This window comes from Acomys minous (assembly GCF_964271855.1).
Source record: "Acomys minous genome assembly, chromosome: 13".
Taxonomy (NCBI): domain Eukaryota; kingdom Metazoa; phylum Chordata; class Mammalia; order Rodentia; family Muridae; genus Acomys; species Acomys minous.
In genome coordinates this window covers 4748269-4870164 of record NC_140495.1, presented here as the reverse complement: position 1 = coordinate 4870164, position 121896 = coordinate 4748269, and the positions used below count along the sequence as shown (strand labels likewise).

General features: G+C 52.5%; 2 protein-coding genes across 5 annotated transcripts in view; both read right to left on the bottom strand.

Annotated features, from left to right (window-relative positions):
• Positions 1 to 404: 404 nt before the first annotated feature.
• SCN5A (sodium voltage-gated channel alpha subunit 5) lies at positions 405 to 90054 on the bottom strand. 4 transcript variants are annotated; one of them, XM_084754898.1, is made up of 28 exons: positions 89865 to 90054; positions 72964 to 73289; positions 70850 to 70968; positions 62315 to 62404; positions 60991 to 61119; positions 54294 to 54385; positions 50460 to 50690; positions 48843 to 48906; positions 47686 to 47827; positions 47095 to 47292; positions 46520 to 46699; positions 45668 to 46039; positions 41755 to 41887; positions 40725 to 40963; positions 33059 to 33232; positions 31432 to 31788; positions 28074 to 28514; positions 26705 to 26863; positions 23961 to 24081; positions 23158 to 23312; positions 17300 to 17473; positions 16028 to 16150; positions 13450 to 13731; positions 9867 to 9920; positions 8944 to 9085; positions 8272 to 8372; positions 6659 to 6929; positions 405 to 3793 (listed from the first exon to the last, which is right to left on the bottom strand). In XM_084754898.1, the coding sequence occupies exons 2-28, from the start codon at positions 73234 to 73236 to the stop codon at positions 2553 to 2555; spliced, it is 6057 nt and encodes a 2018-aa protein (XP_084611024.1). In that variant the 5' UTR covers positions 73237 to 73289; positions 89865 to 90054; the 3' UTR covers positions 405 to 2552. The 4 variants fall into 4 exon arrangements, with proteins under 4 accessions (XP_084611024.1, XP_084611023.1, XP_084611026.1 ...); XM_084754897.1 differs by lacking the exon at positions 54294 to 54385 and adding an exon at positions 54055 to 54146; XM_084754900.1 differs by lacking the exon at positions 26705 to 26863.
• A 24701-nt stretch (positions 90055 to 114755) lies between these two features.
• SCN10A (sodium voltage-gated channel alpha subunit 10) overlaps positions 114756 to 121896 on the bottom strand; it is an 82845-nt gene continuing 75704 nt past the window's right edge. The window contains exons 24-25 of the mRNA XM_084754935.1: positions 119982 to 120252; positions 114756 to 116325 (exon numbers count right to left, since the gene is read on the bottom strand). Coding sequence (XP_084611061.1) covers positions 115118 to 116325; positions 119982 to 120252 — 1479 coding nt within the window. The 3' untranslated portion in view covers positions 114756 to 115117. The remainder of the gene's footprint in view (positions 116326 to 119981; positions 120253 to 121896) is intronic.

The window sequence follows — 121896 nt, the reverse complement described above, 5'->3', positions numbered from 1 at the left end:
TCTCTCCCCATTGCCCTACAGCAGGAGGTCCTCAAGGAACGGCCCAGGCATCTCTTCTCCTGGGGGACATACTGCCCTGACTGCATCCCCACTTGTGCTAGCTGGGGACACTTGTGCTGGCTGTTTTCCAGTGACAACCTGAAGCCATTCCTGAGGCCTGTGCACTCTCTCACCTCCTCCTCCACCTCCACCACCTCCTTCTCCATTACCACCACCATCACTTCCACCACCTCCACCACTTCTACCACCTCCTCCATCCCCCCCTCCACCCTCTCCCCCCCCCCACCGTTCTCCAGCCCCTCTCAGGCCAAGGCCTCCCCACAGCTTCAGCCAGCCTCTGATGGCCCCACCCCTTCCCTGGCGCTCACATTACACCTTAGCCTAAGAACAGAATCCAGACCAGGTCATGTAAGCCATTTATTAGTTTGTTTGAAAAATAATGTATTCCATTTATACATGAAGCTTGATGAGAAGTTGCCCATTTATTTCAGACAACACCTGACACGTGTGCATGGCCCTCCGTCCTCCTGCCTACTCTCTTCCCCCTTCTTTCCCATTGCTGTGCAGTTAATCTAGAAAAAGAGACCATGGTGAGCCAAGGATTTGGGGCTAGCTTGCTCCTGCCCTTAGCCATCCTGTCTGCAGCCAGCCCCAGGCACCTGTCTTAAGGCTCCGAGGCTATTGGTATACTTGAAACCACAGTCTCCTTCCGGCCAGCTGGGATGGCAAGCCCTAGGCCACATTCCTACCTATGCAGCCTGAAACGAGTGCCAGGGAGGGACACACATCTCTCCAAGCCTTGAGAGCAAAGCACAGATCTACAAAAATAAGATTTCCACTCAGAGAAGCGTCACCTGGACAGTCAAAACCAAGCCCCCCACACTGGGCTCAATGGGGACATTGGATGAATCTCCAGGAGTGGGTGGGGGTGGGGGCTGGTTGCCACCAAGGGAACTGAGGTGACAAGAAAAAAACATAATACTTGACTCGTCCGCAGTGCCCAACTTCGGCACCGCTAGGAGCGCCCAGCCCTCCGACAGCTCGGCGAGGTAGGTAGGAGCAGCCAGCCTGCAGCGGGCAGGTGAGACTGAGGTGGCCTGTGTGGTGGGTGCCCCCAGCCGAGGGTGGCCCTGCTGGAGAGCTAGACTCGGGCATCTGAACCCCTTTGCAGCTCAGGCTCCACCAGCCAGTCACCTCAGAGGTGACAGTTCTCTACATTAAAATATTTGCATATGCTAAATAGGACTTTCAGCAGCTGAAGAGGTTGTGGGGGCTAATTGGACTGGTAAAATCATTTTTCCCTGAAAAAGCCTTCTCAGAAGACCCCTGGGATAGTCAGAGCCCTGCCCTCGGGAGTCCAGTGTCTGGACAACCCCAGACCCTGAGCTGGGTCCGGGTGCCACACTGCCTCCTTTCCCAATGGGATGCATGGCTTGTCCCCTCCCAGGGCACAGAACCAGGCCAGGCCTGACCATCCAGGGCCCTTCTCCTAGGCAGAGCCAGGCTGCCCTCCTACTTCTACAGTGTCTGAAGAGGAGCTGGAGACCCAGTGGGAATGCCCTTTTCACATGGTCAGAGATGGAGAGGCCCCAGAGGAGCCTGGGAATTGGAGACCGTGTCGTCAGAAGGGCAGTGCAGCTGCTATGGCTGAGCGCAGTTCGGTGGCCCACACTAAGCAGCTTTCTCTTCCCTGGGCCTGTGGACAGGGCTTGCCATGGCCCAGGAGAGGCTGCGTGCCTCATATCCTTGGACTCCAACACTAATACTCTTACGGAGAGGGCAAAAGGCAGGGCCCATCTCTGAGATCTAAGCTGACCTCTGGAAGCTTTTAGTTTTTGTAGCACTGACCTCAAAGACGCCTGGATAAAAAGAGGAAAATGGAATCCTGGGAACAATGGGGGTGCAGAGTGAGCTCCACTGGAAGAACCCCACCCTTGGGGGCCAGGAAGGAAAAACCTGTTTCTTTTGGAGCAGTTGACCACACTTGCCTGAGGGGATCCTGGGCCCTTGTGGCTTTTCCAGCCCAAGTGTGTGAAAAGTGCGCACGTGTGTGTGTGTGTGTGTGTGTGTCGCTTAGGCCTTCCCGGCTCCTCAGCAGAGTTCTGGCAGCTCCACTGACACGCTTGTTCAGAGTGAAGGAGAGGCAGTGTGAACTGCTGCAGATGTTCATGGAAAAGATGTTCTTTGCTCAAGTAAAAAAATATCAAATATAATAAATCTATGAAAGCCTGTTCACAACATGTACAGTGTGTTTTCCACCCCACTTTATAGAGGTTGGGACAGAGTTGCTGTTCAGAGCCATGGTGTGCCCCCTGGCCAGACCAGGCTACTTGGGGTGCGCCAGGCCTCCAGGGGCAAGCCTCTACCAATAAGGGGTTCCTCCAGCTGCTCTGGCTCCAGCACAGAGACCACAGAACTCTGCCTTGCGGCTCCTCCACATGGAGGCTCATCTGTCACCTCCAGAGCCAGGAAGGTGTCAGCTGACACTGGCTTTAACTGCGTAAGGTGTGTCAGGATACAGGAGGGTGTGTCCCGGCCAGCGGTGGCCAGGCTCATACTATAGACTCTCGGTCCCTATCTGGAGATGGAGGGAGATCTGCGAGATCCTCACTGCGGCTATAGTCAGACGCACGCACCGGGAGGTTATCGCTGGTGGCTCTCGTGACGCTGTCGTAGGAGGGGGGGAAGGACGTGGAGGAGATGGAGGAGCTGGAGGGTGGACCACTGCGCTGGGAGAAGTTCTCGTTCATCATGTAGGCAATGAGGCCCTCCCGCTCGGGGGCGTCCTCGTCAGAGAGGCCACTGCTGCCCGCTTGCTGGCGGAAGAGGAAGGAAGCATGCTTCACCGAGCGTTGCAGCAGGTGCCTCCGGAAGGCCCGCTGGATGACGGTGGCTGACACCTCCTCGTGTTTTCGCCGGAGGGTGGTGGTGATGGGCTCGTAGGAGATCTTGGAAGGATTGGCCGCCATGAACTTCTCCTCCATCTGGATCTTCAGGGCGTCCATCTCCCCAGACTCCCCGAGCACCCTCTTGGTGAAGGCAAACAGGATATCCATACAGTGGATGCGGTCCCCGCTCACCATGGGCAGGTCCATGTTGATGAGGCTTATCTGGTTGGGCTTGGCGATGCGCAGTGGCTCGGACAGAGCATCCGCAAAGTCGGACAGGGCCAAATACTCAATGAACTGGGTGGCCTCTGGGTCGAACTTCTCCCAGATCTCATAGAACATGTCAAAGTCGTCCTCGCTCAGGGGCTCTGTGCTCTCTTCCGTGGCCACACTGAAGTTCTCCAGGATGATGGCGATGTACATGTTGACCACGATGAGGAAGGAGATGATGATGTAGGTGGTGAAAAAGAGGATGCCCACCGCGGGGCTCCCACAGTTCCCCCGGGAGCCATTGCTGTTGGGCAGGTTGGGGTCGCAGTACGGGGGGCCCGTGTTGAGGATGGGGCTGAGGAGGCCGTCCCAGCCGGCTGATGTGGTGATCTGGAAAAGGCACAGCATGCTGTTGGCAAAGGTCTGGAAGTTGAACATGTCATCGATGCCAGCTTCCCACTTGACATAAGCGAAGTTGGCCATGCCGAAAATGGAGTAGATGAACATGACTAGGAAGAGCAGGAGGCCGATGTTGAAGAGGGCAGGCAGGGACATCATGAGGGCGAAGAGCAGGGTGCGGATCCCCTTGGCTCCACGGATCAGCCTGAGGATGCGGCCGATTCTGGCCAGACGGATGACCCGGAAGAGCGTTGGGGAGAAGAAGTACTTCTGGATGATGTCGGAGAGGACAGTGCCTGTGGGAAACAAGTAAGACTATGGCCACCACAGCGACTCTGCCCTCCTTCAGGCCAGGTTCACCGAGGGCAAGTGTGTCTGTGAAGGAGAAGGCCCTCACAGGAAGACCAGGTCAATGGGACATTCTAGGACGTGGCCTCCTCTTGCCTCTATGACCCAGGAGATGAAGGCCTGTAATTTGCTAACTGTCTCTTCAGCTCCATTATTCTGACTTTAAGGACACACATGTACATGCAGGTATTCCAGGACATAGTCTGTCATGGGTTCTGAGGCTTGAGGGCCCTCACTTATCACTCTAGCAAGCCTACCAAGACCCAGAGCTCGAGGCTTCCAGCTCCTTACTACTCAGGATATGGTCTGAGGACCAGCAACTAAGGGACCTCCTTGAGGCCTAGTGGAAATATAAATCTCCTCTTAATAAATGCAGACATGGCAGGTGCATATTAAGGACAAGACATGTTGGTGTAGGACCACTGTTATTCACACAGATCCAGCCTCAGTGGCCCTGTGACAGTCCTATTACCCTTACCATTGTGTCTCTAAGGGCACAGGTATATTACAGGAGAAAGATGAAGTACATTTGCTTCTTGGAGATGCAAGGGACCCAGCTCTCCTTCAGTAATGCTGATGGCTGGCATGTGCCAGGAGCATTGGGTTATGCACTTTCAGCCTTTGTTTCACTGGCCTTCCCAGAACTCTGAGGAAGCAAGCCACCAGCATCATCTCCTTTCCAGAAGATGGAACCAAGACAAGTTAACTGACCCAAGTGACAAGCTGGGAGGGAAGCCAGACACTCTGGGTCAGTCTATCACCAGGACTAGCTGGAGGTTCAGAAATACATGCTGTACCTCCCCAAGCCTCCAGGATGTTGGTGGTCCACTCCAGCTGACATCTGCATCCCCCACACTACTCTCCAGCCCCATAAGGCCAACTGCCATCCTTGCCTCCACGTGGGGCCTTGAGGTGTTTCTGAGCCTATTTCATGTTCTCCATGCCTGCCCACCAATGCAGTGGCCACAAGTGCCTTAACTGCTGGATTCACTACAGGTAGATGACGTTCATGGAAGAAAAGCAAGGTCAGAGTGACCCCAAAGGCAGATGTCTACTTATGGGAATGGCTGTGTGTCAAGTATTTGGGGCTGTAAGCACAGCAACAAAGAAAAAATATATAGGGTCAATATTAGACTTCATTAAAGTTAAGACAAAATACTTGTGCCTCAGTAGACATCACAAACACAGGAAAACAGAGAAATTGATTTTGTGTATTTGATATGGGATTAGAATACTGAATAGACAAAGTGCTCTTACTACTCAACAATGAAAAAAGATGAAATACTCTAATTTTTAAAATGAACAAAAAGTTTTGAATAGTTAATTCTCCATGCAAGATAAAGAAATTGCTAGCAGGCATAGGAAAAGACATTCAGTTCCATCAGCCACCGGGGCACTCTGTCACCAAGATGGCTGTAAACCATCCTAGAAAGCCAGTCGCATGTGCTGGTGAGGAGGTAGATTAGTGGGAGCTCTGACCAGCAATGGTGAGCATGTAAACGGTGCAGCCACGTTGGAAGATGGTTTGGCAACTTCTTGAGTATTTAGATGAATGGTTGCCAGGAGCTGAGGGACACTAGACGTGGAGAGGGGCTACCAAGTGGGCAGACTCTCTCTTGGGGGCTTTCTAACATTACATAGTGGTGATGGCTGCTCAGTTCCACGACAATCCAGTCATGTTCTGTGAAACAATCATAAAGACAATGGCAGACCATGGTGTGACATGGTCCTACAGGATCAAAGTGACCTTGTAGCTGTCTTTGTGTTAGGTAGATTATGAGATGTTCACAAAATGAGGAAGTCGCCTAATGACACATTTTCAGAGCATACCCCTGCTATTAAGCAATGCCTGATGTCCACGGCTAAGTGAATTTTAAGTTCACTTGTAAATTCTATGGTATATAAATCACATCTCAATAAAGCTGCCATGTAAGAGTTTGGGCTTAGCAAGATGTGGCCTTTAATCCCAGAACTCAGGGAGGCAGAGGCAGGTGGATCTCTGTGAGTTCAAGGCCAGCCCAGTCTACAGAGTGAGTCCAGGACAACCAAGGCTACCCAGAGAAACCCTGTATCCCAGAACAAAACAAAACAAAAAGAGTTTGGGTCCTAGACAGATGGAGTGGCTCACACCTTTAATCCCAGCATTAGGGAGGTAGAAGCAGGTGACTCTCTGACTTTGAGGCCAGCCTGGTCTACACAGTGAGTTCCAGGATGGCCAGGACTACATAGAGAAACTCCAGAAAAAAAAAAGGCTTGTATTCTGGGGCTGAAGAGACATGATGAGGACACCTTGTCTGTGTTATGCTCTTGTCCTGTGCTGTCCGTCCTCTGGTGAACTGCAGGAGGCAGGTGATTCCACAAGAACCTGGCACACAGGCTGGATGATTTATGTGAGAAAATCTACCTCTCATTCTTAGGGACTCAAGTTGCCTCTTCCTTCAGCCTAGGTGCAAGCTTCTGTTTAGAGCATAGCAGAGTCTCTGTGGTGGCCATTCCTTTTCCTAGCCTCAACCTTGAAGTTTTCTGAATAGCCACAGAGCTGTGTCCCAGGGGGAGTAGGGTCAAAATGGGGCATTGGGGTCTCTTCAGGTTGACCACTTTGGCCTGAATGGGCCCTCCCAGACAAGTTCTTTTTAGAGTGGGGTGTGTGTGCGTGTGTGTGTGCGTGTGCATGTGCGTGTGTAAGGGGGAGGTGAGGAATACAGAGAGAGAGAGAGGGTGAGGGAGCCTAGGCACTAAGTAGAGAACAGAGGGCTTTAGCAGAAACCGTGGCCTGTGCAGGAATTCTTTGTCTAGCTGACTTGCATACTCACCGACGATGGAGAGGATGACAACCACGAAGTCAAAAATGTTCCAGCTGTTGGTGAAGTAATAGTGGCGCAGGGCAGCCATCTTGACGATACACTCGCCCGTGAAGATGGCCACAAAGAGCAGGTTGATCTTGGACAAGATGTTGACCTTCTCAGGGCTCTGGTCATCTGTCTCCACCATCATGGTCACCATGTTTAAACAGATGAGGAACATGATGGTGACATCGAAGGCCTGCTTGGTCACAATGTCGAATATGAAGCCCTGGTACTTGTTCTAGAAGAAGAGGTAAGGGGCTCAGTACAGCAGGAACCCTAGACGACCCTGGGAGCCAGTCATCCCAGATAACTTGTATCCTACTCACCTTCTGGGAGACTACAGTCCCCCAACCCCTACTAGAAATACATATGTAGGGGAGGAAACCATGGAGGTAGACCAGTTGGCCCTCCTGCCTGGATACTCCACTCCCTCTAAGCATTAAGGCCCAGTCCCAAGGCTCCCTTCTCCACCAGGCTATCCCAAAGGACCTGCAGGTAGACTTCTATTCTGGGTTTCAGCACACTCTTTGGTCTCAAAATCTGGAGACTCAAGGTCAGATTTAAACCAGTCCTTGCAATTGTATATGCCTTCAGATAAATATATTTTCCCCATGCTTTTTATGGAATAGATGTTATTTATTCTGCTGAATAAAATTATTTTATATCTGTGTATTTTAAAAATAATTTTATTTTTAAATTGTGTATATGTGTGTGTCTGAATGTAGGTATGTGTACATGTGAGTGTGGAGTACAGAAAATGTTATTGGACCTCCATAGCTGGAGTCACAAGCAGTTGTGAACTGGCTCATGTGGGTGCTGGAAACTGCGTTCAGGGCCTCTGCAAGAACAGCACAGGATCTTAACCACTGAGCCATCTACTCCAGCTACTCTCTGTGTCTCCTCTCTCTCTCTCTCTCTCTCTCTCTCTCTCTCTCTCTCTCTCTCTCTCTCTCAGAGAAGAGAGTGAGTAGGAAGGACACATAAAAGCTTTGAAACACTGGGCCTGTCTAGTTGGCTGGTAGCTTAGGGTCATCCCACCTAATTACTCTGAACATTCCCTCATTCCATTTTTCGTGTGTTTGTTTTGTAGGACAGGGCCTCAATATGTTGCCCTGCTTGGTATTGAACTCAGAGCGATCCTCCTGCCTCTGCTTCTCAAGTGCTGAAATTATAGGTAGGTACCACCATGACTCAAGTCCTCATCCCAGAACGCCAGCTCTGGCTCTACTCAAGAGGGAAACCCATACCCCATACAGTTCCTGGATTATCCCAGAGCTCAGAGGATGAGAATGCGTAGGGGCAGCTATGTGAAAGCTCACTATACTCTCTGGGAAGAGCCTGGACCCTTGAAAGGAAGGAGGGGCCACAGGAAGCAGCTGAGTTCCTCCGAGTATGCAGTGTGCCTCCAATGTCACTGCCTCCTGTCTTCCCCCTATCTGCGTGAGGCTTAGACCTCTATGTGGAAGAGAAATCTGAGAGTACTTCTCAGCTGGGCTAAAGCCCGAAGATCCCTTGATGGTAGGCTTTGAGGGGGGCTCCCAAGAAGAACCCTCCCGAGTCTGCCAGGGAGCATAGCTCACCAGGGGCCGTGGGATGGGCTTCTGGGGTTTCTTGGAGCCCAGCTTCTTCATGGCATTGTAGTACTTCTTCTGTTCCTCTGTCATGAAGATGTCCTGGCCCCCTAAGTATAGAAAGACAGTACCCGCATAATTCTGGGGTTCTTAGTATCTTCTTTCCCATGTGAAAGTGCCAGGCTCAACCACTTGTTAACTTCCTGTCCCAAGTTTTATATGGAGAGATTTCCCCCCAAACCTGCCTTCCCAGGGTCCCTCGCTATCCCGGTTCCCTGGGAAATCCCTCTGGCTTCTGTGGCCTGCACATCCAGTGTTCACTTGACCCTCCTCCTTGGCTCAGCTTGGCCAGGCCTCAGCATCTGTCTGAGCATCTCACTTAGTCTGGCCACAGCCTAGTCATGACGTCTCTGGGGTGTCTATCCCCTTGGGCCTCTGTGCGGCCCCACCCATGACTCTTGATCACAGATTGGGCTAATAGTCAAATTCTCACCCCTGAATCTCTTAGCTAGATGGGGGCAGGCAGAGACCCATCAACATGGCCGTGTGCACCCCCCTCCCCTCCCCACCATATTTCATCAGAAGAAAGAGAGGCTTATCCCCAAGAGAGCAGATGCAGTGGTGGCCTCTGGCACCCTGCCCTCCTCTGCCGCCCAAACCCAGGTGGAGCCAATAGTCTACGTATCTTTTTCTTCTGCTGGTTGAAGTTATCAATGATGACACCAATAAACAGGTTCAGGGTGAAAAAGGAGCCGAAGATGATGAAGACAACGAAGTAGATGTACATGTAGAGGTTGTATTCCCACTGCGGCTGCTCCTCATACTGTGGGGAAGAGATGAGACAGGTGGGATGAGCTGCAGTGGAGGCATGGTGTGTGTGTGTGTATGTGTGTGTGGGTGTATGTGGGTGTGAGTGTGGGTGTATGTGGTGTGGGTGTGTGTGAGGGAGAGAGAGAGAGAGACTGTGGGGGAGAGATGAGACAGGTGGGATGAGCTGCTGCAGTGGGGGCATGGTGTGTGTGTGTATGTGTGTGTGTGTGTGTGTGTGAGAGAGAGAGAGAGAGAGAGAGAGGGAGGGAGGGAGGGAGGGAGAGAGAGAGAGAGGGAGAGAGAGACAGAGAGAGAGAGACAGAGAGGGGGGGGGCCGTCACCAGCCCAGGTATATGTGACTGGATGGCTGTGATCAAAGTGGTGGGTAGAGGTGAGTGGAGATGACGGTGGCAGGCAAGGACAGCTGGCATGCCAGGTTAAGGGGTGACCCCATATCAGTGTGTGTCCAGGCCCTGGGCCAATGGGAGACAGGGTGACATTGGGCTCTTATGTCTTCCTTCAGTCATCTGTATGACAGGATGGGGCACAAGGACCAAGGAGAAACGCATTGATGTCTCGGCTACTTCCACCTGTTCTCCTGAGTGAGGATGAAGAACCCACAGTGGGCTGGAGAATTTGGGGACTCCAAGAGAGATCACCTGGGTTGTTTCAGGGCCAGGCCTGAGCATTCCTAAGGAGCTGACCCAGGCTCCTCTTGCAGGCTGGGCCTTCAGGCCATGAGGCCCGGAACCTCAGATGCTGGTTTTGTTGGGAGAAGCTAGTGGCAAACCTACCCCTCTGGAGTCCACGGCCGCATACATGATGTCCATCCAGCCTTTGAATGTCGCCTGTGAGGAAGAGAGCATGAAAGGCATCAGGCTTGGCACTCTGCTTCAGCTACAAAGAACACTCATCTCAGTCCAGCTGCTAAACAGCCTCCTGCAAGAAGCAAGCAGGCCCCAGCCCAACTGTTCAGTAGTGTCCAAAAGGATGAGTGGCCCAGGAAAAGGCTTTGAGTAGGGGTCAAGGATGGAGGAGAAACCCCAAGAAGGCCATGCTAGGCTTCTCAATTCAGGCCTCAGGTCTGGTAAGGCAAGAGAAGGCCCACTCCTCAAAAACATGTATTTCAGATTCCAACACAGCACAGGGTCCAGACAGTGGTCTGTCTTACAGGCTGACCCTCAGGGCTGATCCAGTGAGCTGTGTCCTGCTGCTCAGAGGACCAGCATCCTGCCTGTAGCAAAGGGCTCCCTTCTGCCACTGTTCCGGTGAATGGCTAACTCCCTAATGTAGTTGATAAATTCTCTGATGTAAATATCCCCACCTCAACCAATTCTCACCAGCGTAATGTGGACCGATGGGAAGAGGTGAAAACTTCAGAGCTACAGAATACACACAGCACATGTGTGACAGGCGACAGCCACCTGGGCAGCCCAGATGATAAAAATCGAATGCCAGACTCATCTGTGTTTTAGCATTGCTCACTTATGTAGTTGTAAAATTTAATCTTCTTATAATGGTTGTGTCCAACAGCCAGCTTGTAATATTTCTGCAAGTGTGACCTGTGGGTTGGTGCCAGCCAGCCTCTGTGCACCTCACTGAGGCAGCAGAGAGGGAGGTTACCTGAAGGAGGGGGGGCCCTGGTTTGGATCTGTGTCGTCTGCACAGTGGGGCTGCTGTCAGAGCTCAAGAGACACTCTTGATGGTGACACCAACAACTCCCCAGGAGAATCTCATGGCATCGTCAGCAAAACCTAACCTTCCACCAAGCCTCCTTTGGAGCCACAGCTTGGCTTTCCACATTTTTTTTTCTTTAAAGTTTATTTTTATGTACGTGCTTGTGTGTATATCGGTGTTGGTTTCTGTGCCTGTACATGGGTGTACCCCCAGTGGCCAGTATTGGGTCCCCTGGAATTGAGCTACAGGCAGCTCTGAGCCATCTGACATAGAGACTGGGAACTGAACTCAGGTCTTCTGCAAGAGCAGGAAGCCTTCTTAACTGCTGAGCCACCTCTCCAGTCTCACACATTTCTACATCTAAGAGTCCCCCCATCCCTCCAGACAGGATTTTACTACATAGCCCTGGCTGTCCTGGAACTAGCTCTGTAGACCGGGCTGGCTTCGATCTCAGAGATCCTGCCTGCCTGTGCCTTCCAAGAGCGGGGGTTAAAGGAATGCACTGCCACCACCTGGCTCCTGGCTAAGAATTATCTTTAAAAAATAATTTATTAAAGTGTGTGTGTGTGTGTGTGTGTGTGTGTGTGTGTGTGTGTGTGTGTGTGTGTACACACCATGGTGCATATACAGAAGTCAGAGGACAACTTTCAGGAACTGGTCTATCCTCCCATGCGGGTCCTGGGGATTGAACTCATGTCGTCAGGCTTGGCAGCAAGTGCCCTTACTCCCTGAACCATCTAGCTGGCCCCATTTAAGAGTTGTTGTTTTTTTTTAAGATTTATTTATTTATTATGTATACAGCGCTCTGCCTGCATGTGTACCTACAGGTCAAAAGAGGGCATCAGATCACATTATAGATGGTTGTGAGCCACCATGTGTTTGCTCGGAACTGAACTCAGAATCTCTGGAAGAGCAGTCAGTGCTCTTAACCTCTGAGCCATCTCTCCAGCCCATTTAAGAGTTCTTATGAAGCAGGCAGCTAGGTGTAGAATGCTCATTAAGGCTCATGTGTTACAAGGTTTGGCCCTTTAAGAGACAGTCTGGCGAAGGGTCTTTGGGTCATGAAGAGTTTGCTTTTACTGGGGACAGTGGGGCTACATCTACCCTCCCTCCCTCCCTTTCTTCCTTCCCTCCCTCCCTCCCTTTCTTCCTTCCCTCCCTCCCTCCCTCCCTCCCTTCCTTCCGTTTTCTTGGCCATGAGGTACAACTTGCCACACTGGCCATGATCTGTCTCACCATGCACCCAAAGCAAGGGGCCAACTGATCACAGAGTGGAGCATCCAAAGAGTGAGCACAAGTCAACATTCTTATCATCGAGACCTCGTTTCAAGCATGTGTTAACAGCAACGGAAAGCTGACCAACACAGCTGCGCAAGCCGTGTGAGCATCCTGTGCTGTGAGACTCTCAGCTGTAAACAGAGGTAGGGAACTGCTCTGGAGACTGCTGGGGGCCGCCTGCGGTTATGAGGTGCTCATCACTGAATTCTTTCCAGCCACAGTGGTCTGGACTGGAAAAGTGGGAGGTCCTGAGTCTAAAAGGAGGAGTTTCCTTCCAAGGCTCTGACACTGAGGACAGCCGCAGGGACGGACAGCTGCCCTGGGTTGGGTTCTGGTTGCATGGCTGCAGGGGAATCTTTATGTAGTCTTGGCTAGGACTTAGGAAGAGGAGCCATGGCAGTGGGTGCTAAAGGAGTTTCTGTGTGTGTGTGTGTGTGTGTGTGTGTGTGTGTGTGTGTGTCTGTCTGTCTGTGCACGTGTGCATGCCTATCATTTACGTGGAGGTCAGAGGATAAACTTGCAAGAGCCTGGGTCTCTTCTTCCACCATGTGGGTACTGGGGAGTGAACTCAGGTCATTAGGCTTAGTGACAAGCGCCTTTACTCACTAAGGTGACTCACCAGCCCTCCACCTTATTTTGAGATGAGGCCTTTCACTGAACCTTGAGCTTGCCAACATGGCTAGACTGGCTGGCCAGCAAGCCTCAGGGATCCTCCTGGCTTCACCTCCCCAGCGCTGTGTTTACAGGCATGTGCCGCTACACCTGCCTTACGATGTGGGTGCCTGGGATCTGAACTCAGGCTCTCATGCTTGTGCGGAAGCACTTTATTGGCTGAGCCATCTTCCCCTGCCCCATGGGTTGGTTTTATGGTGGGTGTTGTAACCATTACACCATCCTGCTCATAATGTAAATGGACAATCGAGAGGAACTGCACATCAAAGATGGAAGCAGACACACTCCTTTTGAGGGTGGGGTGGGGATCTCGAACCCAAGACCTTGCATATGTCAGGCAAGTGCCCTACCACTGAGTTTCATCCCCATCCCAAATGTATTATTATTTTAAACAGCATATGGCATTTTATGATCAAGGGTGGTCAGTCACAATTTTACTAACAATTAGTCCCTGGCGAGTCAGCAATCTTTTCTAGCTAGCCTGTGCCACCTACAGAGCTCTTGATTGACAGCTGGGGGATTGGTCCTATCTCTTGCTGGCCCATGCAGCCCACCTTGGACAATGTAGAATCAGTCTAGAACTGAGGCTCTGGTGATTTCCCGAGGAGCTTTGTCCCTGGAATCCTAGCCTCTTGGGGCTCAGTGACCCTATAGCAGGGATCCCACTGTGCCGCTCCTGCACACCCCGGGGTGAGGGACGTATGTCTGAAGAACCAGTGGAGTAAGGGGATCCCTGCCTCCCATACTTACCACCTGTAGAAGGGCCAGGTACCCAGCCCCCACGTTGTCAAAGTTGACTTTCACCTTGGTCCAGTACAATTCTCCGGTCACATTGAAGGATTCACATTCGCTCTTGTTGTTCACGATGGTGTAGTTCAGAGGCAGGTCCCCCTCGGTCTGGTTGATGCACCTACCGAACTTCCCGGCGAAGAGGTTCACACCCATGATGCTGAAGATGAGCCAGAAGATGAGGCACACGAGGAGGACGTTCATGATGGAGGGGATGGCGCCCACCAGCGCGTTGACCACCACCTCACGGACAGAGAGGAGACCTGGTTCTTGGGGTTGTCCTTTCAAGACTTTGCCCCCCCCACAACACTTGCGGGCCACATGTGGCTGTGGGGGTGGGAGTTAGGGTTCCAGTCATGGGGACGAGGCGGCCTCTACAGCTCTGGTGTCGAGTGAGGGAAGGCAGAGGGAATCAAGAGCCCTTTCATCCACACCCTAACAGCTGAGGGCATCAGAGCACACCAGCCTTTTGCCTTCCAAGCCCTCTTCTGCTTTCAGCCATGATCTACAGAACTCAGTTTTCATAACTCGGGGTCTCTGGTAGTTGCAGCGGCTGGGAGTCCACTGGGGAGGACAGGCTTATCCATAGCGGAAGGCTCTGGGCCATGTCGGTCCCCCAGGTCCATACATTCTCTGTGCCAAACTTTTGGTTTATTTTAGGGTTGCTGCTGCCGGGAGAGGATGGTTTCCCCGAACCTCCCCGGGGGACCCACGTGCTATGTCTGCAGGCTGTTGTCTGACCACTCACAGTCGTCCTGAGCTGCCATAAGGTGGCTTGCTGACCGATAGATCAGGGGACCTGTGTGTGGTCCAAAGACGGTCCACGCCTAGCTGCCCAGGAGCCAGGAATCTGTCTACCACAGGGATGGGGGTGAGGCTGGGTGGGTTCTGTTGCAGCACAGAGGGTCTGCTGTCGAGATAGGGCACGGCATTCTCAAGCAGACAGCACAGCCCTGGAGCAGGTGGGAAACTATACTCCCTAGAGCACCAAGCTTTCTGCAGAGAGTTTGCCCTTGGCTGGCACTGTAGCCAGCAGCCACATCAGAGGCATTCCTGGCACCTAGCATCACTCTGTGTCCCTCTGGAATCAAGTGTCCTTGGCTCCCAAAGACACATTTAACTCTGGTCCGATTACTCCCTGCGGGTGGGTTACCGCCAGGGCTAAGCAGTGTAATTGGTGGTGCAGGCAAGGTTCACAGGCACCAAGTAATGATGAACTCTGTGCTGGTCCTTGCTGAGGCAGGGGGATGGATACACATTGCTCTCTGAAGTCCTAAAGAATTGTGTATGTCAACACACACGTGCACACACACATGCGCGCACATGCACACACACGCGCACACACACGCACCCTTTCTTTCTTGCTGACTATCATAACTAATTCCTTTTCGGTGCTGGAGGCAGGGTGTCACACCCAGGGCTTTACACACCGAGGCAAACGCTCGGCTAGAGACGCACATTCCCCAGCCCTCGTGGCTGTTTTTCTTGAGGGCTTTAAAATTTGTCTCATAAAAATGGATGGAACTGGAAAATATGAAGCGAGGTAACCCAGGCTCACACAGACAAATACTGTTTGTTCCCTCTCGTCTGCGCATCCAGCTTCTAATTTTTATATATGTATATGTACGTGGGAGTGAGTGTGGGAGGAGACTGGAAAGGGGCCCGTGAGAGGGGGTTGGGGAGAGGCTTTAAGAGAGGTGTGGGAAGGGGGAACAGACAAACATGATATGGAAATGGGAAGGGGACAGAAGGGGACAAGGAGGGCTGGGGGCAGGGAGCTGGGGGGTGGGGGAACCAGCAGGAACTAAGTATATGTAAAAATGTCATGAAGAAATCTGTTACTTTGCATGATAACTAAAATTATTATTTTAAAAAAGAAACAGGGCTACGGAGATGGGCCAGCTGGTAAGAGCCTGAGAACAGAAGTTTGGTCCCCTGAACCCAGAGTGGAAGGACAAACCGGTTCCGGGAAGTTGTCCTCTGATCTCCAAATGGCGCACGGGCCCCCATGCTCACAAGTGCAACACACACACACACACACACACACACACATACACACACACGTACATTTTTTAAAAAGATATTAAAATTGCCTTCTATTCTCACATTCTTTGGTAAAATGTGGTCCCTCCAAATGTTTATGGGACCAAAAGGCATTTGCTAAGCCATGAACTTACAAACCGTCGTCTGAAGGTGAGAACACAGCCTCCCTTTACAGTGCCTTGCTTGGCTCTTGCTACACTGTCCTTCACTGTCACATAAGGACATGGGAAAGGCAGCCTGTGACTGCCAGAAGTGAGGGACTTCAGGCCAGCCTGCAGAGTGGCACACAGGGAGGTGGGCCCCCGTGGCAGAGCAGGAGAGGGCCGCGGTGCCGATGGGCCTGGGTGTCAGTGAGACCGTGACTCCCTCCTGATGGGGAGCGCTGGAACCCTTCCTGGAGAGTCTATGCCACACCCCTCAGGGTCATGGAGGAGAGCATCCAGCTTCCAGCCAGCTGGGCATATGTCCCCACCGTCCTCCACCTGCTAGGACTTACCCTCATGCCCTCAAATCGCGACAAGGCCCTCAGGGGCCGCAGCGCACGCAGTGTCCTCAGTGACTTGATGGGACCCATCTCAGCAAAACCTAAGGTGTTAGCCACGAGGCTGACCAGTGAGACCTGTGGAGAGGGGGACAGGAAGGCAGGGACAGCTCCAGAGGCAGGCTAGGCTTTCAGTCCGGCTCAGACTGGCAGGCCAGTTTTTCTTTATGAGCTTGTGAATGCTAGTGTTGAAGGCCTGTGGCAAGCTAATGCTGTCATGACTGTAGGCCCTTCAGAGGGACGGCTGTATGTATCTACAACCACTAACCCCTTGGACCAGGACATGCTGTCCCTGCTCTGCCTCATGTGGCAGAACAGAGACAAAACCTGGGTTCAAGTCCGACCTTGGAGTCGGTCTCCTCTTCTCCCAGAGAAGTCTGTTCTGGGAGAAGGGAAGGGCAGCCCTGGGTTACATACAAGCTCCAGACACGGGGGCACTTCAGCACTTCCCTTAAGCCGGACTTCCTAACGTTCTGACATCTTCTAAGGACCTAGGCTGGGGTAGGTGACACTGGAGGTGCCTCTGTTCTCTGCTCCCTCCAGCCTTTCCCCACACTTCCCCTCTGTGGGCCCCATCGTGCCAAAGGTCTTACTTGGAGCCCTGCCCTATGCTGGTGCCACAGAGGCGCAAGTGGGAAGGGCTGTGCAGAGCAGGCAGCTGAAAATCCCAGAGATTTCTTCTAAGCTGGGAAGCCCTGGGTGGCAGGGGTGGCCAAAGGGCACTGAGGGGGACCCAGCTTAGCGTCCATGCTGGCTCCACTCACCCTTGGAGGATCCTTGGAGAGGCTGAGTGGCATGGCGGAGGGGGAGCGGGGACCACCTTCCCGAGGGCGGGGCAGGATTCCCGCCTCACTCTGCATCTACCCACTCTCCTTCCATAGCCCGTGAGGGCTTGGACAGAGGCTCCCTGGCAGTCCTTATGCTAGTGGGCCTGAGACACTGTGGCCCACCTTTGCGGAGGACTCCAACACAGCAGTGTCTGCTCACATTCTCCTTCTGGTCATCCTGAGAGCATGCCCAGCTGTTGCTCCTGGCCCAGGACCCTGCCTGAACAGATCTCTGCTCCCTTCCTGTTTCCCTCAGACCCTGCTCTGAGGCAAGCCTCTGTTCTCAGTTGTCCTCTTCCTGGCTTCCTTCTGCGTGGTGAGCGTGCCTGGCCCAGTCGCTCCATCCCCGGCACTGCTATAAGCCCCTTACCGATTAGGTCCCCGCCACGCGCCCACTCACATCCACAATTAGGAAGTCGAGCCAGCACCAGGCGTTGGTGAAGTACTTCTTGAAGCCGTAGGCCACCCACTTGAGCAGCATCTCCAACACGAAGACATAGGTGAACATCTTGTCAGCGTACTCCAGCAGTACCTTGATGGTTTTCCGCTCTTCCAGGTAGATGTCCTCGAAGGCCTGTGGGCAAGGCAGACGAGAGGGCTCAGAGGCCAGGCCAACACCCAGCACTTCACCTCGCAAGGGGCACAGTTTCCAGCAACAGCTGTTGCTCCGCAGCGGGGGAAACTGAGGCCAGGCACTGGTGAAGGGAGGCCTCCTTTCATCAACCATGGGCGGGCCAGGAGATTGCCCTCACTGTAGGTGGCTAGCTGGGCAGTATGTGCTCTGTCCACACTAAAGAGCAAGTGTCATTTCCAGCATGCGTTTTAAGATCGCTTTCCCGGATGGGCTTGGTGATGCCCGGCCTGGAATCCCAACTGAGGCAGAGGCATGAAGACCACAAGGCCCGTCTTAGCTGAAGAGAGACAGAGCGGGAGGCGGAGAGAAGGAGAGGGGAACCGGGGAAGGCAGGAAGAGGCAGGGGTGGGGTGGGGGGGGAGAGCTATCAAGGCTAGCTTGAGGAACTTCGTGAGATCCTGCCTCAAAATAAAAAGTAATAAACAAATGCTGGGCTGTGCCTCTGGTTTCAGTCTTTCCTTAGCGTGTGTGAAGGTCTAGGCTTGATTCCCATCACAGACAAAATAACTAAGTAACTTGAATTAAGTAAATAAGATATGGAAAACAGTTAAATTAAGCTTTCTAAAACTTGCCTATTTAAAGGCAGAGAGGGGTGGGCCCACAGCTGTCGGTGGTCAGCGCGCAGACCTGCTCTGGTTTCCCCCCAGCCTGTGTTCACTCTACTATCTTGTTTTTTTTTTTGGTTTTTTTTTTTTTTTTTTTTTTTTGGTTTTTCGAGACAGGGTCTCTCTGTGTTAGCCTTGGCTGTCCTGGACTCACTTTGTAGACCAGGCTGGCCTCGAACTCACAGCGATCCGCCCGCCTCTGCCTCCCGAGTGCTGGGATTAAAGGCGTGCGCCACCACGCCCGGCCACTCTACTATCTTGTATATTTACCATTTTCTGTGGGAGTTTGTATTGGACTCCCACTCTAACAATGACTGAGGGGCCGTTATGATGACTACACCTAAGTAAACAAAAACAAACCAACCTAGCAACACTGGGCTCACAGCAGAGTTTTCTTTATTGTTCTCTTCTTTTAAAAAAAAAATTCGTTTTTTGAGACAAGTTTCTCTAGTTTCTCTGCATAACCCTGGCTGTCGTGCACTCTCTTTGTAGACCAGGCTAGCCTGGAACTCACAGAGATCCGCCTGCCTCTGCCTCCCGAGTGCTGGGATTAAAGAGTATGCCAATGTGCCCAATCAAAGCAGACTTTTCAATAAATCAATCCAAGCTCTGACACCCAGAATAAATAGGGTCTCCTCAGAATCTAGAAGCCAAACGTGTAACCTCAGCCCAGAGCCCTTGCCTGGCATGGCTGAGGCCCTGGGACCACGTGTCCCAGCACACTAAAGGTGACAACGATTTCCCCTTCTTTTCCTCATCCCGCCTGCCTCCGCCAGAGCATCTCTCCTGAGCCAACGAGACACTGCTGGGGCTTCCGGCTGCCCTTCCTCCTCTGGTCTTCTGATTGTTCCTTCTCCTCTCCAGCTAGCCTGTGCCTTGAGTCTCCCTGTCTAGGCAACATGTCACCAGGGATCCCGGGGAGCTGCGTCCTTCTGTCACCCCTGGGCCCGTGTCTGACTTCAGGGCCTCTGCTCTGATCCAGGGAGGAGTGCTGCTGCAGTGCCTGGGGACACACAGCTGAGGCCTCCGTGTGGCTAATTGGGCCTGCGTGAGCGGCACAGTGGTACATACAGTCCAGGCTCTCAGATGGACCTGAGAGGCTTCAAAATGAAAGTGGAGATCTATTAATCTACTGATATCTATGTTCTTATTTTTTTTTCTGAAATTAAAAAAAAAAAGTCCTTCTTAGGATTCATACAGGCCTAGAGACATAGCTCAGTGAAAAGCGTGCATAAAGCTCTGGGCTTGAACTCCAGAGCTCCACACAAATTCACAAATAAAACAACAACAACAAAAAAAACCCAAACAACAGAAATTATCAAAATTGGCATTTCCAACTTCATGAACACACAAGAATGAGGCACTAACATTCGGATGACATTTGTGTGAATATGCGCATAGGCATGTGTGCACACACATGTGCAATGTGATCTCATAGGCTACATTAAACATCTGCTCTGAAATTATAAAAAATTCTATCTTCTAATCATGTGCTTATTTTGTATGTGCACGTAAGTGCGGTGCCCACTGAGGCCAGAAGATGGCGTCAGATCCCCTGGAGCTGGAGTTATGGCTGGTTGTGAGCTGCCAGACATGATGAGCACTGGACTTAGGTCCTCTGCAAGAGCAGTAAAAAGCTGGGTGTAAGCCAGGCACGGTGGTGCACGCCTGTAACCCCAGCTCGTTTCTTCTCTTAATTAAAAAGTTTGTGTGATTCGAGTGCACAGTGTGTGTGTGTGTGTGTGTGTGTGAGACGTGTGTAGAGGTCAGTGTGTGTGTCAGAAGACACGCCTGTTCAGTGGCTCTCTCCTTCTCCATCTTTAAATGGGCTCCAGGAATTGGATTCAGTCCTCAGGATTGCATGGCGAGTGCCTCATCATCAGCTGAGCTTTCTCCTCGGCCCATGTGATGTTTTTAGTGGGTTATGCTTTTCCCTATGTGACCATATTACCCACAAATAATAATAAGTGTTATTTCATTTTTTTTCTTGTCACGTTGGGAAGTGAACTCAGGGCCTCGCTTGGTCCTGTTTTACTGAGCTCTAGCCTCATCCCCGCTTTATTATGATTGTTTTTTATGTTATGTATAGTTTTTTTAATGTTTTATGTATGTATTTTATTTTACGAGTGTTTGCTTGCGTGTGTATCTATGTTCGACACGCATGCCTTGTACCCCAGAGAGGACACAGTGTCTCCTGGAACTGGAGTTAGAAATGGCTGTGAGCCACCATATGGGAGCTGAGAATCAAACCCAGGCCCTCAGCAAGCACAACAAATGCTCTTCGCCATTAAGCCATCTCCCCAGCCCGTTTATGATCGTCTTTTAGAATCTTTTGTGCTCGTGCAATGTATATGTGTAGTATGTGGGTGTGTGTACGTTCCTGTGTGTGAATGTGGCACATGCATGTGCAGGTTCCACAGATAACCCTGGGCGTCAGGCACCTTCCATACGGTTTGAGACAGGGCTTCTAATTTGCTGCTAACTGGCCTATGAGCCTCAGGGGTTTTCCTGTCTCCACCTCCCCCATCTTGCTGAAGAAGTGCTGGGATTACAGAGGTATGCTAACACGCTCAGCTTCACGTGGGTGGCAGGGATTCAAACTCAGGTCCTGGCTCTTGCGTGGCAAGCACTCTAACCCCTGAGCCATTTCCCAGCCTTATTTTAAAGCCTCCCCCATTCCCAACCACCCCCCTCTTCTCACTGTACAGCTCTGGCTGGCCTGAAACTCACTCTGTAGACCAGCCTGTTACAGGACTCAGAGATCCACCTGCCTCTGCCTCCTGAATGCTGGGATTCAAGTGTGCACCACCATGCCTGGCCTCAATTTTTGCTTTCATATTCAACCAATATTCTTTTAAATAATTAATTATACTAGTAAGTACTTAAAGATTATTATTAAATGATTAATATCGAGAAAGTAGTTAAATGGTTAAATGTTTCTTATATTCTTTTGTTTGTTTGGTTGGTTTTTTTTTTTTTTTTTTCAAGACAGGGTTTTTCTTTGTAGCCTTGGCTGTCCTAGATTCACTTTGTAGACCAGGCTGGCCTTGAACTCACAACGATCTGCCTGCCACTGCCTCCCCAGTGCTGGGATTAAAGGTGTGCACCACCACCGCCTAGCAAAATTTGAAACTTTTTGAGAACTGATATGACACCAAAATTCCAGGTATCGAGCATTTATGACATTTGCGTTTAGGCTGCTCCACTGATAATTTTATGTGAACAGTCTCAAATGCCCAAATTTCTAAAATCTGAAACACTTCTGGACACAAGCATTTTCTTTTTTCTTTTTTTTTTCTTTTTTTTCTTTTTTTCAATGCAAACAGCAAGGGATGCTTCATTGATCCATTGTGATGGGGTCTACTAAGCTCTATTGAGCTGGAGATCCTGAATAAGCAAAACACACAAGCATTTTCAATGAAAGATTTTCAACCAGCTTAAATTTTGTTTCATGTTTAGTCACTTTGTTGCATGTGGATGATTTTTTTCCAAGATCAGAAAGTCCTTTTCCTTTTAAAAAGTGAATCTTATCCAGTTACATTTATTATTAAGATATGCTTGATTTTGTTTTGCTGTATACTTTTCTGGTTTTTTTTTTTTTTAACACTTCATTGTTGCTTCTCTTTTTTTCTTTTTTGTAATATCTGTTTTCTTAATTCCTTTACCACCCTCAGCACTTTGGAAGAGATATAGTTTGCTTTCCGTTAAGCAAGTTTTTAACTTTAAATAACCCATGCAGACTTCTTTTTCTCAATATATCACTGACATGGTTTTTTAGCAACAGTGCTTGGCTGTCTACCCTGATTAGATTTACCAGATGCTTGCCAAAAACTCCTCCTCACTTCTGCCAGCCTGAGATTTTCCTGCACAGCCCAGACTAAATGGCTCTGGCTGCCCTTGTTTGTGGCTGTTTAAAAAACAAAACTTGTTAACATATTGTCAAATCATACTTCTCTGAAACCTACAGAGACTTGGCTCAGGGCTGCTGATGGTAAAACAGCAGGCAGGCTGCAAGTTGTGGCTCCAGGCCCAACCTAAAGCAGGGAGGGGCGTGTGAGTGCTCCTAATCATATTGCCAGCAACGCAAGTGCTTGCGCCCCACGTCCTCTGGACTACGCCCATCCCTGCTCACTGGCACCTTCCTTCCTGAACCATCTCCAGGGCTACCCCATCTTTGTAGAAGGCCTATAGGCTCAGACCTGGTGCTTGCAAGCCAGATGGGGAGTTTTTGGAGGGCCTCACCGCTCTTCCTTGGCAGTCTCCCACTGTGAGCCTCCTTGCTTATTCCCGGGAGTCCTCCCTAACTGCCCTAGCTCATCCCTCAGAGTCCTCCATTCTTATTCTGTTCTACCTTGCGCTGATCTTTGACATCTCAAACCTGATGAGTCCGGTTTTCTCCGACTATAGTGAAAGACCCCGAGGCCAGAAGCACAGAGAGCTTAGAAAAGACCATCAGATACAGGAAAGGTCAAGGCCACAGGCTTGGGAATCTGACTGCCTGTGTTTACATACCAGCTTTGAATTAGGGGTAAGTGACGAGTGTTGCCATAGAAGCAACATTCCATTGTCACACAGAATGTGACAATATGTGAAGCCATGGGGGGGGGGGGGGTGTGGAGCCAGTATTGCCCCGTCAGTCATGGCTGTAGTCTAATGGCCTCACAGCATGTCACATGCAGAGGCCTGGTGGACGAGTTCCAATGTGGGAGGCTGGCGGTCCAGAGAAAATAATTTCCTTTTCATGGAACAAGTCAGTGGGCTGGACACAGGCACCTGGCAGCCCTTCTGCTCCATAGGTGATGTGGGTGTGAGGCCTCTGAGCCCGCTCTGATCCAGGGCCCTGGGGAGCGCCACTCTAACAGAGGACAGCCCCACATTCTGACCAGGTGCTCTAGCTGCCCTCTTTTCCACCTCCAGCCCTGCCCCCCCAACCTAGCCCTGCATCCCCAGGAGGTACCCCGGCCCAGCCCTGCATCCCCAGGAGGTACCCCGGCCCAGCCCTGCATCCCCAGGAGGTACCAGTGCTCCGCTGCTGAGCAGGATCATAAAGATGATGAATGTCTCGAACCAGCTGTGTTCCACGATGCGGTAGCAGGTCTTGCGCAATCGCCACCAGACCTTCCCCGGGGCTTGCGTCGTGTCTACTGTGCAGCAGGGACAGCGTCGGACACAGCCTGTGGGGGAGGGGGAACAGGGCTCATGAACACCTAGAAAAAGAACTGGCAGAAGCCTGGTTCTTTGACGGAACGGCCGAGAGGAAGGTTGTGATGATGGGGTACGTGGTGTGGGATCACAGTGCAGGAGGACTGTCGGTGCTCTCCGCACTCAGCAAATGTCCTGTGAGGAAGCTGGCTGGACTGAGCTGGGGGACAGGGCTGGGAATGGCATGGGTGCCAGCCTGTTCCCCTCAGGAAATGAGCTCTGGAAATGCTTATCTCCCAGGATCCACTCTGTCTTTGCAATGAGTCTTGGCAATGCTGGAGCCCTAAGTGGCCGTCAACACTGCAGCTGCCCCCCACCCCCGACTCCCCACTCCCAATGCACCTGTCTGCAAAGCTGCAGATGCCGGTCACCAACATGGCCATACACCACAGCCACATGGGTAGACCGGAAATGACTGTGCAGGGAGTGGTGAACCTGGGTTAAGTCGGCTCACAGATGCCCGCCACACCATAAACATGGCAGCATCCCTTACTGATGTCTGCTATGACCCACATCACAGGAGAATGGTAAAGCTCAGGGTGCAGCATGACACGGCCCAGGTGCTGAGGAACTCCTGGTTCTCCTGTCCCCTCTGGGTGTGGTCCAGGGCTGTCCAGTACCTTCAGGGAAGCACTCCTCGGGGTCCTTGACGTCCTCCCCAAGATCCGGGATTTGCTCCAGGAGGTCGGCGGTGTTGGTCATGTCAGCAGTACTACCCTCTGAGTAACTCTCCTCGGGGGTCTGTGGGGGATGGGGAGGGATGCTCGTGGGCTGAGGCCAGCCTCCAGCTAGAGCCTAGCATCTAGGGGAACCTAGGACGAGTTCGGACGGCCCCCTCTTTGCACACCCCGAGAATCTGAGATGGAAGTGGCTCAGAGCCACGTAGGGAGGGCAGAGCGGAGGCTGGCCTTCAGGACTCCCACTGGGTTTAGGGATGGTGGGAGATGAAGGGCTTTGGGAGAACTCAAGGGTAAGAAACGCTTGGACAAAACAGACAAGGGAGGCAGAACAACAGGACACACGTCCAGAAGAGAATCAAACCCAAGACACAGGCACACAGCAGCACGTCAGACATGCAGAGAACATGCTAGCAACAGCCCATGCATCCCACCCAGCTCACACAGGTGTTGCGGTGAGGCCAAAGTGCTGGAACCATGCCTCCTTGGCCCCTAAGACCTTGATAACTTGCTTGGCTCCCAGGGAGGCTCCGGGTCAGTAGTTCTCAACCTGTGGGTCACGACCCCTTTGGCAACCCTCTCCCTCCAAGCATACATTATGATTCACAATGAGGTCGCAGAGTTAAGAAGGTTGAGAACCACCGCTGTAGGACATCTGGCGGCCTGTGAGTGACTGTGCTTTGTGGCTATGGGCACTTGTGGGTAATGCCAGAGGTCTGTGGGTGGGTAGGTAGATCACCTTGCCCTATCACTGTGAACCTGCGGCTTAGCGGGCCCCTCTACAAGAACAGTGAACTGCCAGCTGGGGTAGTCACCACAGGCCTTAAGGTAGGACAGCACAGGGGACCCGTTCAATGCTCTGCTGCGTCCCAAGGGGTACACGCTGATGTCCACTCCAGTGAACCTGCCCTTGGCCCTGGCCTAGCTCCTTTCTTCTCCTCATCTGCTTCTTGTCTGTCCTTTCTGGCCTCTCCAGCGAGCACTGACACCACGAATCATTTACATCGAGGTCCCCATCCCTCTTAGAAAAAAGTCAGGAGGGCGTCTGTGAAGAAAGGAAACCTCCATCTACTTCCGTCCACTCTCAGCGCTATCTCAGCTGGCTGCCCGAGGCCAGTCTAGGCTCAGGCCTGGCTATGTGGCTCCTGCTGCCTTCTTTGCACGTCCTCGATGAATCACCATGCCCGTATCTGTACCTCGTGTTTTTTTCACTTCTGAGGTTTGTGGTGGAGAAGGGCTTAGGTCTCAGGGGAGGGGGAGGAGGGAGGCAGCCTGCTTGGAGTGGCTGTGCCCTGTGGTTTCCCACGCTCCCGAGGATGGCGATACCAGCTAGGACTTTGCTAAGGCACAAAGCTGTGACCCTGCTGCAGGAAGGAGAAAGCTCCCCCTTTCCCTCCCTCCCTCCCTCCTTCCCTTCTTTTTTTCTTTCTGAGACTCGATTCCTTGTGCAGCTGCTGTTAACCTTGAACTCCTGATCCCCCGCCTCTGCTTCCCAAGCACTGAGGTTACAGCTGGGGGCCTCACTCCCAGTTTATGCAGTGCTGGGGTCAAGCCCAGGGATCTGCGCACTAGGCAAGCACTCTAGCAACCCAGCTACATGCCGAGTCAGTCTAGAAGTCGTTTCCCTGGGAACACCCCAGCCTTTGTCTTGTCCCCTCTTCCGGGGAACCACAAACATCTGAAGGGAAGAAGCCACAAAGCTCTGTGTGAGGCTCACACTCTCTGCTGAGGCATCCTGAATCCTCCTACTCCACGTGATGTAGAGTGGTAGGCCATCGAGGGACACGGCTGTGACCTGCACAGCCAGGACACAGCCCCACCAGGAACCCATGCTCTAAGCCTGGCTGTGACAGTGGAGCATCCTAGGGCCAAAGTCCCAAGCGCTGGACTGGGAGTGAGGTCACCAGCCCTCTCTGAGCACATGACTTCCCTTCCACATGCTGCAGCAAGTGATGCTGAGCACAACTGGCCATGACATGGGTTCCTTGGCTCTCCTGCCTCAGAAGAGCTGAGGAGCCAGGCAGGTCACACACACCATCGGGCAAGTGGTACTGCGGCAAACCAGAGAGCTCCAGCCGGGGCTGGACAGTGGCTACCTCCAGTCTACAGCATGGCCATGCCACTCTCGAGTTTTAAAGAGAAACAGGAAATATAGGTTTTGTTTGTTTGTTTGTTTGTTTGTTTTTTAAACAGAAACGCTCCCAATAGGTGGCAGTAATTCACTCTGGTAGTTAATTTTTGTGGTCACAGGCTGGGATGCTCCCTACCCCCACCCCCTTCAACTTTTGCAAGGAAGAGACACCAGGGGACTGATATGGTGAGGACTATTCTGAGAGATGGCTCAAATCCTCATGGATATGGTGGGGGGGGAGGGGGAAGAAATCACAGGACAAAAACACGTGCCAAACGGTCCAAGAACACAAGAACAGAGTGTGAGGAGAGGGCCAACACATGGAAGCGTAGGCTTAGTCAGGCCTCAGAGTCCTGAGCTGGTTGATTTCCACGATTTTCTTGTGGCTTTGGGGTGCGTACCATCTTTGCCTGTCTGGCACGGGTTCCCCACCCTCCTCTCTGCACTGGGTCTCCATGCTCCCTGCACACTGGCTGTGGTTTCCCTTAGGAAACGTAGCCTGTGCTGTGGTCTCTCACAGCCTGGCTCTGGCCCCAGCGACAGACCCCACTGTTACCTCACTGCACCCCGGGGCCCGGGGCTCCGCTTTCCGCTCTGGCTGCCAGTCTGCCTGAGATGTACTGGCCTCAGCTTCGAAGGATGTGGTCTCTGACACCTGGCTCCTGGCCCTGGGCTCCTGGGAGGGCTCTAGGCCACCAGACACAACCTGGGATTCCTGCTGAAAAGAGCCCGTGAGCAGAGCCTAAACACCCGGGCACAGGGTCTCCAGGGCCCTGGCTTTGTGGGCTGCAGCCCCCGCCCACTACTTCCTGGCCTCGTCATGAACGGCCATGGATGAAAGACCCTTTCTCTGCTGACTTGGGTCAGTGCGAGGTCCCTGTAAGTTCAGGCAAAGGATCCAGAGCCAAAGCTCAGCAAGTGTCACTGGACTATGATGCCCGTTTATGAACACTATCAACTCTACTTAGAAGGATGTACTAACTCTCACGTCCCCAAGATACTGCAGTTTGTTTGCACTGATTCCCACAAGTCTCTCTCTCTCTCTCTCTCTCTCTCTCTCTCTCTCTCTCTCTCTCTCTCTCTCTCTCTCTCTCTCTCACACACACACACACACACACACACACACACACACTTGCTTGCCCTGGTCACAAGAGAAAGGGAAAAAAAAAAAAAAGGACCAGCCAGAATTTTACTCCCATCTCCTGTACAGGAGACATTGGAAGCTGTGGTTGTCCCTCTCTCAACCGCCACTGTTGCAGCCCTACAACGTGACTAGACGGGCCAAGGTTGGACTGTGAGGCCATTTGAGGCAGCAGGAGGCAGAACCGTGGGGCCAGGCCCAACTGCTGCCAGCTGAGGAGCAGTCAGGAAGGGCCACCAACAGGGAAGGGAACCACAGGCCATGTTCTAAGGAACAGCCGCGGAGCCCAGCTCAGGTCAAGGCAAACCTATGGGGCAGGGGAAGACGCTTTGATTTGGCCAGACTCTGGTCCCAAGTGTTAAAAGTAACAGGTTAAGAGATAAGATAGTGTTGTCCCTGACACCTCCATGTCAGGGCTGCTTATTTTTAAATCTCAGAATTAGCCTCAACCATGGGAGGAGGGGAAGGGATGGTCGTGAGGTCATCAAACCATAGCCCTCTCTCTCCCAGGCATTTGTCCCTGTTAGTCCTGGTGCTGGGCAAAGGTCAGGGCTGGGGGTGGGGGGTGGGGACAGAGGTAGTCATGAGGAATGCCTAGCCACACCTCACTTTCCCTGTCTGTAAAGTTAGGCTAACAGGAAGAATGGACAACACCTGGGCCTGGTACCCCTCTGAGGGCGGGCTGCTGTGGGACTGGCCCGCTGAGGTAGTCTGGCTGAGGCTAGGTGCTGTGCTCTGGACCCCATACAAGCAGGCAGCCGTCCCATCAGGACAAGGGGCTGACCTGCTTGCTGGATTCTTCCTCGGTGCCCAGGCTGTTCTCTTCGTCCTCATCCTGGTCGTCAGTGTCCGACTCAGCCACGGCAATGGGCACACACACAGGCTCCGTATCCCCAGGGCGGCCCTGGCCAGGTCGACTGTCTTCCTCAAACCGGGTTTCCTTTCGGGCTGGGGGTGCCTTCTCGGCTTCTGGGGGTGGTGGGGACCTGGAGGCAGCAATACAGCCGGGCAGCTGGCTGTGGCTGGCAAGAGCCGCAGGCTTCTTAGGCCGCCGCCGCAGGAGCCCGCAGCAGAAGTCCCAGGTGGTCCTCTTGACGAAGCTCAGGCCCCGCTGGATGCGGGCCAGGGCCAGCTGGAGGTTGTTCATCTCGCCGTCCTCGTCGGGGGCCGTGAGGTTGTCTGCGCTGAAGGAGCTGAGCAGCAAGGCCAGGAAGAGATTCAGGACCTGTTGAGGGAGGCAACGGGTCAAGTTCACCCAGGCACTGCTGGACCCTGGATGGGAAACCGAGGCCCTGAGAGGCTTGAATACGGTGATGACAAACAGCTCAGAGGCACAGAGCCCAGGATGCTGGGTTCTCACTCAATCCTCTCCTTCTGTGGCATATGCGAGCTTTCATCTACAAAAGGAAAATGAATTCAAATTCTTTCTGCGAAAGGCTCAGACAGCCGCAGTGAAAACTCAGATTAGGTCCCTGAGTTTCAGCTCAGGGTCAAGGGGAGAAGCTCTGTTTATCCTGTATCGAGGGCTACAGCTGAGGGTGAGACAGTGAGGGGCTTGCCCGGAGTCATGCGGAGAGACGGGAAGAGCTTTCACCTGGCACCAGCAACCCCCACACTCAGGCCTCCTTCCCCGCCCCCTCCCTCTCTGGACTAATGAGGCAGTGGAGCACAGTGGGCAGGGTGGCCCCAGGGCTCCCTCCCGGGAAAGTGGGGAGCAGAGACAAGGCAGAAGGTCCCTCAAAGAAACAACTCCCAGATCTAAGAGCCTTGAAAGGGCTGGTGAGTCTGTGGGTAAGAGGAAGGCTCCCCACAGCGGCAGGCTACCCGCTCATCATTGGCCAGCAGCTGCTGACCGCAGTCTGTCTGAGTCTTAAGATGGTCTTGGCACCTTTCCGTGTGAGGGTCACAGGAAAGCGAGGGGAGAAGGGACGACAGCAGGGAAGGCAGTAGCACTCATGTCTCAAGTTCCCTGTGGGGTGGTGACACACCTGGATGGGACAAGGTGAACATTCCCCGGCACCCCCATCACAGGGAGTCCATGTTTGCCAGAACCCTGGGAGGTGAGCATTCTGGTGGAGGTGGTGGTGACAGTGAGGACCAGGCCTTAGCACAAAGCCATTGATTACATGTAACATGCATTCTGATGGCAACGAAGCTAAAGGTACTTCTGTGCCCACTATGGAGAAGTGACCGCTTCTGACACTTAGCCACCCTTTTTCATGTCCTCACTGGGGACGAGAGAGCCAATGTTAATCAGAACTGCTGACAGAGCCAACCTCCAGCCTGGCCCCTGGCCTTGGGGCTTCAGGTTCTAAGCACAGCCGGCTCTCTGTTCCTGCTGCCCACTGTAGGGGTTCCTTGTGGCCCACATCTCTCACCCATTCCTGCGCTCACAAATCCTGGCCCCCTAGGGGAGACCTGGGTCCAAGCTTCAGGCAACATAGGAGGCCTTGTCCACCCACTCGGGACCCGAGGACCTCCTGTCCTCAGCTTCTGAAATTCAGTTCCTTCCAGGGCTTCCCCGTCAATCACACGTGGCTCCCAGCCTTGCTAGATCACTTCCCATTTAGGCAGCGAGCTTGCTTCCACCCACGCGGCTGGCCCCAGCAGCGGCCCAGTCCCCGAGGCGGCGGCAGCGTGGGTTGGCAGCAGCGTCCCTCCTCCAGAGCCTCTAATCTTCTTGTCCCCAGGCAGATCCACTCAGAAATGGCAGGGCTCTGGGTGAGGGGCGGCTCAGCCTGGCATCAGGCCGGGCACAATTTGCTTTTGCTTTCTGTTTGGAACAGAAAGAGTCTGGCAGCCACTGTAGTCAGGTAGGGGACTATGTGGGGCTCCTCCCTAAAGGGGCAGCTGCTTTGAAGGGGACACAGAGGGGTGGTGGGGCCCCTGAGAGGGTGGCCAGTCTGTTGGATCCTGGCTTGGCCTGGCTGAGGCACCTGGATAGTGGGAACGGACAGGTCTGGGGAATGGCTGTGCAGCCCACGGCTCTAGTCATATCTAACTCTCCCCACCACGTGCTGGTAAGACACTGTGCTGCCCAGGAGGGACACGACAGTCACAGTGGGGCCAGGCCGAGCAGGTGGTGCGTGTTGGTGACCTATGTGTCCAATGTGGCGGTTCCCTTCCTGAGCCAGTGACTTCCTTACCTCTTCTGAGCTAAGACGCCTTCCTTAGTTTCCCTAGCTGGGAGCATGACACTCATGGATTCGTCCTTAGGGGCCCTGGTCAGTTATTTCTGTCTGAGGGTCATTCCCCCCACATCTCTCAAGTTGGTGAGTGCCACAAGTGTTTGGGCCAGGCCACGCTTCCCTCTGTACGCCCACCCACACCCACATCCTGCGTAAGGTTTGGCAAAGCAAGAAATGCTTAGCAAGTCTTTGTTACTCTGAGCAGAAAGCCATGCAGTAATTCACAGGCAGTGAAGGACAAGTCAATTAACAAACGAGTGAATTAAAAAAAAAAACAAACCGAGCAAGTGATGAAAACACACGTGGATGAAGTGTGCAGATGAATTAGTGGGTAGAGGGTGACTGAGTGGACGGCTAAGCGACCAGCTTGTTGGATGGAGCGGTTAGAAGGGTGGGGACGGGGAAGGGGGATGTACGGGCTGGTGGGTGGGTGGGGTGGGGGAATGAGGGGAGGGAAGAGGAGAGTAAGTAGGAGAGGGGGGTGTGTATGTGTGCGCATGCGTGCGCGTGCGTGCGTGTGACTGGGAAGTTGGAAGACAGGTGAGTGAGGGAGTGGGCAGGTGAGTGATTGAGCAGGTGTGGCTGATGATGATGGCTGAGTGGATGGAAGGAAGGGCTGGCAACATGGGAAGGTGGGTGGGGACGGAGGACTGAGTAGTCCTCGGCTCGCTAGGTGAACACACTGACGAGCCGACAAGGTGAAAAGGATGAGTTGTGACCCTGCACGGGTGGACTGGTAAGTGTGTGCGCAGCTGCGAGATGGACAGTCCAGTGGGAAGGGAAAGATGGGCGAACGGGCAAGCAGAAGAGTGAACGGGGAGCTGGACCAGAGGCTCATGGGAAGGTGGGTGACTTGACAGGCAGCCAGGTGACTGGCTAGAGAGAAGGAAGTGGGGACAAGCAGACGAAAGGATGGGTGGGCGGTGCGCGCTACGAGGCCCTTGGCCGACTCACCACGAGGTTGCCGATGACCATGACGAGCAGGAAGACCAGCAAGCATAGGGACTGCCCCGACACCTCCATGCAGTCCCACATGGTCTCGATCCACTCTCCACAGAGGATGCGGAAGATGATAAGGAAGGCGTGGAAGAAATCCATCATGTGCCACCGGGGCAGCAGGCCCGAGTCGCTGATGCGGTGCCTCAGCTCCGAGTAGTTCTTGCCGAAGAGCTGCATGCCCACCACGGCGAAGATGAAGACGATGATGGCCAACACTAGCGTCAGGTTCCCCAGGGCTCCCACGGAGTTCCCGATGATCTTGATCAGTGTGTTCAGGGTGGGCCAGGACTTGGCCAGCTTGAAGACTCGAAGCTGAGAAAGGGGGGAAGAGGAGGCGCCTTTGTGATGGGTCTGGGTTTCTGCTATTCATGGGCAGTTATGACCCCAGCTCCTGCCGGAAAGCTCTGCGAGGCCCTGATCCCCCAATGCACACCCCAACTAGTTTCTCCCATTATCTGCACAGTCTGCGGAAAGCCTCCTGGGCTCCAGTCCGAGTTGGGACTCGGTCCCAGGCCGTCTCTCCACCTTAGCCCTTCTCTGGCCCACAGTAGCCTCCTACCTGCCTACTCTCACTTCCAGGGGCCGCCCTGGGGGTTCTCCCAGCCTGGTGTGTCCTTCCTCTACGGAACCTGCTCTATCAGCTATTTCAGGCCAAGTCAAGCCATCCGGCCCACCAGTCTCAGCCTTCTTTCCTCTCAGTCATCACAGAGAAGGATGGCGGGTGCTCCGTATATGTTGGGTACCCAGCGTGTCCCAGGCCTGTGCCTAGGACTAATATGGAATTCTGGTACCACACAAGCTTGACATGGTTGCTATCCTCCTTTGGTCCTCAAAGGTAGAGAGTGACTTCTGTAAGTTCCCTTGGCTCACAGGAACGGGACCAGAACTAGAGCCGACACTAGGCTTTCCTTGCTGTTCCTACACCCCCCCCCCCCAATTGGGGCTGCCTCCTTCAGGAAGCCTTCCCTGACCACACCACCAGCCCCAGCTGGGCCTCGGGGTATCCCGAGCTCCAAATGTGACCCACGGACAGCACAGTCAGTGACATCTGAGACCCACTGAATCTACCTTTGCGGTTTAGCAAGATCCTGGGTAATTTAAGCACTTGAAGGTTTTATAAAAATGCCATTTCTGAAGGCAATGCCCAGAGTGAGCCACCCACAGACCTGGCTATGCCTATTAACTCACAGCTCCAGGGGGACTTTGTCTCTGAGTGTTAGTCTCTCATCCTCGAGCTGGGGATTCTTTAACACAGAACTCCCCCCCCCACCCCCCACCCCCGCCTTCTCGCTCCTGGATCGTGTTAGGATTCAGGAGGCACGTGAAGGCGGTGCAACAGTCAATTGTGCCCCTGAGAGATGTCTCCTCTGTTGCCTACCGCCACCTGACACCCCCAACCCCGGGCCAGGCACCCAGGAGCACTTAACAAATGCCTTGACACCATCAGAGCATAAGAGAGCAAAGCAAGAGTATCCGGACAGGCTGTGGAGAGGGAGTTCCCAGGCCCCTCCCCCCTCCTTCCTCCCGTGCCCCCCCCAGCCCCCCCCCCCCCCCGCGCCATGCAGAGGGTCCAGGCAGGTACCAGGCGGAAGGAGCGCAGCACAGACAGGTTGCCCATGCGGGACAGGCCCAGCTCCATGAGACTGAGGGTAACGATGACGCTGTCGAAGATGTTCCAGCCCTGCTGGAAGTAGTAGTAGGGGTCAAGGGCGATGACCTTGAAGGTCATCTCTGCTGTGAAGATGCCTGTGAAGACCTGAAGAGAGGGCGGGAGTCAGTCCTGAAGTGCTGGCTGGAGACCGCGGCCAGCAGGCATCCCGCTTCCTGACTCTCGTCCTGCCAGTGTCTTCCCCCACAAGCCGCTCGGCTACTGGCCAGGCTCATCAGCTCAGAAACAGCCCACATTCATCACGGGCTCTGCAGACATCTAGCAGCCACCTGCAGGGGAAGCTGGGCGGCTACAGCAGCCTTACAGCACTCCGGGGCTCAGGGCCTTCGCTTCCGCCTCTCCCCATGTTCCCATGCCCTTTCTCCTCGCCCAAAAGCCCCTGCTGCCCAGCGGCTGGCAACATGCAGCCGTTACTCCAGAGTACTCGCGGGTGTTTCGGCTTTGGTTTGTTTTTTTTGAGACAAGGTTTCTCTGTGTAGCCCTGGATGTCCTGAAACTCACTCTGTAGACCAGGCTGGTCTGGAACTCACAAAGATCCGCCTGCCTCTGCCTCCCGAGTGCTGGAATTAAAGGTGTGTGTGAGCACCACCTGCTGCTTTTTCTAACATGTATGTGTGTGTGTGTGTGTGTGTGTGTGTAGGGCTATATGGTATACACACTATCACTCTTACTTCTTTGAGACAAGGTCTCTCAGTGTGACCTCTCTGCCACCGACATCACTGGGTCACTGGGGTCAGAGGTGTGTATGGCCACACCTGGCTTTAAAACAAGCACCCTCCTCTCTTTCTTTCTTCTCTCTCTCTCTCTCTCTCTCTCTCTCTCTCTCTCTCTCTCCCCTCTGCCCCCCCCTTCAGATAAGCTCTTTACTATGTAGCTTTGGTGGCCCAGAGCTCTCTATGCAGGCTGGTCTTGAGCTCTTGGAGATCTCCTAAGTGTTAGGATTAAAGGTGTGGGCCACTGTGGCAGGCTATTCATGTGGATCCTAGGGATTTGAACTCAGATCTTTATGCTTGCACAACAAGCCCTGCTTCCCACTGATCCATCTCCCCAGCCCACGTGTATTTTAAAAAGCTCATTCAAGAAACCTGATGAGGAAAGCATCACTGTCCCCATTTTACAGGTAAGGAAATCGAGGCACTGAGAGATGAAGTAGCTGACCAGGGTCACAGAGCTAGAAAGTTCAAGAGCCTGTTAGAGAATGTAGTGGCAGGTTGGCCCAACCAGCAGCTGAGGCCCAACATGGCAAGTAAACTCAAAACTTAAAATTAAAAAAAATTATAAATTTTTTTTTCTGGTTCTTGAATTTGAACTTCCTAAATGACAATACCATGTTGCAATGTCCAGGGCTGGACTGCTCTCCCAGAGACATTCCTGAGGGGACAGAGGCTGCCTTACTGGGTTTGCTGACTTGTGACCAAACTGTCTGACATTGGCTTGTGAAGGCTGAAATCAGGAGCCTGTGGTGTTGGTGGGCAGCCATGACACAACCCAAGGCTCTGAGGGATGCCAGACTGACAGAGCCATGCTCTCCAGAGGAGGGTATGTCTGCTAAGGTTGTAGCTGGTGCGAAGTCAAGGGTCCATGGGAGCTAGCTTGGCCACAGTGAGGAGCAGGTGGCTGGCCCGAGAAGGCACCCAGGGGCTGCTGGAAGTGGGAGGGTGGTAGGCAGCAGGCTACCATGCCCCCCTTCCTGGTTCCACTATGCCTGTTTCCATTCCTCAAGGGAGCCTCGTCTGCCTGGCCTGAGCTCTCACTCAGCCGTGCTCAGGCCCCTGCAAAGTGCTCAGCTTCCCCGAGTCCCTAAGAGTGGCCACTGGCTGCCCCTCCCTCAGCACACAGTCTTGGACTTCCTTAGAACCTGCCTGGGTGTTTTGAGGGCCTGTCTGATGGGCTCGTGGGTGTTAGTCCTCAGTTCAGGGGAGCAGTGTTCAGCAAAGGCCCTTGGGGCCAACCTGACCCAAGCTTGCAGCTGATGCTGTTTGGTATGCACAGAAGCACAGAATGGCAGTGAGACGTGGGGTACAGTGAGCTCTGATGTCCTGTGACCTTAGGGCAAATGTATCCAAGAACTCCAGAGAGGGGCAGAGGGCACCAGACCAGCAAGGGCTGGCTCAGATACAGAAAGCCCTGCGTGTTCAGTGGGCTGAATACTTCCTATGTCCCCGGATTCCTTAGCGAGAGGCTTCCTTATCAGTGTTGATGGGGACTTCCCAGCACGTGGGAGACTTCTGGGGAACCTCAAGTTTGAAGTTTGAAAGACGATTGTATCGTTAAAAGCACAGACTATTCCTCCAGATTATCCAGTTCAATTCCCAGCAGCTCACAATCGGCTGTAACACCAGGTCCAGGGGACCTGGCACCCTCTTGTGGCCTCCTTGGGTACTGCACTAGTGTGGTGCACACATACAGACATATAGACAAAACACATACACAAACAATAAAAAATATTTTTCACAAAGGGGGTCCTTTTGAGACAGGGTTTCCCTAGCCCAGACTGGTGTTGAACTTGACCCCTTCTTGACCTCAGCATCTATCTTTCATGAGATTACACAATACACAGTGTAAAACACATGAGCTTAACATGCAACACTGTGACCTCTTTCCATGCTAATTAAAAACAACTTACAACATCCCTTTCTTTTCTGTTATTATTATTAGCGTCGGTGGCATATTCTATGGCAGTGGTGTGCCATGACAGTTTAACCAGTTCTCTATGGCAGACAATCCTGTCTGTTAGAAAGACTGTCATAATAAATAGAATTCTGCAGACATATTGTTCAGTTCTTTTCATAGAGAAGAGTTTTAGAAATGGGCCGGTGCCTATGGCCATCACTGGGGATTCTGATATGGCTAACTTATCCTCCGTGTGACAACTGTCTCTGTCTAACTGCTAATCCCGCGCCTCTGCCCCCAGCACACAGCTGTGTTATCAGCTATTCCTTCATCTCTGTATTTTTTCTTTTTCCAAACTGCTGCTCGTAGCTGGGGCTGATTGTCCTATCACAGTGTCTGCTTATTTTTGAATGCATATAATATACTCTTCAGACTAGGGAAGTTTCCTCCCAGGCCACTATATGTGCTGCTGTTATTTTCCTGGCTTGTCATTTATTTTTACTTTTAAAGTTAAGAAATAATTTAAGAGCTAGGCATCACGGTGAATGCCGATAACTCCAGAACTGGAGGGTGGGGCGGGAGGATCAAGAGTTCAAGGCCACCCTGGGCTACAGGAGACCCAGCCTTAAACAAAACAACAAAATATTAACATCTCTCTATTTTCTCCCAGGGCTGGTTTTTGTTGTTTTTGTTTTTTGTTTTGTTTTTCAGGCAGGAATTTTCTATGTAGCCCTGGCTGTCCTGGAACCCACTCTGTAGACCAAGCTGGCTTCCAATTCAGAGATCCACCTGCCTGCCTCTGCCTCTGCCTCCGAGCATCGGGATTAAAGACTTGCACCATCACACCTGGCCCAGTGCTGTCCTACTCAGTCTCACAGGATAGTACTAACGACTGAGCCGGTATCTGCCGGATGCTACGTGGGCACTATTCTAGTGTCTCACATTAGGTTCCACCACCTACTCCTCACAAGAACCCTGTGCGATATGTAATGCTAATTCTTACCATCGGACAGATAAAAGAACAGACACAGAAAGCTTAGGCATCAACACAAATGAAAGCACTCCCGTCTACCGCAGCAGGTGAGTTATAAAAACCGCCCACAGTGGCACCACCCCAAATTTGACGCGTACTGTCTGTCCATGTTCTTACGTACTAAACGCATGGTAACAATATATCATATATTTGTGTGACTTCTCTCAACAATGGACTGTGACTTGGAAGCATAAGCCAAACAAACTCTTTCCTCCCTGTAGTGGTTTGAACGAGAAATGTCCCCCACGGGCTTCCGTACTGAAATGTTCGGTTCTCAGCTGGTGGCGCTGTTTTGTGAGGTTATAAAAAAACCTTTAGGAGATGGAGCCTGGGGAAAATCCGTCACTGGGCTTTGAGGGGCTGCCACGGGGCCCCATCCCAGTTCACTCGCTCTGGTTCCTGTTTGGGGTAGAAATGCGATCTCTCGGCTTCTGGCTCCTGCTGCCAGGATCCCTGCCTTTACAAACATCTATCCCGCAGGAACCTAAGCCAGAATAAACCCTCCCTTAAGGTCCTTTGGCCATGGTGTCTTATCACAGCGGCAGAAAAGTAACTAATACAGCCCCCAAGCTGCTTTTGGTCAGACTGGCTTCCACGGCAGCAGAGTGAAACTGGGACAGATGTTAACTGTCCTTTCTCTTGCTAATTGATGTGTAGGGGTTCCTAACTGCCTGAATTCTGTGTCCTCGTAGACACGTGTGTGTGTGTGTGTGTGTGTGTGTGTGTGTGTGTGAGAGAGAGAGAGAGAGAGAGAGAGAGAGAGAGAGGGAGAGAGAATGCTAGTGTCTGCTCGGTACAAGTGGCCCCACACGGCTTACAGTATTGTGCATTTTAGTGAGGGGAAGGTAAACAATCTTCTTTCATACTCTAAACTTTAAAAATGTTTTTATTATAGTTAAAAGGGCCAAAGCCAGCTCCTCAGCATCTAACTAGTGAGCACGGCATGGAGTAGGGACCTAAAGTAAGTTTCTCTCGTATAGATGGACCGTTCCTCCCAGGACCATCTGTGGAGCAGTTCATCCCGTTCTTATTCATTTACAAGCCTGTTACCAATTCTCCAATGGGATTGCTTCATCTCTAGAAGGTTCTTATCATCTTAAATAGTCCTGTTCCTGTTTATTGATACCACAGTTTTTTGAGTTTTGTACTATATTTTAATATATGGTAGACAAACTGCCACCTTACTCTTTTTTATTTTTTTCTTTCTTTCTTTTCTTTTCTTTTCTTTTTTTTTTTTTTTTGGTTATTGGTTTTTCAAGACAGGGTTTCTTGGCTGTCCTGGACTCACTGTGTAGACCAGGCTGGCCTCGAATTCACAGAGATCCGCCTGCCTCTGCCTCCCAAGTGCTGGGATTAAAGACGTGTGCCACCATGCCTGGCCTCTTACTCTTTTTTCAAGATTTAATTTATATGTGTGTGTGTGTGTGTGTGTGTGTGTGTGTGTGTGTGTGTGTGTGTGTGCGTGCGCATGCATGTGTATGCAGATGCCTGCAGAGGGCAGAAGAAGGCAGATCCCCTGAAACTGGAGTTTCAGGCAGTAGTGAGCCGCCATGTGGGTGCTGGGAACTGAGCACAGGACCTCTGCAAGAGTAGCCAGTGCTCTTAAACACTGAGCCATCTCTCCAAGCCCAGCTCCAAGCTGTTGCATTTTTAATTCCTTTGGCTTTTCAAGCTATGTACTGCCCAGTGTTGCCTTTGATTATGCGATGGGCAAACAGGCTCATCGGCCGCCTTCTCTTTTACAGAGTCCCCCTTCGGAGACACACTTGGAGAGCCTGTCTCCATGCCAAGATTGCCTACCTAAGGTTATTTTGGTGGCTTTGTTTCTTTACATTAACATTTAAGCCACTTGGACTATATTAAGTTCAAGAAAACCAAAGCCTTTCATATTAGTAATAAAGCTATTCAAACAGTACGAAATGCGGCTGTTACCGTTACAGAGTCACTAGTTTAGTGTGACTGTCAATCACAGGCTGGCAGTCAGGAGAGCCACCAAGGTCCTGCACCACATCCAGCTGCTGCCCAGTCCAACCCAGTGAAACTACCCTCTGCTTAAATCCCACAATGACCATCCTCCACTCAGCACCTGCAGCAGCACTATGGAGACCGCACGCTGAGCCTTAGCAATAAGCCCCCAGCTGCACCACGAGATGCCACACACCAAGAAAGTGCCAGAATAGCCAAAACGGGCTGAAATAACTGGGAAAATGTTGAATAAATTCTGCAGACGACCACTTAAAAGTTCTAGGTTTATAAAGCAGTTACGGAAGAAAATATCCACAGCTTGCCGTGCGCGTGAGGTTGAGAGGGCCAGGCCTGCTGTGAGAGAGACTTGAGACCTAGGCAGGGGCCGCCTCACCTGCCGGAGCCATGATCCCAGGGACTCTGGTCAGTCCTGCTGATGACCTGGTGGGGTGTGGGGGGATGAAGGGGTGGGGGAGGGGGAGCTGGCTGTGTCCACATGTCAGGATACAGTGGACGCACAGGAAGCTCTACCCCCTCCATGCCGCCCCTCCTGCCTCAGTTTGTCCACCAGTAACATCAAGAGACAGAACCTGATGTGGTTTCAGGAAAATTATCTGAAGGAACTCAGACATTTTGACTCCCGGGGTCAGTCTCTGTAACAACAACAACAACTACAGCGCCATCTACGCTGAAAGCCTGTTGTCCCTGCAAGTGGAGGAGAGCACGCCACCAACATTATCTTATTCGCTCTCATTAGCTTCCGATGAGGCGCACATCGTCTGATTCTTGCATTTATTAAATTCAGCAAATACTGATTGTGCCAATTACCAGGACGAAGTAGTCTGTTTGAGGTCCCACGGTGAGTGGGAGCTGAGTCAGAATTCAAACCCCGGCTCTGCATACCCTTGACTGACTCACCCGCATTCAGCTATCCATCCGTCCATCGTCCACCCACTGGCCTGGCCATCATCCACTCACACATCCATTCCCCTCTCTACCGCGTAATCATCCGCCCACCCATCCGCCCATCCCTGCCTCCCACGCTCTCCTGCTCCCTAATCATCCACTTGCTGTCGCCTACAGATCCGACCATCTTTCCTCCCTCCTCCCTGTCTCTCCCCCATCTACCTGTCCATCCATTCATCTGTCCGTCTCTCAGTCCATCACCTCTTATCGTCTGTCTTTTCCTTCTTTCTTTCCTCTCTCTCCATCCGTCCGTCTGTCCGTCCATCCGTCCGTCGCCCACCCGCCCTCCATACTCTACACCCACCGTCTAGTCCTGTCTATCACCATCTCTATTTTCTTCTATTCTTCATTTAATCATACAGCCCTTTATCGCTCACTACTTATTTTATTCCCCCCACCCTGGGTTTTTGAGACAAGGCTTCTCTGTGTAGCCTTCGCTGTCCTGGACTCCCTTTGTAGACCAGGCTGGCCTCGAACTCACAGCGATCCGCCTACCTCTGCCTCCCAAGTGCTGGGATTAAAGGCGTGCGCCACGACACCCGGCTTTTTTCTCCCCTCACTACTTCTAATAATAACAACCCCATTTATCTCTCTGTTCTTCCCTTCTCCCATCCACCCATCCACTCCCCCTTTCTCTTCCCCATTCAACAACAATCCCTCCCCCCCCCCTCGCCTCCCGCCATACAGGAAACAGCCCCTTCTTTCATGCACTTTCCTTCACCATTTACTCACCGCTGTCTCAGGTCCACCCGCCCCCATCCCCTACTCACTTTCGAGTTTGAACATGTTCACAAGCTGGGACCCCAGTCTCCCACTAAAACCGGTACGCCTTTGCTCCTTAAAATCTGACTCCAAAACCCCCTCCTCATGCCTCCAGCGACTGATGCCTTCAAAAGCCCCTTTGGCGTGCGGGGGGTGGGGGGGACCTCCTTCCTCACAAAGGCCGCGCCCTTTCAGGGACGCCCATTTCAGGGGAGTCGACGCCCGCCGGGTGGTCCTCACCAGGTTCCCAACCTGCAGCATCTCCTCGAAATCGGCCGTCATGTTGTAGTGCTCCAGAGCCATGAAGAGCGTGTTGAGTACGATGCACATGGTGATCGCGAGGTCAGCAAACGGGTCCATGACCACAAACCTCACCTTCTGCTTGATGGACATCCAGAGTGGGCAGCACTCCCAGATCAGGTAGCGCTGGGCGAAGCGGTTCCAGCACGGCGGACACTTGCGGTGGGACTCCTCCAGCTCTGGGGACGGCCAGGGAGTTAACATCTGCACCTGGTGGTGCTTGCTGGGGAGAGGGCTTGGGACTTGCATGGGGGAGACGGGGCGGGCGGGCTGCTAAGGGGGTGGGTGGCTCGCGTCTCAGCTCTTTACTCTGGAAATGTGGGAGGGGAGGGCTGCAAGGATAAGAAACCAGGATGGACGTGGAGGACAGGCGGGTATGAGAGATGAGAGCTAAATGCAGGCTCCTGAGACAGCTATCTCCCGTGGGCATGGGAGTGCTCGGAGCAGGGCAGGCTGCAAATGAGAGCAGCAAGCAGAACAGCCAAGTTCTGGTGTAAGGGCACACAGGACATCGGGGTGCTGGGATAGGCTGTAAAACACAAGCATTTGCAGCCCTGACGGGCTTGGAAGTGTGTGGAGTTGCCTAGGGCGGGACCAGCTGAAATGGATGCAGGGCCGCTGTAACCGCTGTAACCATCAAAGTGGACATGGCAATGGCTGAGAACAGACTAGGAGAGGAAAGGCATGCGGGAGGCAGGGTGGTTCTAGGCTGACTGAGGTATGCTTGGGAGATGGGTGGATGGGGTGGGGGAGGGGCCTGGGACAGTGCAGCATGGATGTGAGGATACCTGGGAAAGATGTGGCAGAACCAAAGAAGAGACCAGAGAAGACCAGAGGACAGGCAACAACATTCACAGGCAGAAGAGGAGTCTGGGAGAGGTAGGGGGTCAGGGGTGGGGACAGTCAGAAGACACTGAGGAGGCTGGAGTGGAGGTCAGGGAACTGGGAAGGCAGGGGGAGGGACACTGACCTTCCAGGGCGCTGGTGAGGACACTGACGGCACTGAGCGCCCGCTGCCTTGCTCCGGGCTCCTCAAAGCCATCCACACACGGAGCTTGCGGGGTCAGCATCTGGGGCCCACCGGGCTCCTCCGATGGTGTAGTCTGCGTGCAGTGAGGGGACATGCATTAGCTTGGGAGGGGCTCATGCTGGGAAGGACTCAAGAAGACAAGGGCAAAGCCTTGCTTTTGTGCCTTGCTCTTTGATTTTAAAACTGCAGTTGTTTATCTGTTGATTTGTTCGTGTGGGTGTGCGCACACGGAAGTCAGGGGACAGCTGGTGGGAGTCAGTTCTCTCCTGCACCAACCGCGTGCATCTCTGGGACTGACCTCAAGTCATAGATTAATACCTTTACCCACTTACAATCTCACTAACCCTTAATTAGTTAATTAATTAATTAATTTTTGAGACAGGGTCTCCTGTAGCCCAGGCTGGCCTTGAACTTGACATGTAGCGGAGGATGTCCTTGAACTCCTGATCTTTCTGCTCTTACCCCCCAAGTGCTCTTGGGGTTACAGGCATGTGCTACCATGTCTAGTTCATGCTGTGCTGGGAAATCAGACCCAAGGCTTCATGCATGTGAGGGCGGCACTGTAACTGCTCTCACCACTGAGCTACACATCATAGCCCCAAGAATGGAAGTCTCGACGGGACAGCGAGCGCTGGACTTGCGAGGCCAGCCCTACTCCAGCTAACAACCCTGGTCCTTGCTCCCCCTGTCCACCATCTTCCCTTCTGCGCTCTCAGGCCCTTCTGGTGCCAAAGTGCCGCGTACATCATTAGAACACGCGACAGTGGCCTTGATCAAAGCTCTCGATTACCAAGGGCAAGAAAGAGGTTGGAGAGATTTAACACACCCTGGGATGACATTCACAGAAAACGCAGACACAGCACGGTGCTTGGATGAGGCTGGGGCCAGCCATGCCATGCGGAGGAAGTGTGGTTGTATCTACTCAGAAAATTTTAATTTTTTAAAATGATTATATTTTACGTGTATGGGAGTTTTGCCTGCATGTGTATGTTTGTGCACCATGTGTGTGCCTGGTGCCCATAAACACTAGAAGAGGACATTGCATCCCCCTGGAACTGGGCTTGCAGATGGTTGTGAACCTCCACAGGGGTGCTGGGAATCAAACTCTGGTCCTCTGGAAGAGCAGCCCGTGCCCATAACCACTGAACCGTCTCTCCAGTCCCATTTTTATAGAGTAGTCCCGAGAGTCCTTGTCTTGCAATCCAGCTCCACAAATCCTTTTATATACACACCAAAACACGGAGAGATGACATCCATTGCAGCTCTAGTATCTAAACAAAACAGTCAGCCAGTAGGAAGACGATCTGAAAGCTACCGTGGCTACAGCCCGACTCTGACCTCTGATAAAGACAACAGCGAGAGGCTGACACCCCCAGGGGAACACCTCCAGGACAAGATCAAGTGCTCATCCTTCTGGAAGTGGGGCTGGGCGGAGTGGACGGGGCAGAGCATTCACTTTATGAACTTCCGAGTCTGCACTGCCTTCTAATAACCTCTTTGCAAGTAGAACGACACTGACGGCGGCACAGCCACGCCTCAGGGCAGCAGCTGGTGGGCAGGCACTCTGGGCTCACTCAGAGAGGCCTCCCCTCTCCGTGCTGACTGGAGCCCTAGGTACCCAACCCATGGCTGTTTGCAGACTAGAAACGGGCTCACTGGGGACCAGCTAGGAGCGCTTGGAGCAGGCAAGGCCGTCCTAGAGGCTTCTGCCTGCTAATGTCTTTGGCTTTTCAAACGGTCTCCATCTTGGTCGCTAATTCCTTTAACCTTACAAACGACTCTGCCTTGGCCTTGCTAATCCCTTTAAGTTACAAACGGGCCCTGCAGAAGTGAGAATGGGTGAAGTCAGAGTTCCCGGTAATGAAGTGTGTGAACTTGGATTCCTCCCGACATGAGCAGCACAATGAGATGATTTTCCCCCTAATGGGATTAGGAAATTCTATTAGAGCTCCTGGCTGCTGCGCTCTGCCTGCCTGAGGCCGGGGCTCCAGAGCCGGGCCTGGAAGCCAGATACGCCACCCTCCAGGTGATGGGTCCTGAAGGACACAGAGGACTCTGCAGCCCTCATGGGTCTTGAAGTTCCTCTCTTCACTTCCTATTCAGGACTTGGACACTTGGCAAAGCATCCCAGAAGCCTCTGCTCGCTCACGTCAACAACACATAGTAACGGTAACCAGTGACACACTCAACGGGGAGATCTGGCCTAAGCCTGGGCCTGTTTCAACCCTCTTGGTCCTGCCACCTGCTGACGTACGTGCTAAATCTGATTTCCACTTCGCAGGAAATTGAGGCTCCAGATGATTAACCCGTATAACGTCCCACGGCTCGTGGCCATGCGGACCGCGCCTTCCCTCTTCGCACCACATCCACTTTGCTGAGAGGACCGTTCAGGCGCTGTGTGTGGAGGTGCAGGGGCCAGCAGGACACCTGTGTGCCCCTGACAGACCTTCCCCGACGAACACCTGGCTGGCAAGCGCTCTAGCAGTCTACTCTTTCCGTTCCAGTCACAGTGACCTCATGGTGCCCCAAGCCAGACAGGCTCTTCCCCAGGCTGTCTGCACTTTTGTGGTGTGTGACGCACCTTGGTATGGATAGCACAGTACTATGGCATTTTGACAGTGCCCATCCCGTCCCTGGATGTCTTTAGATCAGCCCACGTTAGCCATTTTCATTTTCACCCATTACACGGATGAGGCACTTGAGGCGCAGAGGAGTAAAAAGACTTGCCAATAGCCATCCAGCTGGTAAGCTGTGGTCTGGCCTTCAAGCCTAGGTCTTAATGTCGAGAGCGTGGGCACTAACCAATCTGCATGCCAGCCTTCCCAGCTGTAGAAAGTAACGGGTTCTTCTTGTGGTCACTGTTTAAACGCCTCCTAGTGTTTTGGGGGGGGATGTCCCCCTCTCCTTTTCCTGTTCCCATTCCCCACACCTTGGCTGGCACTGAGTTACAAGTCAGCAAAGTACTCAACTATTTCTTACTGAGTAACTGTCTAGAATCCCAAGTGTCCCTTTGCCACCTAGCCCTGGTCGCAGCCTTGCTTGTTTCTGGCCCGCTGATGCCAAGGCACTTAACACAGCACACGGACTCTGGGATGCTGGTCTAGGTCTACCATGGCACTTTGGCACTGGCACATCATCAGGTGTGGCATTTCCGACTCCTTCACTCATCATTCTTATCACCCTATGTGCCTGCCTGTCTGCCTGCCTGTCTGCCTGCCTTCTTGCCTGCCTGCCTGCCTGCCTGCTGCCGGCCTGTCTGCCTGCTTGCCTGTCTGCCTGCCTGCCTGCCTATCTGCTGCCTGCCTGTCTGCCTGCCTGTCTGCCTGCCGCCTGCCTGCCTGCCTGTCTGTCTGCCTGCCTGCCTGCCGCCTGCCTGCCTGTCTGTCTGCCTGTCTGCCTGCCTGCCTGCCTGCCTGCCTGTCTGCCTGCCTGCTGCCTGCCTGCCTGCCTGCCTGTCTGCCTGCCTGCTGTCTGCCTGCCTGCCTGCCTGTCTGCCTGCTGCCTGCCTGCCTGTCTGCCTGCCTGTCTGCCTGCCTGCCTGCTGTCTGCCTTGTCTGCCTGTCTGTCTGCCTGCTGCCTGCCTGCTGTCTGCCTGTCTACCTTGTCTGCTTTGTCTGCCTGTCTGTCTGCCTGCTGCCTGCCTGTCTGCCTGCCTGCCTGTCTACCTGCTGCCTGCCTGCCTTGTCTGCCTACCCAGCTGGCATGGAAATCCTCATGGGAGAGATGTTCTGGGAGCAGAGCACACAGGAGATGCTTGATCAACATTTAGTGAGTGGTTCTCAACCTGGAACTCATCACCAGTTTGGGGGAAGAGATCTGGGCTGGTGTTTGTAGGCCAGGGGGACTGGCTCACCGTGTCTGGGGGTCGGTCCAGCACCATAGGGCGGAGAAGGTGGCTCCCTGGGGAGGCGGCCTCTGCGTCTCCTGCCCCCAGCAGAGAAACTACCCCATTGCAGTCCACAGTGCTGTTTCTTTTGCCATTGAGGACGTGACCAGGAGCCGAGGTTCCAGAGCTCGGCTGTCCTTGGCCGCTGGGACGGCGCAGGGGCCACGGCACCAGCAGCGATGTGCGGTGGCTCTCACTGTCCCCTGCAGTGCTGTTCTCATCATCAGCAAAATCTGCCTCAGAGCCCTGGTCCCGTCTCCGGAAAGCGAAGACACTCCCTCGGCTGGAGCGACGCCGTATCGATGTCCGGCTGAGCCCGTGGGTAAGACTGAGTCGATTCTGAGGGCACAGGGAGGGTGTGTGAGCCACGTGTCCCAGCCTGTGCCTCAGCCTACCTCTCACGGTGCCAACACAGCTTCTCAGAGCACTGAGGCTTCTGTGGGAGCTGGGTGGGCTGGGGTGGGTGCTTAGGAAGGCATGGGGTGACCTCTGAATCTCCTGGGGTCTCTACTCACTCCAGAAGCTTGCTCTGGGCCTGGAGGTGGGGCTAGGCTGGGCAGCAAGAGGTAGGCCCAGCACCCCGCACCACGGGCCCCGACCCCTAGTCCTGGCCCTCTGACTTGAGGGCCAGTGTCATCGGCCCACAACCTCGCCCTGGTTCTCCTTCACTTTAAGGATGGCTGTGGGAAACTGGAAGGGCTGGGAGAGGCTCCAGGAGACCTTTCTTGGAAACCAAGCCTGAGGCTGGGACCACACCAGGGGCCACCAGGATGGGTTTTTTTTTTTTTTTTGCAAAGGCCAGAACCACGTCAGGATTACCAGTGCTCTGGGGCCATCCTCTGAATCAGACTTGGGGACCCTGTCGTCCCCACCATCCTCCGTCCCCGAAGACAGTCGTTTCCTTCTCTTACTCCTTCTCTCATGGTTGGATACTGGGGCCAAAGGGGACATCTCCAGGGAGCTACGGGACACAGTATCCACACCCCTGATGGTGAGAGCCTGGAAAAGGATGGAAGGAAGGGTGTTTGGTCATGGCCAGACTTTGGGTACCAGGCAGAGGTAACCCATGTATCTCTTGGTGGTTTGGTTTGCCCCCATCAGACTGGACTCGGCATGGGGACATGGTGGAGGTCATCCCAGGCAGATCCACAACACGTTGGGAAAGATGAAGAAGCCGGAAGGGAGAACCAGTAACTAAGCAGGGGTGTGAGAGAGGTGAGACGGGATGCTGGGGAACAGAAGAAGCAGCAGAACAAAAGGACAGGGGTATCCTAGAAGGCTCTGGCCAGGAGGACCCTGGCGGGAGCAGCAACAGGAGCCAACCGCACACAGAATGCACCGCCTACCAGCCTTACCCATCATGCACCGCACCTTCAGGCACCGCCCTCGCTCACCTCCTGTTCTTTCTTGAGCATCTCCATGGCCTCCTGGAAGCGCTTCTCCTTCTCCTCTGTCTCCGCGATGGTGGCTTGGTTTTGCTCCTCGTAGGCCATGGCCACCACAGCCAGGATCAAGTTCACCAGGTAGAAGGAGCCCAGAAAGATGACGAGCATGAAGAAGATCATGTAGATCTTTCCTGCGGACCTCAGGGTCTGGGGGAGCAACGGGGGCCAGAGGTCACCCTCACTGAGGCCCCGAGTTACAGCATTTCTAAGTCACCAGTCTGGCTATGCCAGGGGCTTGGCGTCCTGAAGCCTGGAGGTCCTGTGCTAACCCCACAGGAGAGAGCATCTCACTTAGAAGGAGGCAGGCACCTCACCTAATGAGAGAATGTTCTACATCTGCAAGTCACACAGGGTAGAGCAGTAGCTACTCCAGAGAGCGCCCTCTGAAAGAAACTTGAACTTAAGTCACCAGCCCTCTTCCCTGCCCGCTCCACAACCCTCACCAGTGAAAATCTACTGGGGACATTTCTGGCTAGCCATCTGCACTGCCTGCCTGGTGTCCATGCCTAACACCCGACGCTGGCCCAGGCACCCGTGCACCTGCTGGTATAGGCGTTCCCAGCAGTCCTGCGTCATCAGGCGGAAGAGCGCAAGGAAGGCCCAGGCGAAGGAGTCGAAGCTGGTGTAGCCGTGGTCTGGGTTCTCACCTGCTTTCAGGCACCGGTAGCCCTCAGGACACGTCCTGTAGTCAGACAGACAGACAGACACACACTCACACTCTGTCCCATGCTGTGAGGGACCCTGCCAGGCTTCTGGGCCCTGTCCCCACGATCTTGTTCTTGCCACGTTCATGATGGGCCAGGTCGCCATCTTCCTCTCTCCTAGACCTATGTGGAATCTCTAAGGCCCACATCCAGTTCCCTTTGCCCATGACACACCCTTCCCGGAGGAGGAGAACTGCTCCCTCCCTTGGCTTGTCCACTCCGCGGGGAGCTGAACACACTGGGAGGCCCCAGAGGCAGAGAAAGATCAGCGAGGCTTGGCTAAGTATAGGCAGAGGCAGGGTCACTGGGTAAAGGGCTGGACTGGGCTGCATCTGAAAAAGTGCCAGTCACACACACATACACACGCGCGCGCATGCAGAGTTCAGTCTCTCTCTCTCTCCTTGACAGGGTGTGTATGTGTGCATGTATGTGTGTGGGGGAGGGGTAGAGAGGAGAGAGAAATCTGGTTGGAGAAACCTACCCAGTGCCAGGATATTCCTAAGGGTGGCTCAAACCCCAGATTCCCCAGATGTCTCTCCCACAATGGAAAGAGGCAGCAAAGTGAGCCCCGAAACCGATTTCCCACACGGTGAGCCTGTGAACCCTCATCCTGTCCCAGACTATCTAGAAGTTGCACCTGGAGACTGGGCATGTCAGGCTATAGGCCCGAGAGTCTGCATGGCCTTGGACAAAATCCGGCTGCTAGGCTGAGGCCACGCCCACCCCTCAAGGGCAGAAGGAGAGATGGCGGCAAGGTCTCATTAGGACCCTGCAGGGCGTCCTGGGTGCCCTCCTTCCCAGGCCCATCTTTAGGGTGCTCCTGTTTCTCCCTGCAGATCTGCTCCTGGTCTGTCTTTGCCAGCTCTTTCCATACACGCTCCAGGGTTCCGGCCAGGAAAGATGACCAGGGGAGGTGCCACTGTCTTAGAACCGGGGTGTCAACAGACACAGCAGCTGGGGAAGTACCAAAGGCCAGAGGCGTGTCCCACCTACCCGGCGTCAGAGCTGTTCCCGCACAGTAACACATCAGTTGTGCCATTCTTGAGTAGGTAATTTTCTGCAAGAAAAAAAAAAAACCTGGATGTGAGTGGTACGGGTGGCCCAGCCTCTGGGTGCACGCCTCACACTGGGTTTTGAAATAGACATCACTGCTCTTCACTTCCCTTTGCTTCTCTGCTGGTCCTTATCCTACGCCTGGACTCGGTGGGGTGGCCCTGGCTGCTCTCTGAACTCATCCTCTTCTTTCCTGTCTCACACACTCTTGAAGACCCAGAAAGCCCTGGGTAGGGCTCACCTGTCCCTCTAGGCAGCTTCCACACCCAGCTCCAAACCACTCAGGGGGCCAACCAGGCCCAAGAGAGGCCCTGAGCCAGGAGGCAAGGGTCTGGGCACAGCTCCAACTTGGCTACTGTGCCATTGTGTGGCCCACTGCCACGACAAACTGGTGGAAGAGATGCCTGCCAATCACCATGGCAACACAGTGGTCTGTTCTGATGGGGCTGGGTCCAGACCAGGTGAGACACAGGCCACCTGCCCTGTCCTTTCCCCATCAGTCACCATGACCCACCGTTGTGTGGGAGAGCATTTCTTTAAGCGTGGTCCTGATCAGTAACAGTGTCTGGGATGGGTCAAGCTATAGTTCACCAAATGCAAGCTACCTTTGATTCAGAAGCAGGCCAAGGGCTGCAGCCTGTGTTTTCTGGACCTTTCCAGGTGACTCTGGTATATGACTCTAGTTTGGAGCCATTCATTTCTGTGAGGTCACAACAGCACCACCCCCACACCCGCTCGCTGATCTTTTGTCTGCTTGCTTTCCAGTGGGGTGCTGGTACACGCATGTAAGAGGCCCTGACTTCGGGGGAGCCCTCTATACCCTTGTAGCCTGGCATCTGGCCTTGCCCCAGCACCTTCCTTTGATCTAGATGGATAGTACTTACTGAAAGAGGGGGTGACCAGCAGCCTGGAGAGGTGATGAAATGAAGGGGACATACAACCATACAAGTCAGGTTGTCGAGACCTTCTGGAAGGGTGTGTGCACATCAAAGTAACAGTCTGGACACTCGGCAAGGAAGCTGAGTCGAAAGCTCTTAGTCCAAGCGTGGTGCCTCTCAAGCCTCACTAGGCTCAGAACCATAAATTGTGGGTGTGTGTTTGTGCGTGCGCGTGGGTGCTTATGGAAGGGTCACAGGTCAATGTCAGGTGTTTTCCTTGTTTTCCACCTTATTTTTTGAGACATGGTCTTTCCCTGAACCAAGGCCACCGATTTGGGTATCCTGGCTGGCAACCTCCCAGCATTGGGGTTGCAGGTGCCCGCTACCACATGTGGCTTTTAAATGCAGGCATAGGGAGTTGATTTCAAGTCTTCGTGCTAATAGCAAGCAATTTATTGACTGAACCATCTCCCTACCCCTGCATCCTCTCTCTCAAATACTATCTTTCCAGCTAGCCTGGGAGCCCAGGAGGGTTACAACCCAAGCCTGATTTGAGTCCCAACCATGGTTGATCGGGCCTGGAGACCTGCCTGCCGCCCACTAGTGAAGTCTGGGTGGGAGACGCCGAGCTTGGCTGGGTCTCCCAGCGCTCTCTCTGGGGGCACAGTCGAGTCCATACCTGGGTCATTGAGGTAGTGGTCCAGAGAGTTCCAGACTAGGCCATCGGCCTCCACAGAACCGTTGGTGCCATTGAGCTCAGTGAAGTTCCGCACGCACTTGTGCCTCAGGTTGCCCATGAAGAGCTGCAGGCCAATGAGGGCAAAGACGCTGAGGCAGAAGACAGTAAGGACCATGACGTCGGCCAGCTTCTTCACGGACTGGATTAGGGCTCCCACGATTGTCTTCAGGCCTGGGGAAAGTGAGACCGAGCGTGGGGTCACCCACAGACATGCTGCTCTGATCTGATCCTCTGGGTGGAGGCTGGGCCTGTCGAAGGGCAACGGGGCCTCCCTGAGTCCTGCACTGAACGGGGCTGGAACCAGGCATGTCAACCATAAGGAAGGGGAAACGTGAAGGAAGCTTTCTCTTTCTGGGCCTATAAGGCCAGTGAGCAAAGTCTTCAGCCGAGCCTCTCCTGACTGGCAAAGGCGAAGGCCCCAGCCCAGCTTTATGTTTTCAGAGTGGCTCAAAACTCTTTATTCCCCACGAGCCCAATGTATGAATACATGACATAGAGTGGATGGAAAGTGTCTTAGGGTCCCGTTGGGGCTGGTCCCAAAGTCCCCAGTCTCGCCTTTTTAAAAACATAGCCCACAGCAAAAGAAGCTGAGGTCCAGACCCATTTTAAGCTAATGCAGGGGCCTCAGTCTGATCTGGAAATGGGTAGAGACACAGCTGCTCCTGGTGGGGTTTCTTCCTGCTTTACTGCTGGGACCAGCTGTCTTAGAGACACAGGGTCTCAATTATGTGAAGGAAACTAGGGAAGGCAGGGTCTGGGCTAGGGCTGGGGCCCACCAGTGTGTAGGGCAGATATGGGGCTCTGGGGGGATTTTTTGTCAGGGTTGGGGTGATGTCTAAGGGGGTGGAGCCATCTTTGGGGGAAGGCAGGGACTAGGGTGGGCTGTACCCTTCTTCCTCATTTGCCCTGACCCTTGGGGCCCTCTCCATCCCTCCCATCTCCCCAAAGCGGAGTAGCTGTGGTCTGTCAGTTGTACACTCCAACTCCTTTGCAGAAGCCAGCGCCATACAGCAGAGTGACAGAAAAGCATGTGTCCACACACCCCATCTGACCCTCGGCTACTGTCCTAGGGCAAGTTGCGAGCAGAGCATCAGGAGCAAGGGGCTCCCCTGCCAGCAGCAGGGCCCCAGCGCCCCCACCACCCACGAAAGCGGCCAGACCTCAGGTTAAGCTCCACCCACTGTCCAGCCCATTAATGTGTTAGGAGCACCTGTGACTATTGTGTCCACGGCCCAGAGACAGAGAAGCAGTGATGGGCAGACAAGAGAGAGGAGGGGACAGCCTCCTCACAACATCACCATCACCGCTGCCTGCCCAGGGCTCTGGCACTTGGGACGCTATGGAAATCATCCTGGCATATGTTGGCAACTGCCCAGTGGGTGGGGGTGGGGTGAGAGTGGGACCCATGTGTCCTTTTCAGTTGAGAACTCTGAGCACCTACTGGGAGACGTGTGTGGGGGTCTGGTCCTCTAGCTTGGAGACAGACGCATTTTAGGGGCACATGATGGCTGTAGCTTGGATGCTCACCTTGGACTGTACCCCAACAGTCAGGCTAAAGGATCTTTGGCCCAGATATATTCTATTTAGGGCTGACAAAGCAACTCTGGCCTATGGAGACAGCAGCAAAGGTCACCACTCTTTAAAGCCTTCCCTCGTGACCAAGACAGAGTTCACTTATGTCAAGAACGGATTCAAACAAGTTGCAGGTGTTTGGAGTGGCCCCTCTCTGACTTCCTCCTGGGCACCACTGAGGCTGCATTCCCTCAGGCTACAAACACCACTTTCTAGAGCCACTCTGAGAGCTGCTTTCTGTTGCCTGGCTTAGCTGCCGGTGGCCTCAAAGGGCTTGTTAATGCCTCTTTACCTTGTGCCTTTCTGTAGTGCTACGAACTCGAACCCTAAGCGAGCCGTCTATACGTCTCTACCTCCTCAGTTGTTTTACGCACTTTAAAACTTTGAGGCAAGATCCCTGCCAGGCCGTGAACTCGTGAACTCGCTGTGTAGCTCAGGCAGGCCTTTGTCTCCTGGCTCAGCATCCCAGGCAGCTGAAACTGCAGACTCCTCTGGGCAGGGATTTGGGACTAGGGTGGACACTGGGAAGATGTGGCCTTGCTGTGCACATATCAAGTGGGGTCTGGGGTCAGGAGAGACATTCTGACATCTAGTCTAAGTACAAAATGGTCGGGAGCCCCGCTTATTGGATTATTAACCTGTAACCAGGGGTCTCCGGATCCTAATGCCCCGAGGGTAGCAATGGGCCTGGAGGTCACCAGCACGGTCCTCTAGGAGCAGAGGCACTCTCTGGTCCAGGCGGTTCGTAGCTCTGAGGCACCTGCTCAGGAGAGGCTACCTGCTGCCTTTCTCTAATTCTCTGCACCATATTTTTTGAGACAAGGTCTCTCATGGCGCCTGAAGCTCCAAATTTTTGCTAGACTGGCTTGGCTGGTAAGCCCCCAAGATCTGCCTGTCTCTGCCTCCCCAGCCTGAGGGTGCAGGCCCAGGCCACTAGAAGCAGATTTTTAAATGTAGCCTCTAGGAGTCAAAAGTCAGGTCCTCAAGACTGCTATCAGCAGTCTTTACCCACTGAGCCACCCTACCCCCCACAGCCCTCTAGCCACCTTCTTAAGCGCCTTGCCCAGTTAGTTCTGAGGACAGCATACTCACACAGGGGCTCTTGGGATCTGCTCACTGCTCCTCCAGAACAAGCCCATAAAATAGGGGGAGTCTGAGCTCATGCTAACCTGGGGAGAGTGGGATAAATAGCGGGGGTAAGAGGCTCGAGGGGTCAGGGTGAGTGGTGTCACCTTTAGCGCCAAACTCTGTACACACATGGGCTTCTGGGTACTCTCCCGTGTGAACAAGTGTAACGGTTACTACTGAGGCTGTCTGGGCTTGGGTGCCCCCCACCCCCCCGGTACAGTTGCCAACATCTGTCAAGGAGGATTTCTTCGCGAGGCTACCATGCACAATTTGCTAAACCTCTACTGCGCCATGCAGCGAGGGCTGGTGGACGCCAAGGTCCGATGATGCCTGTCAACAGAGTACGCTTTGTGTCATACGACGGGGGCGGAGGCTTGCACGTGCCACCATGCGGGACACCTGGCTGGGATGTGGCACTCAGTCGCAGAAGACTGCTAGGGGTAGGCCGGTTCCCTCGAACACAGTCCTTTTTGGTTTCTGGCTCAGGGCACGTACGTGGCTTGCCAGCTTTTCACTCGGAAAGCAGCTAAGTTCGTGTTGGAGGGACAATTGAGTATTTTGGTGAGACCTGGGGGGTCAGCCCCGCCTGGCCATGGGTTGTTTGAGCTCCTGCCTGGTGTCTGAGAGAGGGTTTGGCTGGGGTGGACAGCCCAGAGCCCATTCTGAGGTTCCAGGGGGAAGAGGTTCTTCCACTGCCTCAGCTATGGGAAAGGTATTCTGGCGACAGGCACATCTGAAGGGCCTTCCGGGAGGCAGCCTTGGCTCCCAGGTGGCTGGAAAGGCCCAGGCATGTCCGTCCCCTCCAGCCTTGGCGTTCAACCTGATTTTTTTTCACCTGAAATGACTGATATAGTTTTCAGGGCCCGGAGGACTCGGAAGGTGCGTAAGGCTGAGACATTGCCCAGGTCCACAAATTCAGTTGTGTATCTGTAACAAGGGAGAAGTCACACACACACACGCACGACACAGTGACGACAGCACAGCGACAGGAGACACACGGTCAGAGGAGGAGAGGGCGGGGAGACAAAGAGAGAGTCACTTGTGGCTGAGGTCGGTGGGCAGACCTGGTCTTACCTGGGATAACTGAAATAGTTTTCAGAGCTCTCAGGACCCTGAAAGTTCGAAGAGCCGACAAATTGCCTAGCTTTATATTTTCTGATACATACCTGTGGGACCAAACCACAGTTACCGCAAGTTACAAAGCCCAGGGCATCGTACCCTCCCTCCCCCTCCCTTCTCCTGCAGTGTGTCCCAACCCTCCCCCTCTCCGTCTCCCAGGTCCCAGTGTGGGATAAGGTGGCACACGTGGGTCCTTCCCCTGGCCTTTTCTTCTGACCCCTTCTCCTGACACACGATCTCAGCCTAGGAGTCTTAAGGGTATGCACAGCAAGCTCTCAAATGGCATTCTCCAAGATGGTCCCAAGATTAACTGGGGCTAGGAGGCAGCTACTCTGGGGACTGAACATAAAACTCCATGACTAGGCCTGAGGCTGGGGACCCATTAGTGTGCAGAGGGAGATGGCTCCAGGTGGCAATGCTGGAAGTATGCAGCCTTCTGGCCTCACTAGGTTTCTTCTTCTTTTTTTTTCCCCCCAGCTTCCAACATCACTGTACTTGGCTGGCTCTGAAGCTTTGGTTGAGGCCACTGGATCTCTCTGGGAAGTGCCCACCGGCTCTTCTGTACCGCAGCCCTCTCTGTGCGGGGAGTGGTCATAGACTGTGACGTCGCAAGAAGATGGCATGAGAACTCATGGGGGACTCAGTCCTGAGGTGGAGGTCTTAGCCGAGCGAAGGGAGGGCCTAGGCTCTGTCCTGTACTGGTCTGGGGAACGCTTGGCAGGGCTGAGCAGCTGGAGGACTCCCATCTCGAACTTGGACAGCAATTCCTCGTTGACCTCCATGGGTGTAGAAGGCACACCTGTCTGGAGAAGGGGCAGGGATCTTCTCAAGCAGAACTCGAGGCTGTGCATGCCCTGGGCAGGCCACTTGACCACAAAGATATCGGACATGTGGATGCACAGTATGCGACCAAGGCCACAGGGACAGTGGCAAACGGCCTGTGATATTTAACCAAAGGCCTCACATTCAGGACATTTGACATTTTAGCTGAAGGTGTCTGATGTTTGACAAAGGATGCGTGTCTGGCCCAGGTGTCTGGGTGATGTCAGGCCAGGTCGTCAGCCCTGCAGGGCTTGGTGAGTGTCGAACCCGTTCACTCTGCCCAACAGTCCGGGCCTGCAGAGAGCTTCAAAGTTCTCCCAGATCACACTGCTCAGCGCTTCTGTAGGTGTCCACAGGTGCGGTTGTCAGGGGACTCCATCTCCTGGGGCCAGCAGGGCCAGCTTGGCCTGGCTCTGGTCACTCTTGGGCTCTGTGACAGGGTCCTGGGGATGTCTGCTGTCATCTTAGTCCCACGTCATTCCTCATGTCTTCCTTCGTCTGGCTACCCAAGGGCTGTTCTGCGGCACAGTTTCCACTCCATTCCCTAGGCTTGCTTCAGTTTACAAGTTCCAAAACAGCAGTCAGATCCATCCCATCATCCGCTGGGGGGGGGGGGAGCAGAAATCACCTAGACAATGGCTAATTTGATAAGGCTCTTGCAGCTTTGGAGTTCCTCTCTTCTCCAGGGTGGCTCGGATCCCCCCACCCCCACCCCCACCCCCACCCCGCCCGGTCCTCTGTGCCATCCTTTTATTCCCAGTCTCTGCCCAGGCTGCCACAGGACTGTGCAGCTGAGCATGAAACATTGCTGGCATTGCCATTCCGAGGACCACATGGCTCAGGTGTTCAAGAAACCCATCCCCATCGCTGGTGTCGTGGGTGTGGCCGGTGATGCCAGCTGCTCTCCCTCACCTCAGCGCTTTCAAGGCTGCGTCTCTTGGATATAGCGAATGGGCAGATCTGGGTACAAGCAAGGGAGAGGGAACTGGCCATCTTGCTTTTTTCCTCCTACCCCTGAAAGCCTGGTTTGTCTGCTGGTGTCTTGGGGGAAGGGGGGGGGAGGGGGAAGGACTTGCCTACCCAGTCCTTCAACGATCCAAGAAGACAGTGCTGCATCTTCAGCGGTGAGTGCCGAGAGCAAAGGAGCCAGGACCCCAGGTGATAAGGACAGGCTGGTGACAGCACAGGGCTTGCACTGCTATGCCCCGGGAGGCTTGCCACCACACGGCTGGAGATGAAATAGGTCCAGCCTGGGCTTGGAGGAAGTCTTGAAGAAGGAGCCAGAGCTGAGTATGTCTGAGACCACGATGTCACAAGATGGCTACTGGCTGGTTCACTTTACCTACATACTACTTGGTACCTCCCAGCAGGGAATGCCAGGTTTCCACTAAGACCTCTCTGGGGGCCGCCCCTCCCCTGAAGGTGGCAGAGCAAAGGAGACCCTTCTGTGGGAGGGAGCTGGCTTCAGAAGTGACATTGGTAGAATGGGCAAGAGATGGACAAACACCCCACCCCCAAGCCTGGTTGGCCAGTGGCAGGCAACTGGTTAAAACCACAGGCCTGCCACAGAAAGAGCAGAGGGTGGCGAGTGAGAATTCTACAATGTCATACCAGCCCCAGCACACAGGCAGCCTTCTGGAGGCTGAGAAACTCCCGAGTTGGCCTTCTTCCTGCCTCACCCTTACCCCCGAGACAGTGGAGCCCACGCTGTTAGCTCCTGTGGCGACTGGCATCCTCCTCTGTGCCCTCCCTCCTTTCCCTCCAGGTTTGGTTTCCATAACAACCCCAGAAGGCGGGAGGCTGTGCTAACTGGCAGGTAATGCCCCGCTTGGGGAGGGGGGGAAAGACAATCTCTGGATGTTGAGTTGTGATCTGAGCCTGGCAAAGTTCCCAGCACCCCCTGCACCAGCTTCTGAACTGAGTGGGGGTGTCCGAGGAGCGTGAGCTGGGGAGGGGCCTCTCCCATCCATCCCTGGCTAGGAGCCGGGATGCTGTTGTTGAGGCCCGGCACAGCTGCTGACTCCATCGCTATGGGCAGGTAGGTTCTCTCTGAACCTCAGTTTCCACAAAGGCAAAAGGAGGGTTGGACACTGGGTTTTAGTCCATTCAACTTTGTGCCATCAAAGAACCTTTGATCATCCTGGGGAACATTTCAATATAGCAGAATGCATCACAGAGGTAGGAACTAGTTGGCTCTCACGAGGTAGAGTGGATGTCAATCAAAGCTGCGGGGCAGGTTTGATTACTGACCTAGTGACGGAAAGCAGCCCATCCAACTCTGGCAGAAGTGAACAGGCCATATCTCTAGATGCTCAGAAATGTGGTGACTATCAGAGTATAGAGTTGGGCTCCTCTGTCAGACCTGTTCCTGGCACAGGTGTGGCTGGGCTTATTAGGAAGGCGCGTCACATTTTTTTCCTCTGTGGTTCTGTGTAGGAGTGGTTGGCCGTGGAACTCCATGGAAGCAGGGGACGGACTCTCTCAAGAGAAAAGACCTTGTAGGACTTGCTGGGGCCACGAGGCCACACAGAGCATCCTCAAGACACCAGGGCTCAGCTCAGGGTGAGCTGGTCCTGGGCGATGGCTTGCCCAAGCGTCTCCATGGTAATTTTCTGTAGGTCCAGGATGCAGAAGTTAGGTGGAGCCCAGGCAGACGCTAGCCACTCTCTGGCCCGAAGCTCTTCCTGTTTGGTGAAATAGTGCTCACCCCTGCATCCCACACAGACCCCAGTGCCAGAGCCGGGCCTGCCACCGCACTCCAAACCCCTAGCCAGCGCAGCCTCCAGTCTCTGAGAAGTTCTCCCTCTCAAACCCCAGACTCGCCTCCCCTACTCCGTTCTCGCTGATGATCCTGCTTCTTATTTCACAGAGAAAATAGAGGCAATCAGAAGAGAGATCCCTGTTCCCCTCTTCATCAGCTCTGTCAATCTACCACCATCTCCAGCCAGAACCCGGCCGTCCCTGAGCTGAAGGTCAGCGCTCCACCTCAGCACCTGGATGCTCGAAGGCTTTGTTCCTGAGGTGCCTCGGCCCCTCCTTGCCTTCATTAGAGGGCCCCCCTCTCTTCAGGACCATTTCCATTAGTCTCTTTTCTTTCAAAGTCCTTCCTTGACCCTCACTTTCCTCTGGGCACCACGACATTTTCTGTCTTGTTCACAGAAACTCTGGGAATTAGATACCTGTATTTCACGATGCTTTCTCCCACCCAGACTGTCTCTACCCAGACATAGAGTCTCCCACTCCACCACGACCTTGCCAGGCGCAGCGGTGACCATCCCAAGTCTAACAAGCCATCTGCTGCCATCACCTTCGCCAGCTTCCTCCTGGCATAGTCTACACTGAATGCTCTTCCTTGCTGGCTTTTGGGTACACTCTCCTGGGTGTCTTCCCCTGTGCTGGCCAGTTCCCTCCAGTATTTGTTTGCCACTCTCCTCCTTTCTTGTTTTATGTATGTGAGTATTTTGCGTATATGCATGTCTGTGTACCACTTGTGTGTCTGGCACACACACAGGCCAGAAGGCGTCAGATCTCCTGGAACTGAAGTTACAGACAGTTGTAAGCCATTGTGGGATGGTTGATAATTGAACCCAGGTCTCCTGGAAGAAGAGCCAGTGCTCTTAGCCACTAAGCCATCCCACCAATCCCTCCACTCCTTAAAAAAAATGTAATTATTTTATGTATATGTGTGTGCCTGTGCGTCTGAATGTACACCATGTTTGTGCAGTGCCCGTAAATGCCAGGAGAGGGCACTGGGTTCTCTGGAACTGGGGCTGCAGGTGGCTGTGAGCCAAAATGGGTGCTGGGAACTGAACCCAGGTTTTTGAAGAGCAGGAAGTGCTCGTAACAGCTGAGCCATCTCTCCAGCCCCAGCCTTCCTTTCTTGGGAGAACAGCCTACAGGTTGGACCTAGGTTATCTTATCTGGCTTTCAATGTCTTCAGTTTCCCAATGGCTCCTAACAGATGCCTCCACCTTCGATCACGTTCCCAAACTCCAGACTGGATGACCCTGTTGCATCTCACCATTCCACACTTAGGGGATCCCCCAAACGCACTTCTGACTCCCTTTCTCCTTCAGCTGTTTTCCTCCTCTCAGTCTCTGCTGCCCACCCATCTGTTTCAAGCAAAACCCATCAGCCATACCTTCAAAGCACCCAGCACTGACCAGGGCCCCTCAGCTCTCCTCAGACACCGGTCTCAGCCTCTGCTCTCTCCCCTGGCTATGAAAGTAGACGGCTAGCCCCTGTCTATCTCTACGCATTTCCCTCTAGTCTGTGGTCTACGCAGTTTAGCTCCGTCACCTCACAGCTCTGCAAGCTCACCTCCCCTAGTGGCTATCAGTCTGTCTGGCTCTCACCTGACCTTTGAGGACAGACAGGATGGTCTACCTCCAACCTAGTACCCTTCAATTTCACCTCCTATCATTCTTTCCTTGGCTTATTCAGCTCTACCCAGGCTTGAATCTACACTTCAGGCAGGTGGTATACTGTCTCTGAGCCTGTTTCCCTATCCGTAAAACAGAAGCCCCAGGGTCAGTTTACAAATGCCCAGAAACAGCTCCTCCCGCACCTCACCCTACAGCACAGCTCAGGTGCACCCAAGAACCCAAGAAAGCGGGCACTGAACTGAGCCTCTGATCCCACCCGGTTCTTCTGTACTGGGGAGGCCAGGACTTGGACGCAGTGCCTGCTCTTGGCTGAGTTGCAGAGCTCAGTCCAGGACACACTGGGTCCTCAGCTCACAGAGAGGGTCGGCTAGCTCAGTTCCTGACCAGGACTTTCAGTACAGCAGCTCTGCCCTGATCAGCTGTCTCAATAGAGCCAGGTGCCTGGCTGGTAATATCTGGCGGTGGCGGCGGGGGGCGGGGGGCGGGGGTGGGGAAAGCACCTCAATACCTACAGCTCTGCAAGTGTCCCCTAAGAAAGGAGCTGAGGCTGCAGCTGGGGCTGCAGCAGGTCTGAGGTCACAACGCCGTGTGTTCTGTCACAGACACTAGTGTCCTAGCCGATGAAGTGTGACTAAGAGGTGCATCTAATCTGCAGTCTCTGCTCATGGCCCAGGATAATGATGAATGGGGGGGCTCAGAATATCGAGAATGTGCAGTTTGAAGCGTGTGCTTTATAGATGATTATGTCATCTATAAGACTAGGCATGGCTGGCTGCCTCCAGCACACCTCCTTGGCTGCTGTGAGGATCCTTTGACATGGGTCAGTGGCTTTAAGCAGTGCTAACAGGAGTTCTCCTGGCACAAGTTCTAGGGGAAGCTGGCTCTGTCCCCAGGTTTCTCTACTGCAGTTTCGCTATTAATTACCTTGATGATGCCAGGTCACTGGTCACAATGGGATCTGGGGCTGGGTTTCTTGATGGATAGCACAGAGGATGCTAAAGTGGGATCAATGGCCCCATCATCTGGGTCTTGGTAAGCCAGGCTCACCTCAAACGCACTCTGCAGCCCAGCTTGGCTTCGAACTCAGCCATCTTTCAGCCTTAGCCTCTCAAATGCCCAGAGTGGACTCTTCACTTGATCTTAGCCCAAACACCAAGACGTAGAATATTAATATTAATTTAACACAGGGCTGCCGTGGTCCCCAGATGAGCCAACGTGCTCAAGCACTTTGACCCCGATGGACCTGCCTTGCCTCACTAGGATGAGCTGTAAGTCTCTATCCTGCCCTCACCTTGTCATAGAGCAAGGCAGGTAGCATGCGTAGCTCACGTGAACCATGGCAGGGAAGCCCAGAGAGCCTGGGGCATGGGGCATGAAAGCCCTGACTCCCACCCTACACAGCGCCAGGGTGTGATGCACCCCGGTGAGACGGACTGGATACTTACGCCATGACTATTACACTGAAGTCTAGCCAGTTCCACGGGTCCCGAAGGAAGGTGAAGGCATGCAGGCAGAAGCCTCTCGCTAGAATCTTGACCAGAGACTCAAAGGTGTAGATGGCAGTGAAGGTATACCTGGGGAGGAGAGGCCAGCAGGGGCTCGCAGGGGGGACTGGAGCCCACAGACTGAGTTCCTAAGCTTTGTCACATGGTGTGAGCCCTGGGCAGCTCCCCACCTCAGAGCCATCACAACGGGCTGTGCCCACGGGAAGGCTTTAGTAGAGGCAGGTCCGGGCCAAAAATCCAGCCAGCAAGCCCACCTGCCTATTTGCTTTACAGAGAGTTTCATGTGTCTGGAGGGATGCTTGGCTTTCTTCCTAACCCGAAAACCCCCATGTTCCCCTCACTCCATCCCTGGGAGGGTGGTGTTCACAGGCATACAGTGACTACCAGGTATGCACAATGGGACATTATGGAAAGAGAGAGTCACTGAGCCTTACCCATGTTTGTGGGCTCTCAGTAACTAGCAATGCGGACCAGGGACACCCTCAAGTACCTACAGGGCCAGGGTTCTAGCTGCCAACCCCGGGGCTGCAGATCTGCCTGCTAGAGTATAAGGCTGATAGGTCCTTTCTGCCTAAAGCATCCTGAAGAATCCAAAGTGCCCATGTGCCAGGGCTGACCCAGCAGAAGGTCAGTAACCGGCTTCAGAGTAGCCAGGCACTGCCACAGCAACATCTCTCCCGGCCCTGTGTGCAAGCCACTCTTATAAAGAGAGGCTGCTGCACCTTCTAGAGGTTTCCATACACCAGGAGTTGAATGTGGTAAGGGCCTGCCAAGTCTGCTTAGACCCTGGAGGAATCAGACATTTCCTCAGGAAGGGACAAAGCAGAAGCAGTGTTCTCAAGCTGGGGGCCAGGGCAGCAGTGTAGTACTAAAGCAGGGAGTGGCCCAGCCTCTCCCGCCTGCTGCCGTGTAACCCAGTTCTCAGTCTGCCCCTCTGCCAAATGGGACAGGGGCTGTGCTGACCCCACTGTCGGGGGTGGGGACTAATGAAGAGGATGCTTGCTGATCTTGTGACAGTGCCTGGCCTCTTCAGGGGGTGACAGGGATTCCACACATTGCCAGTTTGTAGGGCTTCCACCTCTTAAGGCCACACACTTAGAACAAGCACGTAGCATGAGGAAGGCAAGAGGGCAGAGGCCACCCTCCACAGGGTAGGACTCCAGGCGTGGCCACAGCCTCCGTCTTAGGCATGGGATGGGGGCCCATGCATGGGACAGAAAGGGGGAGGAATGGGGCGGGAGGAGAGGCCCTCGAAGATACTCACTCGACATATTTGGTCCAAGGCGGAGGTTCATGCTGGGCCATGAACACACAGTTGGTCAGGATGGTGCACATGATGAGCATGCTGAAGAGCATGGCGTGGAGTTAAGGAAGCCACAGGAGGGCCTAAGGACGGACCCGAGTTAGGGGACCCACAGGGAAGGCCCACAAGGGGTAAAGGGACCCCTTATCCACAGAAGGGGTCCCACAGAAAGCCATGGGAGGGGCTGCAGGAAGCTGTAGAGTTCCACAAATCCACCAGGGGATGGGGGGACGGGGTTCTAAAGAAAACTGTTGAAGAGGCAACACAAATCCATGGGGAGGTCAGCTAAGCCACCAGAGCTGCTGAGGGGCTGGCCCTGGTGCTGTCACTGCCAGGCAAACACTGCCAGGTCAGTGAAGACGCCCCAGGTGCTGCAACTTTTCCACGCCGAGCCCGCTCTACAGAGCACTCTGTCCCTCCGGGTACTTGCTGCCAGAGCCCACCCTGTCCCATAGCGTTTTAACAGGTACCAGACGGACTTTCTGTGGGAGCCAGCATGGAGTGAAAAGACCCCCCCCCAGACCTTAGGTTTGACTCCTGCTCCTAGTTACACAGGAGGGAGTCGAGCTTTGCAGACTGCTCTTCACTTTGGGGAAGGCCAGAAGGACAGGCAGGGTCTCAAGTTCCCTCTCCAACACATAGCTGGAGAAAACCCTCCCAGGTTAGGGCGCATGTACCTATGTGCATGTATGCGTGCATGCGCGGGGGCTGGGGGGCACTTCCCATGTGCTTCTGGCCACTGCACTTGCCTCTCTCTCTAGTCTACCACAACTGCTCTCCTTGTTTTTCAAAAGGCCCCTCAGCGGGAAGCTCCCGGAGCTCGCAGACCACCCCACCCCAACTCCTTAGCTGTTGCTGCTTCACACCCCCAGAGGCCATGCATTCCCTTTTTAGACTGTGTCTCCTCATGGGAAGACAAGCCATCTGTCTTCTTGCCAGAAAGGGGGCCCTACAAACACTAGCACTGTGTCCTGGGTATCTTTGTGGGATTCCAGGTATCAGCTAAACCGCCATCCCCCGACTCTGCCTGTGTGTCTTCGCCATTGCTTCAGGCTGGACTAAGGTCTGACTGACCGCCTCCACTCTTTCCTTCGCTTCTGCAAGATGGAAGAGTAAGGATCAGACCCAAGGCCTCATAAGGGCTGGGGTGCCCCAGAGGCCTGGCTGCACTCACGGATCCGCTCCCTACCTCAGAGAGGTTGCACTGACCCCCTAGCCCCCTCCCAATGGCAGCCTCCAGGCTTGGGCACCACAGCCCAGCCTCAGCCCTGAGCACATGGCTGCCAAATGGTGACTCTCAAGGGCAGACCCCTGTGCCTCCTTGTACAGTTCCATTCTCCTCACTGCAGGCTGGCACTTACTGGTGCCTGCTCTACGGTGTGTATGAGCGGAGTCTAGCCAGGCCAACGTCCTTCTTACCCCCAGACCTCTAGAAAACTCAGTTAATTAAAAAAAACAGTCTCCTATTTATAGTTAATTCTCTAGTTTTTCATATATATATATATATATATATATATATATATATATATATATATATATGAGAGAGAGAGAGAGAGAGAGAGAGAGAGAGCAAGATAACATAGAGAAACCCTATCTCAAAAAAACCAAAAAACAAAAAAAGGGGGGGGGGTTAGGGGCAGGCGATCGGGCTGGTTCATTAATTCAGGGCTGGCCTACAGGACTGCTCAGCCAGAGAGGGCACTGCCTCAGGTCCCAGGGGTCCTTACCTCAGTGTACCATGCAGCTGTTGTAAGGCCACTGTCCTGACTAGCTTTAATTGTCAACTTAACACAAGCAAGCCATGAGAGAAAAGCCTCAGCTGAGAAGCTGCAAGATCAGACTGACCTCTGGGCATGGCTGTGGAGAACTGTCTTGATGGATCGGTGATGTGGGAGGGCGCAGCCCGCTGTGGGCAGCAGCACCCCATGGGCAGGTACTGGTCCTGGGTTATATAAGAAAGCTAGCAAGGCAAGAGCCTGTGTGCAAACCAGCAAGCGGCATCCCCCACGATTCCTGCCTCTAAGCTCCTGCCCTGCCTTCCCTCAGTGACGGACGGTAACACATAGGCTGAAACAAGCCTGTTCCTCCCCTCTGCTGCTTCTGGCCAGCGTTTTATCACAGCGACAGAAATCAGCCACAACAGTCGCCATGGCCAGGCCTATCTTCCTTTCAGGGTTCAGACACTCCCCTCAGGATTCCATCCTTAACCCTGATGCATCTCCATACCCATGCTCTGTGGTGAAACATCTCTCCCTGGGTGAACAAGCCTGTCAGCCAGCTTCCTCCACTCCCATGGGCGCCCTGCTGAACTGTGGAAGGTCTCAGCATTTCTGAAGTGCACCCAGTGGTCTCTCCTAGGAGCCAGGCTCTGTCCATGATCCAGCCTGACTCCTGAGAGGTGAGAACTTCAGATTCATCTGAAGAGATAGGAAAACTCATGCACAAAACGGTCAAGTTGAAGGCCACTGTAGCAGGCAGGATACTGCCCAAAGATGCCCACTGCTGAGTCCCTGGTAGCTGGCACTCTGTTCATTGAAATGGCAAACATGAAATGAAACGGCATTACAGGTGTGACTGAACTTAGGTACTTGAGGCAGGAAGCAGTGTCCTTTACGACAAAGGCGGGCAGGACGGACTAAGGCTCCTGATTGGCCACTGCGCACTCACACACAGACGATCACGAGCTCAGGAATGTGAAACAGCCCCACAGAAAGAGGAAAAACTTAGAAAAACCACCTCACCCCGGGAGCCTCCAGAGAGAGAGGTGAAGCCCACCGACGCCTTGATTTCCACCCAGCGAGAGCCTCCAGAGCTGTGAAATGATGGGTGCGTTCTGCGAAGCTAACGTGCGACACCCGGAGTTAGCACAAGGACAACAGTGACGGAGGACGGAGCCCCATCTGCACCCCACCCCACCCCAGGTTGAGGAGCCGCCTCTGTTGCAGCCTTTGTGCAGGAAGGAATTGAGCTGTCCTCTGGTCCACTCTCCTGCCTCTGGACTTGACAACAAGCACGCTATTCCTTACCACTACGGTGCTGAACGAGAACCAACCCAGTGACGGGCTCTGTGAAGTGCCAGGAGAGTGCCACACAGGAGGGGCAAGGAAATTATGTCATTTTGTGCATGCATATATGTGTGCCGGCACACATGTACATGTGTGGGTGGTGAGGCAGGGGATGATCTTGGGTGACCTTGAGCTCGCCAAGTGGCCTAGGCTGGCTTATCAGAGAGCTCCAGGGATCCGCCTGTCTCTGCCCCCTTAGTGCTGGGATTGCAACTGTGCCGCTATGTCCGGCCTTTTTACATAAATTCTGGAGATTAAGATCAGGACCCCCAAGCTTGCAAGGGAAGTACTTTACTGACTGAGCCACCTCTGCAGCCTTTATTATGTGTCATTTAAAGGAGAAAAAAAAATGTCACCAGGCCACACAAGTAAGTGACAGCCACAAGTAAGTGACAGCCGAGCTATGTCCCTGAAACGTCACAGAATAGGACATTGTGACTGGAGGGGCTGACTAGGAGGCCTTCCTGGAGGAGGCATGGAAGGCTACACAGCTCTTTCAGCAAGCAGTCATCCCAGACAGTCCTGGTGACACAGCATAGACTGAGCTCACAGACCCCACTCTGAGCTGACCACTCACAACTCCTCAGAGTGGAAAGGAGGCATCTCTGTGGAGAGTGGCTGCATGGGCAGGCTGACGTGGACACCCTCACGGATGTAGCTAGGAAGGTAAGCACAAAGTTGAACATTACCATGAGGGAAGCTCTGCAACACTGCCTAGGTTTTCTAGATCTGAAGATGACCCGGGGTGCAGTGCACCAGCTCCAGTCCTTCCATTTGCCACCCCAAAAGCTTCATCTGGCTTCCTTGGTTTGGGGGATGGCTCTCACGCTAGTTTCTTGTGTACCATGAGTGCCATCTCTCCCCACCTCATCTTTAGGCCTCCTCTCTAAGCACCCCAAGACTCCAAGGAGCCCAGTATGGGCCAACACCAGACTGAAGTCCCAGCCAGGACACATCTGTTTGTGCTGCTGTTTCAGACCAACATCAAGCTGGTCCTTCTGTGTGGGCAGAAGCAAAGGCCAGATCTACAGCCCTGCGCACAGCAGAACATCTTCAATCCTGTCATTGTCCCAAACACCCACTCCTAGCCTCACAGTTAAAATGCTGGCAAAGATTTCCTTATAACAACTGGGACCATCTGTGTAACAACAGAGACTACCTGTGCAACAACGGAGACTGCCTGTGCAACAGCAGAGACCTCCTGTGCAACATCAGGGACAGCCTGTGCAACAGCAGAGACAGCCTGTGCAACAACAGAGACTGCTTGTGCAACAGCAGAGACTGCCTGTGCAACAACAGAGACTGCCTGTGCAACAGCAGAGAGTGCAACAACAGAGGCTGCCTGTGCAACAGCAGAGGCTGCCTGTACAACAGCAGAGACTGCTTGTGCAACAGCAAAGACTGCCTGTGCAACAGCAGAGAGTGCAACAGCAGAGGCTGCCTGTGCAACAACAGAGACTGCCTGTGCAACAGCAGAGGCTGCCTGTGCAACAGCAAAGACTGCCTGTGCAATAGCAGAGACTGCAACAGCAGAGACTGCCTGTGCAACAGCAACAACAGAGACTGCCTGTGCAACAGCAGAGACTGCCTGTGCAATAGTAGAGACTGCAACAACAGAGACCTCCTGTGTAAAAACAAATACTGCCTGTGCAACAGCAGAGAGTGCAACAACAGAGGCTGCCTGTGCAACCGCAGAGACTGCCTGTGCAACAGCAGAGACTGCTGTGCAACAGCAACAACAGAGACTGCCTGTGCAACAGCAGAGACTGCCTGTGCAACAGCAGAGACTGCCTATGCAACAACAGAGACTGCCTGTGCAACAGCAGAGACAGCCTGTGCAACAAGAGAGACAGCCTGTGCAACAGCAGAGACCTCCTGTGTAAAAACAAATACTGCCTGTGCAACAGCAGAGACAGCCTGTGCAACAGCAGAGACTACTTGACCCTTGGACTACTAAATCTTCAGCTCCAGGAACCAGATCTCCCCAAAAGAAGGGAATTAACCATGGGTGGGCACTGTCATGATTTGTGCTATTCACTGAACATGTGCGTGTGCACACACACACTTAATTTGATTGCCCATTTGAATCTGGTAGAGAAACGTGGGAGGGTTTTGTGAGCAGTTCCTGGGCACCAAGGAAGACAAATGCTTCTTGGCACAAACATGAGGTCTCCCTGAATGTGACTGCAGTGGAATTCGGAGTTCCGTTAGTTTCTTTTATTTAATCGTGGCAGGAACACATTCTGCGGGGTTATAATAAAAATACATAGGAACAAACCAATTCTACATGCCCATATTTACTTTTCCAGCCATTTCCCAGGGATACACACCACAAGCTCAGAACAAAGAGCAGAGCCAAACAGAAGTGCCACAGGAGACCAGGACATATTCTTGTCCCTCTAAGCTTGTCCCTGCCCAGCCTCCAAAGACTGTCACACACACACTCTGCACATGCACACACTTAGAGGGTATTTGAATGGATGTGTAAATTTAAGCACAGTGAAGTTTTTCGCATTGAAAGCGTGAGTGTAGACTGTTCACTATGAGCCAGGGCACCTTGGTCCAGCTCTGGAGGCTGGAGGCCTCTCGGAGTTCTGGGTCAACCAGGGGTGGGCAGGAAAAGCCTCCACCGAAGCCTAAAACTCCCAGCAGAATTGCCTTGTGTTGCCAGGCGTGGCACTCACACCTTTACTCCCAGCCGTCAAAAGTCAGGTGGATCTCTATGAATTCCAGGCCTTCGTGGGCTACCCGGTGAGCCCCTTTCTCAAAAAAGAGCTGCACTGTGATTACTAATGGGCACAGCCTAGCTCGATCTGGGGGGATGATGGAATTCGTCTAGAAGTAAGTAGTGGGGATGATTGTGCAGCCTTAGAAATATGCTTAAAAAAATCAATTGAGGAATCACAAACTTTAACATAAGTTTTATGGGCTGGAGGGACAGCTCAGCAGCTAAAAGTGCCTTTGCAAAGGACCTGGGGTCATTTTACAACATTCACGTTGCACACAACCATCTGTAACTGCAGCTCCAGGGAGAGTGGACATCTACAAATACTTACCCCCATATAGCATGCGTGTGCGCGCACACACACACACACACACACACACACACACACACACACACACACAGACAGAGACAGAGACACACACAGAGAATTTTAAAGTTTAAAATAAGTTTGAAACGTTTTATGAGGTGTGACTTGGCTCTCAACTTTCCAGAAGGCATCAGCAGAGAGCTCGCAGAGTCCTATTCTTCAGGTGATTGGGTCCAGAAAGGCCCAAGAATCTTAGTTTTAAACAAACTTCCTGAGTGACTCTTGCATCCAGACAAGAGTCTGGAACAAGGAAATGCAGGTCCCCAGGCGGGGCCCAGGGTTCTGCAGTTTCCGGGAAATCCTGGTGGTGCTCGAGGGCCCTGTGGGTGCTCCACCACACTGGGGGCACAGGGAGCTCTGGGCTGGGCGGCTGGGCTTGCAAACATCACAAATCTAGCCCTTCTTCCACTAGGTGGCACTGATGGGGGCCATCAGCCCATCCCCAGGTAATGGAGTGCGGTGGCAGCCGCACAGCCTAGTGTAGGGCCTCACAGACTTCCCTGGGGTGGCTGTCCTGGGGGAGGCCCCACAGGCAGCTCAGGGCCTCAAGGCTAGTCTTACCAGACAGGGCCAGCAACTCACAGCCTCAGAGCCACCACTCAGTGCACCTCTAGCTGGGCTGAGGACCCCAGTGTCCCTGCCGTCTTCCTCATCCACATGTTCTCAGTTTCACATCTGCCTAGCAAGTCAGGCCAGCGCCTAGAGAGAACCACGGGACCCGGGCTACATCCCTGGAGATTTCTGTGGCTGCCAAACAGTGTTGGGTTGGTTAGATACCTGGAGAAGCAGCCTTGAGTGAACTAGGAGGATGCTTTCCGGGTGGCCACGCCCCTCCGGCAGGCTAGAGACCAGCTCAGAGCCCTGAGGAAACCGTTTTTGTTTTTGTTTTTTTTCTCCTCCTTCAGCTCTGTTCTTCCTACAAAGCTGTGAGCACACTCAGGAGGGAATGGCGACTTTGTAGCTATCTTATCACTCTTTGGGAGTTCTCTGAAGAGGAAATACCTGTTCAGAATAGGGGTGGAAGTGGCTCAGGAGGGCCTGGGGAGCTCTGTCCACCCAGCTCACCACACCCGGAGCTCAGCAACATAACTGGGATTAACAATAGGCACTTCTGGGCCTAGGGGTTGGCTCAGTGGGTTACGGTGCTTGCAGCCAAGTCTGATGACCTGTGTTCGATACCCTGGTCCACATGCTGGAAACAGAACACTGGGTTTTGCCTCCTGACCTCCGCATACACACCATGATGTGCACATGCTTCCCCCAACACCACCACAAGCAAATAAACAAATGAATGTAATAATAATATAAAATCAAAAACAACAGAAAGCCAAAACCGACCAACCAAAGAACACAACGGCACTGGCCACAGCCAACGGTGGCCAAGGTAACCTGGATGCCTGTGTTGGTGGACACCACCACCGTCCCTCTGTGACTCCATACTCAGGTCCCTTTTCTGAAATTCAGAGATGACTGGGCCAGCAAAGGCATGGAGCCTGACCACCCGTTTTCGCTCCTTGGCCCCCACATGGCGAAAGGAGACTACAGAATCCTGCAGTTTGTCCTCCGGCCTCCACACTCCCCAGACGCACAGACGCAACAAGCACATAGATATTATCTCAGGAAAGAGATCCAGAGGAGTGGTAACCCCTCCTCAGGTGCTGCCAGCACGAGGATCCTGGCACTGGCCTGGCGCTATGTCCCTCCGTCCCACTGCTCAATTCCAACAGCTCTTAGCAGGCAGGAAGCATTTTTAGGCTGGGGTTTATGTAATTGGATGCTAACCAGAGTTCTCTGAGAAGCTCTCAAACTGCAAACATTTGTCAACACCTAGTTCAGAAGCCAGCGCTGCCTCCTTCGAAAGATGCCCACGTGAGACAAAAACTAGAGGCTTAAAAAAAAAAAAAGAAAAAGAAAAAAGAAATGGCTTTCCTTGGCTGGGTCCCTGCAAGGGGCAGCAGCAGGAGGAGGGCTCAGGGCTGGCGGTGGGTGGGGACACTTAGAGCCATCAGAGACAGGGGAGTGCTGGGGACATCACTGCTTCTGAAAACCCCCGACCCTTAGCTTCAAGGCTGATTTTTCTCTTGAAGCAGCAGAGGGATGTGAAGGCTTCTCGAACTCCCCCCGCCCCAGAACTCTTAGGGATCTTGTTAAAATGCAGGTGCTGACTTGGCATGTTTAGGGTGGAGGTCAGGGCTCTATTTCTCTCATCGGCTGCCCTTGATGACCCTGTCGCTTGTCCCAGGAGCAGTGAGGACACTCAACACCACCCTCCCTGAGTTCAGCACCTGTATTTACCTCAGGACAGATGGCGGGCAACAGGAATTAAGAGCAAAGGATATGAATGTACCAGAATCTTCACAGCCGCTCTGCGCACGGGGTGGAAGGGGCTGAGGACGTACAAGGCGTTGGTGGCACTGAACCGGAAGATGGTTTTGCCCTTATTCAGCACGATGAAGGTCTGTGGACAAGAGGGGAATGTTAAGTCTGGAGGCGGCTGACATCTTAGTGTCCTCAGGTCATGGCTATGGCGTGAGGAGGGAAGAAGAAACTGAAGAGTCGTCACCCAGAGCTTTCCCGGGACCCGGTCTGCCTAAGGTCAGGCAAAGGCCAGCCTCCTACTTGCACTCAACCTAGTGTCTCCCTCTCACACGCAGGGTTATGAGCGCCCCAGGGTGGCCCAGCTTTGAGCCCTTCATTTCTAGACGATCTCTGCCTGTCCGGCATAATGGGGCGGGAGAGCTATGGGAGCCTGAGGCCAGAGCCGAAGGCAGCCAGCATGGCAGAAACATGGCAAGTGTCTGAGATCCGAGATAGCTCATCTTCATGGGCTGAGTGGATGGCACAACGATCTACTTGATCTTGGGGGTGGGAGAGGGTGAGGGTGCCAGCCCGTGAGGTGCCAGCCCGTGAGGTGCCAGCCTGTGAGGTGCCAGCCTGTGCGACTCCAGCCCGTGTAGCCATGGCCAGCAATGGAAGCAGGATGGAATCTAGGGCACTGAGCAAATCTTTGATTAAGCATTCTGGTGTGTGTGTGTGTGTGTGTGTGTGTGTGTGTGTGTGTGTGTGTATGATGGTGTCCTAGGCTCTGCCCACACTGACTGTGCCATGATCACTACTGGTGTCATCTGACTCCAATCTAATCCTTTCTGTTCCTGTCATGGTGACCTAGACTCACTCTCAGCCATGTCCTTAACTCTAATCCACAAATCTGTCAGCTCTGACCTATCACAACCCAAGTCTACTCACTCACTCACTCACTCACTCACTCACACACTCACTCACACAATGGCACCTTTTAGCCATAATTCTCACACTTATACCCAACCTTGACTACTCTAGTCACTTGAACTGGGTAGAAGTTCTGGAAGTCTCAAAGCCCAGTAGGGTCCAGGTCAGCTCTCCTGATGGTCTGTATAAACGGAGTGTGTGTGTGTGTGTGTGTGTGTCCCTTTATACCCACACCTGATCACACATGAGCCCATGTATGTGCACAGACACACATACTCAGGCTCCTAGTCCCCTAAACAAAGTCTCAACCATGGTGACAGACACAGAGCTGCACACTTGCCACACAGGCTCTCACACTTATGTTGCTCTGCCCTTAGCTTAGAGCTGACCACAGCAACTCCGATGGCCACCCTGGCCTTCACGGAAAAGCCTTCCTCCAGATTCCAGCCTGTCCTTCAGCCACCAACGCCCCCCCACACACAAGCCCCCACACACACACAAGGGGCAGCAGCAGGAGGGCCAGAAGGCGTGGACAGTTGTGTGGGCAGCCTGCCCTCTGTGGGAGCCCCATGTGTCTATCACTTTGTTTGGTGCAAGATGGTGACCTGTGGCCTGAAGAGTAGGCCAGGGCAGGGCCTTGTGGAGACACAACACTCCCTTCCCTCTCCCCAGGAGCAGCAATGGCAGAACAAGTGTTCCTCACCATGCCGTGCCTCAGCAGCCACGGCCTCTTCACCCCCTGAGCCTTCCCATGGCCTCTGTGGTTCAGGGAAGGCCTTCAGGCCCAGGAGACTACAACTGTGGCTCAGCTTGAGCCTGCTGGCCCTGAGGGTTAGGCCTGGCTAATTCTCTGAGCTGCTAGGAGGATGGTAGAGGCACATCCCACTTTTAATTAAGAGGGGGACCACTCAGGGCTTCATTCCAAGCACCCACATGTCTGGGAACAGGAAGGAATCCCCCAGAGGTATGTACCAAAGCCCTATACAAGAAGATACCGTTTCTGTTGTCCTCCTACCCCTGCTAGGGGTTCAAACAGCATGAGTTATGTCTTTACCCCAGAACTCTAAAATTAAGAACTCTGAAATACAGATCAATGGTGAGTCATTCCCCAAAGCCGAGGGGAGCCAGTCCCACACAGAACTCCAATGAGCAGAGCCCCACTGCCCACTGCCTTCCCAGGAGCCACCTAGAAGGGTGGGGAGGGTCCTGAGGGGGTGGTAGTCACCTTCTGGGTACTATAGAAAGGGTCCAGGTCTTCCAGGGGCTCCCCGATGAGCTCTCGGGGTGGGTTGCCATAGAGATCTGGCAGCTTTTTGGAGGCCTGTAGATCCAGCTGGGGCCGGGGAGCCTCGTCCTCCGGCAGGCCCTCTCTGCTCTCCTGTGAGGTGGCCGAACCTCGGGTTTGTTTTTCCGCCATGCGCTTCTCGATGGCCGCCAGGGACTCCCGGGTGAACCTACGGAAGCTGCCGGTGCCCCGAGGTAACAGGAAGTTTGCCATCTTCTCATCCTGCTTCTGGGGCACAGGCTGTCCTCAGGCTGCCTGGAGGGACGCTGGAAGACAAAGACGTGGGTGTGATGGGGCGCCACTGCCAGAGGGCAGGGTGGTCAGCGAGCTGTGTGGGGCCGGAAAGGACACGACTCGCCAATGTGCGCAGGGTCCCCAGTAGCCAGTCACTGCACAGGCAAACGATTGGCAATAGCTGGGGCGCACACTTGTGGTCCCCTCCATTGTGGTGTGTGTGTGTGTGTGTGTGTGTGTGTGTGTGTAGTGGCACTGAAGCTGTCCCCTACTCCTGCCTCAGTGTTTGCGTCTGAACACCAGCGCTGTCACGATAGTGTTGCGTGCCCACTCTGCACCAAAGAAAACACTTCCACTGACTTCCTTTGGGACATTTCCACCCAGCTCCCTGGGCTCCACTGGACAGGGATGTCATTTGTTTTATCCCAGATCCTGACAGAATGCATCCCCCCCACCCCCCTCACCCAAAAGGCAAAGCATGCCTATGTCAGGAGGTGGCTCTACAAGGGACTAGGTCCTATTCTCCCCTCTCCTGGGACCATTCCCAGGCTGGGCGGTGTCCAGTCACCCACAACTCTCATGCTCTCACAAGAGATGATGCCAATCAAGCCTGGGGTACAGGAGGCAGCAACTCAGGGGGGCATCTGCATTTGCCCCAAGGGACCCAGGAAAACCCTGTGGGTTTTCGGAAACAGCCAGGCAGGAACACGGGAGTTGGCACCCAGATGTTGGCACTCCGGTATGCACAGCTGTGTAGACCTCCTGCTGAGGATCTCATAGGAATGCCCTGGGTTGCAGTGCCATGCCCAACTAGTCTGACTCTAAAGATGAGAAATGTGACGGATGTTTCTCTGGCTCATCACACTGTCCCTTCTTCCCTGATGAAAGGGGACAAACAAATGTCAATCTCTAGGGGACAGCAGCACCGGAAGATGGTGACCACACCGAAGAGAATACCCAACAGGCACATGTGTGTGACGTCAAACAGAGAGAATGTGGCCCCTGGCGGCCTCAAAAGACTCAGAACCTGGTGCGAACACACTCTGTCTATGACAGCAAGGCAGAAGAATGCATTCCTGACTTGCTCACCAAAACAGGATGTGGCCAGAGGGCTCCTGACTATGACACCAAGCCAGGAGGCTGCACTGCTAATTACCACATCAAACCCGGGAATGGCTGGGCACCAGCTCAAGAAGGCAGACTGGACACCTGCTGGAGCTATCTGCCAGGGACACGCTCCCTTCCTGTCAGCCAGGGCTTTGCCCTGATCTCACTCCTGTGGAGCATGCCACCAATGACCCCTATGGGCTTCTGTGGCACCCACGCCAGCACAGGGCCAACAAGGACCCGGATTCAGGGGGCCGAGAGCACCATGGGTTGCAGGCAGCCAACCCGGGTTGCAGGTAGCGAGTGATCGGACACAACACAGCCTCAAAAGGGCGCCTCTAGGGCTGCTAGGACGGTTCAGTGGGCAAGGCCAACCCTGATGACGACCAGAGCTCAGTCCTCGGAGCCCCACAACATTGGTGGGAGCAGAAACTCACTCCCGGTGGTTGTTTTTTGATCTCCACATGTTTGTTGTGGCAATACATGCACACACACACACACACACACACACACACACACACACACACAGGGAAGAACTCATGAGACTATAAATGTAATAAAATGAAAAAAACTCAGAGAGGGCACCTCTAGGGCCTGGAGAGATGCCTCAGTTGGTTAAGCGTGAAGACACTGGTTGAAAAGCTTCATGAGGTGGTGCCTGCCTGTGATCTCAGTGCAGGGTCGCAGAGTTGGGAAGATCCCTGGAGTCTGCTAGGCAAGTCATGCTAGTACCAGATCTTAGTGAGAGACCCCTACCTCAGAAGACAAGTAGGACAGCTCCTGGGGAAAAGCACTGCAGGGTGACCTTTGACCTCCACATACTGGCACACATGTGCTTCTGCACTGTGACACACACACACACACACACACACACACACACACACACACACACACACAAATGTGAGCATGAGAGATCACACACACAAATGTGAGCATGAGAGAGAGAGAGAGAGAGAGAGAGAGAGAGAGAGAGAGAGAGAGAGAGATTGTTGTTTTTCAAGACAAGGTTTCTTTGGCTGTCCTGGAATTTGCTCTGTAGACCAGGCTGGTCTTGAACTCATAGAGATCTGCTTCTCCTGAGTGCTGGCATCAAAGGCACGTGCCACCACTACCTGGCATGAGTGAGTTTGTGTGTGTGAGTGCACGTGTGAGTGTGCGTACCACTCCCCTAGCCGAGCACAGCATAAAATGAATGCCACAGAAGCAGGAAGGCAGAGATTCCCCTTACAGCTGCCCCAGCCTTCTGAGCTGCTTGTTTGACTCACACGAAGCTAAAGGACCATCTTTGTTAAAAATAGCAGGTGAGAGAGTAGGTCCCCACTTTGTAAGAGCCTTTCTGTGTCTAGCCTCCACCTCTGACTGAGCAGAAGGCATTTTCTGAAACACTTATCACCAAACATGAATGGTGATTTTTTTTCTTCCCCCTAGCTGAGGAGAATTTGGGTCATTTTAAACTTTTTCTTTTTGCACCTTCCCATATTGCTTCAATCTGCTATGATGAGCTTGCAAAACAATAAAGGCATTATTCATTTCATGTTAAAAAAAACAAAAAACAAAGAGCCCAGCCGGGAGGACAGTGGGGCAAACCTCTCCACAGTGAGCAGTTGCTCCATCTGTAAATTGGGAAGCCACCCCTTAGCTTGGGATTTTTTTTGCTAAAAATAGTGTTCTATGGATTGTGGTATCCATCTGTGTCCACACGCCTGCAAGGGTTCTAGAGACAGGTGGATGCCCAGGGATGTGCACACACTGGCAGGGGCGTGTGTACAAGCCTGCACCCCACACTTGCATCTGCCTCAGTAAAGATGAGTTTGCAGGGTGAACTGAATCGGAGGATTCATGCAATCCTCATGCACAGGTGGGAGCATTTTCACACCCTGAACATCTGTGCTAACCAGCACCCACCTCACTCTCATGTGCCCCTCCAGACACCAACATCACAGGCAGCCACACCGTGAGGTGTGCCTGTTTATAGAGTTTGGGGGTTCTCGGAGAGACGGGAAACCATTATGGGAAGAGAGATGGTATCTCCTCATGAACTCAATGGGGGATTTCCTTCACTTGCGAAGGCAGCGTTAACAGCTATGACTCAAAGACCCAGGGACTCCACATCCCTGTCCACCACGGCAGCTGTGGGCACCTCAGATATTATCGCTGTCCACACCGTCAACGTCATAGCACGTCCAGCACCTGCACGATCCCATTGAGGACATTAAGAGAGGCCCACATACTATCAAAATTCGGTTTTTAAGTGTCCCAATAGCTGTATTCAATACAATTGATTTTCCTTTTAATGCTACACATTTCATCTTGAAGACAGATGCTGGGACAGGCTTCTCTCAGCCGATGGAGAATTCCCAGACTCTGGCTCAACCCTGCTCAGTTGCTGGCCCTGGGGCCCATCTTCCTTAGCTGTTGGCAGGAGCATCCTCTAAGTCCTTCCTGGATTCTTTGATGCCTTTCCCATGATGCACTGTGGTGGCTGTCACCCTCTCCCAGGCTCAGTGGGACATTGGGGGCATCCCTGGGCAGGACTGGAGATCAACACAGCTGACTCTTTAAGAGAGAAGCCTAGCCTGGAGACCCCAGCCTCGCCCACCCTTGAACCTGGCAGACTCTGCTCTGAGTCGTGCTGGGTTCCAGAGTGAGATAGAACGCTTTTGGGGGAATCCAAGGAACCTCAGAAACAGCCCTAGGTTAAAGGACCACACCTCCTTGCCCCCTCCACCCCAAGTCTGGCCAAGTTACAGGGTTTTGGGTCCCAAGGCGGATTAGCACCCACATCCTGGGAGCCCCTGGTGCCAGAGGTCTGTCTGAAACTAGACTCCAGATGACACTTCGCTGCCTCAGGTTCCAAAGTAAACCAGCCAAGAGTGGCCTTTGTGTCCTGGGCTACTCCCAGTGTGCAGGCAGGATCGGCTTACTCTCTTGTTCTCCCGCCTGCACCTGGCTGGGGCCCTGCCCTTCCTGCAGCAGCTCAGCGCCCACTCACTGTTGTGCCTGGGGTAGCCCAGCTGCAGGATTACAGGCTGCCGGGGTGTGGTGGGCTCCAACATGGGTCCGAGTGTACTGAGAGTGCGGGGGTGGGGGGAGGGGACGTCCGTGGCTATGGAAGGCAGAAAGGGAACACAGCTAAGCAAACCTCTACCGTCCATCTCCCTATGCTGGGAGGTTATGGAGGGTTTGGTCTCAAGGTGACAGCCCCTACCACACAGGAGGACAGGTCGGCATGCCACACCCCTGCTCCAGCTAAGCCCTCTGTTGGCGCCTCTCTTAGCGCTGGCCCTCCAGCTGCTCTGGAGGCCAGGATGGCTTCTTTTAGCTGCCCCCTCTGCCTGGGGCAGTCTCCCCTATCCTAGAAGCCCCCTCCCACGAGTCTACTCCATCCAGACTGCATCCCTCCAACTCAAGTCACCGGGCACACCTCTCCCTAAGTCCCACCAGCTCTGGAGCCAGTGGGAGCAAACGGTTCTGCCTCCTCCAAACTAGTTCATACCGGCACCCATCCTGGCCATATGCCTTCCACCTTCACCCAGTGTTTCTGCCCCTATTCCCAGTATCGTAGCCTGGGATGGGCCTAATCCCTGCTTGGATAGCAGCTGAGGTGGTTAACTTGACAGCATTTAGAATCACCCAGGAGACAAGTCCCTGAGAATACTTGTGAGAGCTGTTCTATACTTAAGTGGCTGAGGTAGGAAGGCCCACACCGAATGCTAGGGGCACTGGGGGAACGAAAGGAGAGAGGCGAGCGCATGCGTGTGCGCAGAGCACCAGTGTACCCCTCCCCCACCCCCACCCGGCTTCCTGACTGCGGATGCAATGTGACCAGTGACCTCTTGCTTCTGCCTGCCGCAGAGCTTTCCCCTCTCTAATGGGCTGTGTCCCTTGAACTGTGAGCCAACAGAACCCCTTCCTTCCTTAGGTTGCGTGTTTTGTTAGCCACCGTCATGGCAGCAAGCACATTAACCAGTCCCAATGGCCGTGTCCTCACATGGCCACGGCTCTCTCCTCCTAGGACAGACACTCCCAAGCACCCGCCTGTGTCCTGTGTGCCTGTGTGGCAGCCCTTCCTCATCCATACACAACGGTCAATAACAGTTTCTGGGGATAAATCTGAGGGCAGGGCCAGCCTGTGTGACAGTCACGTGGAGATACCGTGGGGCATACACACTGCATACTGTCACTACGCGGGCCTTCCTGAAGCCTCGTGAGGAGATGTGGCTCACGCCAGTTGCCAATGACGTAACTGAAGAATGCAGCCGTGGGTACTGTCCCCTGCCCTCAGGGTGGGGGACCAGTGTCAGGTGGCTTAACCTGTCCTGGTTTGCTCAGGACTTGGCCGGCTTTAGCAGCGAACTCTCAGGATGACCACGGAGGGTTGAAGAAGAAGGCAGCCCCCCACCTCACCCCCCCTTACTTCAATCCCAGAGCCTGACTCCCGCCTCCTGCCTGAATCATGTCTGGCATTTTGGTCGCCGTGGAATCAGAGTCTCTGGAACCCAGCATGCAAAAGATGATTCTTTGCCATGTAAATTTATGCACAGCCCTCTGTGGACGCGGCTCCCAGGCTTCCTAGGAAATCTCTGCCGGCTTCCTGTCTTGCACTCTTTCTCCTGCTTGGCAGCCCCGTGCCCTCTGGCTGGGTGACCCACCACCCTGGCACCCATCTTTCCCAGCCAGGTTTCTCCTTTTAGGGCCTGAACTCCCAATGGGCCTGCCCTTAGGAGCTAAGGGAGAAGTCTATGGGAAGATGCCGTGACGTCAGGGAGAGAGGCCAGGGCACTTCATGTATATCATCCAGTCATTTGCCTTCCACTCAGGTTAAAGGTGCGTGTCAAGTAGGATGTTCTTTGTCCACTGGGCATCGCCTGTGACAACCCCCGCCCAAGAGTTGTGGCCCATGCATGCATGCATGCATGCATCAGGCGACGCGGTTCCTTCCTTCGGGAGAACATACTAAAGAACACCTCAGCTCACTCCTAGCAGTTTTCCATAAGACCAATTCAGAGAGCACGCATTTGGTACCCACTCTGCATGGCCTTGCGCGATGGCGTCAGAGGCTACTTTTCTTCCTCAGACCCCGGCTTCTCAAATCAACTGGTGGTGGTCAGACGGGAAGAAGACTCCATGAGCCGACTCTACACTGACCCGAAAGGGCATTTTCCTATCCAGACTTGCTGAGACTAGTGATGAGGAACTGACCATGTCCAGAGAACCTCCGCCCTCCCCCCACCCATCTCAGCCTCCTCTTCCGTGGCTCCCCTCCCCCCAACGCCCCTCTCTTGGGGATTTCTTGTTCTTATATTGGACGAGGAAGCGGCTAGGGTTGTAGCTTGGAAGCCAGCCCACACAGGTGAACCTGGGCCCTTGCCACCTGCTTGCCTAGGGTGGGTCAACCAGTCCTGGAGACCCAGTGTGGTAGTGCGTGCCTTTAATTCCAGCACTTGGGAGCCGAGACAAGAGGATCTCTGTTGAGTTTGAGGCTAGCCTCATCTACGTAGCGAGTTCCAGGATGGCCAGAGCTACATGGTGACATAGTGAGACCATGTCTCAAAAAAATGAAGAGGACGAGGAAAAGAAGGGAAGGAGGGATGGTGGGGGGGAGAGGGAAGGGGGGAGGGAGAGGGGGGAAGAGGGAGAGGGAGAGAGAGAAGGGGAGGGGGAGAGAGGGAGGGAGGGAGGGAAGGGGAGAGAGAGAGGGAGGGAGGGAAGGAGGGAGAGAGAGAGGGAGGGAGGGAGGGAAGGAGGGAGGGAGGGAGGGAGGGAGAGAGAAGGGCTGGGGAGAGCTCTCCGGTTTCCGAGGGCTGTTCTGAAGTATGTAACTATGTTGCCACTGCTTTCCCAGATCTCAGGCCAGCACAAACGCAGTGATCTCTAGCTGCTGTTGTCATCCTGGGCTTTGCTGTCACTGCCATGTGTCATTTAATCCCGAGAAGCCATGAGAATTACATCATTTGGCAGCTTTGTCCTGTGAACATGAGCATGTATTTACACAAACCTATGCTGGCCGCTTTCCCCCACGGCAACCACTTGCTCCACCACACACCGTTCCCTGAGCGGAACACCCCTAACCTCGATGCAGCCTCAACGCCGTCTGGAGAGGTGACACATGGACCATGCGAGGCAGCTGCCTGCTTTTCCCAAGCAGGAGTTCACTCTATAATAGCAATAAAAGCACAGCTCGGAAAGTACACAAAGCAGGTCTGCAGAGACGGCGCAGTGGCTGAGGGCATGGCTGTTCTTGCAGAGGACCCAAGTTTGGTTCCCAGCCCATACTGGGTAGCTCACAGCTGTCTCTCATTTCAGCTCTAGGAGATTTGATGATAGCCTGGTCTGGTCTCCGTGGGCTCCATGAGGCATGACCTCACACCGGTTCATACCCACACAGATAAATAACAAATGAAACCATTCGAGGTACAAAAGCTGATAACATGGTTGCTTACTCTTGCCGAGAATCACACTATACACAACTGCACATATGTTTTATGCTCACAAGATAGGTGTGCTTCCACAGCCACACACACACACACACACACACACACACACACACACACACACACACGAAGACAGCCCTGCACTGAGATGCTTGGATGACTGACGACAGCATCACTAACTAGGTGGTAGGTATTTTTCAGTTCCCTCAGAATCTCCAGAGACTGTGGTCCTCTGTGTGGCCCGTCGCTGTTGGGAACGCTGTTACGCAGCACACGTAACCGCATTATTTTTCTCATGGTGACCCAGCTCAGAGAGCCTCTTTCCACACTGGGCCACCCTGTCTGGATGTCTCTTTCCTTTTAAGTCCCCAGTACACCCTGGCAGAGAATTCATTCCCACATTCCCTCCCCCACCCCACCCCACCCTGAACCCCTTCAACATGAGCTTGCCAAGCAGAGTGGAGTGAACTAGACGGCTGGAGGAACAAATGCATCGGTAAATGCTGTCCAGTAATGAAGCCACACTGTGACTCTGGCAGCTTTTTGGGCATGGACATGGAGCTAAGCACCAGGCCGGCATTGTTTAATGTTTTGTATAAGCCTGACACTGGACAGGTGTGCATGCGCGTGCACACTGGTGTCTACAAGTACTGTTTTGGATCATGATATTTTAGCCTTGCTACAATCCCATGAAGTGAGGAGGATGTTATCCTTTCTTTCTAGGTGAGAAATCTGAAGCTCAGACTTTAGAAAGGCCCTAACCACTGCACTGTCTCTTTCCTCTGTGGCCAGAGCTGAGGAAGGGACATGGCTGTCTGTGAACACCCTGTTTGAAGGTGGGCTGGTTCACCCCTAGGAATCTGGGCAGATGGTCCTAAGGAGACTCGGCCAGTTTCTGCCTGTGCCCAACGCTGGCACATCCCCTGACAGAGGTGATCCTCTGGCAGTTTTCCTCTCAGTTCTGGCATCCTCCGAGAGTCACGTAATTACCCGCTGCGTTTGGCTCTGAGGGCTGAGGACAGACAAACTGTGTGTGACCCACTGTGCAGGCTTAGTAGGAGATAAAGAATGCTGGCCAATCCATTAATCATTTCTAATGCTGATTACAATTAAATGTATAGTATTTAACTTGATAAAATGCTGGATCAAAAGAAACATGTTAAAATAACTTATTTATTTATTTATTTTGTTTTTTTGAGACAGGGTTTCTCTGTGTAGCCTTGACTGTCCTGGACTCACTTTACAGACCAGGCTGGCTTCGAATTCACAGCGATCCGCCTGCCTCTGCTGGGATTAAAGGCATGCGCCACCACTGCCTGGCAACTTTTTTACTTAAAAAAAATATATATATATATATATATATATATATATATATGTATGTATGTATGTATGTATGTATGTATGTATATAGACCCCCAAATTCGTGAATGGCATTCAGGGATCCTGCCGTTTTCTATTGGACAGCACAGCTTAGCAACCAGCATCTACAAGGCCCCACCTGCTTTGGCATCCTGCCTCAGACTGGTCTCTGGACTGGGCTTGGCAAACAGCAGGGGTTGAAAAAAAAAAAAAGACCAGAAAGTGGCCACCTGGTTTCTGGCAGTGGTTGTTGGTGGCCACGGAGGCTAAAGCCACAGGTTGGGGTGGTGGAGGAGGGGCCAACAGCAAGTTCACTTCATCCCTCCCGCCCAAGCAATTATCTGTACAGCCCCAGCTCTCTGGGGTGACTGCTTGGACAAAGGCTCCACGGGGGTGCCAGCTGGTGCCCTGGCCTCTGCATTGAGAGGTCCCTGTTCCCAGATCAAAGGCACATTGACACGTCCTTGCACCCGAGCCTCTGCTAACCTGCTCCCTGCTGGCTCCACTCCTTTGAGGCTTTGGCAGAGGCGTTAACCCCTTCCGATCCAAGGCACAAGGAAGAGCAGGGCACGTCTGAGGCGCTGGCCCCGCCTTCAGAGATCTCAGGGAAGTCCTGCCCAATCAGCCCCTCCCTCCTGAGGAGAACACGCCCACCCCAGCTTCTGGGGATGCCCTCATTTACACACATTTGCATCTCATTTATTCCAACACCCGGCTAATTCTGCTGACAGGAAAACCCTATCAGTCTTAGCTCTGCAAAAGCGACTCCCCAGGCAGGGATAGAAACGGGGTCCCCTACAATCTGTCCAGGGCTGGGAGCCGGGGCGGAGCCTGGCTTATCTGGTCCCCACCTTGGATTCACCCACCTGCCAAAGACAAACCAGGAGCTCTCCTCCTAAACCTTGCCTTCTTCTCTCTCCCCTCCCCCACAGCAAGCATGGGGCAATGGCTCCTGCACTCAGCCAAACTGCTTGGCAGTCAAGATGCTAGGTCAGGGGAGCCGCAGAATCTCCAGGATCCAGCCCCCCCCAAACACACGCACACTGCAGTACACAGTGAACAGAGCGCCCCCCCCCCCGCCGGCCCCATGCCCAGCCTTTCTCGTGAGCCTTTTCGGAGGCCCATGCACACCGATCTCTGATATGACAGGTGTCGTCGTCGGTGCGCTATTCTCCAAGGGCCCAACATTTCCCAGTACTGCCCCTCCAGGGCTAACACCCTGTGACCACAAAGGCACAGGGTTAGAGGACTGGCTTAGTCACAGAGAGGCGTGTCTATCCCAGCCTCTGAGCTGTACCCAAACACAGTGGCCCCTGCTCGGACTCCCGCAGACCCTCGCACAACAGTGCACAGGCGAGGAGACTGCCGCCAGCATCCCGACTCTGCCTAGGTTCAGTTCTTTCCCAACTCATCTTTCTGATATCTTAGCTGAAAAAGCCTTCACGGGAACTGCGTACGGATGCTATGGCAACCTAGGCATTTATGGGGCACCTACTGTTTGCATTGAAGGAGCGCTACATGTCCCCAGGGAAACCTGGGAGGCTCTCCCTCTGGGGTCTCTTACTGCCCAGAGGGAGATGAACTAACCCACAGAGATACAGAATCTATGCCACAAAGGCAGCCAGGACATCCTATAGCCAAACACGTGACCCTCTTTTAAGGCACTTTTCAACTGAAGAGGAATTTAAACTGAAGGAAACATATTCAGAAGGTGTACACCTGGGTAAGTATTGACAGATGCCCCTAACAGAGACAGCGAAGGTCCCACCTCTGCCCCTTTCGGTCACTGCTAAGTGCCCATCGTGTCAATTCATTTAAGCCTCTTGTAGGACCATCATAGATATGTGTGGGCTGTTTTAGGCAAGCTGGCTCTCCCTTGTCAGGTGGTACACTTTAAACTACCTGCAGATAGCGCATATAGTGGCTAGGAGTGACCCATGTGGGCATGAGTCCCTAGAACCATGAAAAAGATGAGGCACCCGGTGGCCACTCTCTCTGGGAATGGTAGGAGACTCCTTAGTGAGGTTTGATTCTCATATTCTCTCTCTCTCTCTCTCTCTCTCTCTCTCTCTCTCTCTCTCTCTCTCTCTCTCTCCTCTCCTCTCCTCTCCTCTCCTCTCCTCGCCTCGGACAGATTCTGAAACGGAAGCTCAGCAATTACACATCTAATCGGCACTCAGGCTCAGTAAGCGAGTGGGGGCTTTCCCTGGGTTTCCAGCGCTGTTGGCAACTAGCTGTCGCTTTATTTAACTGGCAGTCTGTGCTGCATCCGACCCAAGTGCAGAGGCGGGAAGGCGCTGGGCGCCTGAGGCTGTGAGGGTAGGCCTGGGTCCTTCAGCCGTGCCAACCAGTGACCCCTGGGTGGGGCTTTGGCCAGGAAAGGAATAGGCTGGGCTGGGCTTCTTCCTCTGGGTAGCTCAAGGGGTTTGCCTGGCTCTCTAGCCTGCATCAACGAGGCTGGGCTCTAATGCCAGGCAGGATGGGCTAATTGTCCAGGCGGGTCCAACCCATGGCAGGATATCACCCCCGCCCCTGCCCCCACTCCCCCTGCCTCAGGTGCAGACTACAAACTGCTCTGGCACCTAAGCTGTCAGGCGGCTTCTCCCTGCCTTATAATCTCTTTGAAGAAAGTAGCTCCAAAGCCAGGTCTTTCCAAGAATCCAGCCCTGCCAGAGAGGCGTTTTCTACCTTTCCCATCTAGGATGAGGGTCTTCTAGTGCCATTCAGGACCAAGGTGTTGACTGGCTAATGGCCTGCCTGTGTGTCCCTGAGCCCCCAGGGTGGCCATGGGTGTGAGAGCAGCCCTCCGTAACTCAGTACACAGAGCTCCCTGAGTGAGCAAGAGAGAAAGCCAGGGCTGCACAGACATCGTAAGACCAGCTCCATCCGTGCCATCAGCAGATACCCCTGGGGGGGGGGGGACTCCACTTTCCACTGCCTCCCTGGGAGACTTAATGAGAAGGCACTGAAGGAAAAAAAGGACTCAGGCCTAGAGCATAAACACTCTCTCCCTACCGACCAACCCCGACTACAGTCCTGGAGACCCAAGCCCAGCCAGCCCTCCGCCTCCTCCAGGCCCGCACCCTCCAGGCCTGCACCCTCCAGGCCCGCACCCTCCAGCCAGGCTTTCTGTTGCTCCACACTGAGCAACCACGATGGCAAGCTTGTCTTCTACCTGTCCTGGCCCAGGAGGTGGTCTTGGGGAGGCTCCAAGGCTCCTCAGTGTCTCTGTCTGCCCCTCGAGAGTAGAAAATAAAGACGGAGGAGTGGATTAATAAATCTACGCTAATGTCCCTAAGGTTAGAAAGTCGGGGAGGGGAGGGGTCCTAGGCCCCAGGGCTTGACATGGGGGGGGTCTCTATAAATAGTGCCAGCACATATTGATCATCTTTAAAAGACACGGTATGTTCTAGTCCTACAGGAGAGGCAAGTCGTATCTAAAAATAGCCTCATTCCCAGGAACTGCTGCCAGCGCCAGCCCAAGGAGAGTGGTGTGGGCGCACAGAAGGGGCAGGCCAGTGAGGGGTGTGGTGTCTCTCCATCCCCACCCCATGCCCTCCGCTCAGCCATGGCGGGCCTCCGCGGAGCTGCCTTCTGCCCCAGGGCCTTTGCACACAGTTTCCTCTCCCTACCTCTTTCTTGTTATTTAGACCCTAGACCAGCTGCCTCCTCAGATGTTCCCTGGTCAGCCAGACTACATGGATGCACCGTCTCTCACTAGGAATCTTGCCTCATCCTTTCATGGTACTTGCCACCTATAATTATCCTCAATGTGTTTCATGACCTCGCCCCCCCTCCACTCCCCCCCCCCCTGCCCCGTGACCATGCAAACTTCAGTACTGTACCTGTCTTGCTTGGCTACCTAAAACCTTCCACAGCATACAGCTGCTTAAAGTCCTCTCTGGTTCCCTACCCTACCCTCCAGGCTGGAACTCTACTGCCTCTGAACTCTGTGGGAGATTAGCCTGGCCTGGCAGAAACTGTGGCATCGTCCAAAATGTGCAGCTTCTGTGCCTTCTCTTCTCTCTCCAACCCTCCCTCTTCCCCCCTATTTAGCTGTGGGACTTTGAATCCAGGCCCTTTTCTCCAAATTCTGTCACCTTGGACACCTGCTCTAGGCAAGCCCATCCTGTGTCCCAAGACAGCTTTAGGTGGAACCCTAGGGAAAGGGCCACTCATTCTCCATGCAGAGGGAAGAACCAGTTCCCACTCTCATGCTCCTCACAGAAGGCACCCTACCCTGGCCTCCCTGACTGGCCCCATACGCAAACTGTGACGCGAGCACCTCTCCGGTGCGGTGTTGAGCCACAGATGTCCAGGCCTTTACTGGAGATGTCTTCCATGAGCCCTTGCCCGTGATGCACTGCAGGACCACCTAGCCTACAGTCTCTACTTGGGTTCTACCTAAAACCAAACCCGCCCCTCATGTGCTCCCCCGTCTCCCTCAGACCCTTCAAAGTACGGCTCTACCTGTGCTTCCCCACATCATAGCCACCCACTCATGCCTTCAACCCACTCCCAACCAGCCACGCAGGGCACCACAACCCGTGGGCTTACAGAGTGCCGTTCCTCTTGCTGAGGTCACTGGCACCCTCGTTGTGGCTTGATCTAATAGGCACTTCTCTCTAAATTATTCATTCTTGCTCATCTGTCCATGAACGAGTGCAGAAGGTACCTTCTAAAAATCTATCAGCAGAAATGGGGGATTTCCCTTCCCTGGGGGAGGGGCCCTTTCAGCCTCTAGCTGGTGCCACCTCCGCTCCTGGCTTCCTTTCTGCCTCGACTGATCAGGGTCTCTGAGCATCTGGCTCCGGCCTTGCCCTCTACCGCCATCAGAATCACCTGTGTTCTATTTTCAGAAGGATGCTGCTTGCTCCACCCCAGAGCGGGGAGAATTAGCATGCCTGGGGGCGGAGTCTCAAGCAGATTTTTTTTTTTAATGTGCTGCTTCCCTAGTGATGTTCTGGTGGCCAGGCAGCCCTGGCTCTGACCAGCCTCTCTCTCTCTCTCTGCTGCCCTTCTGAAGTGCCTACCTTCAGCTCGGGTCTCCTTCTGAAAGCTTCCTTCCTGGATCCTACCCTCGAATGCTCAATTGGAGCTGCCCCACTTAGATCAAGCTTGTCCACCCATGCCCCTCACTGATTACAGGGTAAGGGGTAGGTTCCTCTGGGTGCCCTGGAAGGCAGGGGGTGGCAGAGTGGAAGGTTTCTCAGTGAAGGACACCACGGGGTGTCACCAGTAGCCTGCCTAGTGACACTCCCTCAGCTGAAGGACTTTCTAAGTCTGCACAGGGAGGTGGCACAGCAGAATCTGACCACTAGGGAGAAGGTGTGCCAGTGATCCAGCTGTTTTTTTTTTCTTCTGGGCCTTGAGCTTCATCGTCTGCTAAATGGTTGTGACTGAGGTCTCTACTCTTGGGCTGATGTGGGACACTCTGGGTCATGAGCCCCATGAAGCTCCTGGTCTGGTCAACAGGAAGCACTCAGTGCTTGTTACTCAGGATACATCCCCAATCCACGAGAAGAACTTGCAAACGCTGCCCCCCACCCCTACCCCTGTCTCCCCTCCCCCCCACATCACGGGACCCAACGGATCACTCGGCTAACTGCGGTTTCATCCCTATTTTGTTTTGATTGATCGGTGAGGGCAGAACTACACTACAGTCACCTGGAAAACTCCTGGTCAAACTTCAAAACCCAGGTGGAAGGTTACCTATGTTAGAACAATGCTCTTGACTCTCTTGGTTAAAGTCATGACATCTTTCTTTGCCGGGGAGATACCTCTGTCACTGCCCACTCCTCCCCTGGCCCTGCCCCCCCCAAAAAAGCTTCCTCAAGGACTGACAGGAAGGAATGCCTCTCCTGTGACAGAGACTGTCATTTTTCACTGCTCCAGGTTGCCCCTAGGGTTCTCCTTTGTGGGCTGCCTGGGCACCAGCCTCCCCTCTCCCTCCCCCAATGCCCATCTGACTCTGTTGCTTCCCATCACTCCTCTCTTCATGCCAAGTGAGTCAACCCTGGAACTCTTCCAGAGGCACTGTGACCACCAACACACACACACACACACACACACACACACACACACACACACGGGGACTCGGCGCTCCAGAGGGTGACAGGGGTCCAGGCTACATTTGGCTTTGAAAATGGATTCTTAGCACCTGAGGGCCACCCCTCTTTCTATTTATACCCCCCCCTTTAGTAAGTTCTAGACCAGCCTAGCCACCAGCCAACAGATTCCAAGGGATTTTTTTACCCTGAGTGTCCTCCCCAGCCCAATGATTCTGTGTGACCTTGGATAAGTCCTTGACCCCTCTGGGTCTCAGTGCACGTGGTGGTAGTGAGGGGTGAGGTGGAAGGGTAAGACGGGGCTCTTTTCAGAACCGTGGGCATTCTAGCAAAGAACTAGTGGTATGCACCACGTTCCCGTTGCCTCTTAACTTCTCTTGCTTCTAGGCCGGCAGCCTGTCCCACCTGTTTCATTCTCCCATGTATGACAATTCTAAGTGGGAAGGGCCAGGGCCAGAGGTGGCCTAGGGCTGGGCTGCAGGGCCTTAGTCCCGAATGGTGGTGAATCTACAGAAAGTCGAGGGGTCATGGTGGTCCCGTTCTGTGCCTTTCTGCGTGGTGCTGGGGGTCACTGCTGGAAGGAGCAGCTGAGAACCCCAAGGCCATGCTGAGCTCATGGCCCCACTAGACTGAAGTCACTAAGGAGACAAAAGGGAGTTCTATGGTTGGTAGTTGTAAGCGGCCCTCCAACAGGTGTTTGGAAGGCCTGCCTACAGCCACGGCCTCCACTTCAGCATTTTTCCGCATCACGACTGCCACGCCACGAGTTCCCACCAGTATTCAGATAAGACTAGGCACCTCCACTTCCTCTCAGGGCACCTCCAAAGACGATCAAATCACACAGAGATTCGGGGCTGCCTCCCTCTCAAGTCCGGGTGCTCAGGGTCTGTCCAAGTCAAAGCAAGGAGAGCAAAAGAATTCTCCCAAATTTCCATGTCCAGAGATCTCTCCCCTCTCAGAGCGCACAGGGGTTGAGAGGAGATGCGACTGCTTCAAGGCGACGACAGGGCACCGAGATCTTAGAGTGGTGGGAGACAGGGCACACTCATAGATCTGAGACCCGATAGAGCGCACAGATTCCTTCGTGGGGTGCAGAAATCTTGTCTAACCCAGGGCACGGCCCCGGTGCCTTGGTCCCCTCACGCCCCGGGCCCAGGAAAAAAAAAAAAAAACAAAAACAAAACCGAGCACTCGGCCTGCTCCCTAGTCCTGGTCGGTGCCCGCTCAGCCCTTTCACCCCCCAAGCTCTCCAGAGCGACATTCTCCGCGCGCCTTGTCGCTGCTCTGACCTTGGGGTCTCCGGCCTCGGGAATCCGGGTCCCAATCCCAACCCCTCGGCGAGCGTGCGCCAGCTATGGCCCAGGAGCCGGGGCCGAAGCTCCCCATCCCCCGGTCCTCGACAGCGCACGGGGAACCCGGAAGGAGAGGGGACGAGAGGAGACCCGCGGCGACCAGCGACGCCCTAGGGAACCCCGGCCCGGGCCACCTTCGCCTCTCCCGCCCCTCCCCCCTCGGGGACAGCGCCTGCGGGGGCTGGGTACCCGGCCGGGCGGCTCCGGGCCATCGGGGAGGAAAGTTGGGCGGCGGCGGCGGACGCAGGGGCGCGGGGGGCTGCGGGACACGGGAGGCGCTCGCTCACCTGCTGGTCCCCGGCCCGCGCCCCGGGATGGGTGGGTGCAGCGCAGCGCGGGCTCGACTCGGCGCAGGGCTAGGGGCAGCGGGCGCAGGCTCAGCGGCCCCCGGGGCGCGATCCCCGCATCCCACGGGCGCCGCCGCCGTCTCGGCTCCGCTGCTCGGCTCGGGCTCCCGGGCTCGGCGGGCGGCGCGGGCTCGGGCTGGGGGCGGGGTCGGGGGCGGGCCCCGCCTGGGCTCGGCCTGGGGCTCCGGGGCCCCGGGCTGGCTCCGCCCCAGAGCGACGCGCCCGGGGCTCCGCACGTGGCGCTGCGCCCGCCCGGCTCGCTGGGAGAGCCACCCGGTCCCCGGCGGGGCGCACGCCCACCACTCTGACCCCGGGCGCGCCCTGCTGGAGACGGCCGCCCACGCGGACGCGGACGGAGCGACACGCGGACGCACACCGACCTGCGGACTCCTCGCCACAGAGAGCCACCCACGCAGACCTGGACAGGCACACACCACACACCGACAAACATCAGCACACACACCACCCAAGCCCGAGTATACAGACACGCCCCTCCTCGCTGCCTTGAGGACCCTAACTCTGACACCCCGTTTATCCACGTGGACACAGGTATGAGTTGACATTCATGCTGAAACACACACACACACACACACACACACACACACACACACACACACCTATGCTGACAAACATGCCGACGGATACAGATACTGACGCACAGATCCGCATATGGACATAGACACCATCGACACACACTGACATTGAGGAACACATATTGATAAACCTAATGACACCAAGTCACTTAGAGACACACACATCCGCTGACATATTGACATGGGGACACTTAGAGCCACATTTCTAGAGACACAATGACAATACAGAAATCCATGCATTGTAGATATTTATGTGTACACGCCTATACACAGGTGCAGACAGAAACAAAATACACCCCCAGACCCAGTATCAAATACACAAGCGCTAGGAAACCCACACAGACATGAGAATCTCCACACACTCGCCCTCTTGAGCCATGTTCAGCCTTCTACTTGACACACAGAGGAACAACAAGTCACATACTGAAGGAGACTGACTGTCCAACAAGGAGATCTTCATGGACAGGTGTACACTCAGGACAGACAACTGCATATATAGGTACAGATTTATATTTGCTGGTACAGCCAGGCAGACCCATAGAGAAAGGCGGGGGGCGGGGGGACAGTGGGAGCACATTCCCTAAATTTCAACAAGACAGGCCACTACCATAGGTCATGGCAAAGGATGGTGCCCCTTTCGCTTTTACCATAGGTCATGCAAAGGATGGTGCCCCTTTCGCTTTGCAGTGGCACTGCCCAGGGTTATCACAGGAACACACACACACACACACACACACACACACACACACACGGGGAAACACTAGGAAACAAACACTCTTGGAAGGCAAAACTGGTGCTGGCCTTCAAAGGATGCTGAGGTGCTGAGTTTTGGGAGGCAGAAAGCCTGTGCGTCCATGTGTGCCACCACTCTCCCCTCCCCCCTCCCCCCCCCCACCGCCCGCACCTCCCCCCCCAGCAGTCTTGGAACCTGCCATTTGTTTTTTGTTTTGCTTTGAGACGGGGTCTCACTACGTGTTTCTGGCTTGCCTGGAATTTGCTATATGGGCCAGGCTGGTCTTGCACCCGCAGTAATCTGCTTGGCTTTGTCTTCCAAATGCTGAGATTAAAAGCTTGTGGCATCGTGCTCTGCCCAGCAACTTCTTTATTGGAATTTTGAAGAGGTGGCTATGGGCCAGTGATGCCATCCATTTGGGACGTGAGTGTGGAGCTCCAGGAGTTTCTGGTACCTTATATGGAGTATATATATAAGAAAGTCAATATACAGTGATGTTCAGGACACAGGAGACTCTGAATGAATGAATGCCTGCTGCGTCTGACAGATGGACCACAGATCAATCTCCCCGCTGGTCTCCAGCTCCTGACAGGCCTGAGGTTGGCCAGCAGCTCCCACTAGTGGTCAAAGTGAGAAGTGCATCCAGCGTCCCGTTTCAGATCCTTTTGTGGGACCAGACACCCATCAGGCAGGAGGCAAATGACAAGCGCGCCCCACGTCCCACCCTCCATGAGACTTTAACGGCCAGCCTCTGGATCCAGAATTCAGATTCAGACTTGCAAACAGACTTGCAAAATGGAGAGGGGCTGAAACTAAAGGTGCTAGGAGTGAGAGGCGAGACTTTCTTACTCCTAATCCCGCACGGCTCTATCCTTTCTCTCTGGTACTGGGCCAGGAGATGTAGCCAGGAGAGGTGGGCTACACAGTGCATCGATACACTGGATTTAAACTGTGTGCATGCATGTGTGTGTGCGCGTGCGTGCGTGCGTGCGTGTGTGTGAAGCCTGCGGAAGGAGAAATGACAATCCAAAGCCACTGGAGATTCAACCACCAACTCACATCTGGGGTTCTGAGACAGGATGCAGAGTGCAAGAAAGGGCAGCAGGCACCTGGAGTATTCGGTTCCGCCGTCACTAAGAGATCTTACAAGATCCAGGATGTCGCCTTCTCTTTGTTAGGCCCTATTCAGTGAGTGAGGAATATGCAGAGAACAGTCAGAGGGAGCAAAGGTCATTTTTCCCCCCTGCTTGTATCCCCACCCTGCCTCCTCCTTCCTAGGTTCAGAGTTGCCTTAAGCACGCCATCTTTCTAGGCTTCACGGTTCCTCTCTTGTATGACTAGGTCGGTTTCTTTTCCCATGGCTGAGGCTAAACACGGGAAGGCTTTATTGTGGCTCACACTTCCATAGTGGCAGGGAAGGCGTGGGGCAGGGACTGCCTGGTTACAGTGCACCCACAGTCAGGAAGCAAAGGCACACAGCTTGCTTTCTCCTTCTTATCCAGTCCAGGGCCCTGGCCCCCGGCACTGAGACTTTCCACGTTCAGTGTGGCTCTTCCTGGCTCAGTTAACCTCGGGATTCTGTCAGGCATGCCCCGAAGTGGGTCTCCTAGGTCTAGACGCTGCCAAGTGGACAACAAAAATTAGCCATCACAAGTGCTTCCTTTCTTTCCCTTGTTGCCACTGGTCCACTATGCGGCTACCAAGCATCCTTCCTAACAGAGCTGAGAGTTCCTGATACGGAGCACGCACACCTCTGGGGAAGGCTGTTCCCACTCCTGCATGCACTGGGGCCCATGCTAGGGGCTTCCGGTTTGTCTCTGACTGCCCCTGGGCTCTAGTTTCTATGTCTTCTTCTATCAAACTTGCACATAGAAAAGTACACATGGCTTAAATGCTTACTAATTAGGCCTTACCCACAAATACATCCTTTATAGCCAGCACATGGGGACCAAACCATGGCCACACCCCAGAAAACACTTTACGACTCTCACTGTGGCTGCTTCCAGCCCCAGAGTTAACCACATCAAAATCTTTTGGCTATCTTTGCTCATTTTTTTCTGTGTGTGTGTGTGTGTGTGTGTGTGTGTGTGTGTGTGTGTGTGTTTGTGTGTGTGTGTGTGTGTGTAAGTCAGAGGACAACTTGTAAGAGTCAGTTCTGTCTTTCTAGAACGTGAGTTCCAGGCTCTGAACTGTCAGTCTTGGTGGCAAATGTCTTTTTTTTTTTAACCCACTCAGAAATCTTGTTGGCACTGCCTGCTTTAAAAAAATTATTGATGATGATAATGATGACGAAGATGACGACGACGATGATGACGATGATGATGATGACGACGACAATGAAGTGTGCGGGTGACTGCTTATGCCCTGACCCATTTGTGCAGGTCAGGAGCCTGCTTTATGGAGTTGGTCCTTTCCTTTCATCTTCATGTGGATTCCGCGGAGCAAGCTTCGACTGCGGGCTTTTGCGGCAAGCATTTTGCGTGCTGTCCTGCCACACTAGCCTTGAGTTGGCTTACTTTGAGCATATGTCTGAAAAGGAATCACAAAGTACAAACTCTCTCCAAAATCAGCTTCGTGTCTGTCAGTCCATCCAGTCACCGTCTGGCTTTTCTTCCAGCCCATGGCCCTTCTGTGAATATTAACATGGCGCCGCTGATGGATGGCTCTAGTTCAGGGTCGGTCGGACTAGCACACCGTGAGCGTTGGGGCGCGTGAATTCACGTACGTGCCCTTGGCCCTGAGCCTGGCCGAGAGCTGCTGAGTCATCCGTGGGGTGTGTCCACCTTTTGTAGACATGGCCAGTTTTCCAAACTGGTTCTACCAGCGTTCACACCACTGCAGTCAATAGTCCGCTTCATCCACGTTCTCTAGCAATGGGTATTTTTGTCTTTTTTTTTTTTTTTTTTTTTTTTTTTTTGCTTTAGTTGCTTGAGTGGGTGTATAGAGGTTTCTCATTGTGGTTTAATTGACATTTCCTTGGTGACTAATGAAGCTGAGCACTTTTTCATGGTTTATTGGCCACTTGTGTGTTTGCACTTTTCATTTATATAAATGGGCATTATTCAAGATTCAGTTCTTAGTTTTCTCTCTCTCTCTCTCTCTCTCTCTCTCTCTCTCTCTCTCTCTCTGTGTGTGTGTGTGTGTGTGTGTGTGTGTGCTCTCTGCCTTTGAGCTCAATCCGTGGCATTGTGTAGGCAGCCAGCTCAGCTTCACTCAGCTGCAGTGTGCCCCATGTGGAACCTCTCAGTCCCTTGCTCTCCCTGTTCCCATGGAGGCGAGGCTTGGGGCTGTCTTGTGTCGCTGCCTTCCTCGCCTTGCCGATTCAAGAGGCGGGGAAGGGCTCAGAAGCAAGAGTAGTGGGCTCTGAGAACCTGGAGTGCTGTACTCACAGATGCTCTAGAACATGGTAGTGCAGGGTAGGGCCAATGCAAAGTCCATACCAAGACCACAGCAGACAATGGCCCACCGCCTCCCTACCCGGCACTGGGTGTCCCAGGTGAAGCCTGATGGATCTGAGCTGGCAGGGCTACCTGCATCTTAGAGGCGGGGCTACCTGCATCTTAGAGGCGGGGCTATCTGCATCTTAGAGGTGGGGCTACCTACCTGCATCTTAGAGGTGGGACATGACCCCTGAATCTCATAATTCTCCTGGGCGCCAGAACCCTCTCCCTTCCGTGTGTGTGTGTGTGTGTGTGTGTGTGTGTGTGTGTGCGCGCGCGCGCGCGCGCGCTCAGATGTTGTCCCTCATGAGCCATCTGTCTTCTTAAAATTGTTGTTGTTTTGAGACAAAGTCTCTGGCTGGCCTGGAATTTACCCCGTAGATGATGCTGGTTTCTCTGTCTGCCTGCTCAGCCCTGGGGTTACAAATCTACACTGCTACATCTGGCTTTTTAAAAAAGGAAACATGGGTCCTGGGACTAGAACGCAGGCCCGCTTGCATAGGCCCCTCTTGTCATCTCCCCAGCCCCGGAGCTCTAGTTCTTAACACGCACTTCACGCCCACACTGCTCAGGCAGTGGGGAAAGACCTCTTGAGATTTGTGGCGCCCTCACCATCGTCTGTCCGGAGACTCAGTCTTTCTCCTCCACATCCCTGCCCGCCCTTCTTTCTCTGCCTGTATCTCTCATGAAGGCTGCAACGCTTGCAGTTTGGCCCTCAGATTCCCATGGATTCAGTGTAGACACGGAACTTGAGGATGGCTAAGAGCCCAAATTGGGAGGAAACTCCCCTCAGCAGAGCCCTGCGGCTGTGGGGCTGGTTACTGCCCCTCTGCTCCTGCTCGGGGCTGCCCAAGCCTCTGCACCGTGAAGATCCTGCCAAGAGATCAGGAGAGACATTGATCCCAATGACATTGAACCCAGGAGCCAACACCTCTCTCCCTTTCTGCACTCCAGAGACACAGCGCTTCTCCCGCTGAATCCCATTCAAACTTCCAGAAAGTTCTCTTTGCCTCTGCTCTTGGTTCCTCTTCTATTTTTGTTTCTCATTCTTTAATGTTGAACATATATACAATAGAATTATATGATTATTTATTATTAGTGCATATGAATGTGTATATGGTATGTGTGGGCGCCACTGTCCTATGTGTGGAGGTCAGAGGACAGCTTTGTGGAGTTGATTTTCTATGCCCTCTTTCACCTGAGTTTTCCTGGGTGGTCCGATTTGTGCAGCATGCACGTTTATGCTTTGAACCATCTCATTGGCTCCTTCTTCCATTTTTGGGGTGTGTCCATGTAGAGTTTGTGTGTTGCTGACATACTTCATTGTCATCTTAGAGAAGTTTCTGGATGTCACTGATTTTGAAGGTTGCCCCTCCCATCTCACTTTCTAGTCGAGATGATATCACGTAGTCAATGGATGCTAGCCTCCTGGTTTATTACAGTTTATTTCTAGTCAGGAAAGGGGCAGGGAGAGAGAGAGAGAGAGAGAGAGAGAGAGAGAGAGAGAGAGAGAGAGAGAGAGAGACAGACAGACAGACAGACAGACAGACAGACAGACAGACAGACAGAGACAGGGGTTCACGGCCAAGGACAAGAACATGCTTTCCTAACCAGAGAGGGATGGAGATTTGGTCAAACACAGGGATGCTTTTATTGGAGAAACCATTGTCAAGCAGGAGGCATGCACTGTTTCCTGCAGACACCCAAGTGCGATGCGTATGCCCAGCGATGCCCACTGGTCCCCAGATGATGCCTCTTCCTCAAGACATCCCATGGCTTCCCACTGGAAGCCAGAGAAACAGCCTCTGACCTCAGAAGTGCACCATCCAGCATAGTGGGCCTTGACTTTGCCTCAGTTTACCTGCCTTGTGTGCTACCCTTCACCCATCAGCTGTGGCTACTGCAGTCACTGGAGTGCAGAGCATAGCTTGGGGGCAGGGGCTTAGGTCAGCTCAATCTCATGCATGGTATGTGATCTTTCTGCATCTTCTACTCACGTAAGAGATGGGATAATTGTCTACCTGCCTCACCAGTCATTGAGAGAAAATGAAATAGCACAGTGAAGGATCTTAAAGATGGAATACCATCCTGGTACCTAAAGCCCATTCACTCAGCTGACAAATAAACCCTAGACTTCCAGGGAGAGGTTTGCTTATACATTTCCTTTTTCTTTTCCCGTCCTTTGTCTTTTTCTTCCTTCCTTTCTTTTTGTCAGGGTCTCATGTACTCTTGGCGGGCCTTGAACTCCCTGTGTAAGGGAGGGTGATCTTGAATTTCTCATCCTCCTGCCTCCTCCTTTTAAGTCCTGGGATTACAGCTGTGTCCAACCATGCCTAGTTTATGCAGTGATAAGAGTCAATCCCAGAGCTTTATGCCTACTAGGCAAACGCTGTACCGACTGAGCTACGTCCCCAGCCCACCACACAGAGACGGCTACTGTGCAACCTCAGACGCAACATCCTCTGTGAAACCTCAGAAGCAACATCCTCAAGGCTGAAGAGGTAGCAGGTCTGGGAAGAGGGAAAAGCCAAACACTACAGCTGTGTCATACCAGTGGGCCCAGCAGCCAGGCTCCAGGAAGCCGCTGAGCTAAGCAGACTCCTCAGTGCAGTGGAAGCCCTCCCCAACCCCTGTAGTCAGCTATTGGCAACTCGCTGCTCTTGATGAGGGGCTGTCACTTTGGGTGACACTGAGGGATCAACAGCACTTAGATCCTAACAAGGGTTCTGGGCATCTCCCCGCTGCCCTTGTTTGGAAACAGATTGAGCTGCTGTTGGTGGTTGCAGTCTGAAGGACCAAGAAGAGCCAGTAAATGGTTCAGCATAGAGCAATGCCTCCTGGACTTGACTTCTTTTTGTGGGTGAGAAGCACTGTGTTGCTGGGACAGGTTGCTGGCATCTCCTTCCCCACAGCAATTACATCCCACAGAAACCCACGATAGGCACCTGTGTCCCCATGGTCCTCCATGTTCCACTGGGGACGTACAGCCATCCTGAGTTCTGCCACCCGCATGAAGTTCTGTCACCTTGTGGACCTGTTGTGTTTCACTTTAATGCTGCATTTCATGGAGTAAGAGGGTCAGGGTGAGAGGTCAGGCTGCAGATGGAGTCCTGGCGCCAGGATCCAGGCCACAGATGCACTGGGGGTGGGGTGAGGGCATCAGGTATGTTGCATTGTCATGTGACTGGCTTTGGCTGCAACAAGCATTCTTCAGATTGCATTAGCTTGTTGGTGGGACCTCGTAATGGCTGTGGAGGCTTCCCCCACTCAGGTCTAGGGTCAGCTGCCTGCAGGGACTCTTGAGCACCTACTCAGTGTGCCAAAGTAGGCTCAGAGCAGGTAGGTCATGGGAGGGAGGGTCAGGAGGTCAGAGGATTGGGGGTTTGGGTAGGCTGTGTGCAATTACAGCCAGAGTTGAGGGAAGCAAGAGACTGGCTACCCTGGGTGGGCACTAAGTTCCCACCAGAGTTTTTATTTTGTACCTTTAGGAAGTATTTTTTTTTTAAAGGGGTGGGAGGCTGGGGAGATGGTTCAGCCTGTAAAGTACTGGCCTCACAAGCGCAAGGACTTAAGTTTGACCCTGGAGCCCACAGGAAAAGCCCGACATGGTGACTATCATCTATAATCCCAGCACCAGTGAAGGAGAGAGAGAGGCGGGTCCTTGACGCTGGCTAGACAGCATGACCTATTGGTGAGCTCCAAGCCAGCGAGCGATGGCGTCTCAAGGTAAAAAAAAGGAAGGAGACAAAAGACTGACATATAGAGATTTAGACAGACACACACATAGAGGCACACACGCGCACGCACGCACACACATTCACATGCCCACGTGTACTTGTCCAAACACAATTACACATGTATGTGCACACACAGATGTATATATATGCAGAACATACAGGAGTCTTTAAATATGTTAGTCTAGGTGAAAGGAGCCAGCCTGGAAAGTGTGTGTGTGTGTGTGTGTGTGTGTGTGTGTGTGTGTGTGTGTGTGTGTTGTGTATGTGTGTGTGTCCTGAGCCCGGCAGCACTCCGGAGCTGTGGAACAGGAAGTAGTTCTGTGGTTGCCGGGGACTGAGGTGGAGGGAAGCAGGACAATGGCTTGAGGGAGGGAGCATCTCCGGGGGCTGGGACATCATTGGTGGTGAGTACACTGCTGAGCATTCATCCAAAAAAATTTTTTTCCCGACTTCCAATTTAAAAATAAATAAATGAAAATGAACACATATAAACATGAAGGCATTTTTGCCTTTTTGAATGGAAGTGGCACATGTTGGGAGTGTGTGGGTGTATGGGTGATGAGTGGTTTTGGGGTATTGAGTGGTTTGTGGTGTGTTAGGGCCCCTGCCTTCCACCGGCCTGATGGCAGCTGGCATGATGTCTGGTCCTCACAGGAGCCCAGAACTCACAGCTCCCTGAAACAGACATGGTGGTAGGCACTGAAGGACAAATAGGCAAGGGCTGGCGAATCCTTCAACTTCCATCAACTCTCAGCCGCACTGGAAGCCTGCTCTGGGCCTCTGTGTCCCGGGGCCTAAGGGAAAAACCGATCGATTCTGAAACCCTCTGGTGGGCTGTTCTGGGCTAATGCTATGTCGCCTTGACACAGGAAGGAAGCTCGCGAGAGGTGGGGGTGGCGCTCTCCGCTGTATCCTCCCTTCTCCTGGACCTCTTCCTTCATCTCTGCAGTCCGGTGCTGACAAGATCCGGAGGGTCTCCTCCCACCTCGTGGAACCTGCGTGCTCGAAGAAGTGAATGAAGCCAGGTGCCAGGCCTGACAAGTGAATTCAGAAGACTTTGTCCCCCCCACCCACGCAAGTCAATACTCAGAGGCGGAAAACACTCAAAACTGGCGTCGGATGACAAAAGCCAGCCTCTTGTCTTGAGCACATCAGCCTGTGAGGGAGATGAGAGCAGAGGCTGGAGTGCAGACTTTTCAAGTGAACACTGACGGAAGAACAGAGGCGCTGCCTCCCACTCTGCCGCGCAGCCTCCCACCCCGGCTCAGACTGGGGCTGGGCTGCCGCTGTAGCCACCGCCCCATCTGAGGACCTTCCCAGGACCTGTCAGTGTGACGGGAATCCTAGAGCAGGGCCTGGAGGGGCCGGGTGGCATGACGCGTGTGACGTAGGAATATGGCGCTCCTTGGACCTCTCCACCGAATGCAGGCAGCCAGTGAAGGACCAGCTTTACTTTCTGATAAAGCAGTGCTGGCGCCCAGTTCAGCCGTATTTTCCACCAGCAGGGCCACACGTTATGCACACGCCCTTCCAAGAGACTCTCAGCGAAGCCCTGCACTTGGCTTTCGCTCTTTCAAAGGTGCCTACTGAATAGCGCTCTCCCATCCTCGAGGCTTAAAGTCCTTCCTCTAGACCAGTGGTCCTAAACCTTCCTAAGGCTGAGATCCTTTAATATAGTTCCTCAGGCTGTGGTGACCGCACCCCCCTCAACCACAAGATTATTTCATTGCTACCTCATAACTGCAAGATCGCTACTGCTATGAAACATAATGTAAAAATCTGATGTGCAGAATATTTGATATTTACTTCCTATGTGGGTCGCTACCCACAGGTTGAGAACCACTGCTCTAAAGCCTTGGGGGGGGGGGCGTCCACCTGCCCTTCCCAGGCAGACGAACGCCAGCAGGCTGCCTTCAAGGACGCTTAGCTCACAGCAAGCTCTCCTTAGGTCTCTGAATGACCACGTGCCCACCTTCCTCTTGGCTGAGTACCTGCAAGTGAAGTGGCTGATTTGGAGAGAGAGGTATGTTTAGCCTGTAAAGAAGTGGTCATACAGGGCTGGAGAGATGGCTCAGAGGTTAAGAGCACTGGCTGCTCTTCTAGAGGTCCTGAGTTCAATTCCCCGCACCCGCTTGGCAGCTCACAACACTGTTTGTAGCTCCAGTTCCAGAGGATCTGATATTCTCTCACAGGCATACATGCGGGCAAAACAGCAGTGCAAATAAATAAGTTTTAGAAAAAGGTCCTACTGAGCACAGTGTGGTAGCTCATGCCTTCAGTCCCAACATTTGAAAGATGAGGGCAGGAAGATTGCCTCGAGTTCAAGACTTAGCCCGCTTGGCCTACAAGTGAGTTCCAGAGAAGCCTGCCTCCAAAACCAGACCGAAACAATGTGGATGTGGTGATGCTCGTTTTTAATTTCAGTACTTGAGAGGCAGAAGCAGGTGGATCTCTGTGAGTTTCAGGCCAGCTTGGTCTACTAAGTGGGACCCAAAGAAAAACAGTTCAAAGTGACTTTAAAAGTGGCTGAGCTGGGCGGTGGTGGCGCACGCCTTTAATCCCAGCACTTGGGAGACAGAGGCAGGCGGATCTCTGTGAGTTCGAGGCCGGCCTGGTCTACAAAGTGAGTCCAGGACAGTCAAGGCTACACAGAGAGACCCTGTCTGGGGGGGGGAGAAGAAGAAGAAGAAGAAGAAGAAGAAGAAGAAGAAGAAGAAGAAGAAGAAGAAGAAAGAAAGAAAGAAAGAAAGAAAGAAAACAAAAGTGGCTGCATCACTCCCACCACCAGAGAGAACTCCCCTTTATTGTCCCCAACACCCACTGTGGCCAGCAATGAAAGATTTGAACTTATGTGAAACGGTCCAGCAGGTTGGTTAATGTGCAGCCGTTAGCTCTGTTTGTGGCTTTTACTTTCAGTGTATAGAATGTTCTCTTGCCCATTTATTCTGTTAGATTTTTAAATATTTATCATTATGCTTGAGAATTCCTTGTGTTCTCCGAGTCTAAATCCCACGTCCCGCGTGTATCTTGCCTTTTTGTCTTCCCTCTTCCTGCCTCTTTCCCTCTCCTCCTCCCTTTCCTCTCTCTCTCTCCATCCCTTGTCTTTCTGCCCGTTCCTGTGCCTGCTCTTTGATGGACTGAAGGCTGGCCTTGACCAAGCTGGCCCTGAGCATACTGTATACCTCAGGCTGGCTTCGAACTCTTGACAGCCCCTACCTCAGCATCACAAGCACTAGAGTTACAGGTGTGCGCCTACCACATTCGGTTCTTATCTTTGCATTTCCTTAACAGTCTGTTTTGCAGACGCTTTTTTATGTAGTTATTTTTAAGGCAGATGTAGCCTTGGCTGGAACTGGAGTTGTCACCTTCCTGCCTCACCCCGATAAGTACTTGGGTCTAGAGCCAGGTGTCACCATGCCGGGCACATCAGTTCTTAGTGAAGGACATCACATATTTCTTTTGTTTTGTTTTTTATTTTTATTTTTTGCATCACGTATTTCTTTATTTTAATTTTATGTGCATTGTTTGTCTATGGGTGTCAGATTTTGAAGTTACAGACGATTGTGAGCTGCCATGTGGGCGCTGGGAATTGAACCCAGGTCCTCTGGAAGAATAGTCAGTGCTCCCAACCGCTGAGTCATCTCTCTAGCCCAACATCGCATATTTCTTAAAGTTTCTTTTTTAAGGTTTGTTTATTTGATTTGATTTATATGATTATTTTGCTTGAACGTATGCATGTTCCCACAGAGGCCAGAACAAGGCATTGGGTCCCCTGGAACTGGAGTTACAGATGACTGTGAGCCACCATGAGGGTGCTGGAAATGGAACCCGAGTCCTCTGTTGGAGCAGTGCTGGGACCAGCCCAGCCAGGTCTCCCGCCCTCATGTAGTGTTTTATGGGCGTTGCTTTTTCTGGTGTATCTATCGTGGCCTAATCTAAGATTAAGAGCCGTACTCTTCCAGGGGGCTTGCAACTTATGTTTTATAGTTGAGGGCGCACATAGTTTCTTTCAAGTGGATCTCTATTAATTAAAAAAAAAAATCCCATCTTGCTGGAATTCTGACTGCGAATTTGCTGAGTCTACAGAGTATTTCAGAGAATTGACTTCCTAGTTGTGTTGAGCCTTCCGATCCATGATTATATATGTCTCCATTTACTTAGATCTTTTCTTTTGGGGTGTGTGTGTGTGTGTCTGTGTGTGTGTGTACGCGCACCTATGTATGTGTTCCACATGTGTGCGCGCACACGCACGCATGCACTCTCTGTCTCTGTCTCTCTTCCACTTTACATACTGAGCTTAGGCCGATCAGTCAAACCCAGAGAGATCTGGTTTGACTAGTGTGCCTGGTCAGCTTGCTCTGGTTTGACTAGTGTGCCTGGTCAGCTTGCTGTGAGGATCCTGTCTCCGCCCTCTGAGGCTAGGACACAGGACAGGCTCCTTGCCTGCCCACCCAGCATTTACCGAGGTCTGTCCTCGTAAAGATGTGGCAAGTGCATTAGCCGTGGAACCATCTCTCCACATGAGTATATATAGGTAGACACGCACATATATACAAACATACCAATATATATGAAAGCACCAAGTATCTGATCATTTTGGATCTTTTAAAAAGAAAATTTCTACTAGTATGTCACCATAATAAATACTTGATAAACACCATGTTAAAATACTTCGAGTGAATGAACCTTAAACTGCTGGGCCATGCACCCTTGCCTTTTAATGGGGTCTGTCATTCATATAATTCATGTTTTCTGGGTCATATTTACATTACCGAGGCAACGAAGAAGTCCGCTTCAACTTTATCACCAGATCCAATCACCATAATAATACCAGGAAAGACATGACATGGACGAGTGTCCTTGTATTCACAGAATCTGTAAGATAATTATTTCCTACGCTGTATCATTGCAGAGACAGGTTGGTTTAAAGAGCTTGACGGAAAAGCCATTCAGTGTATTGCCGGCCACACACAAGATGCCTCTTGATTGGAAGGTAAGAGCATCTTTTGCTCACCTGTGTCTGGGTGCCAGGGGCTGTGTCGGTTTATACTGGAAGGCTGTACCCTCAAATTCTGCATTTAGAAACACTTCCGGATCAGAATGCCCACAGACATTCTGAGAGCCTTCTGTACGGGCCATACTAGTGCAGGAGATGGGGTGTGGCTCACATTGCAACCTTAGCAAGTTTAAAGCTTTGCTGGTGTCACTGACCTGTGACATTTGCCTAAAACCACGAAGCCACTGCTGTTACTGTCCTGGTCGAAAGAGTGGCTCAGGGGCCTCCTCCTGGCATTTTTTACAATAATAGCCCAGGCATCAAGTATGAAAACAAACAAACCAACAACGTAGGTGCTCTGCCTGTTGCCAAATGCATCTCTCCCAGTTGTCAGGTGGCTTTGAACTCATCTTTCTGCCTCCACTTCCTGAGAGCTGGACCCAGTGTGTGTGTGGTGCTGGAGACGGAAGCCAGAGCCTTGTACATTCTGTCAAATACTCAGACAACAACCAAAGGACATCTCCAATTTCACCCTTGCTTTAACTTTGTTAGAAGGTAGAGTCCTTGATACCAGGCTGCGCAAAAAAGCATCTGCCATGCTATAGCTTTCCAAACCCCAAACAAATGTAATATAAATGAATAAAACTTTCAGTGGTAATGCAAACCTAAATCTACATAAACATATGTTGCTGGTGGCAGATCTAGATCCAGGAGGTGGGGGAGGCTGACTGTACCTGTGTTACACCATGATTTGATCAGAGCTCGGATCATAGCATTTTCCACCCGACTCTCACAAGTGCTTACTTTCCCACTTACACCACTACTAGCATTCTGAGACCTTTGTCTTTTAGCTGGGTGTGGTGGTTCACGTCTTAAATCCCAGCACCCAGGAGGCAGAGGCAGGCAGATCTCTAAGCTTAAAGCCAGCCTGATCTACAAAACTAGTTTCAGGACAGCCAGGGCTACACAGAGAAATCATCCCCAAACAAACAGACAAATAAACAAACAATAGAGTCCATGTCCTGTCACCCTGAGATGGTACTCCGGCTTCCTGCAGTGCACAGCTACCAAAGTAAGTGATCATAGGCCTTGAAGAGAAAGACCGGGGGAACATTTACAGTACATGCTCATGGAAGTTGTCGAGTGGCACCCACTGCCATGAGGGTGTGGACGTCTCCGCTGCGAGGCAGAAGGGACAAACTGAAGATGAGGGAGGCCTGTTGCTGGTCACATACCCAGCAGAAGGAACTATCTGTAATAGTTAAAGCATTGTCAATCTCAACAGTGAGTACCCTCTAGTGAGAAAATGGGTTACAGGCACAAACAGGGTTAACCAGTCGCTCGCAAGCCCGCAAAATAGGCTCACTGCTCCTAAAGACTTACTTTTGTTTTTATTCATGTGCACATGACTGTGGGTGTGTATGTGCATGTGTGTAGATACCCATGGGCACCAGAAGAGGGCACCATAGCATCTGGAGCTGGAGTTTTAGGTAGTGGTGAGCTGGCCCAAAGCTGGGAGCTAGGAATTGAACCCAGGTGCTCTGGAAGAGCAGGACGCACTCGAAACTACCAAGACATTTCTTCAGGCCAGAAAATATGTTTACTCTTGACAATTAGGGATATGCAAACTGATACTGCAGTGGGCATATTGCTGCATGCCTTTTGATATGACTAAAATGAATGCATAATAATAATAATAATAATAAATGCTAAATTGGATGAGCAACATCAGTAAACGGGACAACGAACCCAGGTGGAGGACGTGATTGCTAGACGTAGAGGAACCCAGGTGTATTGGATGACTAACATGTGAAACTAGGACATATGGATAGTGAGCTGGTGGCCACAACCCTGATGAATAAGCCCGCTACAGCTGAAAATCCACAAATTTATTAATGGATTAGGACCTGCGACCATTAAGTCCAGAGCAAAGGTGGAACACTCTATGTGCCATGGTGGTAAATTTGAGGAGATATTGTCAGGCTCACACAAGCTCAAAAGCAACATTTAAGAATGAGTGTGCGGGACTGGAGAGATGGCTCAGAGGTTAAAAGCACTGTCTTTTCTTCCAGAGGTCCTGAGTTCAATTTCCAGCAACCACATGGTGGCTCACAACCATCTACAATGAGATCTGGTGCCCTCTTCTGGCGTGCAGGACACATGGAGGGCAGAATATGTATAAATAACAATTGAATACATCTTAAACTGTGAGTGTGCACCTGGAGAGATGGCTCAGCAGTTAAGAGTATTGGTTTCTCTTTCAAAGGACCCAGGTTTGATTCCCAACATTCACCTGGCAGCTCACAACCATCTGTAACTCTAGGATTCAACTCCCTCTTCTGGTCCCTGCAGGCACGTGGTGCAGACATACGTGCAGGCAAAAAGCCCATAACAAAAACTTTTTTTAAAAAAGAATGCATATTCCTTAAACACATATCCAGGCCTGTGTGTACAATGAGTGCTTCGCCAGACCAGCCACCCCAACCCCTCGAGTCACTCTGCTGGGTTGGCTGGTCTGTTGTATAGCTTCTGGAAATGGCACAAACTGGGGTCACTTGAGGAGAGGTGACCTCAGCTGAGGAGCTGCCATCATAAGACTGTCCTGTAGGTAAGACTGTGTGGGGGGGGGACATTTCTTTTTTTTGACTAATGACTGAGGTGAGAGAGCCCAGCTTCCTGTAGATAGTGCACCTCCCGGGGAGGGGTGGTGGTGGTCCTGGGTGCTATAAGAAAGCAGGCTAAGCAGGCTGCGTGAGGAGCAAGGCAGTAACCAGCTCCCCTTCGTGTCTTGGCTTCTGTTCCTGCCTCCAGGTACCCTGCCCTGGCTGTTTTGATGACGGACTCTAAACCTTAGCATGTAATAAACGCTCCCCCCCCAAATTGGTTTTGCATCACAGCAACAGAGAAACAAACTAAAACAGAAGCCTGATCAATGAAAGCCAAGGTCGTGACTGAAGTAACAGAAGGTCTGGACTCAAGCTGGGCCATTCTTCCCCTCAGAGGGAGCCCAGGGCACCACAGTGCCTAGCTAATGAGCCAAGCGGGACCATCCTCAGACACCTTTAGTTGCCAAGTGTTTCTGGGGCTCCCTATTCCAAACACAGGAAGCATCGTTACCCAGCAGACACACACACACACACACACACACACACACACACACACATATGCATGTGCACGCACGTGCACACACACACACCCCTCTAATTTACCTTATAACACAATTACATCTGGAAGCAGGAAGCACAGACAGCCAGGTTTCTAATCATCAATTTACCGAGTCTTGACTCTGGAGAATGAGATTTCTCCACATGCTGCCCTCCACAGTTACCATTGCCAGTGGATGGCAGTGGCCAACTTTAGTTGTTGGTTGTGCTGTTGGTGCGGTGTTTAAAGGTCAACAGTAGCTGCGAACGTCTGAGCTGCATATTCGATACGTACAGGCAAATCCTGCCTCTTCCGCCTGGACTCACTTGGGGATGACTCATCTAAGGCCCTTCAAGAGGACACTTCAGATGTACTTCCACTTGAGGGGGCGGATGAATAATTTTCTGGAGCGGAATCCGTTGCTGATGGTGGGGGCATCACTTACTTTTGCCACAGAATAATGGAGGAGCGGGCACCGTGGTCATGCCAGGAACACTCTGGAGCAGGCTTCATTGTTTTTTAGTCAGTTCGCTTGAGATTCTAAAAAAAAACCCAAAAAACTCCAACCAACCAACCAACCAAATAAACAAAAGCCGCAGTTCAGGTCTTCACTGGCCACCATTGCTCCCCTCACTCTGAGGTCAGCCCCTGTTTGCTTTCTCAGAGATGCCAGACGCGTCCTTAGGAAGCAAGGGCCCAGCTGGTGATCCTTGAGAGCTTACATCCTAACAGGAAAGACAGCCAGCCAGTAAGAGCATGATGCTGTCTTAGGAGGATAAGAGCTATGGAGATGGCTGGTAATCGCACAGGTTGGTCATGGAGGAACCACCACAGACAGTGAGGGAAGAGGGCCATGTGAGCTCTCCTGCAGGTGAAGCGTGTTTCCAGGATCTCTGCGCTGTTCTAAGGGGCAGCAAGCAGCCTATGAGGAGAGGGTGAAGGGAGTGTGAGGCCAGAGAACAGTGAGGGGCAGATTAGGTAAAGCCATCGTAATGACTGCTCAGCGTACCAAAGAGCCAGGCGTGGGGTTTGAACCGGGCTACTGTTTGGAAGTAGGAGTTGGAGACCAGAGTGGAAATGGTGGGACTGGTTGGAAAGAAACCAGCGTAGGCGTGGGAGAGAATGGTGACTTGGATAGTGCTGAGCCTTTGTGTAGCGAAGGCTGTGAACTTGGTGACTCCCGCCTGTGACTTGAAAACACAATTGACAGGGCTGCCAGCGATTGGACAGACAGAGCTGCCAGTCTTGAAGGAAGATACAGGATTTATTTTATTAATTTTTAAGTGTGTGTCTCTGTATGTGCATGTGTACGTGTATACGTGTATAGTGTGTGTACACATGTATATGTAGTGTATGTGCATGTGTGTGTATGTATGTATATAGTGTATGTTCATGTGAATGTATGTCTATATAGTGTATGTGCATGTCTGTGTGTATATGTGTATGTGCCCCTGGAGGCCAGAAAAGGCTGTCAGATGCCCTGCAGCCAGGGTTACAGGTATCTGTGGGTGCTAAGACCCAAACCCCAGTCCTCTGCAAGAGTGGCAAGTGCCCTTAATCACAGAGGCTCTCCCGGTGTGGGTTTCTATCACTTACACCAGTCAGAGTGTGCTTCAGATCTGTGTCTGCTGTGGTAAAATACCCTGAGACAAAACCAACTTTAAGGAAGAAAGGTTTAATGTGGCTACAGGTTACGGCCCACCGCTGTCAAGGCAGGAACTCGAAGCAGCTGGTCACACCCACAGTCAAAAACACAAGAGAGGATGCAGGAATGTGCGAGCATGCTTGTGATCAGTTTGCACTCTCCCCCCGACCCCATGTCTCCATAGTCTATGCTGCTAGCCACCTTGAGGCTGGTTCTTCCCACACCAATTAATGTAATCAAGACCCCCACACACCCATGACACACCCACACACCCACACATCACACACCCACACATGACACACCCACACATGACACACCCACACAACACACACCCACACAACACACACCCACACATCACACATACACACATCACTCACACACACATACGACACACCCACACAACACACACCCACACATGACACACCCACACAACACACACCCACACACGACATACCCACACACTCACACACCCACACATCACACACCCACACACCCACACACCCATACATCACACACCCACACACCCACACATGACACACCCACACATCACACACCCACACACCCACACATCACACATCCACACATGACACACCCACACACCCACACACCCACACACCCACACATCACACACTCACATACCACACACCCACACATCACACATCCACACATGACACACCCACACATCACACACTCACACACCCACACACCACACACCCACACATCACACACTCACATACCACACACCTGCACATGACACACCTTCACATCACACACCCACACCCAGACACACCCAGACACAGACACACCCACGGGCTGGTTTGATTTAGACAACCCCTCACTGAGATTCTTCGGAGCGATTTTAAACCGCGCCACCTTGATAGCTGAAGCTACCCACCATAGTATGTCTGGTTGTGTAAGGTAGTCCCATGACCTCATCCCAGGTGGTAGATGGCCTCTCAGAATAAAGCCCCATGGCAGCCGTGCTGTTTGAAGTATCCCGGGATACCAAACTTCACCCCCACCGTGAGCGTTCTACCCGCTCTCCCTCCCTCCGCCATGCCCGCTTCACAGTAGCTCGGGCTGCCTGAGTGTGTCCGGTGCCGCTCTGATTCACTTTCTCCAGAACTTCCTGTTTTAATTACCCACTCCTGAACTCCTACTCGCCCTCCAGGTGCACATAACCTACGTCCAAGATGTAAATGCCATGATGGAGAGCAGCAGACAGTAATTACTTCTGCGAACAGCCAGGAGAGTCTAAGCCCAGCCATTCCAAGTCTCTTTCTTATTTTTGCAGTTGTAAGGTAAAACACAGAAAACGCACTAGACAAACATGCTCGACTTGCTTCCCAAGAGGTGCAATCAAAGCGTCACCGGCAGCCAGTCACCAGTGTCCCCTCTGCCTGGCAGGAACTTCTTCCTGGCTTTCATAACTAATCTTTGGTTTTTGTGTATGTGCTCCTACACACAAAAAAGTTTAATTCAGCCTGCTTCAGAATCTCCTAGAGCCATATAGGATAGTTTTGTGTCTGCCTTCTTTTATTCAATATTGCTCTTGTAAGATTCACTTAAAGACTGGTGGGAGGCTATTCTTCAATCATGTTCATTACTGGGTAAGATTACACTATTAAAATGACACGAGTTATTAAAATTATTCTATTGCTGACAGACAGTGGACTGTTTTTAATTTGGGTCTATTAAATCCATAAGAAATATTTTTGTTTTAAATTTTAACATTTTACATTCATGGTTGTTTTGCCTACATGCATATTTGTGTACCACATGTGTGCCTGGTCACAGAGGCCAGAAGACGGTAGAACTGGAGCTACAGATAGTTGTGAGATGCCCAGGTCCTCTGAAAGACCAGCTGGTATCCTTAACTGCTCAGCCAGCTCTCTAGCTTGGTTTTTGTTTTTGTTTTTGTTTTGTTTTGTTTGAGACAGGTTGGCCTGCAACCCTGCAGGTGAGGATGGCTTTGAACTTCTGACCCTTCTGCTTCCTGTTCGGAAGTGCTGGGCTTACAGGCTCGTACCACTGTGCCTGGCTTCATAAGAAACCTTAGTGTACATACCTCTTAAACCACAAGTGCATGGATTTCTTTAGGTGCCATATCTCAGGACAGAGATGAACTTGTGTGCCTTCGACTCCACAAGATAAAGTGATGCTGTTTTCTAAAACTGCTTGTATTAATTTACACTCTCTCCAAGAGCACAGGAGAGCCCTTGTCTTTTTCTATTTTTGCAAACATTTGATTTTTATTGGATTCTAACATTTTTGTAGACCCAGTCGACATATAATGGTATTTTACTGTGGCTTTAATTTGCACATCTCCCTGATTACTAATTAGGTTGTGCACCCTTTTATATGTTTATTAGCTATTCAGATTTCCTCTATTGTGAAGGGCTTCTTCGAATCTCTTGCTGTTGTTGTTTTTTTTTTCTATTTTATTAAATAAATTTGTTGGTTGACAATTTCAGATTTGTATATAAAGCATCTTTACTCTCCGAGCATCATGCTGTCCTGTCTCCCTCCAGCGCCCTGTCGCCTCATCTTCTATACACAGTTCCTTCTCACGCACATGCCTATCCGTTTTGTTCTGCGAACCTCTGAGTTGAAGCAGGCCTGTCTGTGTGCCTGTGGGCTTGGAGCTCTGGCTCTTTTAGTTGATTGGTTGATATTTATGTGATCCCTCTAACCTTTTACGTGTCCTCCTGGGAAACCTCAGGTTTGAAGTGAGTCCCTCTACAGAAATCATATTATTTGAAGCTACAAAGTCCTGCCTCACATTGTTTGCCTATTTTTTCTGGAGCATTGAGTTCGTTTCACTTAATGGAATTATCACTAAATCTGTATATTGTTTGGGGGAAGTAGCTCGGGTTGGTAAGGCTCTTGATGTTGGAGCTTGAGGACCCATGCTTGGATCCTCGGGACCTATTTAAGAGCGGGGTGCTCCTGTGCATTTTCATAATCCAGCGTTGGGGGAGGGGAGACATGAGGACCCCTGGGACTTGTTTGTCAGCCATCTTAGCCTGCCAGGGAGCCCCAGGCTCAGTGGGAGACATCTGAAAAGCTGTGCTGGCTGCTTTTAAGTCAGCTTGACCGAAGCTATAGTTATTTTGGAAGAGGCAATCCCAGTTAAGAAAATACTGCAAACCCATGGTGCATTTTTTTTTTCTTGATGATTGATATGGGCAAGCCTAGGTCACTAGGAGCAGCACCACTCCTAGGGTGGTGGTTCTGGGTGCGAGCTGAACAACCCACTGGGGACAAGTTAGCAAGCCATACCCCTCCGTGGGCTCTGCATCAGCTCCTGCCTTCAGGTTCCTGCCCTGACTTCTTCCCTTAGGGATAGACTGTGGTATAGAATTGTAATACACTCTTTTCCTCCCAAGGTTGATTTTGTTCCTGGTGTTTTGTCAACAGCAATAGCAGCTGTATCTAAGGTAGGAGGACACCGTATGTCAACCTCTGGTCTTCACGCACGTAGGTAGGTACATGTACACTGCAGCACTACTTAATTGTTTCTTTTCTACTTGTTCCTCTTGTTCTTTCTCATGTATTCTCTCCCCCCCCCCTTTTTTTTTTTACCATATTGTGTGTGTATACATATTCATGTATGTGCAGGGGCATGTGTACGTATCTACACATATGTGGGGAGGCAGAGATGACCCTTGGCTGTCTTCCTCGATGCTCTCCGCCTTCTCATTTGAGAAGGCTCTCTCGCTGTTACCACCAGGTGCACCCTTGTCCCCCATCGCTGATTGCTGGGGTCACAGCACATGCCACCACACCCAGCACTTTTTTTTTTAAACATAGGTTCTGGGGGTAAAACTCAGGCCCTCATGGCTCTGTGGCCAGCATTTTTACTGGCGGAGACATCTCCCCAGCCTTCTTAGCTTGTTTCCTAATTGTTTCTTAGTGTACTCCTCCCTGTCTTATTGGAGATTATACACTCCCTCTGCTGTGTCACTGGTGACTCTAGTAATTAAGCCACACGTTCCTAACTAAGCAGAGCCTGAACGTAATGAATCCTTACTCCTCCCACGGACAATGCAGCTTTTTCTACTCAGGCCTCCCAACTTGTTGCTCATCCGGTATCTAGCCAGCATTGTCCGTGTCTTCAGGGGCAGAAGCCTTTAAATATGCTGCTCTGTGGCTACCGGACTCTGAGGATTGCCTTTTCATTTACGTGGTCAACAGTCAAGTTTTGCAACTCCAGAACTGAGGAAATTGTCTTAACCTTTGTCTAAAGGCGAATGCCCATGCTTGGCCTTTCATGTTGACAATGTGTTGGGTTTCTCTTTCTTTCTTTCTTTCTTTCTTTCTTTCTTTCTTTCTTTCTTTCTTTCTTTTTTTAAAAACTACATCTGTGGGTTAGATAGTTTTAATGGCATAAAAGTTTTTTTTTTGTTTAAAATTCCATACATGAGCACTGCACATAATGACATTTGTATCCTTTCCCTCCTACACTACCTCCGCCTGTGTCGCCCTAGCTCCCTCTCAAGCCTCGTTATTTAATTATTGTCACACATTCATGTAAATAAACATATCCTGTAAGCCAATTCAATGTTATGTATACATACACGCGCGCGCGCACGCACACACACATATAAAACGTGTGTGTGTGTGTGTGTGTGTGTGTGTGTGTGTGTGTGTGTGTGTGATTTTAGGGCTGACTGCTTGGGATTGGATACAAAGGTCCCTGGTCCTCCATCTCTCAGCAGCCATTAGTTGCCTGCAGCTCTTCATCTAAGACGTGCCCTTCCAGCTGGTGCCGTCATCATGAAAGCCTTGCTTACGCAGCCATGTGTTTGAGACGTCACGGTTGCGTGGCTCTTCTGGTCATTCCGCTTCCTCTTCTGAGACACTCCCCGAGCTTCAGGCGTGGGGCTGTGCTGTAGACAATACCGACTGGGATCGGGCAGCCCGTGGTCAGCTGTTGTCTGAATTTGGACCAGTTGTGGATGTCGCTAATAATCTTCACCAGCTGCAAAAGCAAGCCTCTTTGATGAGAGTGAGAGCTGCATCAGAGGAGGCACTTAGTAAGGAAGATGCACTTCCTGGATACTTGCACGGTCAGCGCCATTGATCTGCATCTTCTCTCCTCTAGTGTGGAAGGATTCCCGCACATTCTGACCAAAGATGTTCTACTGCCATCTCCTGCAGGTATGTGAGGTTGGATTTCCACACACCTGCACTTTACACATCTGTTCCCCTGGAAGCCCAACTCTTACCTTGTAATGGGGCCACTAGGAAAATGTTAGAAGCGGACTTAGTGAAGTTTGAAGAATTACAATTGCTTATTTTGAGTGTGTTAGGTAGGAGCTGCAGGTGCCACAGCACACACATGGAGGTTAGGGGACAACCCAAGAGAGTCAGTTCTCTCTTTCCACCATGTAGGTCCTGGGTGACCCAACTCAGGCATTCAGGGTTGGCAGCAAGTGCTTTAACCCACTGAGCCAAGATTCAGTGAAGCTGCAGAGAGACAGCCGGTCTTGCATTTGCGTTGAGCATATTCCTGAAAACTATGAAGAATGTGGTGCATGCTGCATCCCTTTTCTAACCTTGACAAATGCTTCTGTGTGGCATAAGTGCAGGGTGTATTTGTTTTCTGGAGATGTTATAGCAAACCACCACAGGTTAGGTGGCTTAAAGAACAGAAACGCATTTCCTTACATTCCCAGAGGCTAGACATCCAAAAAGAAGGCACTGGCTGTGGTGTACTCTCCCTGATGTCTTAGGTGGCACTTACCATCTTCTGTTAACTCTTGAGAGATTCCCAGCCATAATCAAAAAAGTTCAGGTCAATTCCCTGGCTGTGTGTTGAATAGTAAAGTTCTTTGATGATATAAGTTAAAAGGTACAGAGGCTGATTCTCCTTGTGTCTCTCACAGATGTAAATTCCCCCCTTCTCTGTCACCGCCGGCCCATCAGTGGCCAAAGCCCTCTCTGGCTTCTGTACCTGTACTCACATATGCCTATCCCTCATATACATGTATGTTTTTAAAACTTTTAAACATTAGAACCAGGCTCCCCAGCTACTAGGACAGGGCTTCCTCTGTCATTTGCAAGTTCTGACTGCAATGGCATCAGGGGCCCTGAGAGAGGGAGAAGTCGCTATGGTACATGTTAGTATCAAATCTCTAAGTGTGTGTGGAGGGAATATAAAACGATACTTAAAGATATAACGCTAGTGATTAGGGAGAAACTTCAGTTTATAAATAAGCTTGAGGACTTGAAAGCAACCCCTTTGCCCTATGTAAAAATGCCAGATGTTTGGAGAGTCTGCCTGTAACCTCAGTGCTGGGGAGGCAGAGGTAGATAGGTCCCTGGGGTTTACCGCCCAGCCAGTGACAGACTCCATCTCAAAAAGTTCCCAAGGGATGACATCAGAGATTGGCCTTTGGCCTCCAAATGCATATGAACATGTGTACACACAAACACACACAGGTTCCTCTAGCCGTACCTTTAAAAATACTAATTTTAATGGCTGTCTCACAGGTGTTGTCCAGCAGCTGTGTACATGCAGTCATGCAAACCCTAATTCACAGTGCCATCACTATGTGGCTTCTCGAAGCCTACCTGAGACCATCAGAAATGTCCTTGCTGTGTATCTCTACACGTTCTGGTTCTGGGAAGTTGGTCATGGAAAAATCACATCTCTAGTCACAAACAGAATAAACAAAGCAACGGCATTTCCTGGAAAACTGGAAGAGACATTGAAGTGAAGATTTATTTTTGGCTTTTGATTCCTATTGGTGTGGAGTCTTTCTCGAGGACCCTCAGCCCTGACACCGTGAGCAGCAGCATGCAGTGGTGAGGCTGTGGATGGGTACCACCTCTAGAGAAAGAGAGTTATCACAGTAGAGGAAGACATCAGAACCCACCCTGCGCATGCTTGAGTGTCTTCACTGAGGTCCGGGGCTGTCCCCTTCCTTACTGCTGACCTCATCCTTATTCTGCATTGAGCTAGATGAGCTGATGTTGACCCTGTCACTCAGGTCCCTGGTGACACTGTCATAGGATGGTGGGAAAGAGATGGCAGAAGCAGTTTCCGACTTATCTGGGAGCCCACCGCTGTCATTTGCCATGAATGTAACGTAGTCTGCCCCAGGGGGTGCCATGTCCTCCTCCTCAGCCCCGGGCACACTCAGGGGGTTGGAGAGCGTCAAGGAGCGCTGCAACACATAGCTCCGATAGGCCTTTTGAATGACTGTGGCTGAGATGTCTTCCTGTTTCCACCGGAGGGTGGTTGCTATTGGCTCATAGGATGCTTTGGAAAGATTAGTTGCCATAAACTTCTCTTCCATATTAGTCTTCAGAGAATCCAACTCCCCGGACTCTCCCAGGACATTCTTTGTGAAGGCAAAAAGGATATCCAAGCAGTGGATCTTATCTCCAGGCACCAACGGCAGGTCCATCTGCATTAATATATTCTGATTGGGTTTGGGGATTCTAAGAGGGCCAGAGAGTGTGTCTGCGAAGTCTGAGAGGGAAGAAAAGGCAATGAACTGGGTGGCCTCTGGGTCGAACTTCTCCCAGGTCTCATAGAACATGTCAAAGTCGTCCTCGCTCAGGGGCTCTGTGCTCTCTTCCGTGGCCACATTGAAGTTCTCCAGAATCACTGCGATGTACATGTTGACCACAATGAGGAAGGAGATGATGATGTAGGTAGTAAAAAAGATGATGCCCACTGCGGGGCTCCCACAGTTCCCCTGGGTGCTATTGTTGTTGGGGTCGCAGTAGGGGGGGCCTGTGTTGAGGATGGGGCTGAGGAGGCCGTCCCAGCCGGCTGATGTGGTGATCTGGAAAAGGCACAGCATGCTGTTGGCAAAGGTCTTGAAGTTGAACATGTCATCGATGCCAGCCTCTTCCACAACGTTTGCGAAGCAGGCCATGCCGAAGATGGAGTAGATGAACATGACAAGGAAGAGCAGGAGGCCGATGTTGAAGAGGGCGGGCAGGGACATCATGAGGGCGAAGAGCAGGGTGCGGATCCCCTTGGCTGCTCGGATCAGCCTGAGGATGCGGCCGATTCTGGCCAGACGGAAGACCCGGAAGAGCGTTGGGGAGAGGAAATTTGCAAATGACGTAAGGATTGCAGAAAACAACAGACCTGTGAAACAGGGCAGAAAATTATCTAGTTAGTATCTCAAGCCATAAGCTCTGATTAAGTTGGCTGGGATCATTTCCTCATCTTTTCTCAACACAGGCTTCCATATTCAAGGAGCCTGTGCTTTAGCAGCCTGACCTGGTTGTCAATACAAGGCCCCATTCAGTGACTTTCCATTACAGTACCCATACCCAGGTTGTTTTTGACCTTTCTATTATGTTCTTATCTTTCTCCCTACCCAGAATATCTTATTAGTTAGCCCCTATGGTTTGTTTAAAACTTTTTCTTCTTCAATATGCCATGCAAGCACATGTAGGAATATCACAGCGAATTGCATTGATTTGTTCCATTAATATGTGTTAATAATCATAATAAACAAACCCCTGTCTCCTACTGCCAAGTTCAGCAGGAAGTGACCACAGTCTATCCCACATGCCCACAATGCTTTGCTTCCAACACGACATAGCCCCACCATGCCCATTTCTCCACCCTGGTTCTGTGCTCTGCGTAGGCCAAGGCCCCCTTGGATTCATCTCCCTATCTCCTACTGTGAAGATTGACTCAGTTCCTGGCACATGGTCCCAGAGATAATTGTATGGAACTCACATTAATTATAAGGGAGCCTAGGAGTTGGGCAAGTTACTGACAGATAAACAAGAAAGATTCTGAATGGCCAGCTGTCTGCACAAAGGTTTTAATTTATCTCTTTCATTCCCAGCTGTACTTGAACTCAATGTTAGGACCCAGAGACAGACATTTTCAGGGTCAGTTAAGCCCCCTAGTCCTGACCGTGATTAGGGTAGAAAGGATTAGAAGATGAAGAATGCATAAACCCCGACATGACATCTCAAGGGGTTGTGTATACATATGGATACAAACTCTTTGGGAGACGCTTCCCTTAGAGTCCACTTTAGCTGGAGCGGTCTTCCATCCCTGGAGGGATGTACTCCTTCCAGACAAGTGGTAAGAAATCTTTCCTTCTCCAAGGATTGTTCAGGAGAGAAAGAGAATGCTAATTGCAACAATAACCATCTTCCTGGTGGGTAAGGAGAGTGGGAGGAAAAGAAGAAAGCTAGAAAGGCAGGCGGGCTCTTCAGGCAGTTTCTTGTCTGTATCTATAAGAAATTCCTGTCAGAAGATTCTTGGCCTTTGTGAATTGTTGGTATGGCAAGCCAGACAAGCCAGCTACCATCACCACGTCCTCTAGACAAACAAGCTCATCACCATGTCCTCTAGACAAACAAGCTCATCACCATGTCCTCCAGACAAGTCAGCTCATCACCATGTCCTCTAGACAAGCCAGCTCATCACCATGTCCTCCAGACAAGCCAGCTCATCACTGTGTCCTCCAGACAAGCCAGCTACCATCACCACGTCCTCTAGGCAAACAAGCTCATCACCATGTCCTCCAGACAAGCCAGCTGATCACCATGTCCTCCAGACAAGCCAGCTGATCACCATGTCCTCCAGACAAGCCAGCTGATCACCATGTCCTCCAGACAAGCCAGCTCATCACCATGTACTCCAGACAAGCCAGCTCATCACCATGTCCTCCAGACAAGCCAGCTCATCACCATATCTTCTAGACAAGCCAGCTCATCACTGTGTCCTCCAGACAAGCAAGCTCACCACCATATCTTCTAGACAAGCCAGCTCACATCACCATGTCCTCCAGACAAGCAAGCTCATCACTGTGTCCTCCAGACAAGCCAGCTCATCACCATGTCCTCCAGATAAGCAAGCTCACATCACCATGTCTTCTAGATAAGCAAGCTCCCATTAACACATCCTACTGAATCTCTTTTTTGAAAGAGAGTTGAAACAAATAATCAAACCCCCAAATAGGCTTCCTTTTGTTTTGTGTGTTTGATTTTTTTTTTTAAAGAAAGCCTCACTCCATAGCCAAGGCTGGTCTTGAATTCTCTTTAGCCCAGGCTAGCTTCAAATTCACAATATTGCTCCAGCCTTACCTTCTCAAGTGCATGCTACCCCACACCCAGGCAACAGGGAGGCCTCAACAATAAGTAACTCATGAAGTGACTAGTTCGAAGGGAGGAGACTTTCAGAGGCAACGCGTGCGATTGTGGTGTTGACCGCAAACACTTTCATGGACATCTAAACCTCCAAGCCTGTCAGGTTGGGTCCATTAAGTACATGTAGTTTATTTTCTTGTATGCCAATCTTAACTTTTTAAAACCCTAACAACAACACAGCAGCAATACCAAGACAAAACAGAGCCAGATCAAAACCTCAAACAAATAAACACAACCTAAGATTCTTTCTCAACACCAGGATCGGGGGGGGGGGGGGGAGTGAGGAAGTGCTGTCAGATGTATCTAGAGACCGCTAGCTCTGGATAGCAAACCCATGGGAAGCTTAGCCCACAGCTCCGCTCTGGCAATGAGATGTAGGAGGCCCCAGCTATAACTGGCCAGGACATATTTATGATTCCATATGAAGTTGGTGAGTCAGGGCCTGTCCTTTTAGGAGTTAAATGCCAGTTAGAACCTGTCTGCGGAGGTAACGGGGCAGCTCATCTTCACTGTCAGCTTGATTGGACTTAGGGTGACCTAGGAGACACAGTTCAGGGCATGCCTCAGGACATTCTGAAATGTGGGTGACACCATCCCATGGCTGAGGTCCTGGACTAACCAAAAGGGAGAAAGCGAGCTGAGCACCGGTGCCCATTGCTCTCTGCTTCCTGACGCCATAGGACCATGCACCTCATGCTACTGCTGCTGGGCTTTTCCACCAGGAGGGCTGCCTTCCTTCAGTTGCTTTTGTCAGGTGTCTGTCATAGCAATTGGAAGGGTCACTGGTACAGCCAGTCTCTTGGTTGTTGTTGGTGGCAACCACTTCATTAGAAGAACACAGGCTGGCCTGAGTTCGCATCTGCCTCTTACAAACTCGGCTACCATTTTGAAAGTATAAGCTGAGGTCAGTGACAACTCATTCACAGAGCCGCTGAAGGTTTGTGGCACCCAGCCCAGTGCCCAGAACTCAGTAAGTGGCTCTGTTTCTCACATCAAGTTTCAACTCTAGATACCACTGAACCCAAAATATAGAGGCTTCAACCACACATGGTGTCTCTAGAACGTTTCTCTCATTGCATGGACTCCCTGACTTTTCTGTCCCCCATGATAATATGGTGAAGCCCACTGAAAGTTTTCTTTCTCTGAGAACGTCCCAGGGCATTTAAAGTCCACTGCCTTTGCAAGGCCGCATGTAACCTACGCTGTGTATTTGAAAAAGTGAGTTGTGGCTGGGGAGCTAGCTCTGTGGGTAAGGCCCTTACGCTGCAGGGTGTGGGAGTGTGTGTCTGTAATTACAGTGCTCTTACTGCAGGATGGGAGGTAGAGACAGGAGGACCCCAGAAGCTCGAGAGCAGGTTAGCCTGGCGCAAAAAGCAGAGAACAATAAGAGACTCTGGGTCAAACCACACGGAAAGGTGAGGAGGCCTCTGGCCTCCACATGTACATCATAACACACATGTACCTGCACGTGCGCGCACACACACACACACACACACACACACACACACACACACACACACACACACACTTTCTAAAAAGTGGGTTGGCTGTTTCCTTGGCTTGAGAAGGACAGCCAAGCAACCCCAGGCAGGCACGAGGCTTCTCCAGAGCACGGCTGCCACTTACTCGCAATGGACAGGATCACCACGATAAAGTCGAACACGTTCCAGCCGTTGGTGAAGTAGTAGTGCCGCAGGGCGAGCATCTTCATCACACACTCGCCCGTGAAGACGGCCACAAAGAACTGGTTGATTTTGCCCAGGATCTTTGTCTTCTCCTCACTCTGCTCGTCAGTCTCCACCATCATGGTGACCATGTTGAGGCAAATGAGGACCATGATGGCGATGTCAAATGCTTGCCTGGTCACGACGTCAAACACAAACCCCTGGTACTTATTCTGAGGAAGAGAGGGAGGCATCAGGCTAGACTACTTCAGACTCCTAGCTGTGAGAGAGCCTCAGGCTCCAGGCTTGGACATCCTCAGTGTCTTATCCAATCTCTTCAGCCTGTGAGTTGACATGTGTGAGGTTTTTTTTGGCTACCCATTTGCCTCTATCACTAAACTGCATCCTCTCTGAGGACAGGAGCTGTGTCCATCTTATTTACACTTTGAATTCTAGCATCTGCATAGTGCCTGCTGTGCAGTAGATCCTCAAGACATTGAGTGAATTGAAGACAGATCGTGCAGCTGCGAGTCAAGTGCACCTCAACATCTGATAGCCATCTGACTAGCGTTGATTAAATCTAGCTGTACAGAGAGGCACTTACTGAACGGGTATTGCGTCCAGACTCCCACATAGGTGGTCACAAGGGTCATGGAGAGAAGAACTTACCATAGTCCTACCAGGACATTTCCAGAAGCTTCCAAGTGGGTGAAGGGAAGTGCTGCTGCAAGGCTGAGCACTACTAAGGCTCCCCAGTGGGGGTGGGTTGCTACCCTGCCAGGTTAGAGCAGAAAGTCAGGGCCAGAGGGGGCCTGGCTCTGTGTGCCACAGTTGGCTATGTCCTAGCATGGGAGGGGCATTGCTGAGCCACTAAACCCTTTCATTTCATCACTGGAGGTGGAGGGAAAAAGCAGAGGCCCATTCATGGTCACACTTCCAGTTAAACCAAGCACACATCAGATTAGGGTTAGATAGTCCAACTTTTGGCTGTTCCAGGCTCAGCCTGTGGGCAGGGCTCATGTCTTGATATAGCCCTCTGTGCCCTCAGAGATGATGGAGAGTGAATGGCACTGTGGCAGCCTGGAGTCTATTATTTTCTCATAATGTGGAGTATGTGAAACCTGCGTTTAGTGATTTCTGTAAGAGAGAACATTACAGAATAAAACCTCCCAGTCCTGTAGAGCCTTCAGCTTTTTCTATGAATACGACAAGATTTAGATGTAGATTTTACCAGAGGCAAAGGGGTGGGTGGATTCCCGGGGTTGGATTCAGGCCCTTGTCTTACGATGTAAGTACTTTACCAAGAATCATTCCTCGGCACTGTGTGTGTGCGTGTGTGTGCATGTGCGTGTGTGTGCGCATGTGTGTGTGCGTGTGTGTGTGTGCGTGTGCATGTGTGTGCGCACATGTGTGTGTGTGTGTGTGTGTGTGCATGTGTGTGTGTGTCCTCAGAGAGCCTTGCACACTCTTCCTCAGACTTATTCAAACCCAGTCATCTTCATCTTTTGAGGTTTGGAAGGCACCTCCTGTCCCTACAGAGACTGGGACCCCTGCTAGTCATTCCTACTCTAATATTTCTGAATAGATTCTAGAACAGCAGCAAACTGGTTCTCATTACTGACACATAAAGTGTGTTGAAGGCGGTAACTCTCCTCCTTCCTGTAAATGTCTGACCGCCTGCACTCACTGGAGTAACATATGAGGACCACACTGTTGCACAGAAGTTCTAACCACCTCACTGTTTCATGCTTTCTTTCCAAAGCCACGACTGAACCCTAAGGTTGTAAGGAGATGCAGAACTCATCAGACAAGCGTATCTGAAGCACCCATCAGGGCTGTTTCACTTCATTTAAACTTCCTACTTTTTGGGCTTGGGG

What these genes read in the sequence shown, in the direction of transcription:
- SCN5A (XM_084754898.1), bottom strand. Translation starts at nt 73,236, where the DNA reads ATGGCAAACTTCCTGTTACCTCGGGGCACCGGCAGCTTCCGTAGGTTC. An exon ending in AGGATGGCCCCAGAGCACTG is followed by an intron (nt 46,040 to 46,519) that starts GTAATCCTGACG and finishes CTGTGCCCTCAG; the next exon opens with AATCGACTCAGTCTTACCCA. An exon ending in AGCCCATCCCACGGCCCCTG is followed by an intron (nt 6,930 to 8,271) that starts GTGAGCTATGCT and finishes CTCTTCTTCTAG; the next exon opens with AACAAGTACCAGGGCTTCAT.